The 102,402-nt window shown below is 36.0% G+C and overlaps 9 protein-coding genes across 9 annotated transcripts; 5 read left to right on the top strand and 4 right to left on the bottom strand.

Moving 5' to 3' along the window:
• Positions 1 to 8,957: 8,957 nt before the first annotated feature.
• Positions 8,958 to 11,077, top strand: LOC105262311 (uncharacterized). The gene is made up of 3 exons (XM_059122444.1): positions 8,958 to 9,118; positions 9,184 to 9,313; positions 10,962 to 11,077. The coding sequence occupies exons 1-3, from the start codon at positions 9,022 to 9,024 to the stop codon at positions 11,047 to 11,049; spliced, it is 315 nt and encodes a 104-aa protein (XP_058978427.1). The 5' UTR covers positions 8,958 to 9,021; the 3' UTR covers positions 11,050 to 11,077.
• Positions 11,078 to 18,271: 7,194 nt separating this feature from the next.
• On the top strand, positions 18,272 to 23,201 carry LOC105262300 (ryncolin-4-like). Its single transcript, XM_059122449.1, has 6 exons — positions 18,272 to 18,489; positions 18,550 to 18,707; positions 18,780 to 18,800; positions 18,963 to 19,058; positions 20,952 to 21,395; positions 22,941 to 23,201. Exons 1-6 carry the CDS (start codon positions 18,379 to 18,381, stop codon positions 23,068 to 23,070), a joined length of 960 nt encoding a protein of 319 aa, XP_058978432.1. The 5' UTR covers positions 18,272 to 18,378; the 3' UTR covers positions 23,071 to 23,201.
• Positions 23,202 to 29,455: 6,254 nt separating this feature from the next.
• LOC101900290 (microfibril-associated glycoprotein 4-like) lies at positions 29,456 to 34,046 on the top strand. Its single transcript, XM_059122450.1, has 6 exons — positions 29,456 to 29,620; positions 29,681 to 29,817; positions 29,889 to 29,909; positions 30,072 to 30,167; positions 32,068 to 32,505; positions 33,782 to 34,046. The coding sequence occupies exons 1-6, from the start codon at positions 29,510 to 29,512 to the stop codon at positions 33,909 to 33,911; spliced, it is 933 nt and encodes a 310-aa protein (XP_058978433.1). The 5' UTR covers positions 29,456 to 29,509; the 3' UTR covers positions 33,912 to 34,046.
• A 4,926-nt stretch (positions 34,047 to 38,972) lies between these two features.
• On the top strand, positions 38,973 to 39,820 carry LOC101897191 (uncharacterized). The gene is made up of 3 exons (XM_005189945.4): positions 38,973 to 39,225; positions 39,306 to 39,438; positions 39,510 to 39,820. Exons 1-3 carry the CDS (start codon positions 39,135 to 39,137, stop codon positions 39,625 to 39,627), a joined length of 342 nt encoding a protein of 113 aa, XP_005190002.1. The 5' UTR covers positions 38,973 to 39,134; the 3' UTR covers positions 39,628 to 39,820.
• Positions 39,821 to 43,058: 3,238 nt separating this feature from the next.
• On the bottom strand, positions 43,059 to 46,519 carry LOC101897015 (ficolin-2-like). The gene is made up of 6 exons (XM_005189944.4): positions 46,340 to 46,519; positions 46,100 to 46,278; positions 46,005 to 46,025; positions 45,769 to 45,864; positions 43,404 to 43,847; positions 43,059 to 43,310 (listed from the first exon to the last, which is right to left on the bottom strand). Exons 1-6 carry the CDS (start codon positions 46,448 to 46,450, stop codon positions 43,181 to 43,183), a joined length of 981 nt encoding a protein of 326 aa, XP_005190001.1. The 5' UTR covers positions 46,451 to 46,519; the 3' UTR covers positions 43,059 to 43,180.
• A 3,103-nt stretch (positions 46,520 to 49,622) lies between these two features.
• On the top strand, positions 49,623 to 51,921 carry LOC101900118 (uncharacterized). Its single transcript, XM_059122448.1, has 3 exons — positions 49,623 to 49,781; positions 49,856 to 50,030; positions 51,748 to 51,921. The coding sequence occupies exons 1-3, from the start codon at positions 49,718 to 49,720 to the stop codon at positions 51,824 to 51,826; spliced, it is 318 nt and encodes a 105-aa protein (XP_058978431.1). The 5' UTR covers positions 49,623 to 49,717; the 3' UTR covers positions 51,827 to 51,921.
• On the bottom strand, positions 51,795 to 55,126 carry LOC101896844 (fibrinogen-like protein 1). The gene is made up of 4 exons (XM_005189943.4): positions 54,985 to 55,126; positions 52,749 to 52,864; positions 52,147 to 52,695; positions 51,795 to 52,060 (listed from the first exon to the last, which is right to left on the bottom strand). The coding sequence occupies exons 1-4, from the start codon at positions 55,042 to 55,044 to the stop codon at positions 51,934 to 51,936; spliced, it is 852 nt and encodes a 283-aa protein (XP_005190000.1). The 5' UTR covers positions 55,045 to 55,126; the 3' UTR covers positions 51,795 to 51,933.
• An 8,842-nt stretch (positions 55,127 to 63,968) lies between these two features.
• Positions 63,969 to 71,878, bottom strand: LOC101897713 (GTP-binding nuclear protein Ran). Its single transcript, XM_005191880.4, has 3 exons — positions 71,719 to 71,878; positions 64,488 to 64,976; positions 63,969 to 64,419 (listed from the first exon to the last, which is right to left on the bottom strand). The coding sequence occupies exons 2-3, from the start codon at positions 64,920 to 64,922 to the stop codon at positions 64,204 to 64,206; spliced, it is 651 nt and encodes a 216-aa protein (XP_005191937.1). The 5' UTR covers positions 64,923 to 64,976; positions 71,719 to 71,878; the 3' UTR covers positions 63,969 to 64,203.
• Positions 71,879 to 86,320: 14,442 nt separating this feature from the next.
• On the bottom strand, positions 86,321 to 88,988 carry LOC101896299 (protein Vago). Its single transcript, XM_005187600.4, has 3 exons — positions 88,424 to 88,988; positions 88,195 to 88,327; positions 86,321 to 86,666 (listed from the first exon to the last, which is right to left on the bottom strand). Exons 1-3 carry the CDS (start codon positions 88,506 to 88,508, stop codon positions 86,336 to 86,338), a joined length of 549 nt encoding a protein of 182 aa, XP_005187657.1. The 5' UTR covers positions 88,509 to 88,988; the 3' UTR covers positions 86,321 to 86,335.
• Positions 88,989 to 102,402: the final 13,414 nt, after the last annotated feature.

The raw sequence follows: 102,402 nt of genomic DNA, 5'->3' as shown, positions 1-102,402 counted from the left end.
TTTAAAATGGCCATAACTCCTTAATATCAACATTTCGGGGTTTTTAGCCCATATTTGTGTTGAGATATTTAAAGAGGAAAAATAGCATATTTTAAAATGGCCATAACTCCTTAAATATCAACATTTCGGGGTTTTTAGCCCATATTTGTGTTGAGATATTTAAAGAGGAAAAATAGCATATTTTAAAATGGCCATAACTCCTTAAATATCAACATTTCGGGGTTTTTAGCCCATATTTGTGTTGAGATATTTAAAGAGGAAAAATAGCATATTTTAAAATGGCCATAACTCCTTAAATATCAACATTTCGGGGTTTTAGCCCATATTTGTGTTGAGATATTTAAAGAGGAAAAATAGCATATTTTAAAATGGCCATAACTCCTTAAATATCAACATTTCGGGGTTTTTAGCCCATATTTGTGTTGAGATATTTAAGAGGAAAAATAGCATATTTTAAAATGGTCATAACTCCTTAAATATCAACATTTCGGGGTTTTTAGCCCATATTTGTGTTGAGATATTTAAAGAGGAAAAATAGCATATTTTAAAATGGCCATAACTCCTTAAATATCAACATTTCGGGGTTTTTAACCCATTTTGTGTTGAGATATTTAAAGAGGAAAATAGCATATTTTAAAATGGCCATAACTCCTTAAATATCAACATTTCGGGGTTTTTAGCCCATATTTGTGTTGAGATATTTAAAGAGGAAAATAGCATATTTTAAAATGGCCATAACTCCTTAAATATCAACATTTCGGGGTTTTTAGCCCATATTTGTGTTGAGATATTTAAAGAGGAAAAATAGCATATTTTAAAATGGTCATAACTCCTTAAATATCAACATTTCGGGGTTTTTAGCCCATATTTGTGTTGAGATATTTAAAGAGGAAAAATAGCATATTTTAAAATGGCCATAACTCCTTAAATATCAACATTTCGGGGTTTTTAGCCCATATTTGTGTTGAGATATTTAAAGAGAAAAATAGCATATTTTAAAATGGCCATAACTCCTTAAATATCAACATTTCGGGGTTTTTAGCCCATATTTGTGTTGAGATATTTAAAGAGGAAAAATAGCATATTTTTAAAATGGCCATAACTCCTTAATATCAACATTTCGGGGTTTTTAGCCCATATTTGTGTTGAGATATTAAAGAGGAAAAATAGCATATTTTAAAATGGCCATAACTCCTTAAATATCAACATGTCGGGGTTTTAGCCCATATTTGTGTTGAGATATTTAAAGAGGAAAAATAGCATATTTTAAATGGTCATAACTCCTTAAATATCAACATTTCGGGTTTTTAGCCCATATTTGTGTTGAGATATTTAAAGAGGAAAAATAGCATATTTTAAAATGGCCATAACTCCTTAAATATCAACATTTCGGGGTTTTTAACCCATTTTTGTGTTGAGATATTTAAAGAGGAAAAATAGCATATTTTAAAATGGCCATAACTCCTTAAATATCAACATTTCGGGGTTTTTAGCCATATTTGTGTTGAGATATTTAAAGAGGAAAAATAGCATATTTTAAAATGGCCATAACTCCTTAAATATCAACATTTCGGGGTTTTTAGCCCATATTTGTGTTGAGATATTTAAAGAGGAAAAATAGCATATTTTAAAATGGCCATAACTCCTTAAATATCAACATTTCGGGGTTTTTAACCCATATTTTGTGTTGAGATATTTAAAGAGGAAAAATAGCATATTTTAAAATGGCCATAACTCCTTAAATATCAACATTTCGGGGTTTTTAGCCCATATTTGTGTTGAGATATTTAAAGAGGAAAAATAGCATATTTTAAAATGGCCATAACTCCTTAAATATCAACATTTCGGGGTTTTTAGCCCATATTTGTGTTGAGATATTTAAAGAGGAAAAATAGCATATTTTAAAATGGCCATAACTCCTTAAATATCAACATTTCGGGGTTTTTAGCCCATATTTGTGTTGAGATATTTAAAGAGGAAAAATAGCATATTTTAAAATGGCCATAACTCCTTAAATATCAACATTTCGGGGTGTTTAACCCATTTTGTGTTGAGATATTTAAAGAGGAAAAATAGCATATTTTAAAATGGCCATAACTCCTTAAATATCAACATTTCGGGGTTTTTAGCCCATATTTGTGTTGAGATATTTAAAGAGGAAAAATAGCATATTTTAAAATGGCCATAACTCCTTAAATATCAACATTTCGGGGTTTTTAGCCCATATTTGTGTTGAGATATTTAAAGAGGAAAAATAGCATATTTTAAAATGGCCATAACTCCTTAATATCAACATTTCGGGGTTTTTAGCCCATATTTGTGTTGAGATATTTAAAGAGGAAAAATAGCATATTTTAAAATGGCCATAACTCCTTAAATATCAACATTTCGGGGTTTTTAGCCCATATTTGTGTTGAGATATTTAAAGAGGAAAAATAGCATATTTTAAAATGGCCATAACTCCTTAAATATCAACATTTCGGGGTGTTTAACCCATTTTGTGTTGAGATATTTAAAGAGGAAAAATAGCATATTTTAAAATGGCCATAACTCCTTAAATATCAACATTTCGGGGTTTTTAGCCCATATTTGTGTTGAGATATTTAAAGAGGAAAAATAGCATATTTTAAAATGGCCATAACTCCTTAAATATCAACATTTCGGGGTGTTTAACCCATTTTGTGTTGAGATATTTAAAGAGGAAAAATAGCATATTTTAAAATGGCCATAACTCCTTAAATATCAACATTTCGGGGTTTTAGCCCATATTTGTGTTGAGATATTTAAAGAGGAAAAATAGCATATTTTAAAATGGCCATAACTCCTTAAATATCAACATTTCGGGGTGTTTAACCCATTTTGTGTTGAGATATTTAAAGAGGAAAAATAGCATATTTTAAAATGGCCATAACTCCTTAAATATCAACATTTCGGGGTTTTTAGCCCATATTTGTGTTGAGATATTTAAAGAGGAAAAATAGCATATTTTAAAATGGCCATAACTCCTTAAATATCAACATTTCGGGGTTTTAGCCCATATTGTGTTGAGATATTTAAAGAGGAAAAATAGCATATTTTAAAATGGCCATAACTCCTTAAATATCAACATTTCGGGGTGTTTAACCATTTTTGTGTTGAGATATTTAAAGAGGAAAATAGCATATTTTAAACTGGCCATAACTCCTTAAATATCAACATTTCGGGGTTTTTAGCCCATATTTGTGTTGAGATATTTAAAGAGGAAAAATAGCATATTTTAAAATGGCCATAACTCCTTAAATATCAACATTTCGGGGTGTTTAACCCATTTTTGTGTTGAGATATTTAAAGAGGAAAAATAGCATATTTTAAAATGGCCATAACTCCTTAATATCAACATTTCGGGGTGTTTAACCCATTTTTGTGTTGAGATATTTAAAGAGGAAAAATAGCATATTTTAAAATGGCCATAACTCCTTAAATATCAACATTTCGGGGTTTTTAGCCCATATTTGTGTTGAGATATTTAAAGAGGAAAAATAGCATATTTTAAAATGGCCATAACTCCTTAAATATCAACATTTCGGGGTTTTAGCCCATATTTGTGTTGAGATATTTAAAGAGGAAAAATAGCATATTTTAAAATGGCCATAACTCCTTAAATATCAACATTTCGGGGTTTTTAGCCCATATTTGTGTTGAGATATTTAAAGAGGAAAAATAGCATATTTTAAAATGGCCATAACTCCTTAAATATCAACATTTCGGGGTGTTTAACCCATTTTTGTGTTGAGATATTTAAAGAGGAAAAATAGCATATTTTAAAATGGCCATAACTCCTTAAATATCAACATTTCGGGGTTTTTAGCCCATATTTGTGTTGAGATATTTAAAGAGGAAAATAGCATATTTTAAAATGGCCATAACTCCTTAAATATCAACATTTCGGGTGTTTAACCCATTTTTGTGTTGAGATATTTAAAGAGGAAAAATAGCATATTTTAAATGGCCATAACTCCTTAAATATCAACATTTCGGGGTTTTAGCCCATATTTGTATTGAGATATTTAAAGAGGAAAAATAGCATATTTTAAAATGGCCATAACTCCTTAAATATCAACATTTCGGGGTGTTTAACCCATTTTTGTGTTGAGATATTTAAAGAGGAAAATAGCATATTTTAAAATGGCCATAACTCCTTAAATATCAACATTTCGGGGTTTTTAGCCCATATTTGTGTTGAGATATTTAAAGAGGAAAAATAGCATATTTTAAAATGGCCATAACTCCTTAAATATCAACATTTCGGGGTTTTTAGCCCATATTTGTGTTGAGATATTTAAAGAGGAAAAATAGCATATTTTAAAATGGCCATAACTCCTTAAATATCAACATTTCGGGGTTTTTAGCCCATATTTGTGTTGAGATATTTAAAGAGGAAAAATAGCATATTTTAAATGGCCATAACTCCTTAAATATCAACATTTCGGGGTGTTTAACCCATTTTTGTGTTGAGATATTTAAAGAGGAAAAATAGCATATTTTAAAATGGCCATAACTCCTTAAATATCAACATTTCGGGGTTTTTAGCCCATATTTGTGTTGAGATATTTAAAGAGGAAAAATAGCATATTTTAAAATGGCCATAACTCCTTAAATATCAACATTTCGGGGTGTTTAACCCATTTTTGTGTTGAGATATTTAAAGAGGAAAAATAGCATATTTTAAAATGGCCATAACTCCTTAAATATCAACATTTCGGGGTGTTTAACCCATTTTTGTGTTGAGATATTTAAAGAGGAAAAATAGCATATTTTAAAATGGCCATAACTCCTTAAATATCAACATTTCGGGGTTTTTAGCCCATATTTGTGTTGAGATATTTAAAGAGGAAAAATAGCATATTTTAAAATGGCCATAACTCCTTAAATATCAACATTTCGGGGTTTTTAGCCCATATTTGTGTTGAGATATTTAAAGAGGAAAAATAGCATATTTTAAAATGGCCATAACTCCTTAAATATCAACATTTCGGGGTTTTTAGCCCATATTTGTGTTGAGATATTTAAAGAGGAAAAATAGCATATTTTAAAATGGCCATAACTCCTTAAATATCAACATTTCGGGGTGTTTAACCCATTTTTGTGTTGAGATATTTAAAGAGGAAAAATAGCATATTTTAAAATGGCCATAACTCCTTAAATATCAACATTTCGGGGTTTTTAGCCCATATTTGTGTTGAGATATTTAAAGAGGAAAAATAGCATATTTTAAAATGGCCATAACTCCTTAAATATCAACATTTCGGGGTTTTTAGCCCATATTTGTGTTGAGATATTTAAAGAGGAAAAATAGCATATTTTAAAATGGCCATAACTCCTTAAATATCAACATTTCGGGGTTTTAGCCCATATTTGTGTTGAGATATTTAAAGAGGAAAAATAGCATATTTTAAAATGGCCCATAACTCCTTAAATATCAACATTTCGGGGTTTTTAGCCCATATTTGTGTTGAGATATTTAAAGAGGAAAAATAGCATATTTTAAAATGGCCATAACTCCTTAAATATCAACATTTCGGGGTGTTTAACCCATTTTTGTGTTGAGATATTTAAAGAGGAAAAATAGCATATTTTAAAATGGCCATAACTCCTTAAATATCAACATTTCGGGGTTTTTAGCCCATATTTGTGTTGAGATATTTAAAGAGGAAAAATAGCATATTTTAAAATGGCCATAACTCCTTAAATATCAACATTTCGGGGTGTTTAACCAATTTTTGTGTTGAGATATTTAAAGAGGAAAAATAGCATATTTTAAAATGGCCATAACTCCTTAAATATCAACATTTCGGGGTGTTTAACCCATTTTTGTGTTGAGATATTTAAAGAGGAAAAATAGCATATTTTAAAATGGCCATAACTCCTTAAATATCAACATTTCGGGGTTTTTAGCCCATATTTGTGTTGAGATATTTAAAGAGGAAAAATAGCATATTTTAAAATGGCCATAACTCCTTAAATATCAACATTTCGGGGTTTTTAGCCCATATTTGTGTTGAGATATTTAAAGAGGAAAAATAGCATATTTTAAAATGGCCATAACTCCTTAAATATCAACATTTCGGGGTTTTTAGCCCATATTTGTGTTGAGATATTTAAAGAGGAAAATAGCATATTTTAAAATGGCCATAACTCCTTAAATATCAACATTTCGGGGTTTTTAGCCCATATTTGTGTTGAGATATTTAAAGAGGAAAAATAGCATATTTTAAAATGGCCATAACTCCTTAAATATCAACATTTCGGGGTGTTTAACCCATTTTTGTGTTGAGATATTTAAAGAGGAAAATAGCATATTTTAAAATGGCCATAACTCCTTAAATATCAACATTTCGGGGTTTTTAGCCCATATTTGTGTTGAGATATTTAAAGAGGAAAAATAGCATATTTTAAAATGGCCATAACTCCTTAAATATCAACATTTCGGGGTTTTTAGCCCATATTTGTGTTGAGATATTTAAAGAGGAAAAATAGCATATTTTAAAATGGCCATAACTCCTTAAATATCAACATTTCGGGGTTTTTAGCCCATATTTGTGTTGAGATATTTAAAGAGGAAAAATAGCATATTTTAAAATGGCCATAACTCCTTAAATATCAACATTTCGGGGTTTTTAACCCATTTTTGTGTTGAGATATTTAAAGAGGAAAAATAGCATATTTTAAAATGACCATAACTCCTTAAATATCAACATTTCGGAGTTTTTAACCCATTTTTGTGTTGAGATATTTAAAGAGGAAAAATAGCATATTTTAAAATGGCCATAACTCCTTAAATATCAACATTTCGGAGTTTTTAACCCATTTTTGTGTTGAGATATTTAAAGAGGAAAAATAGCATATTTTAAAATGGCCATAACTCCTTAAATATCAACATTTCGGAGTTTTTAACCCATTTTTGTGTTGAGATATTTAAAGAGGAAAAATAGCATATTTTAAAATGGCCATAACTCCTTAAATATCAACATTTCGGAGTTTGTAACCCATTTTTGTGTTGAGATACTTAAAGAGGAAAAATAGCATATTTTAAAATGGCCATAACTCCTTAAATATCAACATTTCGGAGTTTTTAACCCATTTTTGTGTTGAGATATTTAAAGAGGAAAAATAGCATATTTTAAAATGGCCATAACTCCTTAAATATCAACATTTCGGAGTTTGTAACCCATTTTTGTGTTGAGATACTTAAAGAGGAAAAATAGCATATTTTGAAATGGCCATAACTCCTTAAATATCAACATTTCGGAGTTTTTTACCCATTTTTGTGTTGAGATACTTAAAGAGGAAAAATAGCATATTTTAAAATGGCCATAACTCCTTAAATATCAACATTTCGGAGTTTTTAACCCATTTTTGTGTTGAGATATTTAAAGAGGAAAAATAGCATATTTTAAAATGGCCATAACTCCTTAAATATCAACATTTCGGGGTTTTTAGCCCATATTTGTGTTGAGATATTTAAAGAGGAAAAATAGCATATTTTAAAATGGCCATAACTCCTTAAATATCAACATTTCGGAGTTTTTAACCCATTTTTGTGTTGAGATATTTAAAGAGGAAAAATAGCATATTTTAAAATGGCCATAACTCCTTAAATATCAACATTTCGGAGTTTGTAACCCATTTTTGTGTTGAGATACTTAAAGAGGAAAAATAGCATATTTTGAAATGGCCATAACTCCTTAAATATCAACATTTCGGAGTTTTTTACCCATTTTTGTGTTGAGATACTTAAAGAGGAAAAATAGCATATTTTGAAATGGCCATAACTCCTTAAATATCAACATTTCGGAGTTTTTTACCCATTTTTGTGTTGAGATACTTAAAGAGGAAAAATAGCATATTTTAAAATGGCCATAACTCCTTAAATATCAACATTTCGGAGTTTTTAACCCATTTTTGTGTTGAGATATTTAAAGAGGAAAAATAGCATATTTTAAAATGGCCATAACTCCTTAAATATCAACATTTCGGGGTTTTTAGCCCATATTTGTGTTGAGATATTTAAAGAGGAAAAATAGCATATTTTAAAATGGCCATAACTCCTTAAATATCAACATTTCGGGATTTTTAACCCATTTTTGTGTTGAGATATTTAAAGAGGAAAAACAGCATATTTTAAAATGGCCATAACTCCTTAAATATCAACATTTCGGAGTTTGTAACCCATTTTTGTGTTGAGATACTTAAAGAGGAAAAATAGCATATTTTGAAATGGCCATAACTCCTTAAATATCAACATTTCGGAGTTTTTTACCCATTTTTGTGTTGAGATACTTAAAGAGGAAAAATAGCATATTTTAAAATGGCCATAACTCCTTAAATATCAACATTTCGGAGTTTTTAACCCATTTTTGTGTTGAGATATTTAAAGAGGAAAAATAGCATATTTTAAAATGGCCATAACTCCTTAAATATCAACATTTCGGGGGTTTTAACCTCTTTTTGTGTTGAGATATTTAAAGAGGAAAAATAGCATATTTTAAAATGGCCATAACTCCTTAAATATCAACATTTCGGGGTTTTTAACCCATATTTGTGTTGAGATATTTAAAGAGGAAAAATAGCATATTTTAAAATGGCCATAACTCCTTAAATATCAACATTTCGGGGTTTTTAGCCCATATTTGTGTTGAGATATTTAAAGGGGAAAAATATTGGATTTTTTTTTTTAATTTTGAAATATTTGTATGGCTCTGAAGAGTTCAAAATTTATATTATTTTTTGTTTTTGAAAGCAAACATGTCCAGGCTTTTGATAAGCTTCCAATTATTAGGCAATTACAAACAAATTCATAATAACATATTTGAGATTAATCCGAAAAACGCTGGGTCAGTGGGTTAACCTAGGCGATAAGTTAGATTCAATGTTGTTGTAGTTGTACGAAACTGTTTCGAAATAGATTTTCGAATTCATAACGCATTTTCATTTAATTAAGACTCCACCTCTCTTCCAAAAAATATATCAGTTTCCAGCAGAATGTGTAAGCAGCAATACCTAATTTTCGTGCTCCTGGCTTTGGTTGCATTGGCGGCCAGTCAGGGTTTCCGTAGCTTTGGAAATAGAAAACATCCCAGTGAGTAAAAAAATAGAGTATTTTTGAGCAATTTTTTTTTTTATGTGGATCCTCTTATTTTTAAGCTCTCGACGATCACTGCTACTGGGATCAGCATAAGCTGACAATAAAAGTCAATGAGACACTGCATCCAACAGTTCGTTATGAATGCTTCAAAGTATTCTGTCGCGAGGATTATGTTATCGATGTGACCTAGTAAGTATTTTAATGTTACAAAAAAAATATATTTAGTTTATTTATTACGAGATCTGGCGGAACAATAAATAGGTACTACCTTAACATGGGCGATTATCAAAACACTTAAGGTGAGAGCACATAAAAGACTTTTCTCTAACTCCGATTTTGCTCTACCTTTGCGAAACCTAATATTTGCATCAGTGCTACAGCAGGTGCGAAAATGAACAAAATCGGTGCACTCCGTCAAGTACTTACCCCACAAAGTGTCAAAATTTTGAATAATTACAACTCTTACAAAATGTGATGTAAGAACCCGATGGGCTTAAAATATCACACATCACAATATTTTTATTAAACCTAGGTCTGGTGTGAAAATGGAATACATCGGTTCACTCCTTCTGGTACCTCCCCCACAAAGGGTCAAAATTCCGAATATCTATGAAGCTCATAAAACACGAAATTACAATCCGATTCCATTCAGACTTGGTACAGCTCAATATTTCCATCAACACAAGATCTGCTGTGAAGATGGTAGAGATCGGACCACTCCTTCTGGTAGCTCCCCCACAAAGGGTGAAAGTTTTGAATAACCAAAACGATCATAAAATCCGTAATAAGCCTCCGGTTCTCTTCAAATGACACACATCACAATATATTTATTAGCCCAAGATCTGGTGGGAAGATAGGATATTTCGGTCCACTCCTTCTGGTACCTCCCCCACAAAGGGTCTAAATTCTGAATATCTATGAAGCTCATAAAACACGAAATTAACATCCGATTCCATTTGGACTTGGTACATCTCAATATTTCCAACAACACAAAACCTGTCATAAGGATGGTAGAGATCGGACCATTCCTTCTGGTAGCTCCCCCACAAAGGGTCAAAATTTTGAATAACTAAAACGATCATAAAATCCGATTTGAGCCTCCGGTTCTCTTCATATTTCACACATCCCATTATTTTTGCTAACACAAGATCTGCTGTGAAGATGGAATATATCGGTCCACTCCTTCTAGTACCTCTCCCACAAAGGATGAAATTTTTGAGTAACCAAAACGATCATAAAATCCGAAATAAGCATCTAGTTCTCTTCAAATTAGACACATCACAATATTTTCATTAACCCAGGGTGTGGTGTGAAGATGGAAGATATCGGTCCACTCCTTGTGGTACCTCCCACCACACAAAGGGTCAACACTCTGAATATCCATGAAGCTTATAATCATAACTCTAGGCTGGGGGTATAAATCTATCGGCAGAAGAATACAAGCAGATGCATCAACGCTTGGCAACATTGTTATGTCAAAATTTTTTTAAATGTTATGTTCAAAAATAAGTGAATTTTTACATGTTTTCTTATACGACCCCAGTCGGAGGTTATTATGAGATGCATTTTTCAATAATTTTTACAAATTTCGTTATTTTTTTATTCGAAAATTTCAATTCCAAAATTGGTTTGGCAGTTCATTGTCCCAGCAGCTGTTTTGATTTGACTACCTGTATTCTTCTACCATGGCGTTAACGTCGTATAACTCTGACATTTGTCACAGCTGATCATTAGATTAATTGTCAAAATGCTTATTGTGAATGAAATCACAATGATTTGTGATCAAATCCAAATGAGAAATTATCGAAAAAATAATTTTTTTTTATGTTATTTACAGCTGTCCCAGAGGTATGCCCACATGCGGTGTGGTGGATGTTACTCAACCCTTCCCGCGTTGCTGCACCAACTGTGATTATCAATTTTAGACAAACGAAATAAAAGGAGATCAAACAATTTTTTTTGGAGTTTTCTTAATTTAAATTCGAAATGACAGGAAATTGTCTGTGCAAGTCGACGCCTTCGTATGGCCCCCATATAACAGTACCTCCCGATATTCGGAATTTTGATGATTTTAGAGACATTATTCACCGGAATTGTTTAAAATTTGGTATTTGAAGTTCGAAATAAATACTACAGCCTATGACAAGAAATTGTCTGTGCCGGTCCACGTCTTCCTATAGCCCCCATTTAACGGTACCTCCCGATATTCGGTATTTTGATGATTTCAGCGACTTTATTGACCGGAGAAGATTCAAATTTAATATTTGAAGTTCGAAATAAATACTACAGCCCATGACAGAAAATTGTCTGTGCAAGTCGACGTCTTCGCATGGCCCCCATATAACAGTACCTCCCGATATTCGGAATTTTGATGATTTTAGCGACATTATTCACCGGAATTGTTTCAAATTTAATATTTGAAATTCAAAAGGGGTACTATAGCCTAGGATAGAAAATTGTTCCTACATATTCACGTCATCGTATAGCTCCCATATAACGGTACCTCCCTATATTCGGTATTTTGATGATTTTAGCGCCATTATTTACCGGAATTGTTTGAAATTTGGTATTTGAATTTAGTAATGGATAGTACAGCCTATGACAGAAAATTATCTGTGCAGGTCCAAGTCTTCGTATAGCCCCCATATAATGGTACCTCCCTATATTCTGTATTTTGATGATTTCAACGACATTATTCTCCGGAATTGTTCCAAAATTGGTACTTGAAGTTCGTAATAGATACTACAGCCTACGACAGGAAATTATCTATGCAGGTCCAGGTTTTGGAATAGCCCCCATTTAACGGTATCTCCCAATTTTCAGTATTTCGATGATTTTAGCGACATTATTCTCCGGAATTATTTCAAAATTGGTATTTGAAGTTCGTAATGGATACTACAGCCCATGACGGAAAATTGTCTGTGCAGGTCCACGTCTTCGTATGGCCCCCATAATACGGTACCTCCCGATATTCGGTATTTTGATGATTTAAACGACATTATTCACCGGAATTGTTTCAAATTTGGTATTTGAAGTTCGTAATGGATACTACAGCCTATGATAGAAAATTGCCTGTGCAGGTCCACGTTTTGGTATAGCCCCCATTTAACGGTATCTCCCAATTTTCAGTATTTCTATGATTTTAGCGACTTTATTCTCCGGAATTGTTTCAAATTTCGTATTTGAAGTTCGTAATGGATATTACAGCCTATGACAGAAAATTATCTGTGCAGGCCCTCGTCTTCATATAGCCCCCATATAAGTGTAGACCCCGATATTCGGAATTTTGATGATTTTAGCTACATTATTCACCGGAATTGTTTTAAATTTCGTATTTGAAGTTCGTAATGGATACTAGAGCCTATAACAAAAAATTGTCTGTGCAGGTCCTCGTCTTCGTAAAGCCCCCATATAACGATACCTCCTGATATTCGGTATTTTGATGATTTTAGCAAAATTATCCAGCGCAATTGTTTCAATTTTGGTATTTAAAGTTCGTAATGGATACTTCAGCCTACGACAGGAAATTGTCTGTGCAGGGCAACGTCTTCGTATAGCTCCCATATAACGGTATCTCCCGATTTTCGGTATTTTAATGATTTAAGCGACATTATTCTCCGGAATTGTTTCAAATTTTGTATATGAAGTTCGTAATGGATACTACAGCCTAAGACAGAAAATTGTCTGTGCAGGGCAACGTCTTCGTATAGCTCCCATATAACGGTATCTCCCGATTTTCGGTATTTTAATGATTTAAGCGACATTATTCTCCGGAATTGTTTCAAATTTTGTATATGAAGTTCGCAATGGGTACTACAGCCTACGACAGAAAATTTTGAGTTTTTGATAATTTGAAAATTGCCAAATTCGTTCCAAATGGTGGAGGGTATTCAAAGTTCGGCGCGGTTGAACTTACAGCTTTTTTACTTATTTTTCTTTGCTTTTAGCACACACCTTCGACAAATACTATTACCAATTCCAAGATTCTCTCACTATGCATAATTTTTTCAATGAGATTTTCACACGATTATGGGTTAATATCTAATTCCAACATCTCGCGCATATTTTCCCAGCGTCCACACCAAAATAAGGTGTGTTTTGTATTCTCGTATATGCCGTATGGTGTGTCGCATTTCCCCCATTTTATGGGTGTATTTACGCAAATATCCATGTCCCGAGAGCATTTGCGTCTAGAAGTAATTTTCCTTTACCCAACTTTCCTCTTTGTGCCATATCATCTGGGCGTCGTGAGTCAGTTTGTCCATCCATCTACCTTTTGTTCTGTTTATTCACCTGCGTTGTCCAAAAACTCAATTGTCTCTAATTTTATTGCAGATTCCACCTCCTTTTGGATTGAACTCCGTTTCCTCGTATATGCCGTATGGTGTGTCGCATTTCCCCCCATTTTATGGGTGTGAGCATTTGCGTCTAGAAGTAATTTTCCTTTACCCTACTTTCCTCTCTGTGCCATATAATCTGGGCGTCGTGAGTCAGTTTGTCCGTCCATCTACCTTTTGTGCTTTTTATCCACCTGCGTTGTCCAAAAACTCAATTGTCTCCAGTTTTATTGCAGATTCCACCTCCTTTTGGATTGAACTCCGTTTCCTCGTATATGCCGTATGGTGTGTCGCATTTCCCCACATTTTATGGGTGTATTTACGCAAATATCCATGTCCCGAGAGCATTTGCGTCTAGAAGTAATTTTCCTTTACCCTACTTTCCTTTTTGTGCAATATCATCTGGGCGTCGTGAGTCAGTTTGTCCATCCATCTACCTTCTGTGCGGTTTATCCACCTGCGTTGTCCAAAACTCTATGGTCTCTAATTTTATTGCAGATTCCACCTTCTTTTGGATTGAACTCCGTTTCCTCGAATATGCCGTATGGTGTGTCGCATTTCCCCCACTTTATGGGTGTATTTACTCAAAAATCCACGTCCCGAGAGCATTTGCGTCTAGAAGTAATTTTCCTTTACCCAACTTTCCATTTAGTGCCATATCATCTGGGCGTCGCGAATCAGTTTGTGCATCCAGCTGCCTTTTGTGCGGTTTATCCAGCTGCGTTGCCCAAAATTCAATTATCTTTAATTTTATTGCAGATTCCACCAACGTCTGCACGGAACTCTGCTGTCTCACTTTGAAGGCCTTTTGAAAAAGCTGCCACATCTAATATCTGTAAAAACCAAACTAATTGTAGGAATATCTGCCCCAACAACTGCATTTGAGGATGTACTCAAATTAATTAAGGCACAATCATCAAATGGTTGTCAAGAGTTTATTTTTGTTTCTATTAAAATACCTACCAAAAGCTAGTTACCTAACTGGGTAAATTGGTTTTGATAAGACTCGAGCCAATTGAACGAAAAAAAAAAAACAAACATTGAAAAAAAGAAAACAATGTCAAAGTCAAACTCGTACACTTCGTATAATTTAAAGTATTTGTCTTACAGAAAGATCCCTGTTTAACAAATCCCTCTCATCTACACTAGGTAGCCCCGCTATTCTCTTTTATTATAAAAACATGTTTACTTATCCCTAAACATTCTTGGCAGGGGCAAAAATACATATAAAATATAAAAAATACAAATACGAACATTTCTAAGAGTTCTAAGAGAATTGACATTTTAAGAGAAAAGAAGCTAGCACCCAAGTAAGGGTCTAAGTACATAAGAAGCTTGAAGTCATGGCTAGGCATATTTTATGACATTTCATAAAGGGATTACAGAGCCGCACTAAAATCCTGCCATCGTTTTCCATTATAATTTGACATTAATATGCCTAGCCATGACTTCAAGCTTGTTATGTACTTGCACCTTAACTCCTCCATCTTTCCAGCCGGTCTCTCTTTGTCTGTTGTCTTACACTTCCAGGTTGAAGCCGAATTTTTTGTGTTGTTTTTTTATTCTGTGTCCAAAGTTCTCATCCTTCTCTGGCAGCGCCTTCTTACCGACTTTGGACAGTTTATCGTTCCAGCGTTCATAATTTTCTGTCATTCCGGCTTGTATTTTACTCGCTGCACCAGTTCCACTAGGCATCTGCATCAGAACTTGACCGTCTTCCAGCATCTTATTATTCCAGCGACACAGATTGCTTTTCTTCGTAGTCTTCTCATCTCACTGACAAACAGCTTATCTTCGACTTCCAATCCAATCTCCCTGTGTCCCGCTTTCCAGGAAGCTGTTCATCTACCACCCAAGTAACTCCTCCATCTTTCCAGCCGGTCTTTCTTTGTCTGTTGTCTTACACTTCCAGGTTGAAGCCGAATTTTTTGTGTTGTTTTCTTTCTGTGACCAAAGTTCTCATCCTTCTCTGGCAGTGCCATCTTACCGACTTTGGACAGTTTATAGTTCCAGCATTCATAATTTTCTGTCACTCCGGCTTGTATTTTACTCGCTGTACCACTTCCACTAGGCAACTTCATCAGAACTTGACCGTCTTCCAGCATCTTATTATTCCAACGACACAGATTGCTTTTCTTCGTAGTCTTCTCATCTCACTGACAAACAGCTTATCTTCGAGTTCCAATCCAATCTCCCTGTGTCCCGCTTTCCAGGGAGATGATTCTTTTTGTGGTAATTGGGTCTTCCATATAAACCTCTTCAACCATCATATCTTCGTTGACATTAACCACTAATTTTGCAGCCAATTCATCAGCCTCGATTTTGGATGCTTTCTGCGATATGAGCAAATCTTCTTTAAGTTGCAATATATCAGCCTCCAGCAGAAATATCCTTCCATCTTTCTCTTCTCCAGCTTCTAGATTAGCAGCCAACCCGTCAAGTTCGGTTTCAGCTGCAAGTTTCGGTTTCTTTTTGCACAAGACAACTCATCACTAAGTTGTCTTATTATCGCCTTCAAGGCTAGCCCTTGCGTTCTGCCTCCTGCTTAGCCGCTAGTAATTTATCCTTAGTATCCTCGACAACACACACAGCATTTTCGACTTGCTTAATATTTTGTATGTACTCCTCTGCTTTTATCTACCATTTGTAGCCTATTTGAGCAAAAGCTAGGTCCAATTATTTGCCATTCTTCCAACAAAACTTTTGTTCAGAACTTCAAGATATGGTATGCTGGCGGATTTTTCCATCGAGATAGCTGCATAAATTCTCTATGGGGCTTATGTCTGGACGAGTCTGGGCTGGTGTGTCCATGACGTGGCGACAATTATATAGCAGCCATGACCACACTTTATAAGCCCTGGTTTTCGGATCATTGTCTTTAAAAAACAAAAATTAATAAACTTCGCCAAGGCCGTGGCAAACTTTTTTCAAAATCTTAAGCTGGGAATACATAAAGCGCTTATTTGGCTGGCTTCTTCGGAAATGAACAAAGGAGCCTAGGGTCAAAATCGAACTAAGTCAACCTAAAACTCCTTTGTTACTCTACGATGAAGCCAGCCGATGACTTAAGCCAGTCAAATAAGCGCTTTATGTATTCCCAGCTTTAAAGTACATAATCTGTTCCATAATACCCCTTAATAAAATACACCAGGTCCAGAGGCTGAAAATGAACGCCACATCATTACTGACCCACCAACGTGCTTCACTGTAGGCTTCATATATTTTTTTTTTTTTGCATGGAGCTCTTCATTTGCCTTCTTCCATACATACATAAGGTCTGCCATCTGAACCATTCTTCTTCCGATTTTCGGTATTTTGATGAATTTAGTGACATTATTCACCGGAATTGTTTCAAATTTGGCATTTGAAGTTCGCAATCGCCTACGACAGGAAGTTGTCTGTGCAGGTCCGACCGTGGCATCAGAATAAATGCCGAATATTAACGCGAAAATATTCTGGAGGGTGTATTAAAGCCTTGGGCATGCAAACATTTTGGCCGCAGCCCTTGGACATTCGAGCAGGACTTAGGAGGCGCCACCCAAGAATGGTTACAAAATGAGGTTCCTCGTTTCATTTCCAGCGCACACTGGCCATCAAAACCTCCGGATACCAATCCGTTGGACTCCGTTGTGTCTGCAGTATTTTGGAAAGTAAGGTTGGCACTAAAAACTACAAAAGTGTCGATAACCTCATGAAAGCGCTTCGACGGGAATGGGCCAAAAATAGCGCAGCGCAACATTCGGGCAGCGTGTGTCGTCGATTTCATTGGCCGTTTGAAGGCCATAATTCGTGCCAAATGTGTCCAATTCGAACAAATCTAAACTTATTCTAAAATGTGATGCTATCTCCGACATTTTTTGCTTTCATTCAATAAAATTTAAAGAAAAAAAATTAAAAATTATTTCGTTTGACTTTGTTGCAGTTTTGTTTTATCTCACCCTGTATTCACCCCTCATGTCCAAATGTAAGAGATTTTAATCTCAGAATTAGCATTTCAAATGGCGTTTTTTGCATCAAGTTTTAACGTCATATTTGCTATTTCAGAATGAGTCATTCATACACTGTTGTTGGGGTGAGAGAGGGACCAAAAAAAAAAAAATAACACCATTCATTGAAAGAAAAAAAAAAACTAAAATTATAGCTTAACTTGTCTGTTGGGATTCCAAAAGAGATTAGAGGCAATGAAAGACATTCGTTGTATGAATGACAAGTGAATGGAACTTGTCGATTTTCTAGGAAATGTCTAAATCAACATTCCCACTTTGTGCAGGTCAAATTTTCCTTCAATCCAAAGTCAAAATACAGTGGAGTGGAGTCCACTCTCCATTGAGCATTAGATCATTGACAAACGAAAATCCCTCTGATTATCAAAAGGTAACAAATAATAAACCACACTGATCATCTCTCCTCGCAAAGCTGTTCTCTCATATTTCTCTCTCTCTTTTTTCTAGTTTTTTTTTTGTCTAATTTTTGACATAATTGCATTCAAAGAATTTACACACACACACACATATCTATATGTTTTGTGGCCCTTGCTCTCCTGTAAATTTGCCTTAGAGAACTGAGAACTGAGTATTTGTGAGAGTGTAAAAAAAGAGAACTTTGCCCCCAAATTTCTCAACTCTTAAATGGCAATTTCCTATGGCTGACATATGAGCAAGAGTTTAAGATTCCTTCTTAGCTCCTTCCACTTGAACACATACAGCATGAGGAAAAGGCGCCTTCCAGGGTCACTCCCTTTTTGATAAGAACACAATTGATTAATTTTTACAGCATGAGGAAAAGTATTTCCAAACAAAGGCACCTTCCAGGGGCACTCCCTTTTTGATAAGAACACAACTGATTGCAACGATTTGTAGTCTCATAATTCGCCAGTTTCTATCGGAATCTTCATTGTTGCAGATAATCGGAAACAAAATGAAATCAATTCTTGTGATTGCTTTTATATTGAAAATATTAATCTTCGATAATGCAGTTTATGGCGCAGATACCAATTCCAGCAGCACCCCTCCCCAAGAGGAGTACTATGTGAGTTGAAGACAATAATAACATTTGAGTTATTGTTACGTCTTTTGAAACAAATTTTAGAATCCCCATGAAGATGAGCATCGTTTGATTTTGTGGAAGAACTTATTTCTAAAAGTGAATACCCTGTTGGTGGAAACGCAAAAGTTGAACAGCAATATTGCAGATATGAAAACCCAAATTGCTGATATGAAAACCCATATTGCCGATGTGAACCAAAAGTGGGTATTTGAGATAAAAAAACGAGAAAAAGAAGAGAGTAGCTAGACTTCAAATATCACTTTTTATTTCAGAATTGACGACTTAACAAAAATGTAGGTGTATTGATTTCCCCTGTCAATTCCAAAGGGGGAATATCATGGCCATATCACTGAACAATAAAACCTCTGCCAAGGCATTTATTGTGACCGAAGAATTGCCCCAAATCGGGCTATATATTCATATATTTAATATTTTGTGGTTTTTCTTTTTTTCAGCCAACAGCAACAAGGGATTGAAATAAAACAAATAATGAATCATTCCCAAGGGATGCTTACTAGTCTGAGCAAGTGGACCGTGGAAACCAGTAATGGGTATGTACAAAAATGTTTTCTCTATGTCATTGAATAAATGTTCCAACCTATTCTCGTTCATTTGGCCATAATGGCAGAGGCAAAAAAAAGGAGGATATCAAGCCCAATACCATTTCTGTTAATAAATAAAATGGGCCACTATTCCAAATTCTAGAGCTTAATTCTACAAATTCTTCTTCTCTACATAATTTATTCACAACTTTGGACCTTAAGGTGCAAGTGAGATAAAAAAAAAAATACTGCAACAAAGTCAAACGCCATAATTTAAATTTTTTTTTTAATTTTATTGAATGAAAACAACAATTTGTCGGAAATAGCATCAAATTTTAGAATAAGTGTAGATTTGTTGGATTTGGTCACCTTTGGCACGAATTATGGCCTTCAAACGGCCAATGAAACCATCACCCGCTGCCCGAATGTTGTTCTGCGGTATTTTGGCCCATTCCCGGCGAAGCGCTTGCTTGAGACGATCTACACTTTGGTATTTTTTAGTGCCAATCTTGCTTTCCAATATACTCCAGACACAACGGAGTCCAACGGTTTGGTATCCGGAGGTTTTTAGTGGCCATTGTGCGCTGGAAATGAAGCGAGGAACCACACTTTGTAACCATTTTTGGGTCCAGAGTCCTGTTGAAATGTCCAAGGTCTGCGGCCAAAATGTTTGCGTGCCCAAGGCTTTAATACACCCGAATATAGAATATTTTCGCGATAATATTCGGCAATTATTCTGATTCATTGGTCGATTAATACGAGCGAAGAGCGACCATCGGCTGTTATGGCAGCCCACACCATCACCATGGCGGGCGCTTGAGTTCTGGTGGCCGGCCAACCGAAGGTGCCCATTTTCAGCTGACCTCTTTGGCAGGAAAACACGATCATTTTGTTTGTTTACAAACTGCTGTCGACAACGAAAGTTTTCTCATTGGCAGTTCACCATTTTCGGGCAAGCGCAGCAACTGTTTAGCTCTTTTGAGTCTATTTTCTTTCTGTTTCTGTTGCGGTGTAAGTTCTTGCACTTTTTGGAATTTCAATGGCTTTACCCCGAGCTCATTTTTCAATATTTGCCGAATGGAATATTACGATATGTTTAGCTCACGAGCCACTTTTCGGCCACTGCGACGCGGGTTTCAATTTTCTTCTTCTTTTCGAACCATTTCTGCTGATGTTGCTGTTTTCTTCCGTCCACTTCCTTGACGTCGGGCTAAGCTACCAGTATCGCGGTAACGAGCGCACAAAATTATTTTATTCACATTTAAATGCTGGAGGGCTCTAACGATAGCCACTTGTGTTTTCCAGCCAAATATAAAGAAATCACCTTATCACGTTTGGATTCCATCACGAATAACTTCTGTTATGGAAAATTCTCACCAAAATGCTTTTGTACACTTGTAAACAATATAATGAGCTGTCACTGGAATAATTTTAACAGCTGTCGGACGAGTGGCTTAGAAATGAAAGCAGTCTAAAGTTGGTAGTTTCGGTTTTTTCATCTCACCCTGTAAAGAGCTTCTTTGACTGGCTTAAGTCTTCGGCTGGCTTTTTCTTCTTCTAAAAAAAACAAAGGAGTTTTAGGTTGACTTAGTTCGATTTCGACTCATAATTTGTACTTGTTCACCCTACGAGTCTTTGTTTTTTTTACGAAGAAGCCTTAATGTACTTGCACCTCAAGTTTTTTTTTAACTCAAGACCTCAATTTTATATAGACGAATGGAAGCCTGAGTATTTATAGCTTTTCTTAACATTTCTCCTCCGTTTCTGATGTATTTGGTCAATAGGCGTCGGTTTCGTCGAAATTAAACACATATTTTTATCCATTTTTTTCAACTGTCTACTGCATTCTATTTTTACTTTCGTAATATTTTTTTCTCTACTTAAACGTGATGTACATTACAGGTTATCTTCCTTGTCAAATTCCACATCGAATTCTCCGCAAAGTTGGACAACAATACTCAGGCGCATGGATGGCTCTGTTGATTTTTACCGTAATTGGACTGAATACAAAACGGGATTTGGAAATCGTCCGAATGGCGAATTTTTCATTGGTCTAGAAAAATTGCATCAATTGACCACATCCGCTGAGAACATAGAACTTAAAATAATTTTAAGAGATTGGGAAGGCGAAGAACGTTACGCTCTCTATGATGGCTTTCAAATTGCCGATGAAGGGCAAAACTATAAAATTACAATACTGGGTGATTATAGTGGGAATGCTGGAGATGCCATGGCATATCATAGAGGCCAACAATTCAGTACTAGGGACAAGGACAATGATAATGGCTATGTCAGTTGTGCTCAAAAGTGGAACGGCGCCTGGTGGTTTGATAAATGTTATGACAGGTGTGTAAATGTTATGTTTAATTTTTTTAGATACCCTCCAACCATGGTACAATAATGAGGTAGAAGAGGTTCATAAAACTACAATAATACAGCCCTGAAGCTATGCCCGCTTGCTGTAAAAACTATTCAAAATTATATGCCACGAATTGTTTCCATTTATTTGTTAATTTTCCTCATTTTTAAAATGAGTTAAAAAGCGTGGAAAATCGATGAAATACCTGGATTTTTCCTGAAAAAAAAAGTGATCTCCAGTGTTTAAACAATTTCAATTCCATAGCAAAACGGGTTAATATCTAGAATGCGCGTCCCGCCATTTACGTTTCTTCCAATCATTGTTTTTGAAAATATTCCGGTTTCTGGATATTTTAGAACGAAACATATAGAATATTGGCAGCACGGTCGGATACACTTAAGGTGGGAATACATAAAGCGCTTATTCGGCTGACTTAAGTCAACGGCTGGCTTCTTCGAAAATGGACAAACGGGGCCTAGGGAGAAAATCGAACTAAGTCGATCTAAAACTCCTTTGTTACTCTACGAAGAAGCCATTCGATGACTTAAGCCAGCCAAATATGTGCTTAATGTACTTCCACCTTTAGAAAAAAAAATTGTAATCAGCTGGTAGCTCTACCTCACCTTTTTATTGTACCATGCCCTCCACCATACATGGTATGGAGGGTATGTGCAGTTTTTCATTTCTCATCGAAATATTCATTTAAGATCCGATAAGGATATACATTCTTGATCCAAAACGATTTTGCCATTTCCGTCCGTCCGTCCGTCGGTTAGGCCTTTTGTTGCAATCACGCCAGAGTCCAAACGGTATGTAATTTCTGTCTTTTGTCAGCGTTTGGGTCAAGTTCGAAGTTATCTCCCCACATTTGGTATTTTGATGATAATTTTCGGTTCAGCTCCCAGTGGACTGGCTAAAAATTTGCTTCCACACACACACACACACACAACATAAATATAAGTCCAGGTTTTCGCATAGGTCCCATATAAAATAGTATATTCCGATATTTGGAATTTTGACAATTTTATGCCAACGTTTCTAGGGGAATAGCTATTTCCTGTGACAGACTATGTTTACCATGGGTTAATCTACCTTAAAGGGATTCATTTGAAGGATAAGTAATGGATATGGCAATCTTAATCCAAATCTCCATTTATGTGTAAACGTGCTGTTACTTTCCAAATGGTGGTGGAGGCATGGTACAAAAATATAGGTAGACGCATCGACACAGCTGCTGGGACAATGAACTGTCAAACCAATTTTGAAATGGAAAATTTTGAATGAAAAATTATTTAAATTTGTAAAAATTGTTGAAAGACGGGAATTATAATAACCTCCGAGTGACGTCGTATAAGAAAACATATAAAAATCTACTTATTTTTAAAAAAACTTTTTGACATATCAATGTTCCCAAGTGTTGATGCATCTACCTGTATTTTTCTACCATGGATGGAGGGTATTAAAAAGTTCGGTCCGGTCGAATTTTTTTTTTTCGTTTACCATGCTTATTATTAATCTTATTGATTTTTTAGTCATCTAACAGGTCCATATAAGCAAACGGAGGAAGCATTTAACATTGGTGTTGTCTGGTTAAACTGGAAAGGCTTTTACTATTCATTGAAATATGCCGAAATGTTGATACGTCCTAAAGTGAAGAATTAAACTGCGGCACAGTTATCTGAAGCATGTTTGTCCTCATTCATCAATTGTGTAGCTGGTTGTTTTGAAGGTTGTGTAAATATTTTCAAAGAACTACAAAAATATATATTTAAATGGAACGAAAAGCAACAGAAGTTTTTTATCTGAAATCAACAATAATCTCTCGAGCCCAAGCAAGGTGAGATGGGCTAACAGTAAATTATTTCTTCAAGGTCACTAGGTCACTTTGCTAAAATACTCACTTAAGTCTTACGTAACACTCTAGCTACGGTTTCCAAGAAGAACCAACCCCAACATTGCTCTTCATTTTGCGAAACAAACCGGTTATTTTTTTTTTCATGTCAATAACAGGTGTTGAAGATGAGTAGAATTGGCGGTAGGAATTGCTGACACATTTTTGAAAACTGAATTTATTTCCGTTTTCTTTTTTTCGTTGTAAACAATACATTGTTTTGTTTATTTCCAAAGTCAATAGCCTCTGAAAACTTGCCAACTATCAGGTAGGCCCACTTGAACGAGCAGAGATACCTCTTGTCTTATTTACCACAAATTAAAATTGTTAATTAATTGATAAAGCCTCGATGCAATTAAAAAAATAAAATAAAATAAAAAAAAATAAGTTGTAGTTTCAAATTTCCTGGGAAATTATAACGAGTAAAAAATTCCGGTGAATAATGTCGCTTAAAATTCTCTAAATACCGAATATCGGAAGATACCGTTATATGGCGGCTATACGAAAAAGCGGGCCGACATGGCCCATTTACGAGCCTAACCTGCCTATGGGGAAAATACACATGTGTGCAAAATGTTAGCCTTCGATCTCTATCTCGTTCGAAAGACAGCGTGTTTTGAACAGACAGACGGACATCGCTAAAGCGTCTTACAATTATACGCTGATCCAGAATATATATACATTGTAGGATCTATCATGAATATTTCGAGGAGTTACAAACGGAATGACAAAACTAGCTAATATACCCACCATAGAAGGGTGGAGGGTATAAAAACTTTGCTGGCTCTTTAGGTTTAGCCATTGAAACACGCCACGCCACGCCTCACGCCATCATAAAGGCTTTCAATTGTGTGGATGTTGGTGGCGGCAAAAGTAACGCCGTTGAAACTGGCATCACCTACTTTGATATAATACCATAATTGGCAACCATGTCACATGAAATAGCTCTTGCCATGGTACAACAAGAAAGGTAGTTTAATTTGAAATTTGGGGGGGGGGGGGGGGTGTTAAAGCAATTCCCCCTTTCCTTACGTCAAATAAAAATGTTTTTATACCCTCAGTAATATGGCTAAAAAGGGGATATATCATTTGATACGGCCAAAATGTGCCTCAGCCAAAGAACGCTTTGAGATCCTAGGCCTTGTTGGACAAAATCCGTTTCAGAAAATTTGGAGTCGATGTAGCGATGAACGTTCGTCCGTCAGTCTTTCTGGCTGTCTGCTGCGCATGATAACTCTCGAAGGGATATTTCGATTTGATCCAAACTTGGTACATCGTAATGTTATTGTCAAACTTACATTGAGTTCGGAGATGGACAATATCGGTCCACTCTTTATGGTACCTCCCCCACAAAATGTCAAGATTTTCAAAGAAAATAATTTACTGCACATAAAGAGAAAGAAAATTCCGATTTTGCTGCAACTTAACAAATCCTAATATTTGCATCAGTGCTACAGCAGGTGCGTAAATGGACTATATCGGTTCACTCCTTCAAGTAAACCTCCAACCCCTTCCCACCAAAAAAAAGTTAAAATTTTGAATATTTAATACACTTCTAAAATGTGATGTAAGAGTCCGATCGACTTTAAATTATACACATCACAATATTTTCATTAACCCAAGGTGTGGTTTGAAGATGGAAGATATCGGTCCACTCCTTCTGGTACCTGCCCCACATAAAACCTTCAAATTTTGCAACATACCAAAAAACCATTTCTGAGAATCGGTTAAATTTTTATCCTCAACCGATTTCGGGTTAATTGTGCGCCAAATGGCCAACATAGATATACGTAATTTCAATTCACTGCCAGTGTGACGTTTCTTGTCGCTTCGAATCCTACTTAAATTGCTGAAGTGGTTTCTGCATTTATGAGATAGCTGGAAATATGGCTTATGCATATAGCCTCTTTCGATTTTTGTTGTATCCAATCTGAACCGATCTTGACAAAATTTGGCAGAGGTATTTCTGGGCTGTATCTGATAACTGATACCAAATATCATTGTTGTCGAATGAATATTACGCATGTGAGGGACTGAAAACACACATATGGGAGCTATAGCTATATACGAGCCGATTATTCCAGATTCAATGTACTTGCTTCTAGATAGAATTCGATTGGATGTACCAAAATTCAGGTCATTTGGACTGATATTGGCCATTTGGTGGACAATTAACCCGAAATCGGTTGAAGATATATATGGAAGCTATATCCAAATCTGAACCGATTTTGAATTGAATTTAGCAGAGGTATTTCTGGACTGTATTTGATATCCGGTACCAAATATCTTTCTTGTGGAGTGCATATTACGCATGTGAGGGACTTCAACCCCAAATCGGATGAAACACATATATATGGGAGCTTTGGCTATATCTGAACTGATTTACTCCAAATTTGATAAATTTGATGTACTTGCTTCTAGACTGAATTCGGTCACATGTGCAAAATTCAGGTCATTTAGACTAATATTGGATATTTGGTGCACAATTAACCCGAAATCGGTTGAGGAGATATATGGGAGCTATGTCCAAACCTGAACTGACCCTTATAGAATTTGGTAGAGGTATTTCTGGGCTGTATTTGATAATTGGTACCAAATATCATGGTTGTCTATTGAAATCATATCTGCTGGATCCTCCTTTGACTTTCACTTGGCTATTCTTTCCAAAATATCGATCACTCTTGTTTTTATGAACTTATCCTTGTTTTTAGAGTTGGCAATCTATGCCAAGGAAATCATGGAATCACTCCACGCATAAGTTAGTGTTGCTGACTTCAATACTCCTTTAGTCTTCTGTAGTAGTTTAGTCAATAGATGTGTTGCACAAAGTTCCAGATTAGGTTTTACTGGGATTACCTTGCTTTTTGCAGCCACCATGGTCACCTGGGAATTTACCTTAAAGTATATCACTGTTGCATATACCTTTACGGAAGCATCTGCAATACCCATGTAACTGTCCAGTTTTGCCTTCCAATATTCCAAACCATCTTGGAATCCTTAAATTTTCTAGTGCAGGCAGACTGTATTTAAACTGCCTCCAATCTCCATTAAAATTCTCGTCCAATGGAACGTGCCATTCTTTTTGTCTTATCCATAATTGCTGTTATCGTGGCTGGTGTCAGCCGATCTATTCGTTTTGTCAACTTGTCTTCTTTTTTAATTGCATGCTGAATGTAAAGCAGTCGATCTGTGGATTCCATTGTAATCCCAATGTTTTCAAACATTCGACTTCTTCTATTCGCTGCACTTCATTTTCTTCATTCAATTTTACCGCTCTCCCGCTTACGTCGGGAGAGTTTGATATCCGTTTTCTTAAAAAATCTTCTTTTTCAACTTTAATCTGACGAAACATTTTCTCCACATCAGCTGAGATGACAAACTTACACAATCTCCACTTTTTTACTATTTCAAATACATCTTCTTGAAGCCATGCTCCCGCGTGAAGTATGTGATTCAGAGACTTCCCTTTTGAAGTTCTTAATGAAGCATCAAACACCACTCTAACTTTTGTGGCTAGACTTGTTTCACGTACCACTGCTTGATTCGGCATGTAATACAAAGCCTTCTTTCTTGGATCCACCTTTACCATTTGACCCATAGGTATGAGCTCGTCCATTGTTCCGCGTTATCTTCTAATATTTTTTCCAAGCTTATAAACCTCGCCATCGCACTTTGATATGAATCTCCTAAATCCTCTTCTTCAATCAATGGCAAACGCACGACAAATCTTCCTGAATTTTCGCTGCGTGTGGGTTCTTCATATAGTTTAAGACAGTATTCGTTTTCTATTCCCTCTATTTCCCAGAATCTCTCAATTGTTGTTGTTGCTGCCGATTTTGCTATGTTTAATCCAGGATTCATCACTATCGTTCCCAATAAAATCCATCCTAACTTCGTGTTTTGTCATCATGGCGAACTCTTTCTTCCAATATTCGCGAGTAAAGATCGGCGCCAATGACTAATTCGATTCTTTCCGGGCTGTTGAAATTCGAATCTGCTAAATGTACATTTCTCCATTTTTCCAAGTCATAATGAAACCTTCTGTCAGGATGTGCTGATGCAAGTGCTGGAAGGACTAGTGCTTCTGCTACAGTCTTAATGTTGCTCAAAAATCTGGGCCGTATATCCAGTGCAACTTTCGATTTCGCCACGCCAACTACGGTCTCTCCTAGGCCTTGTAACCTCACTTCAGTCTTCTTCCTAGGTAGCTATTGCTCAAAAATCTGGACCGTAGATCCAGTGCAACTTTCGATGTCGCCACGCCAACTACGGTCTCTCCTAGGCCTTGTAACCTCATTTCAGTCTTCTTCCTAGGTAGCTGGCACAGTTGAGCGACGTCCTCTGATATGGATATAATCTGTGATCCTTGGTCTCAGCGCTTTGACTGTTACAAATTCTCCATTTAGTGATTTTATACAAACTTGGGCCATTACTAGCAGAAAATTTGTTGTTGTATTGGTGTTCATTGCTTTCGCATGCCCTCTTCTCTTCAAATGCATCACTGTGATGTGATTCATTCCACACTTCTGGCATTTACTTTCATTGCAACATTTTTTATCATTGTTGTGGTTTAAGCATCTGAGGCAGACCTGTGCTGATCTTGCCCAGTTGTATCTTTCATTAGAAGATAACGCCGAAAATACCAGTATTCTATCCACTAATTTAGTGAATAAAATCCTCCCGTTACCATATCTTTTTTTCCAGTAATTCCCATGCTGCCTCATAATTTGCCTCGGTCGCTTGAAGATGTTGCACCAACCGAAGCGCCTCTTCTTTTAGGTTTGTCTTGAGGTAGTACAGTTTTTGTACTTTTGGTAATTTGGAGTTTTTATCTATCATCTTTTTAAATAAATTGTAAAATGAGCTCCACTCCTCCACCTGACCACTAAAGGATGGTATTTGAACTCTTTTTAGTTCTACCTCTCGTGGCTCCACTTTAAGACCATTAATTTTTCTTATCATATCCTGCATTTTGCTGTCACATTGTTCTTCAATTTCGAAGTCTACCTCTTCAATTCCATGCTCCGTTGAGAGCTCGATATGCAATTTCCATATCTCATCCATATGTTTTTCCCACGATAACTTCATGTAATCCAAAGCATATTTAGAAAGTCCAGCTAAATCGCTTACAGCGACATCTGAGGGTTTGTTTACTTTTTCCTGAATTGGGAGATGATTGCGCTCATTTTGATATTCGCTTGACAGCTCATTGGTGGTGTTTCTATTAATGTTTGCTTCTCCTCCCCATCTTCTCTTTAATTCTTCCCGAACATTAACATAAATTGTTGCATTTCTTCTTGGAAGGCCTTAAATTGTTATTCAAGCATTAACCCCTGCATTTCGGGCTCAACTTCCTTTACTATCCTTTGTGGTTCTCGCTCGGCATCCTCTTCCAAATTCGCTAGGAGTTCCTTTGCTTTTCCATAATTCATGTTGATGAGGTCCCAAACGTTTTCTTTGAAATAGGAATCAGTGTTTCCCCATGTACCTTCCTTCATTTTGCTTTCCAGGGATCGTAGTGTATCACCCATATCGGCTTTCCGAACCATGTCCGCTTGCAGCTTTTCCTTAATACCACAAAAATATTAAAGGTGGGACTGCATAAAGCGCTTATTTGGCTGGCTTAAGTCATCGGCTGGCTTCTTCGTAGATGAATATAAGAATTTGGTCCTTGGCTTCTTTGTTCATTACCGAAGAAGCCATCCAATGACTTAAGCCAGCCAAATAGGCGCTTTATGTATTTCCACCCTAACTTGGCCTAATCGCAGCCACACAATTATTCTAATCTATTGTTAGATTTAATAGGGAACATTACATGGCTGCCTGTCCCTTCATTCAAGTGGTCTTGTCTACCATCTGACGCATCGATACTGTGTGTGTGTGTGGGTCACGACCTTCATTATCGTATGCGACAGCGCACAAGATCACTAAATTGCAAACATGTCATATTTTATTGCGACTGGGATACTGATAATTTTCAAATATTTATTTTTAGTTGTTGGATTTTCCCAGCGCCTAACCCGCAGTCAAAAGCATGTGCAAAGTATTTTGTGCAAGTAGATAAGTTCGCATGTCAAGCCACTAGCCGGTGTTCTTCTTTTTTTTTTTTTTTTTTTTTGATAAGAAGACAATTGACTGCAGACATTTTTTGGTCTCATCATTCGCCAGTTTGTTTCAGAATCTTCATTGTGGCAGATATTCGGAAACAAAATGAAATCAATTCTTGTAATTGCTTTTATATTGAAAATATTAATCTGCGATAATGCAGTTTATGGCGCAGATACCAATTCCAGCAGCACCCCTCCCCAAGAGGAGTACTATGTGAGTTGAAGACAATAATAACATTTGAGGTATTGTTACGTCTCTTGAAACAAATTTTAGAATCCCCATGAAGATGAGTATGGTTTGATATTGTGGGAAAATCTATTTCTAAAAGTGAATACCCTATTGGCGGAAACGAAAAAGTTGAACAGCAATATTGCAGATATGAAGACCCATATTGCCGATGTGAACCAAAAGTGGGTATTTGAGATAAAAAAACGAGAAAAAGAAGAGAGTAGCAGACTTCAAATATCACTTTTTATTTCAGAATTGACGAATTAACAAAAATGTAGGTGTATTGATTTCCCCTGTCAATTCCAAAGGGGGAATATCATGGCCATATCACTGAACAATAAAACCTCTGCCAAGGCATTTATTGTGACCGAAGAATTGCCCCAAATCGGGCTATATATTCATATATTTAATATTTTGTGGTTTTTCTTTTTTTCAGCCAACAGCAACAAGGGATTGAAATAAAACAAATAATGAATCATTCCCAAGGGATGCATAATAATCTGAGCAAGTGGACCGTGGAAGCCAGTAATGGGTATGTACAAAAATGTTTTCTCTATGTCATTGAATAAATGTTCCAACGTAAACTCGTTCATTTGGCCATAATGGCAGAGGCAAAAAAAAGGAGGAAATCAAGCCCGATACCATTTCTAGAGCTATTCCCAATTCTAGAGCTTAATTCTACAAATTCTTCTTCTCTACATAATTTATTCACAACTTTGGACCTAAAGGGGCAAGCACATACAGGGTGAGATAAAAAACAAGACTGCAACAAAGTCAAACGAAATAATTTTTAATTTTTTTCTTTAAATTTTATTGAATGAAAGCAAATAATGTCGGAAATAGCATTAAATTTTAGAATAAGTTTAGATTTGTTGGACTTGGTCACCTTTGCCACGAATTGTTGCCTTCAAACGGCCAATGAAATCGTCACACGCTGCCCGAATGTTGTTCTGCGGTATTTTGGCCCATTCCCGGCGAAGAGCTTGCATGAGATGATCGACACTTTGGTATTTTTTAGTGCCAACCTTGCTTTCCAATATACTCCAGACACAACGGAGTCCAACGGTTTGGTATCCGGAGGTTTTTGGTGGCCATTGTGTGCTGGAAATGAAGCGAGAAACCTAATTTTGTAACCATTTTTGGGTGGCGCGTGCTGAGTGCAATGTTGAAATGTCCAAGGTCTGCGGCCAAAATGTTTGCGTGCCCAAGGCTTTAATACACCCGCCAGAATATTTTCGCGATAATATTCGGCATTTGTTCTGATGCCACGATCGATTAATACGAGCGGAGAGCGACCATCTGATGTTATGGGGGCCCTCACCCTCACTCACCATGGCCGGCGCTTGAGTTCTGGTGGCCGGCCAACCGAAGGTGCACATTTTCAGCTGACCTCTTTGGCAGGTAAACACGATCATTTTGTTTGTTTACAAACTGCTGTCGACAACGAATGTTTTCTCATTGGCAGTTCACCATTTTCGGCCAAGCGCAGCAACTGTTTAGCTCTTTTGAGTCTATTTTCTTTCTGTTTCTGTTGCGATGTAAGTTCTTGCACTTTTTGGAATTTCAATGGCTTTACCCCGAGCTCATTTTTCAATATTTGTTGAATGGAATATTACGATATGTTTAGCTCACGAGCCACTTTTCGGCCACTGCGACGCGGGTTTCAATTTTCTTCTTCTTTTCGAACCATTTCTGCTGATGTTGCTCTTTTCTTCCGTCCACTTCCTTGACGTCGGGCTAAGCTACCAGTATCGCGGTAACGAGCGCACAAAATTATTTTATTCACATTTAAATGCTGGAGTGCTCCAAAGATAGCCACTTCTGATTTTCTAGCCAATTATAAAGAAATCACCTTATCACGCTTGGATTCCATCACGAATAACTTCGGTTCTGGAAAATTTTCACCAAAATGCTTTTGTACGCTTGTAAACAATATAATGACCTGTCACTGGAATAATTTTAACAGCTGTCGGACGAGTGGCTTAGAAATGAAAGCAGTCTAAAGTTGGTACTTTCGGTTTTTTTCATCTCCCCCTGTAAAGAGCTTTTTTGACTGGCTTAAGTCATCGGCTGGCTTTTTCTTCTTCTAAAAGAACAAAGGAGTTTTAGGTTGACTTAGTTCGATTTCGACTCATAATTTGTACTTGTTCACCCTACGAGTCTTTGTTTTTTTTTTACAAAGAAGCCTTAATGTCCCGGCACCTGAAGTTTTTTTTTTAACTCAAGACCTCAATTTTATATAGACGAATGGAAGACTGAGTATTTATGGTTTTTCTTAACATATCTCCTCATTTCTGATGTATTTGGTCAATAGGCTTCGGTTTCGTCGAAATTAAACAAATATTTTTATCCATTTTTTCAACTGTCTACTGCATTCTATTTTTATTTTCGTAATATGTTCTCTCTTTTTTAAAACGTGATGTACACTACAGGTCATCTCCCTTGTCAAATTCCACATCGAATTCTTCGCTAAATTGGACAACAATTCTCAGGCGTATGGATGGCTCTGTTGATTTTTATCGTAATTGGACTGAATACAAAACGGGATTTGGAAATCCTCCCGATGGCGAATTTTTCATTGGTCTAGAAAAATTGCATCAATTGACCACATCCGCTGAGAACATAGAACTTAAAATAATTTTAAGAGATTGGGAAGGCGAAGAACGTTACGCTCTCTATGATGGCTTTCAAATTGCCGATGAAGGTCAAAACTATAAAATTACAATACTGGGTGATTATAGTGGGAATGCTGGGGATCCCATGGCATATCATAGAGGCCAACAATTCAGTACCATGGACAAGAATAGTACCGCTTATAATTGTGCCCAGTGGAGTGAAGGCGCCTGGTGGTTTCATAGTTGTTTTGAAAGGTGTAAAAAATTTATGTTTAATTTTTTATATACCCTCCAACCATGGTACAATAATGAGGTAGAAGAGGTTCATAAAACTACAATAATACAGCCCTGAAGCTATTCCCGCTTGCTGTAAAAACTATTCAAAAGTAAATGCCGCGAATTGTTTCCATTTATTTGTTAATTTTCCTCATTTTTAAAATGAGTTAAAAAGCGCGGAAAATCGATGAAATACCTGGATTTTTCCTGAAAAAAAAGTGATCCCCAGTGTTTAAACAATTTCAATTCCATAGCAAAACGGGTTAATATCTAGAATGCGCGTCCCGCCATTTACGTTTCTTCCAATCATTGATTTTGAAAATTATATTCCGGTTTCTGGATATTTTAGAACGAAACATATAGAATATTGGCAGCACGGTCGGATACACTTAAGGTGGGAATACATAAAGCGCATATTCGGCTGACTTAAGTGAACGGCTGGCTTCTTCGAAAATGGACAAACGGGGCCTAGGGAGAAAATCGAACTAAGTCGATCTAAAGCTCCTTTGTTACTCTACGAAGAAGCCATTCGATGACTTAAGCCAGCCAAATATGTGCTTTATGTACTTCCACCTTTAGAAAAAAAAATTGTAATCAGCTGGTAGCTCTACCTTACCTTTTTATTGTGCCATGCCCTCCACCATACATGGTATGGAGGGTATGTGCACTTTTTCATTCCTCATCGAAATATTCATTTTAGATCCAAAAAGGATATACATTCTTGATCCAAAACGATTTTGCCATTTCCGTCCGTCCGTCCGTTAGTCCTTTTGTTGCAAACACGCCAGAGTCCAAACGGTATGTAATGTCTGTCTTTTGTCAGCGTTTGGGTCAAGTTCGAAGTTACCTCCCCACATTTGGTATTTTGATGATAATTTTCGGTTCAGCTCCCAGTGGACTGGCTAAAAATTTGCTTCCACACACACACACACACAACATAAATATAAGTCCAGGCTTTCGCATAGGTCCCATATAAAATAGTATATTCCGATATTTGGAATTTTGACAATTTTATGCCAACGTTTCTAGGGGAATAGCTATTTCCTGTGACAGACAATGTTTACCATGGGTTGGACTACCTTAAAAGGATTCATTTGAAGGATAAGTAATGGATATGGCAATCTTAATCCAAATCTCCATTTATGAGTAAACGTACTGTTACTTTCCAAATGGTGGTGGAGGGTATTAAAAAGTTCGGTCCGGCCGAACTTCTTTTCGTTTACCATGCTTATTATTAATCTTATTGATTTTTTAGTCATCTAACAGGTCCATATAAGCAAAAGGAGAAAGCATTTAACAGGGGTGTTGTCTGGTCAAAATGGAAAGGCTTTGACTATTCATTGAAATATGCCGAAATATTGATACGTCCAAAAGTGAAGAATTAAACTGCAGCACTGTTATCTGAGGCATGTTTGTCCTCATCCATCCATTGGGTAGCTGGTTGTTTTGGTGGTTATGTAAATATTTACAAAGAACTACAAAAATATATATATATTTATATGGAACGAAAAGCAACAGAAGTTTTTTTATCTGAAATCAACAATAATCTCTCGAGCCCAAGCAAGGTGAGATGGGCTAACAGTAAATTATTTCTTCAAGGTAACTAGGTCATTTTGCTAAAATACTCACTTAAGTCTTACGTAACACTCTAGCTACGGTTTCCAAGAAGAACCAACCCCAACATTGCTCTTCATTTTGCGAAACGAACCGGTTATATTTTTTTTTGCATGTCAATAACAGGTGTTGAAGATGAGTAGAATTGCCGGTAGGAATTGCTGACACATTTTTGAAAACTGAATTTATTTCCGTTTTTTTTTTTTTCGTTGTAAACAATACATTGTTTTGTTTATTTCCAAAGTCAATAGCCTCTGAAAACTTGCCAACTATCAGGTAGGCCCACTTGAACGAGCAGAGATACCTCTTGTCTTATTTACCACAAATTAAAATTGTTAATTAATTGATAAAGCCTCAAAACAATTTAAAAAAAATAAATAAAATAAAAAAGTAATTTGTAGTTTCAAATTTCCTGGGAAATTATAACAAGTAAAAAATTCCGGTGAATAATGTCGCTTAAAATTCTCTAAATACCGAATATCGGAAGATACCGTAATATGGCGGCTTTACGAAAAAGCGGGCCAACATGGCCCATTTACGAACCTAACATGCCTATGGGGAAAATACACATGTGTGCAAAATGTTAGCCTTCTTTCTCAATTCGTTCGGCAGATAGCGTGTTTCAAACAGACAGACGGACATCGCTAAAGCGTCTTAGAATTATACGCTGATCCAGAATATATATACATTGTAGGATCTATCATGAATATTTCGAGGAGTTTCAAACGGAATGACAAAGCTAGCTAATATACCCACCATAGAAGGGTGGGGAGGGGTATAAAAACTTTGCTGGCTCCTTAGGTTTAGCCATTCAAATATGTAAGCATTATTCATAATTCATAAGGACGATATGCCTCACGCCATCATAAAGGCTTTCAATTGTGTGGATGTCGGTGGCGGCAAAAGTAACGCCGTTGAAACTGGCATCACCTACTTTGATGTAATACCATAATTGGCAACCATGTCACATGAAATAGCTCTTGCCATAGTACAACAAGAAAGGTAGTTTAACTTCCACAGTGGGGGGGGGGGGGGGGGGGCAATTCCGCCTTTCCTTACGCCAGATAAAAATGTTTTTATACCCTCAGTCATATGGCTAAAAAGGGGATATATCATTTGATACGGCCAAAATGTGCCTCAGCGAAATAACGCTTTGAGACCCTAGGGCTTGTTGGACAAAATCCGTCGTGGAGTCGTTGTAGCGATTAACGTTCGTCCGTCTGGCTGTCTGCTACACACGATAACTCTCGAAGGGAGTATCCCATTTGATCCAAACTTGGTACATCGTAATGTTATTGTCAAACTTACATTGAATTCGGAGATAGACAATATCGGTCCACTCTTTCTGGCACCTCCCCCACAAAATGTTAAGATTTTCAAAGAAAAAAATTTAATGCACATAAAGAGAAAGAATATTCCGATTTTGCTGCAACTTAACAAATCCTAATATTTGCATCAGTGCTACAGCAGGTGCGTAAATGGACTATATCGGTTCACTCCTTCAAGTAAACCTCCAACACCTCCCCCCCCCCAAAAAAAAAAAAAAATTAAAATTTTTAATATTTAAAACTCTTCTAAAATGTGATGTAAGAGTCCAATCCACTTTAAATTATACACATCACAATATTTTCATTAACCCAAGGTGTGGTTTGAAGATGGAAGATATCGGTCCACTCTTTCTGGTACCTTCCCCACAAAGGGGCCAATATTTTGAATATTCATGAAGCTCATAAAACACTAAATTAACATCCAATTCCATTCAGACTTGGCACAGCTCGATATTTCCATCCACACAAGATCTGTTATAAGGATGGTAGAGATCGGACCAATGCTTCTGGTACCTTTCCCACAAAGTGTCAAAGTTTTGAATAACCAAAACGATCATATAAACCGAAATAAGCATCCGGTTCTCTTCAAATTACACGCATTACAATATTTTTATTAACCTAAGATCTGGTTTGAAGATCTTGCAACATATCAAAATACATTTCTGAGAATCGGTTAAAATTTTGATATAACTCCCACATATATCCTCAACCGATTTGGGGTTAATTGTGCATCAAATGGCCAATATCAGTTCAAATGACCTGAATTTTGGCACATCCGACTGAATTTAGTCTGGAAACAAATACGTCAAATTTGATGAAAATCGGTTCAGATTTAGCTATAGCTCCCATATATATATTTTATCCGATTTGGGATTTTAAGTCCCTCACATGCGTAATATTCATTCGACAACGATGATATTTGGTATTAGTTATCAGATACAGCTCAGAAATACCTCTGCAAAATTTTATCAAAATCGGTTCAGATTTGGATATAGCTCCCATATATATCTCCCACAGATTTCGGGTTAATTGTCCACCAAATGGCCAATATCAGTCTAAATGACCTGGATTTTGGTACATTCCACTGAATTCAGTCTAGAAACAAGTACATTGAATTTGGTGAAAATCGGTTCAGATATAGCTATAGCTCCCATATATATGTTTTATCCGATTTAGGTTTTAAGTCCCTCACATGCGTAATATTCATTCGACAACAATGATATTTGGTATCAGTTATCAGATACAGCTCAGAAATACCTCTGCAAAATTTTATCAAAATCGGTTCCGATTTGGATATAGCTCCCATATATATCTTCAACCGATTTCGGGTTAATTGTCCACCAAATGGCCAATATCAGTCTAAATGACCTGGATTTTGGTACATCCCACTGAATTCAGTCTAGATGCAAGTACATCAAATTTGATGAAAATCGGTTCAGATATAGCTATAGCTCCCATATATATCTTCAACCGATTTCGGGTTAATTGTCCACTAAATGGCCAATATAAGTCCAAATATCCTGAATTTTGGTACATCCCACTGAATTCAGTCTAGAAGTAAGTACGTCAAATTTGGTGAAAATCGGTTCAGATATAGCTATAGCTCCCATATATATCTTTTATCCGATTTGTTGTTTTAAGTCCCTCACATGCGTAATATGCATTCCACAAGAATGATAGTTGGTACCAGATATCAGATACAGCCCAAAAATACCTCTGCAAAATTTTATCAAAATCGGTTCAGATTTAGATATAGCTCCCATATATATCTTCAACCGATTTCGGCTAAATTGTGCACCAAATGTCCAACATCACTCCAAATGACCTGAATTTTGGCACATCCCACTGAATTCAGTCTAGAAGTACATCAAATTTTGTGAAAATCGGCTCGGATATAGCTATAGCTCCCATATATATCTTTAACCGATTTCGGGTTAATTTTGCACCAAATGGCCAATATCCATCCAAATGACCTGAATTTTGGCACATCCGACCGAATTCAATCTAGATGCAAGTACATCAAATTTTATGAAAATCGGCTCGGATATAGCTATAGATCCCATATATATCTTTTACCCGATTTGGGATTTTAAGTCCCTCACATGCGTAATATTTATTCGACAACAATGATATTTGGTATCAGTTATCAGATACTGCTCAGAAATACCTCTGCAAAATTTTGTCAAGATCGGTTCAGATTTGGATATAGCTTCCATATATATCTTCAGCCGATTTCGGGTTAATTTATCACCAAATGGCCAATATAAGTCCAAATAACCTGAAATTCGGTATATCCCACTGAATTCAGTCTAGAAGTAAGTACGTCAAATTTGATGAAAATCGGCTCGGATATAGCTATAGATCCCATATATATGTTTTATCCGATTTGGGATTTTAAGTCCCTCACATGCGTAATATTCATTCGACAACAATGATATTTGGTATCAGTTATCAGATACAGCTCAGAAATACCTCTACAAAATTTTATCAAAATCGGTTCAGATTAGGATATAGCTCCCATATATATCTCCCACAGATTTCGGGTTAATTGTCCACCAAATGGCCAATATCAGTCTGAATGACCTGAATTTTGGTACATCCCACTGAATTCAGTCTAGAAGTGAGTACATCAAATTTGGTGAAAATCGGTTCAGATATAGCTATAGCTCCCATATATATCTTGTATCCGATTTGGGATTTAAAGTCCCCCACATTCGTAATATGCACTCTACAAGAATGATAGTTGGTACCAGATATCAGATACAGCCCAGAAATACCTCTACAAAATTTTATCAAAATCGGTTCAGATTAGGATATAGCTCCCATATATATCTCCCACAGATTTCGGGTTAATTGTGCAGCAAATGGCCAATATCAGTCCAAATGACCTGAATTTTGGCACATCCCACTGAATTCAGTCTAGAAGCAAGTACATCAAATTTGATGAAAATCGGTTCAGATATAGCTATAGCTCCCATATATATCTTCAACCGATTTCGGCTTAATTGTGCACCAAATGGCCAATATCCGTCCAAATGACCTGAATTTTGGCACATCCGACCGAATTAAATCTAGAAGTAAGTACATCAAATTTGATGAAAATCGGCTCGGATATAGCTATAGCTCCCATATATGTGTTTTATCCGATTTGGAGTTTTAAGTCCCTCACATGCGTAATATGCACTCCACAAGAATGATATTTGGTATCAGTTATCAGATACAGTTCAGAAATACCTCTGCCAAATTTTGTCAAAAATCGGTTCAGATTGGATAAAACAAAAATCGAAAGAGGCTATATGCATAACCCATATCTCCCCCGCTATCTCATAAATGCAGAAACCACTTCAGTTCATTTAAGTAGAATTCCAAGCGACAAGAAACGTCACACTGCCAGTGAATTGAAATGACGTATATCTATGTGGGTTGTTGTTGTTGTTGTTTTTTTTTTACTGGATAGCTTGGCAAGTAATTAATTTTATATAAAAGCAACAAAAATTAATTCAATCTACAACAGTCGTCCATTGTAAGTGGCATAAAGAACATCACAGAAAGATCTCAGAAAAAAACGTATATTCTCTTGAGTTGTTGTTGTTTTTTATAGTGGGAGCGTGTGTGTGTGTTTTTTGTAAAAAAAAAATAAATAATTAAAAAATCAAAAAAAAAAACATGAAATTCATTACCGCTGCTATTATTATGGCTGGTCTAATAATAAATGCTGTGGCAGATGTTCGCTATCGCGGCAATGCTGTACATCCAGGTTGTTTGGAAAGCAACTAAGAAAAATATTCTCCAAAAAAAATAAAGTTTCCAATTTGCCTTTCTCTCATTTGTTTGTAGATTATCCCAACCAATGTTACTATGAGGACTTGAAACAGCCCATACCCAAAAATCAATCCTTTTCGCCCATTAATTTGGAGGATCATTGTGAACGTATCTTCTGTCGTTCCGACTATGTTCTCGTCATGGAATAGTAAGTAATAATTACAAAACAACAACAACAACCTTGGAAACGTATTAAAATCATAAATTTTTTGCTTTCAGTTGCGGTCGCCATAATTTGGCGCCCAATGCCACATGTAGCATTCGCAGTGATTCCCGCCAACCCTATCCCGGTTGTTGTCCCACTTTGGCATGCGAAAATGAAAGCAATTTTATTTAGAGAGAGTGTTTAGGCATTTTGTAAAAAAATAATGAATGAATTATTTAAAATGGGGCCACACATTCTCATATCCACACCTTCCCCCCCCACTTAACCAAAGATTGTGAAAAAAAATGGAAAAAAATATGTTTATGACAAATTGTTGAAAGAAAATGGAAATCTGTTGTTATTAAAAAAAAAATCCATAAATCGATGGTGTTTGTTTTTACAAAAAAAAAAAAAAAATCTTAAAAAAATAAAAAGCTGTAAGTTCGGCCGGATTGAACTTTGAATACCCTCCACCAATTGGAACAAATATGACAATTTTCAAAAAAAAAATCTTCTTTAGACTACAGTATCCATTACGAACTTCAAATACCAAATTTGAAAAAATTCCGGTGGATAATGCCGCTGAAATCATTAAAATACCGAATATCGGGAGGTAACCTTATAGGGGGGCTATACGAAGACTTGGACCTGCACAGACAATTTTCTGTCATAGGATGTAGCATCCATTACGAACATCAAATACCAAATTTGAAACAATTCCGGTGAATATCGCCTCTAAAATCATGAAAATATGGAATATCGGGAGGTACCCTTATATGGGGGCTATACGAATACGTGAACATACAGGGACAATTTTATGCCGAAGGCTGTAGCATCCATTATGAACTTCAAATACCAAATTTGAAACAATTCCGGTGGATAATGTCGCTAAAATAATCAAAATAACGAATATCAGGAGGTACCCTTACATGGGGGCTATACGAAGACGTGGACCTGCAGAGAACATTTTCTGTCTTAGGCTGTATTATTCATTTCAAACTTCAAATACCAAATTTGAAACAATTCCGGTGGATAATGTCGCTAAAATCATCAAAATACCGAATATCGGAAGGTACCCTTATATGGGGGCTATACGAAGACGTGAACATACAGGGACAATTTTATGCCGAAAGCTGTAGCATCCATTACGAACTTCAAATATCAAATTTGAAACCATTCCGGTGGATAATGTCGCTAAAATCATCAAAATACCGAATATCGGGAGGTACCGTTACATGCAGACTATACCAAAACGTGGACCTACATCATCTTTACAACAGATCTTGTGTTAGCAAAAATATTTGGATGTGTGAAATTTGAAGAGAACCGGATGGTTATTTCGCTTTCTTTGAGGGTTCTTCTTTTTTAAAACTTTGATCCTTTGTGTGGGAGGTACCAGAAGGAGTGATCCGATCTCTACCATCTTTAGAACAGATCTTGTGTTGGTGGAAATATTGAGCTGTGCCAAGTCTGAATAGAAGTGGATGTTAATTTCACGTTTTATGAGCTCCATGAATTTTCAAAACTTTGACCCCTTGTGGGGGAGGTACCAGAAAGAGTGGAGCGATATATTCCATGTTCACAGCAGATCTTGTTTTAGTAGAAATAATGCGATGTGTGAAATTTGAAGAGAACCGGATGCTTATTTCGTATTTTATTATCGTTTTTTGTTATTCAAAACATTGACTCTTTGTGGGAGAGGTACCAGAAGGAATGATCCGATCTCTACCATCTTTATAACAGATCTTGTGTTGATGGAAATATTGAAATGTACCACGTCTGAATGGAATCGGATGTTAATTTCTCGTTTTATGAGTTTCATGAATATTCGAAAATTTTCCCCTTTGTGGGGGAGGTATCAAAAGGAGTGGACCGATATCTTCCATATTCACACCACACCTTGCGTTACTGAAAATATTGTGATGTGTCTAATTTAAAGATAATCGGACTCTTACATCGCATTTTAGAAGAGTTTTAAATATTCAAAATTGTAATTTTTTTTTTTTTTTTGGGGGGGGGGGTTAACCGATATTGTCCATTTACGCACCTGCTGTAGCACTGATGCAAATATTAGGATTTGCAAAGTTGCAGTAAAATCGGAATATCCTTTCTCTTTATGTGCAGTAAATTATTTTCTTTGAAAATTTTGACATTTTGTGGGGGAGGTACCAGAAAGAGTGGACCGATGTTATCCATCTCCGAACTCAATGTAAGTTTGACAATAATATTACGATGTACCAAGTTTAGATCAAATCGAATAATCCCTTCGAGAGTTATCATGCGCAGCAGACAGCCAGACAGACAGACAGACGGACGAACGTTCATCGCTACATCGACTCCAAATATTCTGAAACGGATTTGGTACAACAAGGCCTAGGGTCTAAAACCGTTATTTCGCTGAGGAACGTTTTGGCCGTATCAATTGATATATTCCCTTTTTAGCCATATTACTGAGGGTATAAAAATATTTTTATCTGACTTAAGGAAAGGGAAATTGCTTTACCACCCCGCTCCCCCCCCCCTGGGGAAATTACTCTACCTTTCTTGTTGTACCATGGCAAGAGCTATTTCATGTGACATGGTATTACATCAAAGTAGGCGATGCCAGTTTCAACGGCGTTACTTTTGCCGCCACCAACATCCACACAATGGAAAGCCTTTATGATGGCGTGAGGCATATCGTCCTTATGAATTATGAATAATGCTTACATATTTCAATGGCTAAACCTAAAGAGCCAGCAACATTTTTATACCCTCCACCCTTCTATGGTGGGTATATTAGCAAGCTTTGTCATTCCGTTTGTAACTCCTCGAAATATTCATGATAGATCCTAAAATGTATATATATTCTGGATCAGCGTATAATTGTAAGACGATTTAGCGATGTCCGTCTGTCTGTTTAAAACACGCTATCTTTCGATCGAACTGAGATAGAAGGCTAACATTTTGCACAAATGTGTATTTTCCCCATAGGCATGTTAGGTTTGTAAATGGGCCATGTCGGTCCGCTAATTCGTATAGCCACCATATAACGGTATCTTCCGATATTCGGTATTTAGAGGGTTTTAAGCGACATTAGTCACCGGAATTTTTTACTTGTTATAATTTCCCAGGAAATTTGAAACTACAAATTATTTTTTTTTTATTTTATTTTTTTAATTGCATTGAGGCTTTATCAATTAATTAACAATTTTAATTTGTGGTAAATAAGCCAAGAGGTATCTCTGCTCGTTCAAGTGGGCCTACCTGATAGTTGACAAGTTTTCAGAGGCTATTGACTTTGGAAATAAACAAAACAATGTATTGTTTACAACGAAAAAAAGAAAAAATCGGAAATAAATTCAGTTTTCAAAAATGTGTCAGCAATTCCTACCGGCAATTCTACTCATCTTCAACACCTGTTATTGACATGCAAAAAAATAACCGGTTCGTCTCGCAAATGAAGAGCAATGTTGGGGTTGGTTCTCCTTGGAAACCGTAGCTAGAGTGTTACGTAAGACTTAAGTGAGTATTTTAGCAAAATGACCTAGTGACCTTGAAGAAGTAATTTACTGTTAGCCCATCTCACCTTGCTTGGGCTCGAGAGATTATTGTTGATTTCAGATAAAAAAAAACTCTGTTGCTTTTCGTTCCATTTAAATATATATTTTTGTAGTTCTTTGAAAATATTTACATAACCTCCAAAACAACCAGCCACACAATGGATGAACGAGGACAAACATGCTTCAGATAACTGTGCTGTAGTTTAATTCTTCACTTTTGGACGTATCAACATTTCGGCATATTTCAATGAATACTCATGGGTTTTCCATGTTTTCCAGACAATACCCTTGTTATTTGCTTCCTTCTTTTGCTTATATGGACCTGTTAGATGACTAAAAAATCAGTAAGATTAATATAATAATTAATAAGCATGGTAAACGAAAAAAAGTTCGGCCAGACAGAAATTACACATAACATTTCCACACCTGTGATAACATCTATCAAACCACCAGGCGCCTTTAAACCACTGGGCACAACTGCCATTGTCATTATCATTGTCCTTGTCCTTGGCACTGAATTGTTTTCCTTTATGATATGCCATGGCATCTCCAGCATCCCCACTATAATCACCCAGTATTGTAATTTTATAGTTTTGACCTTCATCGGCAATTTGAAAGCCATCATAGAGAGCGTAACGCTCTTCGCCTTCCCAATCTCTTAAAATTATTTTAAGTTCTATGTTCTCAGTGGCTGTGGTCAATTGATGCAATTTTTCTAGACCAATGAAAAATTCGCCATCGGGAGGATTTCCAAATCCCGTTTTGTATTCAGTCCAATTACGATAAAAATCAACAGAGCCATCCATACGCCTGAGAATTGTTGTCCAATTTAGCTGAGAATTCGATGTGGAATTTGACAAGGGAGATGACCTGTAATGTACATCAAGTTTTAAAAAAGAGGGAACATATTACGAAAATAAAAATAGAATGCAGTAGACAGTTGAAAAAATGGATAAAAATATTTGTTTAATTTCGACGAAACCGACGCCTATTGACCAAATACATCAGAAATGAGGAGAAATGTTAAGAAAGACCATAAATACTCAGGCTTCCATTCGTCTACATAAAATTGAGGTCTTGAGTTAAAAAAACTTGAGCTGCAAGTACATTAAGACTTCTTCGTAAAAAAACAAAGACTCGTAGGGTAAACAAGTACAAATTATGAGTCGAAATCGAACTAAGTCAACCTAAAACTCCTTTGTTCTTTTAGAAGAAGAAAAAGCCAGCCGATGACTTAAGCCAGTCAAAGAAGCTGTTTACGGAGTGAATTAAAAAAACTGCAACTACCAAATTTAGACTGCTCTCATTTCTAAGCCACTCGTCCGACAGCTGTTAAAATTATTCCAGTGACAGTTCATTATATTGTTTACAAGCGTACAAAAGCATTTTGGTGAGCATTTTCCAGAACAGAATTTATTCGTGATGGAATCCAAGCGTGATAAGGTGATTTCTTTTTATTTGGCTGGAAAACACAAGTGGCTATCGTTAGAGCCCTCCAGCATTTAAATGTGAATAAAATAATTTTGTGCGCTCGTTACCGCGATACTGGTAGCTTAGCCCGACATCAAGGAAGTGGACGGAAGAAAAGAGCAACATCAGCAGACATGGTTCGAAAAGAAGAAGAAAATTGAAACCCGCGTCGCAGTGGCCGAAAAATGGCTCTTGAGCTGATCACATCGAAATATTCCATTCGGCAAATATTGAAAAATGAGCTCGGGGTAAAGCCATTGAAATTCCAAAAAGTGCAAGAACTTACACCGCAACAGAAACAGAAAGAAAATAGACTCAAAAGAGCTAAACAGTTGCTTCGCTTGGCCGAAAATGGTGAACTGCCAATGAGAAAACATTCGTTGTCGACAGCAGTTTGTAAACAAACAAAATGATCGTGTTTACCTGCCAAAGAGGTCAGCTGAAAATGTGCACCTTCGGTTGGCCGGCCACCAGAACTCAAGCGCCGGCCATGGTGAGTGAGGTTGAGGGCCGCCATAACATCAGATGGTCGCTCTCCGCTCGTATTAATCGATCGTGGCATCAGAACAAATGCCGAATATTATAGCGAAAATATGCTGGCGGGTGTATTAAAGCCTTGGGCACGCAAAGATTTTGGCCGCAGACCTTGTACATTTCAACAGGACTCGGCACCATTGAACTCAGCAGCGCACCACCCAAAAATGGTTACAAAATGAGGTTCCTCGCTTCATTTCCAGCGCACAATGGCCACCAAAAAACCTCCGGATACCAAACCGTTGGACTCCGTTGTGTCTGGAGTATATTGGAAAGCAAGATTGGCACTAAAAAATACCAAAGTGTCGATCATCTCATGCAAGTGCTTCACCGGGAATGGGCCAAATACCGCAGAACAACATTCGGGCAGCGGGCGACGATTTCATTGGCCGTTTGAAGGCCATAATTCGTGCCAAAGGTGACCAAATCCAACAAATCTACACTTATTCTAAAATTTGATGCTATTTGAGACATTTTTTGCTTTCATTCAATAAAATTAAAAAAAAAATGTTAAAATTATGGCGTTTGACTTTGTTGCAGTCTTGTTTTTTATCTCACCCTGCATGTGCTTGCCCCTTATGGTCCAAAGTTGTGAATAAATTATGTAGAGAAGTAGAATTTGTAGAATTAAGCTCTAGAATTGGGAATAGTGTTCAATTTAATTTATTAACAGAAATGGTAACAAACTTGATATCCTCCTTTTTTTGCCTCTGCCATTATGGCCAAATGAACGAGTATAGGTTGGAACATTTATTCAATGACATAGAGAAAACATTTTTGTACATACCCATTACTGGCTTCCACGGTCCACTTGCTGAGATTATTATGCATCCCTTGGTAATGATTCATTATTTGTTTTATTTCAATCCCTTGTTGCTGTTGGCTGAAAAAAGAAAAACCACAAAATATTAATTTGGGGCATTTCTTCGGTCACAACAAATGCCTTGGGAGAGGTTTTATTGTTCAGTGATATGGCCATGATATTCCCCCTTTGGAATTGACAAGGGAAATCAATACACCTACATTTTTGTTAAGTCGTCAATTCTGAAATAAAAAGTGATATTTGAAGTCTAGCTACTCTCTTCTTCTTCTCGCTTCATTTTATCTCAAATACCCACTTTTGGTTCACATCGGCATTATGGGTTTTCATATCAGCAATTTGGGTTTTTATATCTGCAATATGGGTCCTCATATCAGCAATATTGCTGTTCAACTTTTGCGTTTCCACCAACAGGGTATTCACTTTTAGAAATAAGTTCTTCCACAAAATCAAACGATGCTCATCTTCATGGGGATTCTAAAAATGTTTCAAAAGACCTAACAATACCCCTCAAATGTTATTATTGCCTTCAACTCACATAGTACTCCTCTTGGGGAGGGGTGCTGCTGGAATTGGTGTCTGCGCCATAAACTGTATTATCGCAGATTAATATTTTCAAAATAAAAGCAATTACAAGAATTGATTTCATTTTGTTTCCGAATATCTGCCACAATGAAGATTCTGAAACAAACTGACGTATGATGAGACCAAAAAATGTTTTCCCAACCATTGTCTTCTTATCAAAAAATATGACCCCGGCAAGTGGCTGACATGCGAACTTATCTCTTCATACGAGGAGGGAACTGAGTTAATTCTTATACGCTCTAGGAACCTAAAATTCTTGCTCTTATGTCACGTGCAGAATTTTGTTGAATTTGAGTTTTATTTGACAGGTGGGAAGAGTGTTCTTTGTGCGCTCTCACAAAACCCCCAATTCGCCAAGGACAAATTTACGGGGGAATAACAACCACAAAATATACATGAGTGTGTGTGTGTGTGTGTGTGTAAATTTTGGAAGTCTAACTTTAAATGCAAATTTATCAAACATTTCCTCTACGGTCGGCCCACGTTTTGGTATATCCCCCCATATAATGGTACCCCTCCCTATATTCAGTATTTTTATAATTTTAGCGGCCTTATTCACCGTAACTGTTTCAAATTTGGTATTTGAAGTTAGTAATGGATACTACATCCTATGACAGAAAATTGTCCCTGTATGTTCACGCCGTCGTATAGCCCCCATATAACGATACCTTCCGATATTCGGTATTTTGATGATTTTAGCGATATTATTCAACGGAATTGTTTCAAATTTCGTATTCGGAGATCTTCATGGGTACTTCAAGCTGTGACAAAAAATTACTTATTCAGGTCCTCGACTTCGTACAGTCCCTGTTATATGGCTATACCGATATTCGGCATTTTAATGATTTTAGCGACGTTATTCACCGGAATTGCTTCAAATTTGGTATTTGAAATTCGCAACGGATACTGCAGCCTAAGGCAGAAAATTGTCTCTGCAGGTCGACGCCGTCGTATAGCCCCCATATAACTGCACCTCCCGATATTCGGTATTTTGAAAATTTTAGCGGTATTATCCAACGGAATTGTTTCAAATTTGGTATTTGAAGTTCGTAATGGATACTACATCCTATGACAGAAAATTGTCTGTGCAGGTGCAAGTCTTCGTATAGCCACAACATAACTGCACCTCCCTATTTTCGGTATTTTGAAAATTTTAGCGACATTATTCACCGGAATTGTTTCAAATTTGGTATTTGAAGTTAGTAATGGATACTACATCCTATGACAGAAAATTGTCCCTGTATGTTCACGCCGTCGTATAGCCCCCATATAACGATACCTTCCGATATTCGGTATTTTGATGATTTTAGCGATATTATTCAACGGAATTGTTTCAAATTTGGTATTTGAAGTTCGTAATGCATACCACAGCCTAAGACAGAAAATTGTCTCTGAAGGTCGACGCCGTCGTATAGCCCCCATATAACTTCAGCTCCCGATATTCGGTATTTTGATGATTTAAGCCAAATTATTCACCGAAAATGTTTCAAATTTGATATTTGAAGTTCGTAATGGATACTACAGCCTTGGGCAAAAAATTGTCCCTGCATGTTCACGTCTTTGTATAACCCCCATATAACTGCACCTGCATTTTGAAAATTTTAGCGACATTATTCACCGGAATTGTTTCAAATTTGGTATTTGAAGTTAGTAATGGATACTACATCCTATGACAGAAAATTGTCCCTGTATGTTCACGCCGTCGTATAGCCCCCATATAACGATACCTTCCGATATTCGGTATTTTGATGATTTTAGCGATATTATTCAACGGAATTGTTTCAAATTTGGTATTTGAAGTTCGTAATGCATACCACAGCCTAAGACAGAAAATTGTCTCTGAAGGTCGACGCCGTCGTATAGCCCCCATATAACTTCAGCTCCCGATATTCGGTATTTTGATGATTTAAGCCAAATTATTCACCGAAAATGTTTCAAATTTGATATTTGAAGTTCGTAATGGATACTACATCCTATGACAGAAAATTGTCTGTGCAGGTCCAAGTCTTCGTATAGCCACCATATAACTGCACCTCCCGATATTCGGCATTTTTATGATTTTAGCAACATTATTTACCAGAATTGTTTCAAATTTGGTATTTGAAGCTCGTTATGGATACTACAGCCTATGACAGAAAATTGTCTCTGCAGGTCTACGTCTTCGTATGGCCCCCATATAACGATACCTCCCGATATTCGGTATTTTGAAAATTTTAGCGACATTATTTACCGGAATTGTTTCAAATTTGGTATTTGAAGTTAGTAATGGATACTACATCCTATGACAGAAAATTGTCCCTGTATGTTCACGCCGTCGTATAGCCACCATATAACGAAACCTTCCGATATTCGGTATTTTGATGATTTTAGCGACATTATTCACCGGAATTGTTTCAAATTTGGTATTTGAAGTTAGTAATGGATACTACATCTTATGACAGGAAATTGTCTGTGCAGGTCCAAGTCTTCGTATAGCCCCCATATAACTGCACCTCCCGATTTTCGGTATTTTGATGATTTTAGCGATATTATTCACCGGAATTGTTTCAAATTTGGTATTTGAAGTTCGTAATGGATACTACATCCTATGACAGAAAATTGTCCCGGTACGTTCACGCCGTCGTATTGCCCCCATATAACTGCACCTCCCGATTTTTGGTATTTTGATGATTTTAGCGACATTATTCACCGGAATTATTTCAAATTTGGTGTTTGAAGTTCGTAATGGATACTACAGCCTTGGGCAAAAAATTGTCTCTGCAGGTTCACGTCTTCGTATAACGGCAACATTCGGTATTTTTAAGATTTTAATAGAATTTTTAACGGATTTGTTTTATTTATTTATTTTTTATTTATTTATTTTTTTTATTTATTATTTTTTTTTTTTTTTGAAAATTTCCAAATTTGTTTCAAATGTTGGAGGGTATTAAAAGTTCGGCCTGGCCGAACTTACAGCTTTTTTACTTGTTAGTACTAATTTCCCCCCACAAGCCCAGTGTGCCGAATGTTTGTCTTTACGCCAATGATCTAATGAGCTCAAGTTCGGCTTAATCTTTAGTTGTCATCTCTAGTACATTTCGTTTTTTTTTTTTTTGCAGTTTTTGTTTCTGCTATTCTTTGCTAAATATTTTTATTATTGTTTGTCTTAATTAATAATAAACAAGCTGACAGGCTGGATGACTGCAAAACCTATTACAGCATCTAGCCCCTTTCTCTCGCGCTCTCTCTCTCTTTCATCTCTCTCGTTGGAAGTATAAAAACGAATTACTCAACTGCCACTTTGTTAGTTTATGACAGGCTGGCTGTTTGAAGAAATTAATTATTTAAAACAATGAAATTAGTTTACGCCTTTACACTTTGCATTGCTGCTATTGTTTTTGTGCATCAATTGCCAGGTAGGTGGAAAGAAAATTAGTTTCTATTTTTTTGCGATTATATAAATGAAATTTTCGAAATTTTCATACACAAGGAACCTCTGCTGTCACGGAACCTGTGTGTGCCTATAGAAATTCTCAAGATGATACGGTCTTCTTGAAATATCTACCCTATGCCAAGCGTGGTGAAGAATATGTGGATTTTGGCACTGATGGCAAGTGTTTGAAGAAGGCAACCTGCAGCGATACCTTCAAAACCGTGGTTGATGAGTAAGTTTTCTTTTGTTTTTTTGACTTTAAAAAATGTTTCATAACCTACATCACAATAGGTTAAGGGCATTTGGTCTTGGTGCATTTGTTTGTAACGATATTGAGCCATAATTACTTTTGACGATCTTCATAGAATCACTTTCTGAGGCGATTTAGGCAGTCAGTCCGTCCGTCTGGCCATGTATTGTTGTGAACAAAATGCAGAGAGGAAATTTTCCAAACAATATTTGAAATTGGTGAGAATCGGTTAAAATTTGGGTATAGCTCCCATATATATATTCAACCGATTTCGGGTAAATTGTGCACCAACTGGCCAATATCAGGTCAAATGACCCGAATTTTGGTACATCCTGCCGAATTCAGTCTGGAAGCAAGTACATCAAATTTGGTGAAAATCGGTTCAGATATAGCTATAGCTCCCATATATATAATTCATCCGATTTGGGGTTCTAAATGCCTCACAAGCGTAATATGTACTCCACAACAATGATATTTGGTCGCAGATATCAAATACAACCCAGAAACACACTTGCCAAATTGTATCAAAATCGCTTCAGGTTTGGATGTATCTGCCATATATATCCTCAGCCGATTTCGGGTGAATTGTCCACCAACTGACCAATATCAGTCCAAATGATCTGAATTTTGGTACATCCTGCCGAATTCAGTCTGGAAGCAAGTACATTAAATTTGGTGAAAATCGGTTCAGATATAGCTATAGCTCCCATATATATAATTCATCCGATTTGGGGGGTTTATGTCCCTCACAAGCGTAATATGTACTCCACAACAATGATATTTGGTACCAGATATCAAATACAACCCAGAAATACCCTTGCTAAATTTTATCAAAATCGGTTCAGATTTGAGTATAGCTCCCTTATATATCATCAACCGATTTCGGCTTAATTGTCCACCAAATGGCCAATATCAAGCCAAATGACCTGAATTTTGGTACATCCTGCCGAATTTGGTCCAGAAGCAAATACAGTACATTTGGTGAAAATCGGTTCAGATATAGCTATAGCTCCCATATATATGCTTCATCCGATTTGGAGTTTTAGGACTCTCACAGGCGTAATATGCATTCGACAACAATGATATTTGGTACCAGATATCAGATACAGCTCGGAAATAAGTCTATCAAATTTTATCAAAATCGGTTCAGATTTGGATATAGCTCCCATATATATATCTTCAACCGATTTCGGGTTAATGGTCAACCAAATGGCCAATATAAGGTCAAATGACCTGAATTTTGGTAAATCACATCTAATTAATTCTAGAAACAAGTACATCAAATTTGGTGAAAATCGGTTCAGATATAGCTATAGTTCCCATATATATGTTTTATCCGATTTGGGGTTTGAGGACCCTCACAAGCGTAATATGCACTTCACAAGAATGATATTTGGTCCCAGATATCTTATAGAGCTCGGAAATACCTCTGCTAAATTTTATCAAGATCGGTTCAGATGTGGATATAGCTTCCATAGATATCCTTATTTCAGAATTATATCCGATTTCATCCGATTTATTGTTCAAATAATAATAGGTTGATAGATGGTGTGATTTACTTCAAATAAATTATTTTGTTACGGGAGCCCTACTAAATATACATAGTGGTGTAGGGTATCATATAGTCGGCCCCGTCCGACTTTTGACTTTTCCTTACTGGTTAACTTAAAAATATGTTTTTTTTTTTTTTTTGTTTCAGATGCAAACAATTCCCCGTTACCTGTGCCAATAAAAAACGTTACGATGGTGTATTTCCTGCTTGTTGTGTTAAGTGCTAAAATGTCTTGATGACGGATTTTTGTAACATATATAATATATATACTATATAAATATATATAAATACACTTTTTTAAGAATAAAAATTAAAATCAAATTCGTGCTCTGTTTAGGTCCTTGGACGTATTTTCATTTCAACAAATTTCATCGAATAATTAAAACCCTTCCATGTGGACCATAGTATTTTCGGCATCTCAAAGCATTCACCCTGTGTCCTGTACACCGAATTCAAATTGCTAAAACGAGAGAGAGAGAGGGAGAGTTACTCTCAGAGAATTCTCAGAGACTCAATCATTTGCCATGACATCCCTTTCCCACTCACCTATCCACACATTGATTAAACCACCAGCCGCCACCATAGTTGCGTGGACACATACCCGAATTGGAATGATCCAGTGTGGAGAATTTCATGCCCTTGTGATAGGCCAAGGCATCACCGGCTGTCCCAGAATACTCGCCCAATTCCTTGAGGGCATATTCCTCCGATTCACTGCCAATCTGAAAGTGATCATAGCGGGCATAACGCTCCTCATACTCCCAGTCACGCAGCGTGACCAGCAATTCATGCGCTCCCTCATAGGTGGTTATGGTGTGCAGTCTTTCCAGGCCCAAAAAGAATTCACCCTCGGGATTGCCAAAACCATTGCGATAGTCATCCCAATTACGTTGGAAATTTTCGGAGCCATCTTGACGACGTAAAACTACTGTCCATTCATGCCGGGGCGGCGATGCTGTGACCGAGGATGAGGCAGCGGATTCTCGTGCTGGCTGTGCGGTTACTCGTTTTTCCACCACTTGTGCCGCTGGACATTTTCTCTCCCTTTTGATGTGCTTGAATATATTGGATATTTCGTGGCCCTGGTGAGATTGCCTGGAACAGAGGATTCGAATTATGTTGATTTTTTTTTTTAAATTTCCAAATACTTTTCTCTCATCTCCTGCATGAGTTGACTAAGAGAGTTCGTTTCATCCAGAAGTCTATTGAGTTTTGAATAGAGTACCCTCCACAGTTCGGCATCATTGTCTTCAGGTATGGGGTCCTAAGATAGAGGGAGAAAGCGAAAAAAAATTAAATATGTAAAAAAGCTATAAGTTCGGCCGGGCCGAACTTTGAATAACCTGCACCATTTGGAACAAATTTTCAAAAAAATAAAATCCATTGAAAATTCTGTAAAAATCTTAGAGATACCGAATGTAGCTGTTATATTAAGGTCTATACGACGACATGGACCTGCATAGGTAACATTTGTCATAATCCATTATAATATTCAAATGCGAGACTTGAGAAAAAAAATAAGAAAATAATGTCGCTAAAATCATCAAAATGCCGAATATCGGGAGATGCCGTTATATGGGGGCTATACGATAACGTGGACCGGCACAGACAATTTTCTGCCATAGGCTGTAGCATCCATTACGAACTTCAAATACCAAATTTGAAATAAATCCGTTGAATAATGTAGCTAAAATCATCAAAGTTCTGAATATCGGGAGTTACCATTATATGGAGGCTATACGAAGACGTGGACTTGCACAGATAATTTTCTGTCTCAGTCTGTAGTATCCGTTACGAACTTCAAATACCAAATTTGAAACAATTCCGTTGAATAATGTCACTAAAATCATGAAAATACCGAATATCGGGAGGTACCCTTATATGGGGGCTATACGAAGACGTGGACCGGCACAGACAATTTTCTGTCTTAGGCTGCAGTATCCGTTACGGACTTCAAATACCAAATTTGAAAAAATTCCGTTAAATAATGTCGCTAAAATCATCAAAATACCGAATATCGGGAGGTACCGTTATATGGGGGCTATACTCAAAAGGTGGACCTACATATTCTATTTTCAATGCCAAAAGTCCTGCAGACATAACATACATTTAAGTAAATTTTTATCAATCTACTTCAATTCGTTCGGAAGCTAGAGTGATTTCCATAGACGGACGGATATCGCTAAATCGACATAGAATTTTATGCTGATCAAGAATAAACGGAATGACAAACTTAATATACCCTCCAAACTATGGAGGAGAATAAAAATTCGGTGAAAATTTGGGTGGCGCGTGCTGAGTCAACTTTGCAAATCGTAATAGTTTCATCAGTGCTAGGTCAGATGTGGAAGTCAACAAAATCGGTTCACTCCTTGTGGTACCTCCCCCACAAAGTGTCAATATTTGGAGTATCCATGAGGCTCATAAATCACCAAAATTAACAACCGATTCCATTCCAGACTTGGCACATCTCAATATTTTCATCAACACAATATCTGTTAAAATATGGTAGAGATCAGACCATCTCTTCTGGTACCTGCCCCACAAAGGGCCAAAGTTTCGAATAAACAAAACGATCATAAAACCCGAAATAAGCATCCAGTTCTCTTCAAATTACACACATCCCAATATTTTTATTAACCCAACAACTGGTGTGAAGATGGAATATATCGGTCCACTCCTTGTGGTACCTTCCACACAAAGGGTCAAAATTTTGAATAACCACGAAGCTCATAAAACGTCCAATTAACACCCGATTCCATTCAGACTTGGCACATCTCAATATTTCCATCAACACAATATCTGTTTTAAAGATGGTAAAGATCAGACAATTTCTTCTGGTACCTCCCCAACAAAGGGTCAAAATTTTCGAATAATCAAAACGATCATAATATCCGAAATAAGCATCCAGTTCTCTTAAAATTACACACATCACAATATTTTTATTAAACCAAGGTCTGGTGTGAAGATGGAATATATCGGTCTATTCCTTGTGGGACCTCCCCCACAAAGGGTGAAAATTTTGAATAATTGTAACTTTTATAAAATTGGATGTAGGTGTCCGATTGTCTTCAAATTACACACATAACTGTATTTTTATTAACCCAAAACCTCCCCCACAAAGTGTCAAAGTTTGGAGTATCCATGGGGCTCATAAATCACCAGAATTAACAACCGATTCCATTCAGACGTGGTACATCTCAATATTTCCATCAACACAATATCTGTTTTAAAGATGGTAGAGATCAGACAGTTTCTTCTGGTACCTGCCCCTCAAGGCTGGGGGTATACATCTGTCGGTAAAACCGACTGATACTATTTTACTTCTCCTTTTTGGCCCTTAGATGTGATGATTTATTTCGTTTTGTTTTTTTTTCGACTCACCTGAGCCTTGGCATAATGCAGTCCAACAACCAGAATCAAGAATATCCACCGGAATCTCATTATGTCTTCTAATCTTGTTGTACAGTTTACGTTCGAAATCTTACTAAACCTCTTCAAAGTATATTAGGGTACTTATATGCAGTTTTTTTTTTTGGATTATTAACATAAAAGATTTAAACAAACAAGGCGTTGAAGATAAAGTATTCATTTGGAGTTCGCAACGACCAAGGGGATGACTATACTGAGAAAAAAAAAAAAAACAAAAATGGGAGCAGTCTCTATATTTTGAAATATTTAGAGGCACTCCTTAGAAGCAAAAGGTTTAAAATCTTTTAAAACGATAGCCCTTTACGTCACTACCTCATATATCTTCCCCCAAAAAAAAGAAAATATCCACATCCCTGCATGAGAAGCCTTCATAAGTCGACCCATTATCCTAAATTCTTATCTATAAGATAAACATATTACTATATATCTTATCTCCACACATATTGCATAGAGATTTATCTTCTGTTTTCGGTTTTGTTTTTTTTTTGGCGAGAAAATATTTATGTTTGTGAAATAACAATTTTGAATTTTGCAATGTTTGGCAATGGATTCAAATTGTTTGTTTAGCACATATTTTCGTGGCAAAACATACACAATGGGGTTTAGATAAAATTTCATTAACGATATATCCACTAAAGGTAAAGGAGGAACGGTGATGCCGGGAAAACGAAACGACAAATAAAAAACATAGACAATTTTCTATCATAGGCTGTAGTATCCATTACGAACTTCAAATACCAAATTTTGAAACAATTCCGTTGAATAATGTCGCTAAAATCATCAAAATACCGAATATCGGGAGGTGCCGTTATATGGGGGCTATACGAAGGCGTGGGTCTGCACGGACAATTTTCTGTCTTAGGCTGTAGTGTCCATTACGAACTTCAAATACCAAATTTGAAACAATTCGGGAGAATAATAATCGCTAAAATTATCAAAATATTGAATATCGGGAGATACCATTATATGGGAGCTATACGAAGACGTAGACCTGTACAGACAATTTTTTGTCATTGGTTGTAGTATCCATTACGAACTTCAAATACCAAATTTCAAACAATTCCGTTGAATAATAATCTCTAAAATTATCAAAATACCGAATATCGGGAGGTACCGATATATGGGGGCTATACGAAGAGGTGGATCTGCATAGACAATTTTCTGTCATAGGCTGTAGTGTCTATTACGAACTTCAAATACCAAATATGAAACAATTCCGGTGAATAATGTCGCTAAAATCATCAAAATACCGAATATCGGAAGGTGCCGTTATATGGGAGCTATACGAAGACAAGGACCTGCACAGACAATTTTTTGTCTTAGGCTGTAGTGTCTATTACGAACTTCAAATACCACGATTTGAAACAATTCCGGTGAATAATAATCGCTAAAATCATCAAAATACCGAATATAGGGAGGTACCTTTATATGGGAGCTATACGAAGACAAGGACCTGCACAGACAAATTTCTGTCTTAGGCTGTAGTGTCTATTACGAACTTCAAATAGCAAATTTGAAATAAATTCAGTGATTGATGTCGCTAAAATCATCAAAATACCGAATTTCGGGAGGTGCCATTATATGGGGGCTATACGAAGACGTGGACCTGCAGAGACAATTTTCTGTCATAGGCTGTAGTATCCATTACCAACTTCAAATACCAAAATTTGAAACAATTCCGATGAATAATAATCACTAAAATCATCAAAATACCGAATATCGTGAGGTACCATTGTGTGGGGGCTATACGAAGAAAAGGACCTGAACAGACAATTTTCTGTCTTAGGCTGTATTACCCATTACAAACTTCAAATGCCAAATTTGAAACAATTCCGGTTAATAATAATCGCTAAAATCATCAAAAAGCCGAATATCGATAGGTACCATTATATGGGGGCTATACGAAGACAAGGACCTGCACAGACAATTTTTTGTCTTAGGTTGTAGTATTCATTACGAACTTCAAATACCAAATTTGAAACAATTCCGTTGAATAATGTCGCTAAAATCATCAAAATACCGAATATCGGGAGGTACCATTGTGTGGGGGCTATACGAAGACGTGGACCTGCACAGACAATTTTTTGTCTTAGGCTGTATTACCCATTACAAACTTCAAATACCAAATTTCAAACAATTCCGGTGAATATTGTCGCTAAAATCATCAAAATACCGAAAATAGGGAGGTACCATTATAAGGGGGCTATACGAAGACAAGGACCTGCACAGACAATTTTTTGTCTTAGACTGTAGTATCCATTACGAACTTCAAATACCAAATTTGAAACAATTCCGTTGAATAATGTCGCTAAAATCATCAAAATACCGAATATCGGGAGGTGCCGTTATATGGGGGCTATACCGAAACGTGGACCTACATTGTCTATTTTAAATACCAAAAGTCCTGCAGACTTAATATACATTCGAGTAAAATTTTATTAACCTACTTCATTTCGTTCGGAAGCTGGAATGATTTCCACAAACGGACGGATATCGCCAGATCGTTGTAGAATTTTTTGCTGATCAAGAATATATGTCTAAAATGTATATTTCGAGGAGAGGTTACAAACGGAATGACAAAGCCATAGAATGTTGGAGGGTACAAAAAGAAGATTTTTAAATATCCATAGGAATCCCTGAGGGTATTTTTCCTGCAAAGCATCTACCAGTTGCATTACCTTTTTAATTCAAAGACCAGCATTTACATCTACAGAACACTTTGTACCCTACACCACAAGGTGTGGTGGTCAGGGTATTATGTCTTTGTGAAATTGTTTGTAACAGGCAAAAGGAAACGAGATAGACCCATAGTTCCTTTTGATGATCTGCATAGAATCACATTCTGAGTCGATTTATGCATGTCCGTCCGTCTGTCTGTCTGTCTGTCCGTCTGTCCATGTATTTTTGTAAACAAAGTACAGTTCGCACTTATTGCCCTATCCAGATGAAATTTTGCACAAATCATTTGTTTGGCCCAAGGACGAACCCTATTAAAATTGGAGATAATTCGTCAAAATTTAGATATAGCTCCCATATATAACTTCGTCCGATTTACTTTTTATTGTGCACCAAACGTCTAATAATTGTCCAAATGGGATGAAATTTGGCACTTACGACCGAATTGAGTCTAGAAGCTAGTATGTCAAATTTGGTGAAAATCGGTTCAGATATAGCTATAGCTCCCACATATACTGTTCATCCGATTTGTTACCTACAGCCGTAATATGCACTCCGTAACAACGATATTCAGGGAAATATATCAAATACAGCTCAGAAATACATTTGCTAAATTTTATCGAGATCGGTTCCGATTTGAATATAGCTCCCATATATAACTTCGTCCGATTTACCTTTTATTGTGCACCAAACGTCTAATAATTGTCCAAATGGGATGAAATTTGGCACTTACGACCGAATTGAGTCTAGAAGCTAGTATGTCAAAATTGGTGAAGATTGGTTCAGATATAGCTATAGCTCCCACATATACTGTTCATCCGATTTGTTATTTTTGTCATCCGCAGCCGTAATATGCACTCTGTAACAACGATATTCAGGGAAATATATCAAATACAGCTCAGAAATACATTTGCCAAATTTTATAGAGAACGGTTCCGATTTGGATATAGCTCCCATATATAACTTCGTCCGATTTACCCTTTCTTGTGCACCAAACGTCTAATATTTGCCCAAATGGGATGAAATTTGGCACTTACGACCGAATTGAGTCTAGAAGCTAGTATGTCAAATTTGGTGAAAATCGGTTCAGATATAGCTATAGCTCCCACATATACTGTTCATCCGATTTGTTACCTACAGCCGTAATATGCACTCCGTAACAACGATATTCAGGGAAATATATCAAATACAGCTCAGAAATACATTTGCTAAATTTTATCGAGATCGGTTCCGATTTGAATATAGCTCCCATATATAACTTCGTCCGATTTACCTTTTATTGTGCACCAAACGTCTAATAATTGTCCAAATGGGATGAAATTTGGCACTTACGACCGAATTGAGTCTAGAAGCTAGTATGTCAAAATTGGTGAAGATTGGTTCAGATATAGCTATAGCTCCCACATATACTGTTCATCCGATTTGTTATTTTTGTCATCCGCAGCCGTAATATGCACTCTGTAACAACGATATTCAGGGAAATATATCAAATACAGCTCAGAAATACATTTGCCAAATTTTATAGAGAACGGTTCCGATTTGGATATAGCTCCCATATATAACTTCGTCCGATTTACCCTTTCTTGTGCACCAAACGTCTAATATTTGCCCAAATGGGATGAAATTTGGCACTTACCAGCGAATTGAGTCTAGAAGCTAGTATGTCAAATTTGGTGAAGATCGGTTCAGATATAGCTATAGCTCCCACATATACTGTACATCCGATTTGTTATATTTGTTACCCACAGCCGTAATATGCACTCCGTAACAACGATATTCAGGGAAATATATCAAATACAGCTCAAAAATACATTTGCTAAATTTTATCGAGATCGAGGTTCAGATTTGAATATACCTCCCATACATAACTTCGTCCGATTTACTTTTATTGTGCACCAAACGTCTAATAATTGTCCAAATGGGATGAAATTTGGCACTTACGACCGAATTGAGTCTAGAAGCTAGTATGTCAAATTTGGTGAAGATCGGTTCAGATATAGCTATAGCTCCCACATATAGTGTTCATCCGATTTGTTATTTTTCTCCTCCGCAGCCGTAATATGCACTCTGTAACAACGATATTCAGGGAAATATATCAAATACAGCTCAGAAATACATTTGCCAAATTTTATAGAGAACGGTTCCGATTTGGATATAGCTCCCATATATAACTTCGTCCGATTTACCCTTTCTTGTGCACCAAACGTCTAATATTTGCCCAAATGGGATGAAATTTGGCACTTACCAGCGAATTGAGTCTAGAAGCTAGTATGTCAAATTTGGTGAAGATCGGTTCAGATATAGCTATAGCTCCCACATATACTGTACATCCGATTTGTTATATTTGTTACCCACAGCCGTAATATGCACTCCGTAACAACGATATTCAGGGAAATATATCAAATACAGCTCAAAAATACATTTGCTAAATTTTATCGAGATCGAGGTTCAGATTTGAATATACCTCCCATACATAACTTCGTCCGATTTACTTTTATTGTGCACCAAACGTCTAATAATTGTCCAAATGGGATGAAATTTGGCACTTACGACCGAATTGAGTCTAGAAGCTAGTATGTCAAATTTGGTGAAGATCGGTTCAGATATAGCTATAGCTCCCACATATAGTGTTCATCCGATTTGTTATTTTTCTCCTCCGCAGCCGTAATATGCACTCTGTAACAACGATATTCAGGGAAATATATCAAATACAGCTCAGAAATACATTTGCCAAATTTTATAGAGAACGGTTCCGATTTGGATATAGCTCCCATATATAACTTCGTCCGATTTACCCTTTCTTGTGCACCAAACGTCTAATATTTGCCCAAATGGGATGAAATTTGGCACTTACCAGCGAATTGAGTCTAGAAGCTAGTATGTCAAATTTGGTGAAGATCGGTTCAGATATAGCTATAGCTCCCACATATACTGTACATCCGATTTGTTATATTTGTTACCCACAGCCGTAATATGCACTCCGTAACAACGATATTCAGGGAAATATATCAAATACAGCTCAAAAATACATTTGCTAAATTTTATCGAGATCGAGGTTCAGATTTGAATATACCTCCCATACATAACTTCGTCCGATTTACTTTTATTGTGCACCAAACGTCTAATAATTGTCCAAATGGGATGAAATTTGGCACTTACGACCGAATTGAGTCTAGAAGCTAGTATGTCAAATTTGGTGAAGATCGGTTCAGATATAGCTATAGCTCCCACATATAGTGTTCATCCGATTTGTTATTTTTCTCCTCCGCAGCCGTAATATGCACTCTGTAACAACGATATTCAGGGAAATATATCAAATACAGCTCAGAAATACATTTGCCAAATTTTATAGAGAACGGTTCCGATTTGGATATAGCTCCCATATATAACTTCGTCCGATTTACCTTTTCTTGTGCACCAAACGTCTAATATTTGCCCAAATGGGATGAAATTTGGCACTTACCAGCGAATTGAGTCTAGAAGCTAGTGTGTCAAATTTGGTGAAGATCGGTTCAGATATAGCTATAGCTCCCACATATACTGTTCATCCGATTTGTTATATTTGTTACCCACAGCCGTAATATGCACTCTGTAACAACGATATTGAGGGAAGTATATGAAATACACCTCAGAAATATCTTTGCCAAATTTTATCGAGATCGGTTCAGATTTGAATATAGCTCCCATATATAACTTCGTCCGATTTACCTTTTATTGTGCACCAAACGTCTAATAATGGTCCAAATGGGATGAAATTTGGCACTTACAACCGAATTGAGTGTAAAAGCTAGTATGTCAAATTTGGTGAAAATCGGTTCAGATATGGCTATAGCTCCCACATATAATGTTCATCCGATTTATTATTTCTGTCCTCCGCAGCCGTAATATGCACGCTGTAACAACAATATTTGGGAAAATATATCAAATACAGCTCAGAAATACATTTGCTAAATTTTATCGAGATCGGTTCAGATTTGAATATAGCTCCCACATATAACTTCGTCCGATTTAACTTTTATTGTGCACCAAACGTCTAATAATTGTCCAAATGGGATGAAATATGGCACTTACGACCGAATTGCGTCTAGAAGCTAGTATGTCAAATTTGGTGAAGATCGGTTCAGATATAGCTATAGCTCCCATATATAATGTTCATCCGATTTGTTATATTTGTTACCCACAGCCGTAATGTGCACTCTGTAACAACAATATTTGGGAAAATATATCAAATACAGTTTAGAAATACATTTGCTAAATTTTATCGAGATCGGTTCAGATTTGAATATAGCTCCCATATATAACTTCGTCCGATTTACCTTTTATTGTGCACCAAACGTCTAATAATTGTCCAAATGGGATGAAATTTGGCACTTACGGCCAAATTCAGTCTAGAAGCTAGTATGTCAAATTTGGTAAAGATCGGTTCAGATATAGCTATAGCTCCCATATATAATGTTCATCCGATTTGTTATATTTGTTACCCACAGCCGTAATATGCACTCCGTGACAACGATATTCAGGGAAGTTTATGAAATACAGCTCAGAAATACATTTGCTAAATTTTATCGAGATCGGTTCAGATTTGAATATAGCTCCCATATATAACTTCGTCCGATTTACCTTTTATTGTGCACCAAACGTCTAATAATTGTCCAAATGAGATGAAATTTGGCACTTACGACCGAATTGCGTCTAGAAGCTAGTATGTCAAATTTGGTGAAGATCGGTTCAGATATAGCTATAGCTCCCATATATAATGTTCATCCGATTTGTTATATTTGTTACCCACAGCCGTAATGTGCACTCTGTAACAACAATATTTGGGAAAATATATCAAATACAGCTCAGAAATACATTTCCTAAATTTTATCGAGATCGGTTCAGATTTGAATATAGCTCCCACATATAACTTCGTCCGATTTACCTTTTATTGTGCACCAAACGTCTAATAATGGTCCAAATGGGATGAAATTTGGCATTTACGACCGAATTGAGTCTAGAAGCTAGTATGTCAAATTTGGTGAAGATCGGTTCAGATATAGCTATAGCTCCCATATATTACGTTCATCCGATTTGTAATTTTTGTCCTCCGCAGCCGTAATATGCACTCTGTAACAACAATATTTGGGAAAATTTACCAAATACAGCTCAGAAATACATTTGCTAAATTTTATCGAGATCGGTTCAGATTTGAATATTGCTCCCACATATAACTTCGTCCGATTTACCTTTTATTGTACACCAAACGTCTAATAATTGTCCAAATGGGATGAAATTTGGCACTTACGACCGAATTGAGTCTAGAAGCTAGTATGTCAAATTTGGTGAAGATCGGTTCAGATATAGCTATAGCTCCCATATATAATGTTCATCCGATTTGTTATATTTGTTATCCACAGCCGTAATATGCACTCCGTAACAACGATATTGAGGGAAATATATCAAATACAGCTCAGAAATATCTTTGCCAAATTTTATCGAGATCGGTTTCAATTTGGATATAGCTAAATTAATATTGCACCAAATGGGCAATACAAGTCCGAATTTAAAAGATACAAATGCTTCGCTGATATCATTCTCCAAATCTTTTCTAGGAAACCCCCTCCTTTCTTTTCCAACAAAATGAAAATGTTATTCTATAATTTTTCTTTGTTCATTTTTTTTTTTTGCATTTCTTTAACTCTTCTCAAAAAAAAAAAAAAAAAACTAAAAATAAATTCATATTATTTTCAAATACAGAAATACAAAGTAAATTACAAAATAATGGATGTGTATTAATTTTTAAAAGTTATAAAGTGTGTATAAAAATTTACAAACTAAGGTTGAAAGAAGAAGAGAAAAATAGTCTTAAAGATCAAGAAATCAAAAAACAGGATTAATACCAAAGAAGCAAGCTGCTAACTAAGAAAAGGAAAAATGATTGGCATTATTTTTCCCCAAGGAATTTCATTTAGTTTCTAGGTGGTACAGCTAAAGTTTGAAGGGCACACTTATTCCCTTTTCCTCCCCCTCCCTCCTGGGTATTTCCTTTTCGAAGAGTATTTATTTAAAAGTGGTTTTGTTTTGTGTGTTTTTTTATTGGATTTTAATTTATTTTTTTAAAATAGTATTTTTGTGTTTTCTTTTTATCTTCTTTTTCTTTTCTTTTATATTAAGCTTTACTTCTTTGCTGTTGTTCAGAGATAAAGAGTACTTCTTAGATGCCTACAATTCTGTGTGTGTTTTTTGTTAATTACAATTAAAAGTAATATAAATTATGCTCCATATAATATCCTTTTTCCTTCCCTTCCAAATTTTGGCCGATCTGGTGGAATGGAGTCGAACCAATTTATTTTTAACAAAAAATAATAAATGGTTGTCGAATGCAGCAGCCTTACTTCTGGGAATCGGAATATATGCAGAGCAGCAGGAAAGAGAGGGGAAACGACGACAATGAAGAGGAGGGTGAAAGTGTGTGTGTGTGGGTGTGAGAGGATGGTTGGTTGGTTTGAAGGTTTACAAGTCTTCATCCTCGTCGGGCAAAGCGGTTTCTTGGGCTTCCTGCAAATCTCTTTCGATTTGTAGTTGCCAGTCCTTGTCCATTTTGACTTCTGGAGGCAGCAAGGCTGGCATGGCCACAAACTCCAAATTGGGATCACCAACCAATTTACGGGCCAACCAAAGGAAAGGTTTCTCAAAATTGTAATTTGATTTGGCCGAGATGTCATAGTACTAATGAGGGATAAAGAGGTATAAAAATATTAACATAATTTCCAAGCATATGCTTTAGAGTTCATTACCTGTAGATTCTTCTTTCTGTGGAACACAATACTCTTGGCCTTCACCTTGCGATCCTTGATGTCGACCTTATTGCCACACAACACAATTGGTATGTTCTCGCACACACGCACCAAATCTCTGTGCCAATTTGGTACGTTCTTGTAGGTAACACGCGACGTCACATCGAACATAATAACGGCACACTGTCCCTGAATGTAATAGCCATCACGTAAACCACCGAATTTTTCCTGGCCAGCTGTATCCCAGACGTTGAATCGGATGGCACCACGATTTGTGTGGAAAATCAATGGATGCACCTCGACACCGAGTGTGGCAACGTATTTCTTCTCAAATTCACCAGTCATGTGACGTTTGACGAATGTTGTCTTGCCGGTACCACCGTCACCGACCAAAACGCATTTGAATGTTGGAATATCTTGTTCGGGTTGTGCCATTTTGGTTTTTTTCTTTCTTCTATTTAGACAATTGACTTTTCAAAAAGAGAAGAGCTGAAAATACAAGAAAGGAAAAGGAAATTGTTAAAACAGATACTAAAAAGTAAAAAAAAAAAACTATAAGTTTGGGCGGGCCGAACTTGGAATAGCCTCCACCATTTGGAACGAATTTGGCAATTTTCAAAAAAATAAAATCCGTTAAAAATTCTGTTAAAATCCAAAAAAAAAAAAATACCAAAACGTAGAACTGCACAGATAATTCTCTGTCTTAAGCTGTATCCATTACGAACTTGAAATACCAAATTTCAAACAATTCCGTCGGATAATGCCGCTAAAATCATCAAAATACCGAATATCGGTAGGTAGCCTTATAGGGGGCTATAGGAAGACGTGAACATACAGGGACAATTTTATGCCGAAAGCTACAGTATCCATTACAAACTTCAAATACCAAATTTGAAACTATTCCGGTGGATAAGGTCGCTAAAATCATCAAAATACCGAATATCGGTAGGTAGCCTTATAGGGGGGCTATAGGAAGACGTAAACATACAGGGATAATTTTATGCCGGAGTCTGCAGTATCCATTTCAAACTTCAAATACCAAATTTGAAAAAATTCCGATGAATAATGTCGCTTAAATAATCCAAACACCGAATATCGGGAGGTACCGTTATATGACGACTACACAAAGACGTAAACCTGCACAGGCAATATTCTGTCATAGGCTGTAGTATCCATTGCGAACTTCAACTACCAAATTGGTCACATTTCCGGTCAATAATGAAGCTAAAATCATCCATATACCGAATATTGGGAGGTACCATTATATGGGGTCTATACGAAGACGTGGACCTGCCCAGACAATTTTCCGTCATAGGCTATAGTATCCCTTACGAACTTCAAATGCCAAATTTGAAACATTTCCGGTAAATAATGTCGCTTAAATCATCAAAATACCGAATATCGGGAGGAACCTTTATATGGCGTCTATACGAAGGCATGGACCTGCACGGACAATTTTCTGTCTTAGGCTGTGGTATCCATTACGAACTTCAAATACCAAATTTGAAACAATTCCGGTGAAAAATGTCGCTAAAATCATCAAAAAACTGAATGTGGGGAGGTGCCGTTATATGGGAGCTATACAAAGACGTGGACCTGAACAGACAATTTTCTGTCTTAGGCTGTAGGAACTATTACGAACTTCAAATACCAAATTTGAAGTATTTCCGGTGAATAATGTCGCTTAAATCATCAAAATACCAAATATCGGGAGGTACCGTTATATAAGGGCTATACGAAAACGTGGACCTACATGGCCCATTTTCAATACCCAAGGTCCTGCAAATATAATATTCATTTGAGTAAAATTTTATCAATCTACTTCAATTCGTTCGGAAGCTAGAGTGATTTCCACAGGCGGACGGACGGAAGGACATCACTAAATCGACATAGAATTTTATGCTGATCAAGAATATATATATAAACCTTATGGGGTCTAAAATGTATATTTCGAGGTGTTACAAATGGAATGACAAACTGAATGTACCCTTCATGCTATGGTGGAGGGTATAAAAATTGCAGAAAAAATTTCGGATAAGGATAACAGTCGATCATGGAATATGCTAATTGTTACATATAGATGGGAGATCTATGCAGTGCATGCTATTGTAACAGGACTTTGATGAAGGTATGCTTTGGTTCCCCATAGATAAAACAAGTGCCAGACGGACTTGTGGGGAAAATTAACATCAAAAGCCTTTGAGAGGTCTTCAAAACATTGAATGTCTATCAGAAAAACTTTTATAGAAAGGATACCTCAAAGGTTTACAAATAGTAGACCTTATAAATGTCAGAAGCCATCCCAACTATGGGAAGGTCTTCCATAAATCTCCAACCCATCCAGTGGGTATTCTACACCCAGAAGACCTTAAGACATAATTGATTTCTTTATCTTGAATTTATAATGCCTTCGACGAACTAGGAACTGTTTTCCGAACCTATGGCATTTGAAATGACAGAAGTCATCCCAACTATGGTAAGGTTTTCAATAAATCTCCAGCCCATCCAGTAGGTATTCTACACACAGAAGACCGCTCAAAAAGACCTTAAGACATAACAGAGATTTCTCTATCTTGAATTTGTAAATCCTTCGAACTAGCAACTTTTTTCCGAACCTATGGCATTTGAAATGACACAAGACATCACAACTATCGTAAGGTCCTCTATAAATCTCTAGCCCATCCGGTAGGTATTATACACACAGAAGACCTCTCAAAAGTCCTTAAAACATAACTGATTTCTTTATCTTGAATTTATAAATCCTTCGGACTAGGAACTTTTTTCCAGACCTACGGCATTTGAAACTCCTGCAATCTTTTAAAGAATTTAATGTCTTCCCATATTGGTTTTGTCTCTTTCATTTTACGTTTGTTTTCCCATTCTCACATTATCCTTTTCGGTTCTTTTTTTCACTTACTCTACAAATGCTTGGCTTTATTTTTTGTTTCTTGTTTTTTTCGACGTAGTGTAGAACCGGCTTCTTTTGTAAAATCGATTTCCCCACAGCCAAGTTGTTGTAAATTGTTTTTTTTTTCGGCGGCTTTGGTTGTTGTGGTTTTTTTTTTCTTAAACAGGATTTCAACCAGAAAAAAATATGTCACTTATTTCAAAAATTGTGTATTTCTGCAATCAACGACAACAACAAATAATTAACAAATAAATTTTTTTGGCGTTGATATTTTTTCCAGTGAAGATCCTTTCTTTAACAAGGACGAGTGATGACTGAAGAGACAAGGCAGGGAATGAACTTAAGGTACCCTTAAAACGAAGATCTAAGCTAAAGGGCGACAAGAACAACCGCAAAGGATCAGAGGAAAAAAGAAAGGTAGAGTAAATACACCACCACAAATTACTTTACAACGCTCCTTAGGTAGGTAGGACAAGCAAGCGCGCACACAACAAGAAAAGAGAAGCAAAAACAAAATGCATGTTTCCGTTCTGCGTTAAAGTAAAAATAAAAAAGAACCAGCTGTTTGCAGCAGCAGGCATTTCATCAGTTGGCATTGTGTTGCCTGCCATCTTCGAGAAGGCAATACACAAATCTTTACACGATCACACTCTTCTTTGTTATTTTTTTTTTGCATCAGCAATTTCACAGTAAAAACAACAGGAGGAGCAGTTGAACTCTGGCAAAGAAGATGCACAATAAAATATAAAGAATTAGGAATAACCCCTGGAATTCGAAAAACACACACAAAACCGACGGCAGATGTTAAGGTGAATTCGATAGAAGAGGAAAGATGGAGATTACAAAGGAGTGGAAGGGGAGATAAAAGGAAATCATAATAGCAATTATGGAAATTTGTGACAAAATAGTAATAGAATATTGCGAAAGGAAATAGGTTTATATTGGTGGCATGGGGTTCGATGGAAATCTACAGATTCTAGGACCTATATTCATTGAAGATATACAGGTATTCTTCCATGATAATGAATGACTTATGTTTCTGCTGATTTTCTGCTAAAAGAATTCCTTAAATGATCAAATCGGATGAATCATATATATGGGAGCTATAGCTATAACTGAACCGATTTTCAGCAAATTTGATGAACTTGCTTCTGGACTGAATTCGGTCGGATGTGCCAAAATGCAGGTCATTTGGATTGATATTAGCGATTTGCTGCACAATCAACCCGAAATCGGTTGGTGATAAATATGGGAGCTATATCCAAATCTGAACCAATCCTGATAAAATTTAGCAGAGGTATATCTGGGCTGTACCTGATAGCTTGTACCAAATGTCATTCTTGAGGGGTGCATATTACGCATGTGAAGGACTTTAAACCCCAAATCGGATGAAACATATATATGGGAGCTATAGCTATATCTGAATAGATTTTCACCAAATTTGTAGTACTTGCTTGTAGACTGAATTCGGTAGGTTGTGCCAAAAATCAGATAATTTGGACTGATATTGGCCATTTGGTGCACAATTAACCCGAAATCGGTTGAAGATATATATGGGAGCTATATCGAAATCTGAACCGATTCTCAGCAATTTCAATAGGGTTCATCGTTGGGCCAAACAAATATTGTTTGGAAAATTTCATCTCAATCGGATAATATATGCGACCTGCACAAGAATACATGGACAGAGGGACGGACTGACATGCATAAAGTAATTCTATGAAGGTCTTCAAAATTACCTATGGGTCTATCTCGCTTCCTTCTCCATGTAAAAAACAAATGCACGAAGTCATAATACCCTTACCACTGTGTAGTGTAGGGTACAAACATTAAAATACAATGCATGGAAGAGAACAATATGAAGTATTCCTGATAAATAAAGTCTTTTGGAGCCTTTTTGTGTAACGAAGATTTCTAGACGGTCTTCTAATGGCCAGGGGTCTGCAAAGGGTCACATAGATGCAGAAGAACTACTCAAGACCTTCGTGACATTTCTTCTATTCCTAAATCATATATGGCTGTCTCTATATATACTTGTTGCAGGTCTTACAATATCTCCGAAGAGCTTTTTCAGTGCTTCCCGCATAGAATACTATGTAGAGATTTCGTTGAGTTTTTGTTCTGCATAATAAACACCATTTCTCAGAAGGCCTTTTTTACGTACAAGATATTTCTAAAGGTTTTCTATACCTAGAACTTTGAGGTCTTCCATATATCATATATAATAATCATAAATAATAAATGCGACCTGCACAAGAATACATGGACAGGGGGACAGACTGACATGCATAAAGTAATTCTATGAAGGTCTTCAAAATTAACTATGGGTCTATCTCGCTTCCTTCTCCATGTAAAAAACAAATGGTTTTCTATACCTAGAACTTTGAGGTCTTCCATATATCAGCTTTGTGGCTGTCTACCATATGTATATTGAAAGCATTTTGGGCCAGCCATGCATTGAAGAACTTCCATGGGACATCTACACTTGAAACTCCAAAAGCTCCAGGCAGTCTATGTGTGTAGGTATTTTAAATAAGGAAGGACTTGTATGCATTGAAGACACTGATGAGAACTTTAATGTATAAAAGACTCCCAGTAGCTTTTTTATAAAAAAGACCTACTACATGTGGATTGCATCAACAGAAAGTCCTCTATGTATTGCTACTCCAATTGGTAGATATACCCGTGTTAGAAGTTTTTAAGATTTGCAAATTTCTGAAATAAAAAATTAAATGAATTTCTAACAAAATTTCCTAAAAACTATACAAATCTTTGTTATGTTGTTCCCTTGTTTATCTCATCAATGTCATTTTCCAGTAATAATTCCTATTAGCTTCTAAAATTCCATTAAGTTGAAATTTTCTGAAAAAAAAAACTAAAATATATTAAAATGGTTTCCTTGAATAATCTCTAATTTTACAAATCTGTATTGTTTTTTATCTGCGATTTTTCTCTCATACACTAAAATCACAAAATTTTTCTCATCCTTAAATTCTCAAAAAATAAATTCTAAGCACTCATCTCAGATTCTGCAGTTCAAAAAAAATTAAAAATTATTAAAATTTTGTCATGATACGATTTTGCTTTTAATGATTACTTATAGCTGGTTTCTTCCCCATATTTATTCTATGAATCATCGCCATAGAAAAGCACACGTTTCTGGCTACGCAAAATAAATTAAATTTGGATTCACACAAAGAAACAACCGGGCGGCATGTGTGGTCAATCATATTGATGTAGCCTTGTGGACATGGAGTTGAGAAACACGAAAAAGCCATGAAGGGAAACAAACGAAAAAAGAAAAACAACGCAAACACTTCTGGCGCCAAAACTTCAAGTTCATCACACACATTCATTCAAACAAGTAGAGAGAGAGGTGAGTAAATGCATTAAATGGATGAGTGGCGTGTCTATGGACTACAACTCTTTTTAGAAGATCAATAAATGGCAAATAAAGGAAGCAAATTAGATGGGCGAAAAATAATTAACAAATATTAACCGAAGTTAAAAAATAAATGAATAAATGGAAGTTTGTTGCCATGTTAAATAACAGAGTCACAAACTGTCAACAACGTCAAATACAGCAGGTCATTTTAACGAAAAACAAAAAAAAAAAGGTTGAGGGTCGCTGCAAAAAAAAATGCCTAAACCAACCTAACCTCAATCTTTATGAATGACGATTTTATTGAGAAAAGTCAGTATGTGGTTACAAATTAGGGATTTTTTGAAAATAATTGAGCAAACTATCAAAACATTGCCTTGTCTTACAAATTCTATTGATATTTCCATGTAAACATAAAAAGAAACATTAACAACGCCAAGCGGGCGAACGAACACATGTTTTCCTCATGTGCGAAAAAAAAAAACTTTTTGAAATCAACGACAAGATTGTCAGCGTTCGCGTCACGTCGGCAGAGATGTCTGCAAAGCGCAAAGGCTACATTTGCAATGCATCACACAAGAATGCGTAAATGGAAGGTGGCGTCGTCAGCACATAATATAAAGGAATATGGACAAATTTCATCATAATTTGTAATTTCCAACATGCCCTACTCCCATATAAATCGCACTTATTCACGTTTCGGTTTGCTTTTGCCATAGAATATTCTACAAACTTTCGGCATTTTTTGTGATTTTGCACACACACTCACGCACACACATATAAAAATTCAAATACACCGTATAATGAGAACCGACGAAGAGAACTCCACTCCACGCTATTGCCGATGAGTTGAGTAAATGATGATTTAATAAGTTTTTTCTTGCAATATGTAATTATAATTTAAACAATTATTTAATTTAGTGTTAAATCGTTGCACATACTTTTTTGCTAATTCTTTTGTGGTGAATCTGAGGATCCTTGGTGTTTTTCGTGGCCAGCAAATTCCTTATAACACTTGGAACACACAACTTTCAATTGACTTGACTGCAAAAATCCGGGAACGATGAAAAAGCTTGTCTCGTTGACAATTCAATTGTGTGTGGCCGTGGCTACACTGGCGAAAGCGTTGTTACGTTAATGTATGACAAACTGTGTTATCATTTTCGAGTGAATTTCGTTGGACTTTCATTGAAGGCTGTCATTGAAGCATAGGTTTTGTTAGAAAATATAATTTATATTTACATAGGCAAATTAGAATTTCTTTTACAATGTAAAGAGGGGAAATTAAAGAAACTTCAAGAACATTACAATAGAAAATGCCAACGGCGACAAAAACAGTTGCGCACACACACTACGGAGAATGGTATCTAGCTACACATGTTATCATTGTACAGTGAATTTAAAAATTAAAATTTTTAACAATTCGCAGAAGAAATTTGTTGGAATTTAATTAAAAATTAACTGATTTTTAGCTACATTATAATGTAATTTGTATGTAATTATTATAGCAGAAGTACGCATTTATGCTTTCGAAAAACATATGCGGGAAACGTTTTCTACGTCACAACATTACTGCAAAGTGAATGCTTGGAAGAAAGTAAAATAATACATATTTTTGCTTAAATGTTAAAATATGGGGATTTTAGTAGATTCTAATAAGGAACGAATGAGAATTTATTTAGAATATTATTTAAAGGACTGTTAAAACAACAACAAAAGCACGATCAATAGTGTTGTTAACATTTTACAGTGAATTTTTGTTCATATATATGTGTTATCATTGCAAATTGAATAATAAAGAGGATTTACTAGTCTTTGTTATAAACTTTGATATTTTATATGATTATTGATAGTTTTAAGTATAAAATATAAAATGAATTTAAATATTTTTTTAAAAAAGGTACATTTTTTAAATTAAAAAAAATTATTTTTTATACTTTTTTTAATATTTTTGAATTTCTAAATAAATTTGTTAATATTTTTAGCTATTATAAAAGTTTTACAATGCTCTTAAAGTAGTTTTGAGTTGAAAATACATTTTTATGTTTTTCGTAAAGTATATATTTAAAGTTTTGTTTTTAACAATTCTTTGTTTTTTTTTTTTTTAATTTTTAAATTTGTAAAAATTATTTTTTTTGAATATTCGTTCATATTTTTAACAACAGAAGAAGATTTTTAAAATATGTTTGGATTATATTGTTTTTTTTTTTAAACAAATTTCTTGATTTTTCGAATATCGAATATCTTAAATTTACAAAATTTTGTCAATGAGATGTTGTCAAATGAATAATTTTGAAAATATCATTGCATGACTTTAGCTTCTTAACTCTACCATGGAATTTGCAAAAATTAGTTATTTTAATATTTGTTGCGGGCCTTGTAAACGAAAAATCCCAAGTCGACAGCAAAAAAAAATTTACGTGGAAGGGCCTTAGAAAGTGGCCTTTTCGCCTACATGGTGGCCACCAACCATGAAAAACCACTAGCTTCCAGTATGCGCTAGAGTTGGGGAAGCCAGCGGTAGCTATAATGAACACTCCCGGATGGGCAGGCCACTGTAATGCCTCTCGTGACCGCCGTGTTCACTAAGTTTTTTTTTGTTTTCTTTTATGGGGGAGTTAATAATGGAGACACCTGGGCACTGAAAAGGGGGTAAACATAGTGCCAAGTATGTTTAGCCATGCCCAGGTGCCGTTTTGCTTGTTTTTTTTGATTCGTTGGGGTGTAATGGTTTGTCGTTGCACCCTTTATAAAATATGGGTGGACAACTGGATTGTCATGCCATCAATCCATTGCCCACACCGATCGAAAGCCCAACATGTGAAATACAGGAAACAATATTCTCCATCATAGGAAAACCAAATAAACGCTGGGGAATACTTGCTTCTATTGAAAGAATTTAATGTTTCCTGCATCTCATCATGGGGGCCATACCTGCAAGAAAAAAGCTGAAAAGAAAGAAAAAAATATTAATAAAAATTTTAATAATTAAAACTGGAACGATACCGCTTGGTGTTGGCTGTTGGTGTTTTGCGTGATTTTGACTTCTTAGTAATTTTGACATTTGGGTCATATGGTGAATCTAAGTCTCCAAATTTTAGGAAGTGTTCGGACAAACGAAAGATCCGTGTCGGCAAAACAGAGCGTAGAAAAATTGAATGATACTGTATTATCGGCAAAAGGGGATGTTTTTAAGAGTGAAAGTTACTCTTAAAAGGTTCGGAGAAAATGGGATTTCAGAATGTTGCAAAGGGTTTGTTGCAGATAAACCTAGAGGGGGACGACTGGTTTTAGGAAAAAAGGGACAAATCTTGAGGGCTAGGAAAATGGCTAGTAATGGAAAGGAACCATTTTTGTTCCCGAACCTATAAAAGGTAGTACTGATGGGGAAAAACAGATTAGTTATTTAGTGGTGTTGAGCTAAAAAGCCTTTTTTTGAACATATAATCGAAATATATTGACATTTTTATTTGTGAAAAAAATCTTTTGTTTTGTGAAAGAAAAAAAAATAAACGTGTAATTGGTAATTAGGTGACTGGAGGGAGGAGAGAATAAGCCTTAAGTGTCAAAGGTTAATTAAACCGTTTCTTAAATATACTCCGACAAACAAATAAGGTCGGAGTCGGGTACAGACAGCGATATCTTGTGGGCAATATTCACATTAACACCACTGACCGACATTTGTACTTAAAGTGGTAAGTCAACTGTACCCAACGATATAGTGTCACCCGAGTACCATCTATGGGTGGACTGACACATTGAATTAACTCTCCACTCGTCAGTTTAAAGCTCAGCACCCAGAAAATACCCAATATATTTCCAACTTTGATTCTATGCAGTGAAGTCTCCAACCTGTTTTTTTTTTAACGTCACAGTGTTCCGGGATTACATATAAACCTCTAACTATTTAAGTAATTCCAACGCAACGAATTCTTATTCTGACTAATGTTAAAAGGTTGCGGATGTGACGAAGTATTATTAGACTTCATCAGGATTTGAATGGTCGTAGAGGTGACCCTGGAGTATAAGACATATTGACAATTACAAACACATACAACACATTAACACATCACGAATTTTATTAATTTTTTTTTCGACAACCAATTTTCATATTTTTAAGTTTTTTTTTTTATTTATTCCTCTATGTGTATTTATTGTTTATTTGAAATTTATTTATGTGATCTACTGTTAGAGTTAGGTATATCAACTTAAATGTTTTATTGAGTTTTTATTTGGACATTATTAGTTTATGTTCCTAGTAGGCAAGTTTTGAAACTATTCGTCGGATCCCCTTTGAGTCCAGGTAGAAAAGAGCTCTTTTTTTTTTGGTGACGTTAGGGTGGGTCGTATATTCGATAGTATAAAGCATGTTTATTAGAGTAATTCTGTGTTTTGATCCTTATTGGATATTGTTTAGAGTTCGTCCAAAGGACTAAAGAAAACATTATAGTTATTTTCTAATCTGGTCAAAAGACCGTTCGTAAAAAAAGGTTAAAAAAAAAGAGAAATAATTATTACTTTGCTCTATACTCTTTTAACGAGTTATTTTTATTATTAAAGTTTAATTTATATTTTTTTTATAATTTTATCAATACAATTTTTTTGTTAGTTTTTTTTTTTATATATTAGTTTTAATATTAATTATAATAAAATGACTTAATGTATGTTTAAAGAAAGAAAAGAATGAGGATGTGTTAAAGAGTTATTAAGGAGGGAATAAAAGGGAGGTAAGTGGTGTGGGATTGTGCGGAAAAAGGGGTCATCAGGACAATAAAAGGAAGAGATGATCAAAGGTAGGGAGGGCGGCTAAATGGCTCGTGTGTCAACAGACGTTATGGATTTGGATGGTATCATGTTCATCATTATAGTGTTGTTCTTTTGTTGGTGAATTCCCATAGTTTATTGTTGTTGTTCCTGAGCCGGATGTTGGGATGGGACTCACCCCAATGGGAGTCGGCAGAGCTGGTCGGCGATATCAAGACATCTCAGGCTGCCTAAGAGGGACACATAACAATATGGCGCCCAAACCAAAGAAACCATAGGGTTTGTAGAAGTTAGGAAGTGTATTCCATCGAGACACTTGGAAATAGACCACTAGAAGTAAAAGAAAATAGACCAACATTACTACTTTGCGTTTGGAACGACGAATTCAAAGGGTTTTTGTAGCCATTCTGGACAGGTGCCAGAACTTGATGTACAAAAACGTTTGGAGCCCGTGTTTTATATGGAAAGTATGTGATGAAAAATACAGACCAAGATAGTTTGTGACCCGCTGATCAGAAGGTTAAGCGGTTTCGCACAAATTATCTTGGATAGATGGCAGAGAATAGTATCCGTTTGAAATTTAAAAGTGACACAGATTCATTAACAGGATATCCGCTCTGGATTTAACCAGAGGACAGATGTATCCGTTTAGATGATCTGGGAAAGCTGTAACGTCTTCGGTGGGAGGCGTTATAGTGCACGTATTAAATTGTTGTTTTTTTATTTTAATTTTGTGTTAATGTTTGATTGATCCATCAGTTCCATAAAGACCATAATAGCCTGCAACCGCACACACCACTCCTCTCCGAAAAAAACCTCCTGTAAAGACAGATAAAAATATTTATAATTAGAATTGTGTTTAAATTGTATTTTTTGCGTTGATAAAAAGTTGTAATGAGTACAGGGACTAGGTCCAAAGTAAAAGCTAAAAAGAGAGATAGACCACTGTTATTTGATTTAAATAGAACTATAGATAATTCAGAAGGAAAGAAAACAAAGGTAGCCAGTGACTCAACAGAAATGTCTGAAGAAACACCTACAGGTGGCAGTAACGTCCATGATTTTTCAGAAACGATAAATAGCCGAACCCCCATCATGAATTCCCTAGGACCTGTGTTCTTGCAAAGTGCCTTAGAGCGAAATAGAAATGTGCAGAATACAGACCAAATAAAGGCTTTAGAGAATTCAGTTCAGTCTGTCCAATCTGAAATGAACGAAATTAAAAAGGCATTAAGCGAATTATCGATTAATATGCAGAAGATCGTTCAAAATACGGTCCAGCCTACACAACCTCTTGCGAATGTGCCAATAGCTCTAAATTCAAACACCAATATAGCTCAAAATGTTTCAGCCCGAAACAACGATATTCCTAATCGTTCTCATAGCAATACCGTTCCAAACAGCGACGCTCCAACAACTTCCAATAATAGTTTACCCCCAATAAGTACTTATCCGGGTAGACCACTGCCCATTGAACCAACCAAGGGAATGAATATCGTTCGTATAAATAAACTGGGACTAAATTTTGATGGTAGCTCAAATGGTCTGGGTGTAGAAGATTTTGTTTACAGACTTGAGTATTACCAAAAGCAGTATAAAATACCCTGGACTGAGATAATTAGGGATTTCCCACTATTGGTTTCCGGTAGGGCAGAGTCGTGGTATTGGCTCTTTCAAAAGACCCATCAATTTCATGACTGGGAGGAACTAAAGTACAGTCTATTGAGTCAGTATCAATCGTCTCGCTCTAATTTTGAGATTCTCACTGACCTAGCCCAAAGAAAGCAACACGCTAATGAGTCGGTAGATAGCTTCTTCCACACAATGGGTCAAATCAGAACAAAATTGGTTCAACCAATTTCAGAATTTGATATGATCAAGATAATGAAAAAGAATATAAAAGAAAATATCGGGAGAATTGTCTATCCAATACAGGTCACCTCTGTTGAGCAACTCCGAATCGAGTGCAACGAGGCTGAAAAAAACTTCTTGAGACGAGAAAATAAACCAGCCTTTACAACATCTCGTCCAATTAGGCAAGTTAGTGAACTTCACGAGGAAATGGACTTAGTGACAGAACAATCATACGCAGATGAAGAAATTGAAGTGTCCGCTATCCAAAATGATAGGCGATTAAAACCGCAGCTGACTTGCTGGAATTGTAGAAAAACTGGACATGGTTTTCGTGAATGTGAAGAGACCACGAGATCCCTTTTTTGCTACAAATGTGGCAATCCTGGAACTACAACACCAAAGTGTGGTATTTGTCAGCAGGGAAACTACAAGAAGGGCGTAGAGATGGAAGGGGGCTCGCGTCCGAATTACAACCCCGGAAAGTAATCTCTCCAAACATTAAACTCCAGCACAATAATGAATGTCATAACGCAAAATCCTACGCCCAAAGAAGACATCAAATTCCGCTTGATGAGCGTCGGAAAAATTATGATGAAGTTAGGGATAGAATCTTCGGAGAATTTGATTATCCAAAATACTGTAAAAAAATTCCCAAAGTTCGTCAAAAATTTAGAGATAAAAGAAGAAATTTTAAAATAATTGTCGAAGTCATAAACCGAAGCAGTAATAGAAATGATCCGAGACCTTTTGCAGATGTTGAAATCGAAGGAATCCGATTAAAAGGGTTGCTAGACTCAGGGGCCTCAGTAAGTTTAATGGGAAAAGGCTGTAGGGAAATTATACAAGAATTAGGCAAAGAAGTAGCACCCATATTTTCAAATGTAAAGACTGCGGCTGGAAATCGGCACCGAATAATCGGTAAAGTAAAACTAAAAATCAAATATAACGAGCTTGAAAAGGATATTGTATTATATCTATGCCCTGACTTGGAACAAGAGATATATTTAGGGGTTGATTTTTGGAAATTATTCCACGTTGCCCCTGAGGTAATTAGAGTGGATGAACTGAAGGTAGAACAAATTCAAAATGACATGGTTAACGGGGAGAATTATAAATTAAACCCCCATGAGTTAACACCACAGCAACAGGAAAGACTAGATAAAGTCCTGAAGAATTTTGATACATTCGAGGAAAAAGGATTGGGCAAAACTTCCTTGGACAAACATTCCATTAAGTTGATAGACGGCGCCGAACCTGTAAAGGATCGCCATTACCCAATATCTCCTGCAGTTCAATCCATCGTATATGAGGAAATAGACAAAATGCTTACTTTAAAGGTTATAGAAGAAAGTGAGAGTCCTTGGTCCAATCGGACAACTATAGTACGGAAACCAGGAAAGAATCGCTTCTGCTTAGATGCGAGAAAACTTAATAAACTCACCGTGAAGGATGCGTATCCGCTCCAAAATATTGAGGGCATCTTAAGCAGAATCGACGAGACATACTACATCAGCAGTGTTGATTTAAAGTTTGCATTTTGGCAGATAGAATTAGATGATGAAAGCAAAGCATACACAGCGTTTACAGTCCCTGGTCGCCCGTTATATCAATTTAGGGTGATGCCGTTCGGTCTTTGTAACGCGGCCCAACGCTTATGTAGGTTGATGGACAAAGTTATACCGTCACACCTGAAAGAAAACGTTTTCATTTATTTAGACGACTTGCTGGTCATCTCTAGTGATTTTGACGAACATTTGCGTCTATTATGGGAAGTAGCAGAGTGCTTAAAGAAAGCAAATCTAACGATAGGGCTTAAGAAATCCCAGTTCTGTTTCCGCGAACTGAGGTATTTGGGATTTATCATTGGCGATGGAAAACTAAAGACGGACCCAGACAAGGTAAAAGCCATTAAAAAGATCGCAGAACCACGTAGCGCAAGAGAAGTTAGAAGCTTCTTAGGGACAGCGGGGTGGTATAGGCGTTTCATTAAAGATTTTGCCACCATCTCCGCTCCACTTACCGATACCCTAAAAAAGAGTAAGAACTTTAAAATCACGGAGGAAGCTAGAAAAGCTTTTGAAGCATTAAAAAAGGCTTTAACATCTGCCCCAGTCCTTCGCCATGCGGATTTTTCAAAACATTTCTACATTCAATGCGATGCTTCGGAATGTGGAATTGGGGCTGTGCTATATCAACTAAATAATAAGGGGGAAGAACACCCCATAGCGTTTTATTCGCAAAAATTAAATTCCTGTCAACGCAATTATAGCGTGACAGAAAAAGAATGTCTAGCGGCAGTGATGGCTATCAAAAAGTTTCGACCATATGTGGAATTGATGCCATTCACTGTAATAACGGACCACGCTTCTTTAAAATGGCTTATGTCCTTAAAGGATTTAACGGGAAGACTAGCTAGGTGGTCATTACAATTGCAGGCATTTAATTTTAATATAGAACACCGGAAAGGAAGCGAGAATGTTGTAGCGGACATGTTGTCGAGGGCTCCAGTTGCCAATGTTAGCGAAATCACGAAAAATGACTACTTAGATTTTGAAACCCTGGAATTCGAGAGTCAAGAATATCTTGATCTCATTAAAACTGTTACCGACAACCAAGAAAAGTTGCCAGATTTAAAAGTAGAAGATGGGTATGTTTTTAAAAAGGTACTACCTAGCTTGGAAGAAAATGAGGAACTCACATGGAGGTTATGGATTCCCTCAAGTATAACCTTGGAAATAATAAAAAAAGCCCATAATTCTATGACGTCTGCACATGGCGGGATAATAAAGATCCTTGAACGTATAAGACGATTCTTCTATTGGCCTCGAATGACCGTTCAAGTGCGTGAATACGTAAGGAACTGTCAGGTTTGTAAGGAAACCAAAGCTAGTAATCAGCATATGATGCCCAGTATAGGAAAGGAGGTAGTAACTGATAGGCCGTTCCAAAAGCTGTATATAGATTTTTTAGGAAAATACCCAAGATCGAAAAAAGGTAATGCATACATTTTCATCGTTGTGGATCACTTCACTAAATTCACCTTTCTCAAAGCAATGAGGGAGGCAACCGTCGGCAACGTGATAAAATTCCTTGTCGATGAAATTTTTTATAAATTTGGTGTCCCCGAAGTGATCCACAGCGATAATGGGGCGCAGTTTACCTCCAAAATGTTCAAAGAGCTGATGGAAACTTATCAAATAAATCATATGAAAACAGCCATATATTCGCCACAGTCCAACGCATCGGAACGTGTGAACCAGTCGGTAATTTGTGCCATTCGGGCATATCTCGATAAAGATCATAGAGACTGGGATATGTATTTATCCGAAATAGAATGTGCATTGAGAAATTCTATACACACTTCGACTGGGGTTACGCCGTTCTTTGCGTTGTTTGGCTTTCATATGTACTCAAATGGACAGGATTATAGCTTGGCAAGGAAATTGAAATCCTTAACCGACCATGAGCTCAGTAATATGGATAGACCAAGTAAGCTAGAACTCATAAGAGCCAATATAAAAGAAAATTTACATCGAGTTTACATAAAAAGTTCTGAAAAATATAATAAACGTGCAAGGGTGTGTAAATTTCGACCTGGACAAGAAGTCTACCGGCGAAATACCGTCTTATCCGACTTTTCGAAAAATATTAATTCAAAATTCTGCAAAAAATTTGTTAAAGCCCGAATTGTCAAGCCCGTTGGACAAAACATGTATGAACTCGAGGATATGCAAGGAAAATCCATTGGTATTTACCATGTCAAAGACATAAAGTATTAGTGCAATATAGATTTAAATTCCGTGATAGACAAGTGCATTATTAGAATTAGGTTGACTTAATTACATGTTGTGCTTGTCCCATTCATATATTTACCTCTATAGTGCAATATACATTACGTCTGTGATATACCCAAATGTACCTGATTTTCATATAGAAGTGATTATTTAATGATTTATACCCTACCTCGTAATTATGCATCTACGCCCGAACTATACCTCCAATAAGATTCTACAACCTATAATCATAGCACCTCACTATTAATACCCTATTTGGTAATTAGATATCAATATTTTGACTTACGTAATCTTCCGACTTATTCGCGCATGAGTGACCAGATTTCTGTTCCAATTTTTTTTACCCAGTCGACTGACCTGTAAATACACACCAAGTAAGGACTTATGTGATAGAAAAAAAAAAAAAAAATACTTCCCTAAATTAAAAGTAAACTCAGAGCCCGGCTTAATCTCAGGGTGTGAGAGTTCCCCACGTTGGGCTTGATCCCGGACGTCACATAGTTCGATACAGCCCGCACACCAGTCCTGCCTTCGGGCCTTGTCAGCCCTGGAGTTTTGTTGCGGGCCTTGTAAACGAAAAATCCCAAGTCGACAGCAAAAAAAAATTTACGTGGAAGGGCCTTAGAAAGTGGCCTTTTCGCCTACATGGTGGCCACCAACCATGAAAAACCACTAGCTTCCAGTATGCGCTAGAGTTGGGGAAGCCAGCGGTAGCTATAATGAACACTCCCGGATGGGCAGGCCACTGTAATGCCTCTCGTGACCGCCGTGTTCACTAAGTTTTTTTTTGTTTTCTTTTATGGGGGAGTTAATAATGGAGACACCTGGGCACTGAAAAGGGGGTAAACATAGTGCCAAGTATGTTTAGCCATGCCCAGGTGCCGTTTTGCTTGTTTTTTTTGATTCGTTGGGGTGTAATGGTTTGTCGTTGCACCCTTTATAAAATATGGGTGGACAACTGGATTGTCATGCCATCAATCCATTGCCCACACCGATCGAAAGCCCAACATGTGAAATACAGGAAACAATATTCTCCATCATAGGAAAACCAAATAAACGCTGGGGAATACTTGCTTCTATTGAAAGAATTTAATGTTTCCTGCATCTCATCATGGGGGCCATACCTGCAAGAAAAAAGCTGAAAAGAAAGAAAAAAATATTAATAAAAATTTTAATAATTAAAACTGGAACGATACCGCTTGGTGTTGGCTGTTGGTGTTTTGCGTGATTTTGACTTCTTAGTAATTTTGACATTTGGGTCATATGGTGAATCTAAGTCTCCAAATTTTAGGAAGTGTTCGGACAAACGAAAGATCCGTGTCGGCAAAACAGAGCGTAGAAAAATTGAATGATACTGTATTATCGGCAAAAGGGGATGTTTTTAAGAGTGAAAGTTACTCTTAAAAGGTTCGGAGAAAATGGGATTTCAGAATGTTGCAAAGGGTTTGTTGCAGATAAACCTAGAGGGGGACGACTGGTTTTAGGAAAAAAGGGACAAATCTTGAGGGCTAGGAAAATGGCTAGTAATGGAAAGGAACCATTTTTGTTCCCGAACCTATAAAAGGTAGTACTGATGGGGAAAAACAGATTAGTTATTTAGTGGTGTTGAGCTAAAAAGCCTTTTTTTGAACATATAATCGAAATATATTGACATTTTTATTTGTGAAAAAAATCTTTTGTTTTGTGAAAGAAAAAAAAATAAACGTGTAATTGGTAATTAGGTGACTGGAGGGAGGAGAGAATAAGCCTTAAGTGTCAAAGGTTAATTAAACCGTTTCTTAAATATACTCCGACAAACAAATAAGGTCGGAGTCGGGTACAGACAGCGATATCTTGTGGGCAATATTCACATTAACACCACTGACCGACATTTGTACTTAAAGTGGTAAGTCAACTGTACCCAACGATATAGTGTCACCCGAGTACCATCTATGGGTGGACTGACACATTGAATTAACTCTCCACTCGTCAGTTTAAAGCTCAGCACCCAGAAAATACCCAATATATTTCCAACTTTGATTCTATGCAGTGAAGTCTCCAACCTGTTTTTTTTTTAACGTCACAGTGTTCCGGGATTACATATAAACCTCTAACTATTTAAGTAATTCCAACGCAACGAATTCTTATTCTGACTAATGTTAAAAGGTTGCGGATGTGACGAAGTATTATTAGACTTCATCAGGATTTGAATGGTCGTAGAGGTGACCCTGGAGTATAAGACATATTGACAATTACAAACACATACAACACATTAACACATCACGAATTTTATTAATTTTTTTTTCGACAACCAATTTTCATATTTTTAAGTTTTTTTTTTTATTTATTCCTCTATGTGTATTTATTGTTTATTTGAAATTTATTTATGTGATCTACTGTTAGAGTTAGGTATATCAACTTAAATGTTTTATTGAGTTTTTATTTGGACATTATTAGTTTATGTTCCTAGTAGGCAAGTTTTGAAACTATTCGTCGGATCCCCTTTGAGTCCAGGTAGAAAAGAGCTCTTTTTTTTTTGGTGACGTTAGGGTGGGTCGTATATTCGATAGTATAAAGCATGTTTATTAGAGTAATTCTGTGTTTTGATCCTTATTGGATATTGTTTAGAGTTCGTCCAAAGGACTAAAGAAAACATTATAGTTATTTTCTAATCTGGTCAAAAGACCGTTCGTAAAAAAAGGTTAAAAAAAAAGAGAAATAATTATTACTTTGCTCTATACTCTTTTAACGAGTTATTTTTATTATTAAAGTTTAATTTATATTTTTTTTATAATTTTATCAATACAATTTTTTTGTTAGTTTTTTTTTTTATATATTAGTTTTAATATTAATTATAATAAAATGACTTAATGTATGTTTAAAGAAAGAAAAGAATGAGGATGTGTTAAAGAGTTATTAAGGAGGGAATAAAAGGGAGGTAAGTGGTGTGGGATTGTGCGGAAAAAGGGGTCATCAGGACAATAAAAGGAAGAGATGATCAAAGGTAGGGAGGGCGGCTAAATGGCTCGTGTGTCAACAGACGTTATGGATTTGGATGGTATCATGTTCATCATTATAGTGTTGTTCTTTTGTTGGTGAATTCCCATAGTTTATTGTTGTTGTTCCTGAGCCGGATGTTGGGATGGGACTCACCCCAATGGGAGTCGGCAGAGCTGGTCGGCGATATCAAGACATCTCAGGCTGCCTAAGAGGGACACATAACATATTTTTCTTCAATTTTTTCTTGAAAATAATATTCGATCTTTTTTATATATATTATTGAAGTTTTTATAAATATATATTGCTTTAAAAAATTTAAAATATCATTGCATGACTTTGCCTTTTTAATTCTACCATGGAATTGGCAAAAATTAGTTTTTTAAATATTTTTCTTCATTTTTTTTTTTTGAAAATAATATTCGATCTTTTTTAAAATATATTATTGAAGTTTTTATAAATATATATAGCTTTAAAAGATTGAAAATATCACTGCATGACTTTGCCTTTTTCATTCTACCATGGAATTTGCAAAAAATAGTTATTTAGGTATTTTTCTTCTTTTTCTTTTTTTTGAATAATATTTGACCTTTTTTTATTGAAGAAATTTTTAAAGAAATTGTTCGATTCCGCTGTCAAGTTTGGAATATTTTTATTGGATAATTCTGTTTAAAATATTTTGAAACTTTGTTGTATGGTATTTTCCAAGACACTATTCGATATTCTAACCTATTGCTGATTTTTTTTTCTTAAAATCTGATTTTGTAAAAATTAGCTACATGAATATTTTTATAATTTTTGAAATTTTATTATAAAATTTTTCGATGTCGGTAACGTTTTTTTGATAGATTTCCAATATTTTCTAAATATTTGCTCTGTTCCAGAACCTGCAAGAATCTATTAGGTTTACATGTGTTTTTTTTTTCAATATCACAAAGGGAATATCGATTATCGTAGTAAAGACTTTTTACATTCTTGCAGTTCTAAAACACTCTAATTACTAATGTTCTTTTTAAAATATTTTGAAACTTTTCATAAATATTTTTAGTAATTTTTTTTTGTATGCCGTCGAGACGAGGTTGGTGCGATTCCCTAAGTATTCATGTACCATGGCTTTTGTATTCGATTAGTGGTTATCGAAAATTATTTTACCTTTCTTTTCTTTCTAGTTTTTCTAGTATTTTTTACAAATAATTATTTAAAAAAATTAACTCGCAACGCATTTCATTTAGGTCGCCCTCATTGTAAAATGGCATATTTGTAGTCAGATGTTGCCACCTTAGAAATACATGTACCTGGAACGTCTTTCATTGTGGGTACCCTCTTTGCGAAACGGTTAGTTTGCCGTCAGGTGTTGCCATTGTAAAGATTTGTCAAGGGCCGCGGCTAAAATAAACGGACTTGGAACGTCTTTCAGTGTGGTCATCCTAATTGGAAACGGTAAGTTTACCGTTTCCAAGTAGTCAAGTCATTGTCAAATGCTGCGTTGGAAAGAAACATACCTGGAACGTCTTTCATTGTGGTCATCCTCTCTGCGAAGCGTTAAGTTTACCGTCATGCGTTGCCATGCTGTGGCTGAGATATACATACTTGGAACGTCTTTCATTGTGGGCACCATCTTTGAGAAACATTCGTCACAAAACGTCAGGTGTTGCCATTATCAAATGCTGCGGCTGAGATAAACATACTTGGAACGTATTTCATTTATTATGCACTATTTGTAATGCGTTGAGTTTGGCGAAAGATGGCGCCTATGTGTGAAAGGTGTTAAATACAAATCAACATTGTAAAAACTTATGATGCGTTGTGCTTGTCACCAGATGACACCCCTATATAAATGTGGTTAATACTGCAATTATAGATTCAAGTAACGTAAAATGTTTAACATAACCTAACAGTTAGAAAATCGCCAAATTTTCGAATTTTGGACATTTGAACATATTTTTAGTATCTTCGATTCTCATTATTGAATTGGAATTGGAAGAGAGGCTCAATAAAAAAAAAGATATTTTAAGTGGACTAATGGTTGGTTTACAATCGGATTAAGCTTTTTTATGAGGATTTATTAGAGAATAGTTATGGCTTTCTAACTTCGAGCAATTTTTTTCACCCCAATTTCCCTACCAGACTTGTCAAATAAAAAAAAAAAACACTCTTTTTTTGTTAAATATCAATTATAGTTTATTTGATAGCCATTATCCCGGCGATTGGAATTGCCTACCACCGTTGGCCTTGAGTAGTCCCGTTTCCAGCTATCCAGTTGGCGGTAATTTTGGCCGGCAACCGGCATTGGAGCATCCACCATTACCCGGAGACTCTGGGTCACATGCTCCTTGAGCAGACGTCCATAGCGATCATAGATTCGTGTTTCATAGGTGTAACTGTTGTCGTCCATCGAATATTTGGTACACTCATAGGTGGGACAGCAACGGGGATAGTCGAGAAATTCATTTGCCACGGGGACCCGGGTACAATTGCCCTCCAGTTTGGGCACTTGGCATCTGTAATGGGAGAGAAAGGGAATGTTACGAGTTGGAATTCGTCATAGGAGCCACTCCCAAGAGGTCTGATGTCTTTGGAATAGCAGGTAAATATTAGAACTTTTTTGGCAGGGCCTAACCCTCCTTTATTTCGATTTATTTGTCAATGGAATTGGGTACACTAAAACCGGTAATGTGTAAACGTAGTATCAGAGAGCCCTTCAAGAGGTCTTCTTTGAAAACCCCCTTAAAGGATCTTTTAATTTTTAGGCAGACCTCTTCAAAGGCCTTCTATTTTTAGACCCTCCATCATAGTATGGAGGGTCTCTCCGGCCGTCCGTCTGCTGAAATCACTGTAGCTTCCGAACGAATTAAAGTAGGTTGATAAAATTTTACTCAAATGTGTGTTTGGTCTGCAGAACTTTTGGTATTGAATATGGGCTATATAGGTCCACGTTTAGGTATAGCCCCCATATAACGATACCTCCTGATATTCAGTATTTTAATAATTTTTGCGGTATTATTCATCGGAATTGTTTCAAATTTGGTATTTGAAATTCCTAACAGGTGCTAGAGCCTGTCATCGAAAATTGCCCATGCAGGTCCAGGTCTTGGTATAGCCCCCATTTAACGATACCTCCCGATATTCGGTATTTTGTTGATTTTAGTGGCGTTATTCACCGGAAATGTTTCAAATTTCGTATTTGAGGTTCGAAATCGGTAATAGAACCTGTGACAAAAAATCGCGTATGCAGGTCCACGTCTTCGTATAGCCTCCATATAACGATACCCCCCGATATTCGGTATTTGGATGATTTTAGCGGCATTATTCACCGGAATTGTTTCAAATTTGGTATTTGAAGTTCGTAATGGGAACTACAACATGTGACAAAAAATTGCGTATGCAGGTCCACGTCTTCGTATAGCCTCCATTTAACGGTACCTCCCGATATTCGGTATTTTGATAGTTTTAGCGTCGTTATTCACCGGAATTGTTTCAAAATTCATATTTGAGGTGCGGAATGGGTACCACAATCTATGACAGAAAATTGTCTATGCAGGTCTAGGTCTTCGTATAACCTCCATATAACGTTACCTTCCAATATTCGGTATTTTGATACTTTTAGCGTCGTTATTCGCCGGAATTGTTTCAAAATTCATATTTGAGGTGCGGAATGGGTACCACAATCTACGACAGAAAATTGCCTATGCAGGTCCAGGTCTTCGTATAATCTCCATTTAACGATAAATTCCAATTTTCTGTATTTTTATAATTTGGCGTCATTATTTTCCGGAATTGTTTCAAATTTTGTATTTGAAGTTCGCAATGGCTTCTACAGCCTATGACAAAAAATCGGGTATGCAGATCCAGGTCTTCGTAAAGGCCCCCTCATAACAATACCTCCCTATATTCGGTATTTTGACGATTTTAGCGGTGTTATTCACCGGAAATGTTTCAAAATATCCTTTTCGTGGATCTCAGATGGATCTCCATCTGTGAAGAACCTCTTGAAGGGTGCTCCATTTTTTAATTACACAGCTTACTTACCTATCCTCCCACAGCTCCAGCGTATCCAAGCACTGTACACGTATACAACGGCCAGATCTGGTAAATGAATCACCCACATAAAGTTCACGGCCCGTTTCGGTATCAACACATCTTGAATTTGAATTGAAGCGATCTACGAGCAGAGAGGGGGAGGAGAGGGATTTAAACATTTTTTTGAAACGCAAAAATCGGTAATCACTCGTCATGACGCCAGCTCACAAATACCTACCACGACCATATGTTGACCTTGAGGGAAGGCCAAATATTGAAATATTAGCACTGGCCAGCAGTAGCATTGAAATAAGTAGATACATGTTTTTAGTTTTTTTTTTTTTGAATTCAATTCACTTTCAATTTTCTCAAAAAAAAATTTTTTTTTTGGTTTCTTTGGGGAATTTTCAATATTTATTTGGGTTTCTTTTTTATTTAACCTTTAAAAAATGTTTTTGTTTTTCTCCGTCTCCGTTGCCTCTTTTCCTAATCGGCAATTAAACAACTGAAAAATGAAAATGATTTTGAAATATTTTTTCTCGAGGTGTTCCTGTCCGAAATGCGCGCTTTAGTTTTTCTGTTTTCAAGATTACACAAACAAAACTCTGTCTGTCTTTGCAAAAACAATGTGGTGCTGGTGATTCCTTATCAATGTGCGGTCATTTGTTTTAGTTATTGTTGTGGTTCTCTCGTTCGCTCGCTCGCTCTCTCCTTCCCTTGGACTCTGGCAGCATATTCATGAAAGTGTTTTGTTTACATTTGGATTTTTTTTGTTCAGTTTTCTGTTGAATTTCAAAATATTTGCAACAGATAAGAGGCCAGTGGCGAGAAGGCAAGAAGTCAACTAGCCAAGTGAGCGGCATCAGCATCGGCATCGGCATCATCATCTTTGTTAGATCATAAATAATCCAAAGATTTGGGAAGGGGAGACATTGTGTAGACAAGTAACGTGTTAAGGGTTAATCTCTTCGTATGGCAAGCTGTCACATTTGAAAGGGGCCCTTTTATGCCGTTTTTACACAGAAATGTCTTACATCTGTTTTACATGCATAAACGGGCTACACACTACCAGATTTTACAGCTAAAACCAAAAGTGGGTACCCCACATTGGGATCTAAGGAAAATATGGCAACATGCTATATAAAAACGGCCTTCTACATTTTATAAAAAGATCATAAATAATACAAAGATTTTTGATATGCGAAAAATATGTCGTTTTTACACAGAATTTCCTTACATCTGTTTTAAATCTATAAATGGGCTACACACTACCAGATTTGACAGCTAAAAACAAAACTGGGTACCCCACATTGGGATCTAAGGAAAATATAAAAGCATGTTGTGTAAAAACGGCCTTCTACATTTTATAAAAATATCATAAATAATCCAAAAAAATTGGGAAAGAGCATTTTTTCATTCGCAAGACATGTCGTTTTTACACAGAATTCCCTTACATCAGTTCTACATTCATATACGGGCTAGACACTACCAGATTTGACAGCTAAAACCAAAATTGGGTACCCCACTTTGATATCTAAAGAAAATTTAAAAGCTTGATATGTAAAAACGACCATGTGAATTTTGTTTTAAAGTCATAAACAATAAAACGATAATCCAAAGATTCCCAAAACATGTCGTTTTTACACAGAAAATTCTCACATCTCTTCTACATTCATATACGGGCTACACACTACCAGATTTGACAGATAAAACCAAAAGTGGAGGAAAATATAACAGCATGCTTTGTAAAAACGGCCTTCTACAGTTTATAATAAGATCATAAATAATCCAAAAATTTTGGAAAAAGCCATTTTTACATTAAGAAAACATGTCGTTTTTACACAAAAATTTGTTACATCTGTTTTACATTCATAAACGTGGTATACACTGACAGATGAGAATGACTAAATCGAAACTGGGTACCCCACTTTGAGTTATAAGACACAGACATAGAAAAACAAACAATGTAACAACGACCTTATGAAATGTTTTATATATTTTTATGAAAAGCTATTTTTACAAAAAACCAAAACTAGGTACCCCACTCTGGGATATAAGGCAAATAAAAAAGTATTCTATGTAAAAACGACCTTTTAAATTATAGTATTACTAAATGGGGTACATATTATCAAATTTAAATGACAAAACTGAAAATTGGTACCCCCCTTTTGGGGTATGAGGCAAATATAAAAGTATTCTATGTAAAAACTATGGGGTACACACTATTACATTTAAATGACAAAATTAAAAATTATTCTTTGTAAAAACGACCTTTCTAAAATAAAATATTAACTTATGGGGTACACACAATCAGATTTATTTGACAAAACCGAAACTGGGTACTTCACCATGGGATAGAGGGTATATAAAAACAAGCAAAGAAAGCTGTAAGTTCGGCCGACCCTCCACCATTTGGAAGGAATTTAGCAATTTTCAAAAAAAAAATAAATTCGGTTTAAATCTTAAAAATAACGAATGTAGCCGAATACTATATTAGGGTCTATACGACGAAATGGACCTGCATAGGGAACTTTTGTCATATGCCATTACAATATTCAAATGCAAAACCTGAAAAAAATAAATTCATCAAAATACCGAATATCGGGTGGTACCCTAATATGGGGACTATACGAAGATGTGGATCTGCACAGACGATTTTCTGTCATAGGTTGTATTATCCATTACGAACTTCAAATGCCAAATTTGAAACAATTCCGGTAAGTAATGTCGCTAAAATCATCAAAATACCGAATATTGGGAGGTACTTTTATACGGGGGCTATAGGAAGTCGTGGACCTGTATAGACAATTTTCTGTCATAGGCTGTAGTATTCAATACGAACTTTAAATACCAAATTTGAAATAATTCCGATGAATACTGTCGCTAAAATCACCAAAATACCGAAAATAGGGAGGTACCCTAATATAGGGGCTATACGAAGATCTGTACCTGCACAGAGAATTTTCTGTCATAGGCTGTAGTACACATTACGAACGTCAAATAGCAAATTTGAAACATTTTCGGTGAATAATAATCGCTAAAATCATTAAAATACCGAATATCGGGTGGTACCCTAATATAGGGCTATACGAAGATGTGGACCTGTATAGACAATTTTCTGTCATAGGCTGTAGTACACATTACGAACTTCAAATAGCAAATTTGAGACAATTCCGGTGAATAATGTCGCTAAAATCATCAAAATACCGAATATCGGGTGGTACCCTTATATGGGGGCTATACGAAGACGTAGAACTGAATACGTAATCTTTTGCCATAACTTGAAGTACCCATGAAGATTTTCAAATACCAAATTTGAAACGATTCCGGTGAATAATGTCGCCATAATCATCAAAATACCGAATATCGGGAGGTACCCTAATATTGGGGCTATACGAAGATATGGACCTGCACAGACAATTTTCTGTCATAGGCTGAAGTATCCGTTACGAACTTTAAATACCAAATTTGAAACAATTCCGGTAAATAATGTCGCTAAAATCATTAAAATATCGAATATTGGGAGGTACTTTTAAACGGGAGCTATATGAAGATGTGTACCTACACAGACAATTTTCTGTCATAGGCTGTAGTCTACATTACGAACTTCAAATACCAAATTTGAAACAATTTCGATGAATACTGTCGCTAAAATCACCAAAATACCGAAAATAGGGAGGTGCCTTAATATGGGGGCTATACGAAGATGTGAACCTGCACAGACAATTTTCTGTCATAGGCTGTAGTATCCGTTACGAACTTTAAATACCAAATCTGAAACAATTTCGGTAAATAATGTCGCTAAAATCATCAAAATACCCAATATCGGGTGGTACCCTAATATGGGGACTATACGAATATGTGGACCTGCACCTGCAATTTTCTGTCATAGGCTGTAGTACACATTACGAACTTCAAATACCAAATTTCAAACAATTCCGGTGAATAATGTCGCTAAAATCATCACAATACCGAATATAGGGAGGTACCGTTATATGGGGGTTATACGAAGATCTGCACCTGCACAGACAATTTTCTGTCATAGGCTACAGTATCCATTACGAACTTCAAATACCAAATTTGAAACAATTTCGATGAATACTGTCGCTAAAACTATCAAAATACCGAATATCGGGTGGTACCCTAATATGGGGACTATACGAATATGTGGACCTGCATAGACAATTTTCTGTCTTAGGCTGTATTATCCATTACGAACTTCAAATACCAAAATTGAAACAATTCCGGTGAATAATGTCGCTAAAATCATCAAAATACCGAAAATAGGGAGGTGCCGTTATATGAGGGCTATACGAAGATGTGGACCTGCGTAGACAATTTTCTGTCTTAGGCTGCAGCATCCATTACGAACTTCAAATGCCAAATTTGAAATAATTCCGGTGAATAATAATCGCTAAAATCATTAAAATACTGAATATCGGGAGGTAACGTTATATGGGGGCTATACGAAGACGTGTATCTGCACAGACGATTTTCTGTCATAGGCTGTAGTCTACATTACGAACTTCAAATGCCAAGTTTGAAACAATTCCGGTGAATAATAATCGCTAACATCATCAAAATATCGAATATCGGGTGGTACCGTAATATGGGGACAATACGAAGATGTGGACCTGCAAAGACAATTTTCTGTCATAGGCTACAGTATCCATTACGAACTTCAAATACCAAATTTGAAACAATTTCGATGAATACTGTCGCTAAAATCACCAAAATACCGAAAATAGGGAGGTGCCTTAATATGGGGGTTATACGAAGATGTGAACCTGCACAGACAATTTTCTGTCATAGGCTGTAGTATCCGTTACGAACTTTAAATACCAAATTTGAAACAATTTCGGTAAATAATGTCGCTAAAATCATCAAAATACCCAATATCGGGTGGTACCCTAATATGGGGACTATACGAATATGTGGACCTGCATAGACAATTTTCTGTCTTAGGCTGTATTATCCATTACGAACTTCAAATACCAAAATTGAAACAATTCCGGTGAATAATGTCGCTAAAATCATCAAAACACCGAATATCGGTTGGTACCCTAATATGAGGACTATACAAAGATGTGGACCTGCACCTGCAATTTCCTGTCATAGGCTTTAGTACACTTTACGAACTTCAAATAGCAAATTTGAAATAATTCTTGTAAATAATGTCGCTAAAATCATTAAAATACCAAATATCGGGAGGTACCCTAATATGGGGACTATACGAAGACGCGATCCTGCACAGACGATTTTCTGTCATAGGCTACAGTATCCATTACGAACTTCAAATACCAAATTTGAAACATTTCCGGTGAATAATTTCGCAAAAATCATCAAAATATCGAATATCGGGAGGCTATACGAAGATGTGCACCTGCACAGACAATTTTCTGTCATGGGCTATAGTATCCATTACGAACTTCAAATACCAAATCTGAAATAATTCCGGTGAATAATGTCGCTAAAATCATCAAAATACCGAATATCGGGTGGTACCCTAATATGGGGACTATACGAAGACGTGAGCCTACATGGCCCATTTTCTGTCATAGGCTGTAGTGTCCGTTACGAACTTCAAATACCAAATTTGAAACAATTCCGGTGGATATTGTCGCTAAAATCATCAAAATATCGAATATTGGGAGGTACTTTTATACGGGGGCTATAGGAAGTCGTAGACCTGCACAGACAATTTTCTGTCATAGGCTACAGTATCCATTACGAACTTCAAATACAAAATTTGAAACAATTCCGTTAAATAATGTCGGTAAAATCATCAAAATACCGAAAATAGGGAGGTCCAGTTATATGGGGGCTATACGAAGACGTGGATCTGCATAGACAATTTTCTGTCTTAGGCTGTATTATCCATTACGAACTTCAAATACCAAATTTGAAACAATTTCGGTGAATACTGTCGCTAAAATCACCAAAATACCGAAAATAGGGAGGTGCCGTTATATGAGGGCTATACGAAGACGTGGACCTGCACGGACAATTTTCCGTCTTAGGCTGTAGTATCCATTACGAACTTCAAATTCCAAATTTGAAACAATTCCGGTGAATAATAATCGCTAAAATCATCAAAATATCGAATATCGGGAGGTGCGGGGGCTATTCGAAGACGTGAACCTGCACAGACGATTTTCTGTCATAGACTGTAGTATCCATACCGAAGTTCAAATACAAAATTTAAAACAATTCCGGTAATTAATGTCGCTAAAATCATCAAAATACCGAATATCGGGAGGAACCGTTGTATGGGGGCTATACAAAAACGTGAACTTACATGGCCCATTTTCAATACCAAAAGTCCTGCAGACGTAACATACATTTGAGTAAAATTTTGTCAATCTACTTCAATTCGTTCGGAAGCTAGCTAGTGATTTCCATAGACGGACAGATGGCCGGACATCTCTAAATCGACTGCTGATCAAGAATATATAGACTTTGTGGGGTCTAAAATGTATATTTCGAGCTGTTACAAACGGAATGACAAACTTAATATACCCTGCATACTATACTATAGGGTGGAGGGTATAAAAATGCGGGTATGTAATGACGACCCGAAAAAAGGTTGGTCTATGTAAGGACGGCCTTTCAGCGTGAATTCTTTGTAAAGCCGAGCCCAAAGAACGTCGGTCTATGTAAGAACGGCTTTTCAACATGATTTTTTTTGTAAATACGACCCTTAAAATGTCTCTCTTTTTAAATACGACTCTAAAAAGTTTGTCTTTGTAAATACGACCCTAAAAAGTCTGTCTTTGTAATAACGACCCCAAAAAAAGGTCGGTATATGTAAAGACGGCATTTCAACATGAATTCTTTGTAAATCCGATCCAAAAAAAACATTTTTTTATGTAAGAACGGCTTTTCAACATGTTTTTTTTTGTAAATACGACTCTAAAAAAGTCTCTCTTTGTAAATACGACCCTAAAAAGTCTGTCTTGTAATAACGACCCCAAAAAAGGTCGGTATATGTAAAGACGGCCTTTCAGTGTGAATTCTTTGTAAAGCCGAGCCCAAAAAAACATTTGTCTGTGTAAGGACGGCTTTTCAATATGATTCTTTTGTAAATACGCCCCTACAAAGTCTGTCTTTGTAATAACGACACCAAAAAAGGTCGGTATATGTAAAGACGGCCTTCCAACATGAATTCTTTGTAAAGTCGAGCGCGAAAAAACATTTGTCTGTGTAAGAACGGCCTTTCAACATGAATTCTTTGTAAAGCCGAGCCAAAAATCATTTGTCTGTGTAAGAACGGCATTTTAACATGATTTTTTTGTAAATACGACCCTAAAAAAGTATGTCTTTGTAATAACGACCACAAAAACGGGCGGCATATGTAAAGACGGCCATTCAGCAAGAATTTTTCGTAAAGCCGAACCCAAACAACTTCTGCCTATGTAAGAACGGCTTTTCAACATGATTTTTTTGTAAATACGACCACAAAAAAGTCTGCCTTTGCAATAACGACCCCAAAAAATGTCGGTATATGTAAAGACGCCCTTTCAACATGAATTCTTTGCAAAGCCGAGCCCAAAAAAACATTTGTCTGTGTAAGGACGGCCTTTAAAATGATTTTTTTTTTGCAAAACGACCCTAAAAAAGTCTGTCTTTGTAATAACGAAACCAAAAAAGGTCGGTTTATGTAAAGACAGCCTTTCAACATGAATTCTTTGTAAAGCCGAGCGCAAAAAAAACATTTGCCTAAGTAAGAACGGCTTTTCAACATGATTTTTTATGTAAATGCGACCCTAAAAAGCCCCTCTTTGTAATAACGACCCCAAAAAAGGTCGGTATATGTAAAGACGCCCTTTCAACACGAATTTTTTGTAAAGCCGAGCCCAAAAAACATTTGTCTGTGTAAGAACGGCTTTTCAACATGATTTTTTGTAAATACGACCACAAAAAAGTCTGTCTTTGTAATAACGACCCCAAAAAAGGTCGGTATATGTAAAAACGGCCATTCACCATGAATTTTTTGTAAAGCCTAGTCCAAAAAAACATTTGTCTGTGTAAGAACGGCTTTTCAACATGATTCTTTTGTAAATACGACCCCAAAAAAGTCTGTCTTTGTAATAACGACCCCAAAAAAACGCCGGTATATGTAAAGACGGCCTTTCAACATGAATTCTTTGTAAAGCCGAGCCAAAAATCATTTGTCTGTGTAAGAACGGCTTTTCAACATGATTTTTTTTGTAAATACGACCCTAAAAAAGTCTGTCTTTGTAAATACGACCCTAAAAAGTTTGTCTTTGTAAAAACGACCCTAAAAAAGTCTGTCTTTGTAATAACGACCCCAAAAAAAAACGCCGGTATATGTAAAGACGGCCTTTCAACATGAATTCTTTGCAAAGCCGAGCGCAAAAAAACATTTGTCTGTGTAAGGACGGCCTTTTGACATAAATTCTTGTTTAAGACGACCCCAAAAAAGTCTGTCTATGTAAACACGATCCCGTATAACTTTTTCAATGATTTACCCAATTAAAACCCCAAATATTAGACGTTTGGTGCACAATAAAATGTAAATCGGACGAAGTTAAATGTGGGAGCTATATCCAAATCTGAACCGATCTGGATAAAATTAAGCAAAGGTAGTTCTGAGCTGTATTTGATACATTTCCCTGAATATCGTTGTTACGGGGTGCATATTACGGCTGCGGAGGAGAAAAATAACAAATCGGATGAACATTATATGTGGGAGCTATAGCTATATCTAAAGCGATCTTCACCAAATTTGACATACTAGCTTCTAGACTCAATTCGGTCGTAAGTGCCAAATTTCATCCCGATTGGACAATTATTAGACGTTAGGTGTACAATAAAAGGTAAGTCGGACGAAGTTATATATGGGAGCTATATCCAAATCTGAACCGATCTCGATAAAATTAAGCAAAGGTAGTTCTGAGCTGCATTTGATATATTTCCCCAAATATTGTTGTTACAGAGTGCATATTACGGCTGCGGAGGACAAAAATAACAAATCGGAGGAACAATATATAGGGGAGGTATAGCTATATCTGAACCTATTTCGATCAAATTTGGCATACTTATTTTCAGGCCTAATTTGGTTGTATGTGCAAAATTCCATACTATTCGGGCTGACATTACACGTTTGGTGTACAATAAAAGGCAAATCGGACGAAGATATATATGGGAGCTATATCTAAATTTTTACCGATTATCTCTAATTTCAATAGGGTTCGTCTTTGGGCCAAACAAATGTTGTTTGGAAAATTTCATCTCAATCGGATAATAAATGCGACCTGCATTTTGTTCACAATAATACATGGACAGACGGACGGACAGACGGACTGACATGCATAAATCAACTCTGAAAGTGATTCTATGCAGATCATCAAAAGGAACTATGGGTCTATCTCGTTTCCTTTTGCCTGTTACAAACAAATGAACAAAGACATAATACCCTGAAAAATATTCTTTCCATTGAATATCTCTTCTTTCCGCCATTGCAACAGGCAATCTGCCTCATTAGCATTATTATAATTATATTAAAATTGCTTCTTCTTCACGTTTGCAGCTTAGGGCTTTAAGTTGGCAAATGTTTATGGGTTCTTGGAATATTCACAAATGTATGCTGTTTTGCATGCTTTCCCTGAGGGTTTTTTGAGAACATAACTTTTCTAATTGATTTCAAATTGAAATTAAAGCTCGAAACATACACACACACACTCGAATCCAAGCACACTCCACAGAGAAGGCAAAAATTTCCAAATATTCTATCCAATGCCAGGGAAACCCCTTTCGAAGAAGAACTTGGAAGGTGTGTGCTTGTGTGTGAATTCTTTATATTGCCGGAAGCGCCATTTCTCTTTAGACCCTAATGATTGTTTTGCTTTACAGCACATCTCTGCCTGGTTATGTATGTATGCTTCTTCTTTCTCGAATGAAAAAACAAAAACACAACATAATTTTAATAATATTTTAATATGCAGACGCAACAACAACAACACCAGCAACAATAACATTTGCAATAAATACCCCCAGACAAAGGGCTCAAGACAAAAGGCAAAGCCTTTCTAAGAATATTAACAAAAGGCTAAACAACCAACCAACCAACCACCAACAACAAATGAAAACAATAAAAACAAGTAAAAAAAGCTGTAAGTTCGGCCGGGCCGAAAAATTGCCAAAAAATTTGGCAATTTTCAAAAAAAAAAAAAAATCTGTTAAAATCTTAAAAATATCGAAAGTAAAAAATCGAAGACGTGGACCTACATGCCCCATTTTCTGTCCCATGCTGTAGTATCCATTACGAACTTCAAATGCGAAGTTTGAAATAATTCTGGTAAATCATTTCGCTAAAAACATCAAAATACCGCATATCGGGAGGTACCCTTGTATGGGGGCTATACGAAGACGTGAGCCTGAATGGCCCATTTTCTGTCCTATGCTGTTGTTTCCATTACGAACTTCAAATGCCAAATTTGAAACAATTCCGGTAAATAATGTCGCTAAAATCATCAAAATACCGAATATTGGGAGGTACCCTTATATGGGGGCTATACAAAGACGTGGACCTGCACAGACAATTTTCTGGCATAGGCTGTAGTATCCATTACGAACTTCAAATACTAAATTTGAAATAATTCCGGTAAATAATGTCGCTAAAATCATTAAAATACCGAATATCGGGAGGTATCGTTATATGGGGGCTATACGAAGACATAGACCTACATGGTACATTTTCTGTCCTATGCTGTAGTATCCATTACGAACTTCAAATACCAAATTTGAAATAATTCCGGTAAATAATGTCGCTAAAATCATCAAAATACCGAATATCGGGAGGTACACTTATATGGGGGCCATGCGAAGACGTGGACCTGCACAGACAATTTTTTGCCACAGGCTGTAGTATCCATTACGAACTTCAACTACAAAATTTCAAATAATTCCGGTAAATAATGACGCTAAAATCATCAAAATACCGAATATCGGGAGGTACACTTATATGGGGGCCATGCGAAGACGTGGACCTGCACAGACAATTTTTTGCCACAGGCTGTAGTATCCATTACGAACTTCAACTACAAAATTTCAAATAATTCCGGTAAATAATGACGCTAAAATCATTAAAATACCGCATATCGGGAGGTACCGTTATATGGGGGCTATACGAAGACGTGGACCTGCACAGATAATTTTCTGCCATAGGCTGTAGTATCTATTTCGAACTTCAACTACAAATATTGAAGTAATTCCGATAAATAATGTCGCTAAAATCATCAAAATACCGAACATTGGGGGGTACCGTTACATGGGGGCTATACGAAGACGTAGACCTGCACAGAAAATTTTCTGCCCTATACTGTAGCATCCATTACGAACTTCAACTACAAAATTTGAAACAATTCCGATGAATAATGTCGCTAAAATCATCAAAAAGCCGAATATCGGGGGGTACTGTTATATGGGGGCTATACGAAGACGTGGACCTACATGGCTCATTTTCTGTCTTAGGCTGTAGTATCCATTACGAACTTCAAATACCAAATTTAAAACAATTCCGTTAAATAATGTCGCAAAAATTATCGAAATACCCAATATCGGCGGGTACCCTTATATGGGGGCTATACGAAGACGTGGACATACATGGCCCATTTTCTGTTCTGTGCTGTAGTATCTATTTCGAACTTCAAATGCCAAATTTGAAACAATTCCGGTAAAAAATGTCGCTAAAATCATCAAAATATCGAATATCGGGAGGTACCCTTATATGGGGGCTATGCGAAGACGTGGACCTGCACACACAATTTTCTGTCCTATGCTGTAGTATCTATTTCGAACTTCAAATGCAAAATTTGAAACAATTTCGGTAAATAATATCGCTAAAATCATCAAAATACCGAATATCGGGAGGTACCATTATATGGGGGCTATGCGAAGACGTGGGCCTACATGGCCCATTTTCTGTAATATACTGTAGTATCCATTACGTACTTCAAATACCAAATTTGAAACAATTCTGATAAATAATGTCGCCAAAATCATCCAAATACCGAATATCGAGAGGTACCGTTATATGGGGGCTATACGAAGACGTAGACCTACATGGTCCATTTTCTGTCCTATGCTGTAGTATCCATTACGAACTTCAAATACCAAATTTGAAATAATTCCGGTAAATAATGTCGCTAAAATCATCAAAATACCGAATATCGGGAGGTACACTTATATGGGGGCCATGCGAAGACGTGGACCTACATGGCCCATTTTCTGTCCTATGCTGTAGTAATCATCACGAACTTCAAATGCGAAATTTGAAAAAAAAATCCGGTAAGTGTTACAAACGGTCTGACAAACTTAATATACCCTCCATGCTATGGTGGAGGGTATAAAAGCAAAAACAACAACAACAGCAGCAACACTTAAGTGTAAAAGGCAATAAAAATATGTCTCCGAGGTATTGTTATGTGTAAATTAAAAACAAAAAAAATTACAATAATATTATTATCAACATATTGAGAGGATATCAGACATGAGGCACTTATTGCCAAAATATTTGGGGGATAATAAAAGGCGAGAGAGTCTGCAATTTAAGGATGGTGGCAAAAAGTAAGAGAATTTGTAAAAAGAGAATAGTAAACTCTGTTAGAAGCCTTCTTTTCCGAGAAGGAATTTTTTTGAGGTCCTTTTGCCGCAGAATATCCTTTGAGGGGACGGTTTTTTTCTGAGAGAGTACCCAAAAAAGGCGTTTAAGGACCTTTTGTCAGGGCCACTCCCCAACTTTACTAATGCGGACCACATGGGTTACAAAATTGAAGTTGGTAATGTGTACCACAGCCTGTGAGAGAAAATTGTCTATGTAGGTCCACGACTTCGTATAGACCCCATATAGCAATACCTCCCGATATTCGGTATTTTGATGATTTTAGCGACATTTTTCACCGAAATTGTTTCAAATTTGGTATTTGGAGTTCGTAATTTATACTACAGCCTAAGACAAAAAATTGTTTATGCAGGTCCACTACTTCGTATAGCCCCCATATAAAAGTACCACCCAATATTCGGTATTTTGATGATTTTAGTGACATTTTTCACCGGAATTGTTTTAAATTTGGTATTTGAAGTTCGTAATGGATACTACAACCTATGACAGAAAGAAGATCTTCATAGGTACTACAGCCCTTGACAAAAAATGACATATACAGGTCCTCGACTTCGTATATATTTCGTAATTCGTCTTCCGACGAAATTTTGTAAAAAAATGCAAGCAGCTTTTTTTTTAATTTTTAATTTTAAAATATTAAAAAAATTAAATATATATTAAAAATTTTAATTAAATTAATTTTTTTTTAATTTGAAAATTTAAAGTTTTTAGAAATATTTTTGAACTTCTAAGAATAAATTTGATTTTTTTTTAATTTTATTATTTATATTTCTATTTAATCTTCATTTTTTCTCTTTAAAATTCAAAAAAAAAAAAAAAGAAATAATAAAAAAAATAAAATAACTAAAATTATTTTTTTTAATAAAAAAAATTTAATTTTTTTAATAAAAAAAATTTATTTTTTTTAATAAAAAAAATTTATTTTTTTAATAAAAAAAATTTATTTCTTTTTAATTTTAAAACTTTAAGTTATTAAAAAATTTTTAAAAATTAAAAAAAGAATAAAAAAATAAAATAACTAAAATTATTTTTTTAATAAAATAAATTTTATTTTTTTTTGTAATTTTAAAACTTTAAGTTATTAGAATTAACTTTTAGGTTCTTAAGAATAAATTTGAATTTTTTTAATTTTTTTTAATATTATTTTTTTTTAAATATTTTTGAATTTCTTAAGAAAAAATTTGATTTTTTTAATTACTATTATTATTTATATTTGTTGTTCTATGTAATTTTTATTTCTCCTCTCTAATATTCAAAAAAAAAAAAAAAAATAAATAAATAAATAAAAATTAAAAAAATAAAGTAACTAAAATTATTTTTTTAATAAAATATATATTTTATTTTTTTATTATAAAACTTTAAGTTATTAGAATTATTTTTGAGCTTCTTAAGAAAAATTTTGAATTTTTTATTTTTTCAATATATTATTTTTTTTAAATATTTTTGAATTTATTAAGAATTAATTTAATTTTTTTTAATTATTATTTATATTATTATTTATATTTCTATTTCTATTTAATTTTCCTTTTTTCTCTCTAAAATTCAAAAAAAAATAAAAAATAAAAAGAAAA

This window comes from Musca domestica, unplaced genomic scaffold (assembly GCF_030504385.1).
Source record: "Musca domestica strain aabys unplaced genomic scaffold, Musca_domestica.polishedcontigs.V.1.1 20, whole genome shotgun sequence".
NCBI lineage: Eukaryota > Metazoa > Arthropoda > Insecta > Diptera > Muscidae > Musca > Musca domestica.
Note: the sequence above shows the minus strand (reverse complement) of the source record. Positions and strands in the feature narration are given on the sequence as shown.

Bases quoted from the DNA above. Each gene is read 5' to 3' on its own strand.
- LOC105262311 (XM_059122444.1), top strand. From the start codon at position 9,022: ATGTGTAAGCAGCAATACCTAATTTTCGTGCTCCTGGCTTTGGTTGCA. The intron at 9,119-9,183 runs GTGAGTAAAAAA...CTTATTTTTAAG, and splicing joins TGGAAATAGAAAACATCCCA to CTCTCGACGATCACTGCTAC. The intron at 9,314-10,961 runs GTAAGTATTTTA...TGTTATTTACAG, and splicing joins TATGTTATCGATGTGACCTA to CTGTCCCAGAGGTATGCCCA.
- LOC105262300 (XM_059122449.1), top strand. From the start codon at position 18,379: ATGAAATCAATTCTTGTGATTGCTTTTATATTGAAAATATTAATCTTC. The intron at 18,490-18,549 runs GTGAGTTGAAGA...AACAAATTTTAG, and splicing joins CTCCCCAAGAGGAGTACTAT to AATCCCCATGAAGATGAGCA. The intron at 19,059-20,951 runs GTATGTACAAAA...TGTACATTACAG, and splicing joins ACCGTGGAAACCAGTAATGG to GTTATCTTCCTTGTCAAATT.
- LOC101900290 (XM_059122450.1), top strand. From the start codon at position 29,510: ATGAAATCAATTCTTGTAATTGCTTTTATATTGAAAATATTAATCTGC. The intron at 29,621-29,680 runs GTGAGTTGAAGA...AACAAATTTTAG, and splicing joins CTCCCCAAGAGGAGTACTAT to AATCCCCATGAAGATGAGTA. The intron at 29,818-29,888 runs GTGGGTATTTGA...TTTTTATTTCAG, and splicing joins ATTGCCGATGTGAACCAAAA to AATTGACGAATTAACAAAAA.
- LOC101897191 (XM_005189945.4), top strand. From the start codon at position 39,135: ATGAAATTCATTACCGCTGCTATTATTATGGCTGGTCTAATAATAAAT. The intron at 39,226-39,305 runs GTTGTTTGGAAA...ATTTGTTTGTAG, and splicing joins CGGCAATGCTGTACATCCAG to ATTATCCCAACCAATGTTAC. The intron at 39,439-39,509 runs GTAAGTAATAAT...TTTTGCTTTCAG, and splicing joins TATGTTCTCGTCATGGAATA to TTGCGGTCGCCATAATTTGG.
- LOC101897015 (XM_005189944.4), bottom strand. From the start codon at position 46,450: ATGAAATCAATTCTTGTAATTGCTTTTATTTTGAAAATATTAATCTGC. The intron at 46,279-46,339 runs GTGAGTTGAAGG...AAACATTTTTAG, and splicing joins CTCCCCAAGAGGAGTACTAT to AATCCCCATGAAGATGAGCA. The intron at 45,865-46,004 runs GTAGGTGTATTG...TTCTTTTTTCAG, and splicing joins ATTGACGACTTAACAAAAAT to CCAACAGCAACAAGGGATTG.
- LOC101900118 (XM_059122448.1), top strand. From the start codon at position 49,718: ATGAAATTAGTTTACGCCTTTACACTTTGCATTGCTGCTATTGTTTTT. The intron at 49,782-49,855 runs GTAGGTGGAAAG...TTCATACACAAG, and splicing joins TTTTGTGCATCAATTGCCAG to GAACCTCTGCTGTCACGGAA. The intron at 50,031-51,747 runs GTAAGTTTTCTT...TTTTTGTTTCAG, and splicing joins TTCAAAACCGTGGTTGATGA to ATGCAAACAATTCCCCGTTA.
- LOC101896844 (XM_005189943.4), bottom strand. From the start codon at position 55,044: ATGAGATTCCGGTGGATATTCTTGATTCTGGTTGTTGGACTGCATTAT. The intron at 52,865-54,984 runs GTGAGTCGAAAA...CCTCTATCTTAG, and splicing joins TGCATTATGCCAAGGCTCAG to GACCCCATACCTGAAGACAA. The intron at 52,696-52,748 runs GTATTTGGAAAT...CCTCTGTTCCAG, and splicing joins ATGCAGGAGATGAGAGAAAA to GCAATCTCACCAGGGCCACG.
- LOC101897713 (XM_005191880.4), bottom strand. From the start codon at position 64,922: ATGGCACAACCCGAACAAGATATTCCAACATTCAAATGCGTTTTGGTC. The intron at 64,420-64,487 runs GTAATGAACTCT...ATCCCTCATTAG, and splicing joins ACAGAAAGAAGAATCTACAG to TACTATGACATCTCGGCCAA.
- LOC101896299 (XM_005187600.4), bottom strand. From the start codon at position 88,508: ATGTATCTACTTATTTCAATGCTACTGCTGGCCAGTGCTAATATTTCA. The intron at 88,328-88,423 runs GTAGGTATTTGT...CTCTGCTCGTAG, and splicing joins AAGGTCAACATATGGTCGTG to ATCGCTTCAATTCAAATTCA. The intron at 86,667-88,194 runs GTAAGTAAGCTG...CTCCCATTACAG, and splicing joins CTGGAGCTGTGGGAGGATAG to ATGCCAAGTGCCCAAACTGG.